This window comes from Mauremys mutica, chromosome 10 (assembly GCF_020497125.1).
Source record: "Mauremys mutica isolate MM-2020 ecotype Southern chromosome 10, ASM2049712v1, whole genome shotgun sequence".
NCBI classification, from domain to species: Eukaryota; Metazoa; Chordata; order Testudines; family Geoemydidae; genus Mauremys; species Mauremys mutica.
Window position 1 is genome coordinate 39,429,707 of NC_059081.1, and position 144,179 is coordinate 39,573,885.

The following is a 144,179-nucleotide window of genomic DNA, read 5'->3' on the forward strand; positions in this document are numbered from 1 at the left end:
CCTTGGCCAACCCCCCCAGCCCCTTACCCCTGGCTCCCCCCTCACGTGGAGTCTCAGCGCATCCAGCAGCTTCCCTCGACAGCCGCAGCCTGTCTCAGGCCCGACCCCTGAGCTCCGCCCCGCTCAGAGCCGCGTGGTCAGGGGGCGGGGCTGCGAGCTACAGGCTGAGCGGAGGGAACTCAGGCCCCGCTGGAGCTCGCAGCCCCGCCCCCTGACCACGTGGCTCTGAGCGGGGAGGAGCTCAGGGGCCCCGCTGGGCCCACGCTGCCGCTGTCCGGGACGCTGCTGGATGGGCTGAGGCTCCGGGAGTCAGGAGAGGGGCGGGTGGGGAGCCTCAGCCATTCTCGTGGGGGCCCCTGCGGAGTCCAGTCTCCACCCCAGGGCTTTCTTGCCCATGGACAAGTTTGTAAGATCAACCCAACTCACGGGAGCGTCCCAACAGAGTAAACGCCTGGCGGCTGCTCAGCAAATCCAACGCCTTTCAGCGCACCACGCCTGGGTGCGTGGGGCACCAACAGGAGCCCCCAGCACGGCCAAGCCGCGACAGAGCTGAGTTCTACGGGGGGTCCAGGCTAGGTGCGAGCCCGGCTTGGGCTCGCTGTATGGCCGAGCCCAGGTTCCCTGCCTGGCGTAGCAGACGGGGGCGGTCCCGGCCCCTCTCTAGGGTCTAGGTCAGCAGGCTCCGCTAATCAAACCTCTGCGCCATTCCCGCCCTTCGGCGGGGCGCGGCGCCGAGCAGGGAGGGAGGCGGTCCCTGGCCGCCCGTTGCCGCCCCCCGTTCAGTGCAGCGCCGCCCGCCTGATCCTCCGAGGGACGCGCAGCGCAGGAGGCCGCGGCCCGAGCAGGAGCCGGGGCTCCGGGCAGCTGCTCTGGCGGGAATGGCGGGCGGGCCGGGCTGAAAGGAGCGGAGCCGCGTCTCGAGGCCGCCATGAGGCTGCTGCGGGCTCTGCTGAGAGGCGCCTCCCCAGCCGGCCTCCCGCAGCAGGTGGATTTCTACGCCCGCTTCTCCCCGTCGCCCCTCTCCATGAAGCAGTTCCTGGACTTCGGTGAGTGCCAGGCTCCCCCCAGCCCGGGGCGCCAGGCCGCCCGCCCGCAGTCCCAGGCCGCCCGCCCGCAGCCCGCCCGCGCTGCGCTGACCCGTCCGCCTCCCCGGGGCAGGAGGCTGTACCGCGCCACCAACGCCACGTGGGCAGAGGAGCCCCTGGCTCCAGCCTAGAGACCGGGCTGCAGCGTGAACTCCTCCAGCCTATGTGACCACTGGCGGGGTGGGGGCTGCCAGTTCCACCTCTGCTCCGCGCTCACTCCAGTCCTCCCCAAGGCTTTACCCGGGCTCCTCTGGCAGCGCCTGCGGTTCTTCAGCCCCCAGGCGCCTCTTCTCCTCCTCCAGCGTGGGGGGTAGGTAGCGGTATGGGCTCTGCACCCTCCTCCCCTTCTCAGGCCCGCAGAGATAGAGAGAGCGGACTGGGCTCATTGCTCACAGGAGGGGACCCCCGAGTAAGTTGCTGGGCTCTCCAACCCTCGCCACCTCCCAACTCTGGCTCCCCCCGAGGCCTAATTGGCTGCTCTTTCCCCAGGAAGCGGGACGGTGGGGCAGGCAGCCCATCAGAGGGGGTTTTTGGCCAGGCAAGGACTGAAATTCAATAGAGCGCTGCCGCTTGAGGCCTCATCAGGAGACTGGGTACAGCTGTGGCCAAAGTTGTCGCGCTAGTGAATAAATGGATGACAACTGGCAAGAAAGCAAAATATCTTGCAGAGTTTTTAAAATCAGAATTGCAGTCTACCACTAGAGAGCGAAGTGCCACACACAAAACAGTCTTAGAGGCAGACATTAGAAACCTTATCAAGTCTAGGTATGAAGTCACAATGCAATGGATCCAGTTTCTGTAGATTCATCTCTTTGATAAATTATAAGTACACATACCTGGGGAACTGGGTCTAACACCCTTGTCCATCAGGAGTCAAAAACACAGGCTTCTACTATTTCAGTTAAAGAAGATACCCTTCAGCTGTTCAAAGTTAAAGGTCCCTTTATCCATTCAACATTTTTTACATCATTATTCATTTTACAATATGTTATGTAAAGACAAATGAGTATCCTTTATATATAAAAAGTCTATTCTAAATAATAAAAAAATTTAAATAAAACTATTACATTAAAATTAAAATGATAAATGATCTATAGCATTACATAGTAACAACTGTAATCATTCTATTGAACTAACATGGTTATCTCTAGCTTGCTTCTTGCTTGCATATATATACCTGCCCCTGGAAATTTCCACTACTTGCATCCGACGAAGTGGGTATGCACCCACGAAAGCTCATGCTGGAAAACGTCTGTTAGTCTATAAGGTGCCACAGGATTCTTTTCTGCTTTTGTAATTATTCTATGTATACTATATTTGAACAAGGATTGTAATATTGCTCAGTTACTTTTTAAAACAAATATAGGCCCAAAAACTACTGTCTCCCCCTTACAGTGAGAATTTGCTTTCAAGGCAAATATTTCCCACAGCAAAGCAGTAATTAATGTCTAAACACTGATGTCCATAAGGTCATGGCTAACCCGAAAAAATGTTCAAAATATATCAACTTTTTGACAGATTCTCAAAAGCTAGAAAACCAGCTGCTGAGGCTAAAAATTGTAGTGGATATGATTTTGTGCTCAGAGGTAGGAGTCTGGCAATAGTACATGATCAGACATTCTCTATGCATTACAGTAGGATGGCTTTTTCAGTCTGGATTTTCTTAGTTTTCTTTTTTGAAGCTGCACCATTCACACAGACACAAAACTTGAATATTCCATATCAAGTCTACATTAAAAGAAAGTAAAGATCACAAAGTCATATTATGTCATACAGGGTGAATTGATTTAAGTCAAAGCAATTTAAATCACTGATTTTAGTCGTTGATTAAATCAGCAAGCAGTAAGCCTTGATTTAAATAATCCATTTTAATCTTGTTTTGTACTTTGTACTTTTTAGTTATTGTCCTAAAGAGATGCGGATTCACATTTTAGTAGCCATTAAAACACATTGATTTGCAACTAAACAAAGCTTTTACACTAAATTTGGTGCTTCTTTTTGCTAACCAGGTAGATATACTGCAGTGGTTCCCAAACTTTAACAACATGTGAACCCCTTCCACTAAAATGTCAAGTCTCTTGAATCTCCTTCTAAAAATGAATATTTCCTGGGATTTTCTCCTTTACCTGAGTATAAATTATAAAAGCAGTGATCTTGGAAATATCATTGTTTTATGACATGCTTATTACACACTGTTTATTATTAATTATTATTCACCATTACAGTATTTTATTACATTATCAAAACGGCAACACTCTTCCAAGATCTCACTTTCGTAGCTTGTATCACTTTGAATAAGCCTGTTATAAGACAAGGCTCCTATGTTTCATCAAGGAGTATCAGATGTGAAACAGCATGAAGGTATTTAAGAAGCCAACTTAAAGAGTTCCTCCTACACAAGCATTCAGGTCTTGAGCAGTCCATGCAAACAACGCATGTTACAACAAAGCTTAAACTTATTGTTTTTAAAATTATTTTGAAGAACACTAGCTGCCTGGTTAATTTTGAAAACAGCAAAAAATATGCACCTCCCTTTCCGTTTCTTATAAGGAGTCTTGAAGTTTAAATTTCCTCAGTGTGTTAGATATGCTTGCTTTGATCTGCTTAGCTCTTGGAAGTCCAGGGGCTCTGGGCTACTGGCCCTACGGGGTCCCTATGGACAGCTCTGTCCTCCATTAGGGAATTTTTTCCCGAGAACCCCGTGTAACATTTCGCAAACTTCCAGGGGTTCACGAACCCCAGTTTGGGAACCACTGATAAACTGTATCTATAAACATATTTATGCATTTGTACAGCTTTACATACATTTATTTAGGTACTACATATTTTAAGTTATTAGATTTGTTTAATTTTTTACTTGCGATTTATGTCCAGCTTAATTTGGGTCGCAATTCACATGCACTTAAAAATGCACAAAACCAGCATTTTAAAATGTTTATTATTACTTAAATAAAACTACCTTAAATAGTAGTTGCTGGATATATAAGAAAAAAGTTTATTAGAACATGTTTTGCATTTAAAATTAACTGATTTATTTAACAAAGGAAGTATTACTGTAGTTAGTGAATTGAATCAATTTTCTGGTCACTATGTATTTCAAGATTTTAGAACTAGTGGATCTCATCCTCTTATACCTAGTTTGTATACATAAATTTGAAGAGGAAAACAAGAGTTCCTTCTTTTTCAACTCAAATTTGTTAACTTTGAATTTAGCTAGTCATTGAACTCAACTAGTTGAACAAATTGAAATGAAGAAAATATTCTCTCTGCACCTGCAGAAGAGGCTAATGCTGTCAAAAAATTAGTTTAGCACTTCAACAAACTCTGGTTCCAGATGCTTAGGCAATGGCTTTCATCAGGTCAGTGACTGAGTCTTTAAAACTTCAGCAAATATCTACTAGTTATGTTTATTTAATGTAAGCGATTTTAATAGATTATCACCACCTATGCTAAGTTCTAAACTTACCATATTTTCACATTTAATTTTAAATAGTTTAACATAAAAATAAATCTAATTTAAATAAAAGATTTTTTTAAAATCATCGATTTATCCTGATATCATAGCTAAGCTACTATAAATAACCTTAACTCTGTGTCCTGCTGCAGGTGTTACTTCAGTCTTTAATTACATGATCACTATATTGTTTCTCTACAGCAAGCATTGTTTCTCTGCAGCACGCCCAAGTTAGACTGCACAGGATTTGAGGCAGTTGTTCGATTTTTGAATCCTCATTGTTCAATTAACAGATGCACTCATCCAGTACATATTGTCCTCCAAATTTATGACACAGTAATGGCAAAATTTGGTCCCAATTATTACACTGATTTACAGAACCTTTGTGTCACTCACTGTGTATCTCTGCCTCATTCCCTTGCACCATCCAACTTGAAGACTGATGAAAGAAGTCCTATAGAAAAAAATAGTATCTCAGTGTGATATTAAAGGTTGATGTCAGTGGGACTATCCACAGTGCATAAAGTTAATCACATGCATAAATTTCACAGGATTGGGGTCTGTCTCTTGTGTAAATTACAAATACATTGGGTCTCTTAAATCTTAATGCTGATGTTTTCACTATCTTAGAAGGTGCACATTGTGGAAGAATAGATCTATTTAATGGGGAGCTATTATGGTTTAGGCCTTTATTCAGGAATTCACTGTTCATAGGTGCACAACTGCACTTGCTTGACACCCCATTTCAATCACAGACAGGGTTCCCTGTGGTGTGCGTGCATCCAGTGAATTTCAGAATCAGGGTTTTATGTTCTGAGGCTTGTTTGGAGAACATATATGTGATGGATTGTTATATTGATAAAGCAACTGTCACTTTAGAGCCATCTTGGCTCATCTGCATACTGCCTTGGGTTAGTGAAAATCTAGTAATCTCTCTTGTGATAAACTTGCTAAGTATGACAAGGAACTCATTTTACGTGAAACTGACTATTCCATCCTACAGATTGAAGTGTTCTCATAATTAATTAAAAAATACCAGGGGTGTGAACTAAAAGTATTGTTACTCTGCACATGAGCAAAGAAGAGTTCCATTTTTCAGTATTCTTGTAAAAGATAAATAGATTAAAAAAAAAAAACTACGTTAGTTTGGTTCTTGTGAAAGACCAGCTGACAGTCCAGGAGACTGAAGTCCTGGAATCAAAAATACTGGAGTTGGAAAGATTTGACTTGATGATCAAAGTCTATCCCCCTTCCAGTGCAGGATTGCTCCCTATAGTACATTTTCTAGCGTTTTTCTAGTCTAGTTTAAAAGTCTTATTTAGCCGCATAAGTAAGCTGCCCCATGTTTGTATTGCCAATGTGCTTCAACCCTTCTTTTAAAGGACACCTGTAGGTTGGGAATGAAGGATTTCTCACCCTCCCTTCCCACCCCCATATTTTAGATCCATGATCTCAGCTAAAGCTAACAGTGCCATTTAGTGTCACCTGTGAAAGATGAGTTGGTTCAAGAAAATTCTCGTTGACTAATATTTTGTTGTGTTTTCATCCAAGAGCAAGTTTTTATGCCTACATAAAGTTTGACAGTGCATGTTTTTCATGGATTGGATCCCTTGACAGTTCCATTAAACAGTACCTCTAACTTGTGATTGGTTGTTTATTTTTTTAAGATATAGTCTGAAAAGGAATTGGTCATTTTAGAGCTCTGAGTCGTTCTCCAGTTTTAAGGAACATTCTACATTTGAGCTGAATCAGGCTATCTGTTTCATCGCATACCAAGTCGGGCATTGTGGCAAAAATGTTGGAGAAAATGCGGCCCATTCACATACCCTTTAGCTTAGGGAAAGATGCATAGATCTAGAAGATAGGCGATAAAGAGCTCTGGTCTTACCTTGAGTTATCACTCTTTGTTTCTGGACATTTTATAGACCTTATTGCTGACAGTGGTGTCAGGTCTGTACCCTAGCAAGTATCATCTAGTCCATCCTCCCATGCTGAGGTAAAACAATAAAAGAGAGAATTTTTTATTAATGATAGAGCCTTTATTGGGATGTGAAGGTCCAGGGTTCAGATCCTGTTGATCCACATTGTTTTATGGTTGCATGTGATGACACCCTTCCCCCATGCCACAATACTTTTTGTAAGCAACTGGCTTATTTAATTCATGGTGAAAAATATCTTTTAAAACATAATTGTTCCTCAGTGACAAAATGACTAGTATCTGCCAATTTTTGTTTTAAGGTGAAATAATACAAAGGGTCATATCCAAGTTATGCCTGTGTTAAAATCTGGTCTAATTTAACCTCAGAGCCAGACCACAAAAATGTGCAGGAAAATAGTGATCTATATTATGTTAACTATAAATAGCTATCTATAAATGTTAACTATATTCTGATTTTTCCAAATATATTTTGGTTTTAGGATCTGAAAATGCTTGTGAAAAGACTTCGTTTATGTTTTTGAGACAAGAGTTGCCTGTAAGATTGGCAAACATAATGAAAGAAATAAGTCTGCTTCCAGACAACCTGCTAAAAACACCTTCAGTTCAGCTGGTGCAGAGCTGGTAAGAACTGTCTTGTATTTATTATTTTACCTTTAAGGGTTATTGTTGTGCAAGTGTACTAAGAAATACTAAGTATATTACGAAACTAAGCAGTTGCGAAAGAAACTTCACATACATAGTTGTTAAATGGTAGCATTAAACAATTTCTTCTGAATGTGATTGTTCCTATCTAAAATTCTATTTTGAAAATATCTTGGTCTATATTGATAGATTGAGAGAATGTTGAGTATTTTACTTCTAGCTGATCATCATGTTTTTACTCCTTGCTTTTCTTTCAAGAAAAAACAGACTAGTCAGTTTCACTTCTGTTTGTAGTTCATATTCAGTCAATTTCATTCATCCTTCTAGGTTGAAGACATTGAAAAGACATTTGTTTATGTTTAAGATGTTTCCTAATTTTAAGGTCAGAAGGGGGGAGCATCATGATCTAGTCTGACCTCCATAACAAACAGAATCTCAACCATTAGTTTCTGCATTAAGCCCATAACTTTTGTTTTATTACAGCATTTCTTTTAGAAAGATATCTAGTCTTGATTTAAAGATTTCAAGTGATGGAGAATTCATCATATCCCTAGATAAATTATTCCAATGGTTAATTGCCCTGACTGTTAAATTAGTACCTTATTTCTAGTCTGAATTTGTCTAGATTCAGCTTTCAGACATTGGCTATTATGCCTTTTTCTGCTAGATTAAAAAGCTGTCAGCCATTAGAAATCTCTTCATTTAAGTACTTATAAACTGATTGAGTCACCTCTTAACCTTCTTTTGGAAAATAAGTAGATTAAGCTTCCAAAGTCTGACTAGAGGCATGTTTTCCAGACCTCAAGTCATTCTTTTAGCTCTTTTAAAAACCTTTTCCAATTTTTCAACATATTTTTTGAATTGTTGATACAAGAAGTGGTGCAGTAATATCTCTCCATGCAGCATTAGTGAGACTATCACCTCCTCACTCCTGCTTGATTTTCCTGTTTATGCAGGGAGTCCTCGGACTTGCGTTGTAAGTTGAAACCGCTTTTCCTATAGGAATCAACGGTATGAAGGGGGGATTGGTTCCTGAACCAAGGCTTGATACACTATTTTCACCACAGTAACCCAGATTTTTGTACTAAATGACTGATAGCTGACTAATGTTGCAACATCAATGTATTTATTGTACACTGTGTTTTGTAAACAGCATCCAGATAAATATATAAACTTACATATGCTGCTCAGAATGCGGGCAACACAGGCTCAGAAACCAGGGAGAACGGTATATATGTTGAGCCTCAGCCAATTACTGTTCAAGGTTTCTGATTGGCTGAGCCGGGGCTGGGAGCCAATCAAAAACAAGCAGCAACCCTACCCGGCAACAAGCTACCCTACTGCCTCCAAGCCAATCAGAAGCGACCCCTTCCAGCTCCATACCAGTATAACACATTCAGGAAGTGATTTCAAGCAAACTTTATGCAAATCGAGCGTCCTAAGAAGGAAACAAGCGTTGTAGGGGCCACTCGTTGTATATCCAAAGAGTGTGTTAGCCTCTTAGCTACAGCATCACACACAAGGCTTGTCTACACTCCCCTATAGTTTGGACTACAAGGGTATGAATAGCAGCGTGCACCAAAGTGCTGCTGTCTAACTCCCCTGTCTGGACACTGCTTGTGTGAACTAAAAGGTTCCTGTTAATGTGAACTTTTATTATGCGCTCACCGTGTTCACACGGGGACATTACAGAGCAGCACTTTGGTGCACACGGTTATTCACACCCTCACAGTCTGAATTGCAAGACAATGTAGACATCGCCTAAGATTTCATGGTCAGTTGATTATCTGCCATTACCCCATATTCCTTTTCACTGCCCCTGCATTCCAGGATACAGTTCCCCTTTTGTAAATGTGATCTACATTCTTTGTTCCTAGATGTGAGTTTGCATTTGGATGTATTAAAATGCATGTTGTTCAAATGAGCCTGCCTTACCAAGCAATCCAGACCTGTATAACTGGTCTGCCCCCTCAATTTTCTATTGGGCCAATGTGTCATCTGCAAATTTTACCAGCCATGATTTCTTGATCAATAATCCAAAAATATATTTAGTAGATCCCTGCGGGACAACATTAGAAACACCTCCACTGGATGATGGCACCTTACATAGTTATTTTGTGATCTAACTAGTTTATAATCCACTTGATAAGGACTACATTAATTTTGTGTAGTAGTTATTCCATAAGAATGTCATGTAGGAGTCAGAGACATGCCTTACAGAAGTCTAAATGTATTATGTCAGTTACCTTTATCATTTTGGGTGAGATTATAACTTTGTTAGCTAAAGCTTGAAAAGACCTGTTTTCCATGAAATAATGCTGAGTGGCATTGATTATGCCACAGTCCTTTAATTCTTTGATCCAATGCAATAATTATTGAAAAGCTGATATGAGATTCAGTTTCCTAACTGCCAGTTTGTACTCATGGCTATCTCCTTCCTATTTGTTATAATATTTTTAACAGCTACTTTCATTTCCTCTCTTAATCAGGATGGTTTTAAGCTAAAAAGCCTTTGATTGTGGATTTATATTTTTGGAGCAACTAGAATTCTTAAACAACTCACAATTAACATTCACATTTTGAGGTTTCAGTTTTCCTACCACTCATTTTGCTTGCAATTGTGTAACTTTGGGAAATTGGCGTTTTTAAAGCATTAAGTATAGGTACTACTGGTTAGGACTATTCTATTTGCACATAAATGGCATTCAGTCATGATCATTTGCATAAAGGCAGCAGTCAATATATGTCCACCAGAATGAGGTCCAGTATAGAATTATCCCAAATTGTTTGCAATACTTGTTAGAAAGTTATCAACTATAATTTAATCATAATTAAAGTTATCATCCAAGGATGTTATACTAGTGGCAACATGAGACCTCTGACTTATGTCTCCAGTATTGAAGTTCCCCATCATAATGCAATTTTTCTTTCTATAAATTATAAGTAGAAATTTAAGGAGCTGCTGATTCTGTTCCTTCAACTGATTTGGGGGTCTATAATGGACTTCCACCTAGTAACTCCATCTTGTAATTTATCAGGTAGAATGTTAATTCATAATCATTCCAGGTCCTGTTCTTCTGAATTATCAATATTTATTTAGGTTCCTACCTGCCTCCCCTTCTGTCGATTCTCTTTCCTAAATAGTGTATCCAGTGATTTTAACATTTCACTTGTGACTCACCCTGTCAGGTTTCAGTAATACCAATGTCAGATTTCTGATAGTAAATGAGCATTTCCAGTTCTTCTTGATTCCCAGCTGTCTAGCATTGGTATATTGGAGAATAAATTTGATTGCCATATGCCCCTCGATTCTTTATATGCATGCTATCTAGAGTCTCAATTATATGCAATGTGTTTACCCCCTTAGATGCATCCTCCCAACTACTTTAGCTAGTCTGTTCCCCCAGAAGATTGGTTCTCCTTCTTCTGAGTTGGAGGCAGTCCAAGCCCTACATCTTTCTTTCTCCACAGAAGGTGATCCCAGGTTCCACAAAACCTGTTTTACACCACTTACCTAGCCAACAGTTTACCTGCAGTATCTTCTGTTGTCTCTCTTCTCTCACCACTGGGAAGAGAAGATCCAAGATCCTTACCTTCCTCTCCCTTCTAAGATCTTGGAGCCTTCAATGATCTGCAAAATGTATCTCCTGTATTTCTATTGGATAAGTCATGGAAATATTGGATTTGTTTTGTAAAATCTGATTTTAACAAATATAAATGTTCGCCCAAACTGACAGTTATGTCCCTATTAGTAGTTGGTTTTTCAAGACATTTTCCAGAAAGTTACCATTACTATACTGAACAATCATGCACTAGCAGTGAGATTAAATACATGGTCCAGTACTGAAGGTCTTTCCATTTTTAGGTTTGTTATTCGTACCGTGTTGTATGAATTTAATATAGGACTACTTTTCTGTTGGCAGTAATGTTTTTGTTTTGCTGATTAAGAGCTTTAAGAGATTAGCTCATTTCCCCCATACATCACTTAAAATAAATCACAGCATTAGCCATACCAAATATGTAAGTATGGCAGGAGCTTACTTGGTTTGGCTTTGGGCTCACTCACTGCCTCTGTTTCTCTGTTTAGGATTTCATTCCCAAACCACACATAGGCTCTCATGTAGCAAACACGTCCCTTTGTCGGTTCTGATTTATTAAAACAACATCACAGTTCAGTGTCAGCTTAAATCAAAACCAGTCTTTCCTCAGCTCTACAGTTCCTTCAGCCCCTGGCTGGGTGTAATAGGTCCTTCCCAACCCTAGGTCCTTCAGCTAGTGTTTCCTAAAGACTCTTTCCCTTAAGGCCCCATACCCTCATGGCAAATAGCTCTACCCAAGTCTTTCCCTCTGGGTGCTATAGAAAGTCCTTTCCCAGGTATTCTCTAATCCTAGCTCTGTTACACGAGCCTTCCTGTACTCTGGAGATCTCTCCTTCTCTAACTGAGCAGACTCCCTTTTGTGGGAAGTACCATTGCTGATCTGAGGATCGGGTGGCTTCCTGATTATCACCTGATCCCTACTTCAAAACCTATCACCTGGTAAGCCAGTCTAGACGGTCAGAATGAGCCCCGTCCTTTTTAAAGGGCTAATGCACCATGTGGCAATAAGCATGTTACTACTTGTGTACTGGGTTGGGTGAGTGGAGGGGTCTGCCTTCAGTGTGTGGGTGTGTTTAGAACCTATCCTCCACCCAACCCCCACTTACTTCCCTGCATAAAGATAGTTTATTGGATTTTGAGGGGCAGGTCTAATTTTGCACTTTAAAACATCATCTGAAGAATTTGACTTTAAGATCAGCCCTGCAGCAAATGAATCATTATAATTTTCATCGTTTTAAATGTAGCTGCTATACTGAACATTACTCACTTAAAAACCTGCTGATGCATCAGGTCCTCCTGGGGGAATTCTGCACCAAAAAATTAAAAATTCTGGGCCAAAGTAATAATTCATTTAAACTACAACAAAGAAATGTATTTTCTGCACCCCTCAGAAGCAGTTCAGAGGCTTTGGGGAGTCAGGGGTAATGGAGGAGCTGAAGGAGAGGGAAGTAAATTGCTGAGAAGAAGCCTGGGTGTGAACTTGGAGAGTTGTTGGGTTGGGTGGAAAAAGTATGGAACAGGGGGTTTTTTTGGGTGTGGGGGAGGGATTGTTAGGGAGTTGGGGAGTCTGGTTGACTCCTAGCCTCTCCCATTCGGCCAAGTACATCTGCCCATGTCTCCATGTGGCCCTGCACCCCCTGCTCTCATCCTCATGTGTCCCTGCACCCCACCCCCCATCGTCCCTGCATCCCCATTCCCCCCTGCCTCAGTCTATCCCCCAACTAGCCCTTCTGAACCCCAGTCTATGACCCCTCAGCAGCCCTGTGTGCCCCACTCTGTCCATCCCCACCATATCCTATCTCCCCTCATCTGGCCCCCACAGGCATGTTGCTGTGAGAAAAGCAGCCTCTGCTCTCTCCCTATCGACTCCTAGCTCCTATGGTGTGAGGGCTGCCCTCTATTTTGCTGCCACATCAGCCCCTGGTAGGTGAAAGGTGTCACTGCAGCGCCTCTCCAGCAGAATGTACCGGTATTTTCTGTGGAGAAAAAAAAATCTGCAGGGGACATGAATTCTTCACATGTGCAGTGGCGCAGAATTCATCTAGGAGTAATCAGGTAGAACTTGTAATGAATTTAATGAGTGTTAAATTCACATGAAAGTGAAAAATTGACAGGGCGGCTGCTTATATAATAAAATAAAAATGTGTCAATTAAGCAGTTACATTATGAAAGACTTACGGGAATGTATTTTATTGGGGAAGTCGCTTATTTCATGAATTTATTTAAAAAAGCAGAACAGGATAAAACATTTTAATATATATTATAGAAAAACTGACTTGTTTATGAGTTATCACAACCTCGAGAAGCAGTCTCAAATTGTGTGCGTACAACCCTGCACCTAAAAGGTTTTTTAAATTGGCCAGGTAAATAGAACACTATGTTCAATTTGTTACAACCTGTAAAAACTTGGCATATGTGTAGTTCTCAATAAAGCTGTCAAAATGGAGTGCAAGAAAAATATGACTAACTTCTTCGAGTGTGAAAAACATTTTTAAATGATTTTGAGTTTTAATGCTTTTTTTATCCATTTGAATTATTAAAATTTTTAACAAACTTAAAAAAATAATCTTTTGGTAGGAGAACAAGCCAAAGCATTTTCAGCATACAAGATATTATTTTGAAAGTTGAAAGTGCCTGAAAGTAGGGGCTAGTAACCTTACCTATAACATGACTATGCCAGGGGTGGCTAACCTGAGCCTGAGAAGGAGCTAGAATTTACTAATGTACATTGCCAAAGAATCACAGTAATACATCAGCAGCCCCCCATCCGCTCCACCCCACTCCCAGCGCCTCCCGCTCACCTGCAGCCCTGATCAGTGCCTCCCTCTTCCTCCCCGCACCTCCCAGTCAGCTGTTTTGTGGCATGCAGGAAGCTCTGGGAGGGAGGGGGAGAGGAGCGAGGGCACTGCAGGCTCAGGGGAGGTGGCAGGAAGGGGTGGAGTGGGAATAGGGCCTGTGGCATAGCCGGGGGTTGAGCAGTGAACACTGCCCAGCACACTGGAGAGTTGGCACCTGTAGCTCCAGCCCTGGAGTCGGTGCTATACAAAGAATTGCATATTAACTTCTGAAGAGCTGCGTGTGGCTCCAGAGTCACAGGTTGGCCACCCTGGGTCTATGCTTTTGTTCCTGATCACAAGCTAAGAAATGTTAAAAGAAAATTGTTAATGTCTTCACAAAATAGAAGATCTAGATGGAATATCATGACAAAAATCTACCATACAGGATTTATGTTTTAGGTATGTCCAGAGTCTTCAGGAAATCCTTGACTTTAAGGAGAAAAGTGCAGAAGATTCAGAAGTTATTCATAGGTAAGTGTGTTTTTTAAATACTTTAAAATATGTATATTTATAAACAATGAATGGCAATTGATGGTTCAGATGAAGAAAATTTCTAAGGGTATATCTACTCAGCAACTAGACACTTGTGTCTGGCCCAAGCCACCGATTTGGGCTTGCAGGACTTGGGCTGTGTAGACTTCCACGCTCCGTTTGGAGCCTGAGTTCCAAGACCCTCACACGTTGCAGGGTCCTAGAGCCTGGGTTCCAGCCTGAGCCCAGAAGTCTACACAGCAGTGAAATAGCCATGTGAGCCCGAGTCGGCTGGCATGGGCCAGCTGTGGGTGTCTAGTTGCTGTGTAGACATACCCTAAGGGCCTTGACCTTTTAGTAACGGATCATAATATGACTCACAGGTTTTCACTAAATCAAGAAAAATGAATGTTCCTTTTGTTTGTTTGATTTACCAAAAGTATAATTCTGGTCCCCAAAACTCAGTTTCTGTGAAATTGTAGAAAGTGAGTATGAGTAGAATGGTCTGGTTTAGATAATGGCACACAGGGGCGGCTCCAGGCACCAGCACGCCAAGCCACGGGGGGCGCTCTGCCGGTCGCCACGAGGGCGGCAGGCAGGTTGCCTTCAGAGGCATGCCTGCGGAGGGTCCGCTGGTCCCGTGGCTTCGGCGGACCTCTTGCAGACTGCCGCCGAATCCGTGGGACCGGGGACCTCACGCAGGCAAGCCGCCGAAGGCACATATCTAGAGCCGCCCCTGATGGCACATGCAACCTTTTACTTTTAGTCCAGTTCAAGTCACCAGTGTCTGAAGGTAGTTACCATCTGACAGCCACATGGTGATCTGTGCAAACATTGTTGGTCTCACTTCAGTTCTTACTGAAAAATATCTGTAAAACCCCCTATTATATATGGCACCGTTATTGGTAATTTCAGTTTAAATGAGGCTCAAGAGTGACCTATCTTTTTCTGCTAGGCTGGTTCTATACTATATCAGTAAATAGTGGGCTTCACTTTCCTTTGCTGACAGGAATTTAATGGGTGTTAAATTCACTTGAAAGTGAAAAATTGACAGTTCATTAATGTTAGGTTTACAGATACTGTGATAACAATCCGGAACCGACACAATGATGTAATTCCTACAATGGCTCAAGGTGTGATTGAGTACAAGGAAAGCTTTGGTGTTGATCCAGTGACCTGTCAGAATGTGCAGTATTTTTTAGATCGTTTCTACATGAGTCGCATTTCAATCAGAATGCTCCTCAATCAGCACTGTAAGTACTACTGTTAAAGGGGGAAAATCATGAATGGAATGTGTTGGTATATCTTACATTTATCTTTAGGTATTGATTATTTGCTCAAATATGCTGCTTACAGCATCGTCTTGATCCATTTGGAAACACCTGTGTATGCCTATAAAGCATTTTTTTTGTCATCAGCAAAGCAAATGAACCATTTTTCTTTACGAATGCTACAGCCAATAATTATAAACTATGCTTATTCTGTTCCATTCAGCAACACTAAAGACATGAAAACTGAAAATTGTGAAATCGCATTGCCTATTAAATGTTATTTTCTTTGTTGGCAGCTTTGCTGTTTGGTGGAAAAATTAAAGTTAATCCAGCTCATCCAAAACACATTGGAAGCATTAATCCTAACTGCAATGTTGTTGAAGTTATTAAAGGTAAATTCAGGCAGACCAGCTGAACAAGAATTTTGAAAAGGTACATTAAAATCTATAGAGAGAACTAATATAAATCAGGTGGTTCTTATATTGTACTAATATCATCCTTATGTGGAACAGAAAATTCCAGTTCAAATTTAATATGTTTTTGTAGTTCTACCAATATTTCAGCTTTTGTGAGAAAATATGAAAGGTCCACAATAAGAGTGCAGAATGATTTTGATTTTTAGTTGATGATCTTTCCAATAAACTACAAAACATCAGAAAAAATACATTTCCCTCCTTTTTTCAATTTACATTTTTCTGTTTTGATTTCATGTAGATGGCTATGAAAATGCTAAGAGACTTTGTGATTTGTATTACATGAGCTCTCCAGAACTTGTGCTTGAAGAGTTGAATGGTAAGTGTGTGGGGAAATTGGGGATCTTCCTCTTTCAAATGAGGAGCATCAGTCTGAGCAGAAGGTTTAATGGATAGTTTTCCACTGTTGGTCTAACAGTGTCTAAGGGGTCTGCAAAAGGTTGTTGTTACCATAAAACAGTGGTTTTCAACCTGGGGTCCGTGGACCATGTCTAAGATTTCCATTCCATTTGGACCTCCATTTGAAATTTTTTAGTGGTCTGCAAAAGGAAAAGGTGGAAAACCACTGGTCTAACAACTTTTAACAGCCCTGTTCCCCCTTCCCCAAGATCTTTTATATCTCTCCCCGCCTTTGTCTTTACAGTATGCCTATAGCTTTCTCATACGCTCATCCTCTCTGTGCCTTTGTCTTATTTTTCCCTCCTAACTCCTTTTTTATCGGTACAATTCATAGATCCAGTCAGTATTAAAGCTGTATTCCAATTTCTGTCTTTCATTTACCTATCAACTACTTGACTTATGGGTCCAATTAGGTACTTAGATGTGGCCATGTAAACAAGTATTTGCACCACCAATTGTGACAAAACAGCTTTTGAAAAATTGACTACAAGCATTCCTACACAGATGCAGCAGAACTCATATCTTAAAAACTAATTGGGGATTGAGGAGTTCATAAAATCAAAAAAAATAATGAAATTGAATATCTCAAAATTACAGTGGGCACAGTGCATAAACCATTTTTTAGTCCTTAAAACCCCTGCAAATCAATTTCCAATGCAATAAATGCATTCAAACGTGAAGGAATGTTGACTTGTTTTTTATCAATATAATTTTTGTTACGTGACTTTGGTTTTTTTCACCATTGGGAAAAATGATTCGTATAAAAGGTCATCTGTAAGATTGGTGTTTGTAAAATTGAGGTTCTACTGTACAGAAACATGCACGTGTATGTGTATATTAAAGTTACTTGAGCTCATCCAAAATATATTGGTAGCATTGATCCAAACAGCAACATTCCTGAAGTTATTAAAAGTAAATTCATGCAGATCTGCTAACAAGAATTTAGAGTGATCTAAATTGCATCTACAAATAATTGCATGAGCAAAAATACACCATTTATTCCTGCAAAAATGAGAGCACACAAAGGAAAGCCTGATTAAGATTGGACTAAAAGTGAGGCCTTAATTATATTGTATAAGCACTTACCAGTTTTATTCTTTTGACTTTGGTAAGTTTATTATTCTGTGTCAAGGTAAAATATGTTCTCCTCCATACTCTGAGCCTGAGGGTTGGAAATATTTGTAGAGAAAAGCATGTTAAATTGCTGCAGGTGCCTCTTAGAAATTTTGATTGTATTATGAAGTATGATCAATCACACTGTAGTTTACAGTGTAGTTACAGTTTAGATATACAATCATAGAAATGTAGGGCTGAAAGGAATCTAGAGAAGTCATCAAATCCAGCCCCTGGCGCTGTGGCAGGACCAAGTAAACTAAGGCTGTCCCTGACAGGTGTTTTATCTAATCTGTTCTTAAAAACCTGTGATGGGGATTCCACAACTTTCCTTGGAAGCCTATTCCAGAGCTTAACTACTCCTATAGTTAGAAAAGTTTTTCCTAATATCTAACCTAAATCTCCCTTGCTGCAGATTAAGCCCATTCTTGTCCTACCTTCAGTGGACATGAAGAACAATTGATCACTGTCCTCTTTATAACAGCCCTTTACATATTTGAAAACTGTTATCAGGTGCCTCCTCAGTCTTCTCTTCTCAAGACTAAATATGCTGAGTTTTTTTTAACCTTTCCTCACAAGTTTTGTAAACCTTTTATAATTTTTGTTGCTCTCCTCTGGCCTCTCCCCAATTTGTCCATATCTTTCCTAACGTGTGGGACCAGAATTGGACACAATACTCTAGCTGAGGCTTCACCAGTGCTGAGTAGAGGGACACTACTTCACGTCACTTACCTCACATGTCTTACATACAACACTCCAGATTAGCAGCCTTTTTTCACAGCTGCATCACATTGTTGACTCATTCAATTTGTGATCCACTGTAACCTCAGATCCTTTTCAGCAGTACTACCGCTTGGCCAGTTATTCCTCATTTTGTAGTTGTGCATTTGATTTCTCCTTCCTAAGTTAAGTATTTTGCACTTGTCTTTATTAAATTTCACTTTGGTAAATTCAGACCAATTCTCCAGTTTGTCAAGGTTGTTTTGAATTCTAATTCTGGCCTCCAAAGTGCCTACAATCTCTCCCAGCTTGGTGTCATTTTTAGATTTTATAAGTGTATTTTCCACTCCATTGTCCAAGTCATTAATGAAAATACTCGATAGTATTGGACCCAAAACTGACCCGTGTGGGACCCCACTAGATTCACCCTCCTAGTTTGACAGCAAACCATTGATAACTACTCTTAGAGTATGGTGTTTAACTAGTAGTTCACCTACCTTATGCTAATTTCATTTAGACCACATTTCCCTAGTTTGCTTATGAGAATGTCATGTGGGACTATCAAAAACCTTACTAAAATCAAGATATACCACATCTATTGTTCTACCCTATCCACTAGGCCATTAACCCTGTCAAAGAAGGAAATTAGGTTAGTTTGGCATGATTTGTTCTTGACAAATCCTTGCTGGCTATTCCTTGTAACCCTCCAGGTGCTTACAAATTGATTGTTTCATAATTTGTTCCAGTATCTTTCCAGGTATTGAAGTTACACTGATTGGGCTTTAATTTCCTGGGTCCTCTTTTGTTCCCCTTTTTAAAGACAGCTGCTATGTTTGCCTGCTCTAGTCTTCTGGGACCTCAACAGTCCTACAGGAGTTTTCAAAGATAATTGCTAATGGTTCTGAGATTATTTCAATTAGTTTCTTAAGTATCCTAGGGTGAATTTCATTAGGCCCTGTCAATTTAAAGAATATTTATATAAGTTAGATATATTCAACCTGTTCTTTCCCTATTTTGGCTTCCATTCCTTCCCCCTTGTTGTTAATATTGTGTTGAGTCTCTGATTGCCATTAACTTTTTTTTTCTGAAAACTGAAGCAAAATAGGCATTAAACGTCAGCCTTCTTGATGTCATCAGTTTTTAGCTCTCCTTCCCCTCTAAGGGAAGGAGCTACATTTTCATCATTCAATTGCTCCTAATTTATTTAAAGAACCTCCTCTTATTGTCTTTCGTGTCTCTAGCTAGGTGTAACTCATTTTGTAACTTAGTCTTTCTGATTGTGTAGTTACATGCTTGTGCTATTCTTTGTATTCCTCCTTAGCAATTTATCCATATTTTTACTTATTGTAGGATTTTTTATTTTCAGGTCTCTTAAAAGCTCCTGTTGGAGCCCTATTGGTGTCCCACTAGTCTTCCTATCTTTTCTTTGTATCGGGATAGTTTGCAATTGTGTCTTTAATATTATTCTCTTGAGAAACTGTCAGCTCTCCTGAACTCCTTTTTCCCTCAGATTTTCTTCACATTGGACCTTACCTACCAGTTCTCTAAGTTTGTTAAAGTCTGCTTTTTTTAAGTCCATTGTCCTTATTCTGCTGCTCTCACTCCGTTATGCTTTTTGATAACTCATCACTAATTAATATAACTGGAATTGTGTTATTCATAAAGCATGGCCATAGCTTAATCACACTGTAATTGCAATGTAATTGCAGTGTAATTAATCATTATTGGAAAGTGTAACAGTTTTTCAAGACCATCTTTTTAAAAACAATTATTTCCCGTTCCCAATTTTATTACTAGAAATATGTTCAAATAAGATCTCAGCTTCCTCCCATTCCCTGGAAGTTGTAGGGCTCTGCACTCATTGTGTTCCATAATCTTGTTTCTGACAACTAAATCTCTGCAACAACTAATCATGACATCACAAACACAGGATTTGGACTTCAGATGATGAATAAGCCTCAGGAACAGATTTGATGTTCTATGTCCAATACTTGCTAGCTCAGATTCTCCTGTGCATTATGGCTGCTCTTTGCCATTCTGGTAGTGCAGCCTGGATCTAAAGCTGACATAGCCAGCTACAGGAGGATCACCTCAGGGGAGGGAGAGCCTCTAATGGAGAAGAGCTTCTAAACTTCACCGTATGGCTGGTGTAAAGTTATGGCCAGGGATTCTCTGTACCTCAGGAATGCCTAGCTACTATAAAGGTACTATAGGACCATAGCAGCTAGTGCATCTTACACTGAGGGATAGGCTCTGTGCCCAATGATGGAAACACAAAGGTAGTTCAAAGCCACCTTTGCCCTTCCCAGATCCTGGGCCACCTGTGCATTCTTCACCCACCACTTGCATGGGCTAAGCTGAGAACTGAGGCCCCCTATATTAAGATTTGAATCTAAGGTAAAATAGCACTACTAGCTTGAGTGAGTGATAAGGGTAGGTCTGGCCTATTTTAAGAGCCAATATTTTTGACCTGCTAGGGTAAAAATAATTTTTTCATATTATTTGAAATCCCAGATGGCATACAGCACTAATCTCTAACTGTAGTGGTTCTTAAATGGGAAAGACTATTACAAAGGTAATTAGCTTGGTGAACTGATGGAAATATTTTTAGGGCCAGTAATCTTTTCCAAGCACTAGTCCTGGATTAGTGATCAAAAAAGAAGAAAAATCAATTCATGAAAATATTCCTAGTAATTTTTTTTGTTTGTTTTAAAGAGTGAGAACAAAGAGAGATTTGGAAACCAAAATGAGCAAAACTCTCTACAAAGATTTCCGGATACATCAGCAGATCTTTAAATAGACAAATGAATCCAAGAACACATTGTACTGCAGTTATTGTTCAGACATATTATGTACTCAAATGCAATATTACTAGCAGAAATAGCTTTTAAAATTAATTTCTACAAATACATTAAAACAAAGTTTCAAAACTGTGAAAGAATATAGAATTTTGAATGAGTTTTGACAAACATGATAGTAACAAATGTTTTCATGATTTATATTCAAATTTTCTTTTCATTTCCCTGTACTGTGTTTTATCAGTGAAAACAATCAAAACAAAACCAGATTCTATTTGTTATTTGAACTACTTGGATATTGCCAAAACTAATAGTGGGCTTCCAGTATGTTGTCTAATTGATTGGGTTACTTTCTTTTCCAGCAAAATCATCAGGACAACCCATGCAAGTAGTATATGTACCATCCCATCTCTATCACATGGTTTTTGAACTTTTCAAGGTTTGTACAGTCGGATTACACAATCTGCATGGCATGTTTGTGTTCTGAGATGTGTATTTATTTGACATGTTGAACCAATTTTTAAACAACTTGCAAATTTGTATCTGCAATTGCACGATTCAGACATCAAAGTTCCTGACTGCACCCACAGATCAGATAGGTAGACGTCTAAATCTCATCATTTGTACACAGATGACTGTGTGTAAAATCAGAGGCTTTGAAAATGTGTCCTTTATCTTAATCATTCATGAAGGAATACTAAGGGCTTGGCTACACTTACAAATTTGCAGCGCTGCAGCAGGGTGTGAAAACACACCCTCTGCAGCGCTGCAAATTGCAGCGCTACAAAGCGCCAGTGTAGTCAAAGCCCCAGCGCTGGGAGCCGCGCTCCCAGCGCTGTCCGTTATTCCCCACAGGGAAGTGGAGTACGGACAGCGCTGGGAGAGTTTTCTCCCAGCGCTGGCGCTTTGATTACACTTAGCGCTTCAAAGCGCTGCCGCAGCAGCGCTGCCGCGGCAGCGCTTTGAAATGCAAGTGTAGCCAAAGCCTAAGACTTCCATATCAAGCCACATCTCTTCAGATACTTTTCTAACATACAGAACCTATGCATGCTGTAATTTAATCACCCTAGTGAAGCAATTCAGAACTAAAGCTATGCTTTTTCATATGCCTGTAGACTACTAATTTTTTTTTCAAATTCACTCTGGTTGAGAACCAGTGAATTTATATCACATCACACAACACTGATAGGTGATAATTGAGAGAGAGTCTGTGTAAAACTTTTTTTTATTATCAGTTGCTGGTATTTAACTCCAGGCTTAATTAATCCTTGGAGAGAGGATGTTTCTGTAAGAATTCAGCTCCTCTTCCAATAAAATAAGGCTAGCTCATGATATACATCTCTAAGTCTCCCCCAGTAAGACAGTAGCAAAGCCAGGGAAGACCAGACTTGATATTCCTGATACTTCTGTGGTAAAAAGCAAGCAGGAAATGTTTAAGAAATATGTTTTTATTATATCTTTATACAAGTACAAAGTAAAAGTGGAAATACAATCTATAAATGGGCACACATAAAACTGTTTTCCTAAATTGACATGTTAACAGCACAAAAGTTACAATCAGATCTATGATTTCATTAAAACTACTTATTTTACTTTAATTTTAAATATTTCTCAGAATGCAATGAGAGCCACAATGGAACACTATACTGATGGAAGCGTTTACCCTCCAATTCAAGTACATGCCACATTAGGCAATGAGGATTTAACTGTGAAGGTAACTGCTTTGTTTGATGCTTAATTACTTTAATGGAAAATAGTTCGGAACCTGGGGGAATATTTTATAATGAATGGGTGATGTGACACTGGAAGTTTGTACCAATGCTGATGATGTATTGTGTAAGGAATAAGACCTTTGTGGGATTTCAGGTCTTTCAGCATATTTATTTTTATGTAGCTATAATGTAAATAAACCATGTTTCTGTTCAAGGGTAAAGTGCCAATTTAGAAATGGAAGATAGCCAGCTTTGTAATTTGTCCAGAGCAGGTGTCCTATAAGTAGAAGTAACTACTTGAGTGAGGTGCAGAACAGGTGTGGAATAAAGTAAGTCCAGCACAGGTGAAGCCTGCCTATGTTAGGCCTTGCCTTGCAGATATTTCTTTTAAGGGCAGCATCTCTTATATGGTTAGTGTTGGACTTTCAAGGTTGGTTGCAGTATATAGGTTTTCCTTAGAATTTAACTTCACCTATGTAGAAATAAATCTTCAGATTTGCTCTAGTAGTAAATGAGTACTAATAATTGTGCTGCTATGTAGCATCTTTGTTCCTAGAGTGCTGGCTAAAGCACTGAGAACTTTGTACCCATAGGATTCAGTTGATATGACCATTGCTGACTTTTACTGAATCTAACTTCCTCCACATGAAGATTAGAAATTGGAAGGAGGGTGAGGAAGAAAAAAAGCAGTGCACAACATGTAAGTGGGGTGTATGGCTTCTAAGAGTATATCTACGCAGTCCGCAGCAGTGAGCCTCCCAACCCATGTCAAAATTCGGGCTTGTGCCGCTGCGCTAAAATTATCAGCGTAGACAGTTCATACTCTGAAGCCTAGGGAGAAGAGTGGGCTTCAGAGCCTGAGCGCCTGTCTAAGCTGTAACTTCAAATCACCACCTACACCACTATTTATAGTGCAGTAGCATGAGCCTGAGTCTGTCAGCCTGGGTTGAGAGGTCCATTGCTGCAGGCTGTGTAGACATAGTCTAAGTAATTCTGTGTAATTGTGGACATTTTTGGTGACAGCATTTTGGGAACATCATTAACCTCAGCTGGGGTTTTGTGTGTATATATTGCTGTGGTTTATCAGATGATGAGTTTCTGTATTACCGTATATACTCAATCATAAGCCAGTTTGTTTATAAGCTGACACTCCCCCCCCCCCCCCCAATATGGAGAAGTAAATATGGAAAATTTTGATGACCCGTTCATAAGCTGACCCTATAATTCAGGAGTCAGCAAACTTTGGTTCCTGGGCCATGAGGATAAGCTGCTGGCGGGCCAAGAGGTTTGTTTACCTCGAGCGTCCACAGGCAGAGGTAAACCTAAGTAAACAAAGTATCCCGGCGCGCCAGCTGCTTACCCTGATGGGCCGGGACAGCAACTGATGGGGAAATTTTTTTGGGGGGAGAAACGAGGGGTCGGGGAAGTAACCCCTGTGACCATCCCCCACATGACCCCACCCCTAGCCCGGGACCCCCACGCTCTCCCTATCCTATCCCTTCCCACTTTATCTGGGGAGGATGTCTGTGGCCTGGCTGGAGCTGCTCCGGCGTGCCGGGCCAGACCAGGCAGCGCGGCCACAGCATGTTCCAGCGGGCTGGGCTGGGCGGCACAGCCACAGCCTGCTCAGGGGGGTGGGCCCAAGCGGCACAGCCACAGTCTACCAGCCCTGGAGCTGCAGAGCAGCGTGGCCAGAAGAGGAGACAGTCTGGTGCCACCTCTTCCCTTCTGCCGGTGCTGCCTCTCCTTGCTCCCCACCTCTCCCTCTCTATACCCGTTCATAAGCCGACCCGCTTTTCTGGTGCTTCCCTTTTTTACTAAAAAAATTCAGCTTATGAATGAGTATATATGGTAAATCTGATCCGATGATTTAATAAGGACAACTTGAGACTGTATAGTCTTCAGACTTCCATTGTACTTTATTCTTTATGAAAATCAGCTTATGTTTCTGTTCTCTTTTATATACAAGAACCTAAAGTTGTTAATGTGTTCATTCAATTTGTAGATAAGCGATCGTGGTGGCGGTGTTCCGATGAGGAAAATTGATGGACTGTTTAACTATATGTATTCAACTGCACCACGTCCCCACATTGAGACATCACGAGCAACACCTCTGGTCTGTAAGCCTTTTTTACTTTGTCCTCTGATAGTTGGGAAGCAGAAATTACCTGTATCTTTGTACTACTACGTGTTTTGCAGATAAGTGAATAGTCTAGCAATTCTGGTGTAAAAAGTTAAAGTGCCTTTCTGAAAGAAAAAAAATTTGTAGACTCTTACAGCATTAAACAGAATTTGTAGCCTTAATGGTAAATAAGAAGAACACTATTTACCAAAATTTGAGTTTGAAATTCTGTTTCTTCAAGCTCTGAAGGAGAGAACAAGGAGCGACATTCCTTGAACTGTTGTAGGAGTTTCTGTAATCTGTTTCTGGGCAAGTACAGGACTTTGGTTCTGGAAGTAGAGAAGGAAAGGAAATTAATTTAGGGCTAGAAATTAATTTAGGATTTTAGGAACTTCTGTTTTTAAAATTGCCCCTTCTTTTGGATCAAGTCCATACTTGTCGTTTTGAGTGAAATAGCTGTTCAGTTGTATAATCTTGACAAAAACAAAAGTATATAGCATGTGGTCGTACAGATAAAGAGCTTACTCTCATGGTCCTTGCAAACTCCTAGTGGCTTCAGTAGATGTTTTAAGATATGTAAGAAATGTGGCATTGGACCCACTGTCAATAACTTCCAATTGATGTTACCATCACATTACTCTGCCTCGGACTCCTTTTTTACCCCTATGTCATTCAAAATATTGGCCTATTTTATTAACAATTTTCTATATCCAGTGATTGGATAATTCCCACCAGTCTAAACCCATCAAAATAAACAGTGAAAGTACCTTTAATTCAAATTATTTGGTTCCAGAGATATTGCACAAATTAAACTAGTGATTAAGTGAAAGGTATAATATTTCTAACTTTTGCTCAGTGTTTAATTGCTAATGATTTAGGACAGGTTGTCAGACTTTCATAGTGTAGGTCACAAGCAAATTTAAGGAGGTTGCCTCTTAGGATTGCAAATGAGAAGACAGATGTTGGGCCACCTGCCCTAAGTCTCTGCCGTCTCAAGATCAGCAACAGCCAGACTAGTGGCTCCATGGGGATAGAGATAGTCATCCAATGTTCCACAGCAAGGCAGAGTACTTCCACTAGTGCTCTTGCCTCCGGATAGCTGCAAGTAATAGCACCAACTGTGTTGTATAGCAGCCCCCAGAGAGAGGGTTTACTCCTTGCAGTCCCGTCCCCTCCCCTCTCCACAAAGAGTTAAGAAGGTTTTTGGGTAAATGGGTAGGAAAGGAGGGAAACTTGGAAACATTGGGGTAGGGAGGAGTAATACTTAAGATTTGGAGTCCTCAGCGCCTCTCTGGTCCTATATAAGTGATTACTTTTCTCAAATGCTAACATGGATCCAGCAATATGCTGACCCTAGCTGGATTTCCTCTAAATTTAAGTGGTACAGATATTGGTCTGCTATGCTGACAAATCTTCTGCAGATGATGCAGTTAACTCAAGTGTGCTTTTATATCTCTTCCCTCCACCCTCTCCCCTTTTATCAGGCTGGATTTGGTTATGGTTTGCCTATATCACGTCTGTATGCACAGTACTTCCAAGGAGATCTGAAACTGTATTCCTTAGAGGGGTATGGTACAGATGCAGTTATCTACATAAAGGTATAGTTTACCATCTTTTGGTACCAGTCTTAATGTAACTTGTAGATTTAATAAAAAAGTTTAATAAATGCTCAGCAAAATAGACTCTACTCACTATAGCCTCTGCTCTCTTTACAGGCTTTATCAACAGAATCAATCGAAAGGCTCCCTGTGTATAACAAATCAGCTTGGAAACATTATGTGGAAAACCATGAAGCAGATGACTGGTGTGTGCCAAGCAGTGAGCCAAAGGACATGACCACATTCCGCAGTATATAATTAATTGTACAACAGTCCAGAAAAAGTAAACATGCTTTGGTTGTCTGTTTGCAAAGGGATTGTTTAGCAGGTTTATACCAAACATGATTCAAATACTTCATGTGGAAATGTTTTTAGTAGGGAATAATAGGAAGTTGAAGTCCATAACTGTTTTCCAGTACTACTTTAAGGAATTAACTGAATTAAAACCAAATACACCTCTACCTTGATAGAATGCTGTCCTCGGGAGCCAAAATATCTTACTGCATTATAAGTGAAACCGCTTTATATGGAACTTGCTTTGATCCCCCAGAGCACTGCTTTACCACGTTATATCGGGGTAGAGGTGTATGTAGTTTAAGAAATACACCTGTAATTTGTTCCACTTTGTATTTCCAATTTACTTCTGGAGCAGTAATTTTAGATTTTATACAGGGTCTAGGGTAACTTATTTCACAGCTGGCTTGAATAGCACAGTTCACACAACTTAAACTCTCCTAATGGAAGCATTATTGAAATAGCAGCTCGCCAGAACTGCTAATACCAATTCTTTGTATTAAGCATTGGATTAAGTTATCAAATGATCTAAACATTGATGTATAAAACATTAAAGTAGTTATTTAAACATTAATAGATTTATAAAACCCATTAGGCAACCTTTTGCATTTCTCCACCATCTTCTAGCCAAGGAGCTCAAAAGCACTTTACAAACCTGAATAAATTTAGCAAAATTAGAAACAAATATTTGAATTCAAGTACAGAAGCTCCAATAGGCAATCATGTGTTGTTTTACTTTGTTCTGAAATCAATGAATCAGTACATACTACTAGTAGTAGATTATTCAGAGGGGCAAGGTAACAGCTGTAAACTAAATGATTCTCAAGTTGTATTTGCCTATACAGTTTATCAGCTGTGGAAATCATTTTAAAAAAATGAAGCTTTCTTTTTGAAAATCCAATCTTAACTGCTGCCTCTGGTATAATGCATTGCAGGTATAAAAATACCAGTTATGGGTCTTCTGAGAACTGTATTGAAAATTCATGAGAAACAGAAGTTGGCATACTTACTGTGAAATAGCAGCTTCTGAGGGTTTACAGTAAAGATTTGCAGGTCTTCCTCTCTCTTTCTGCAGGTAATGTCCAAATACCATTTGTGGGTAGTCAGTGGCTTTGACATTCTGGTAAAGCCTCGAATTCTGGGATCATAGATTAGGTAACTACTGTTAATATGGAGAAACTCTATTGCAAAATCTGCATCTTTACTGGGCAGATCAGTGTAATAGTAGGACAACAGGACCTACCAGTTAACCAGGTGTATTTAAAGAGTACAATTAATGTTAAAAATCAACTTTATTTTGCTATGCTCTTTTTTCCTATAATATTTTAGGTATATCTGCTCTCTCTAGTGAGGGATGCAACAGTGTTGATAGCTTCAACTTTTCTGCTGACACCAGCTATTTAAGCCCATGTAATACCTCCAGGTCATGCGTGTACATCCCACTGAATTCTCTCATCCCCAAAAACTTAGAATGCTGCAGAGAAGCACTTGCAGTCCCAGCACTTAACTCAAATGACCGATCCTTAACTGCTGTATAGATGAGGGTGAGAGATATGCATGTGCCAGAAAGCGCACACAGTTTCAGCAGTCTATCAGGTCAAAATAGAGCAGAGGATGGCGAGACTTACACAGGTCTGCTTGATCACAACCCTGTGATTTCTTATTATTGAATAGATAAGGAAAGAAGCTGGAACGGTAAGTATGCTAGAGTCCTATTTTGTGAGGGATGACTTCAGGTGAATTCCTCATCTGTAAATGGAGGATAGATAGGGATGTTGTGAGGGTAAATTTTGTTTGTGTGGCATGTCACCATTGTATATAAGTGCCTAAAAGGCAATACAATGTAAGACTATTTCCTACTCAAATTAATGCCCCAATCTTGCAACTGAATCCAGGCAGGAAACGGTTGGTAGAATGGGGTCAACATTTATATAAAGGAGGGAAGTGTTTGCTAAACATTTGCAACTGTCACTCTTGACAGCCTAATGCTAAAAGTAATACCATGGATTTTTAAAATATGTTTTGAAACATATACTTGAACATGTTAAATATTTTCAAAACAATTTGTATAAAATTTTGAAATATCTAATCATATTTCCACTTAAAAATTCAATTGAACTGATTTTATAATGATTTTCCATTTTTGTTCTTAGACATTACTAACAGATCGGCTATAACAGATTGCCTGCAATGAAGATCTATCCAAAGAATACAAGAGAGTTTTCATGTGGAATTACTGAAGTAGAAACCTTTGCTTGTATCTTTGTTACCCACAGCTTAACATAATCAAAATGTATGAGAACAAAAGTTCTGGGCCCCTAGCAAAGTAATCCAATGTAGATATTTCAATAGTTTTCCTCCTCCACTGGCTGTGGTGGAAATTAACTGTTTAGGAGTAAATACTGCACACTCTGAAATTTACTAGTCATGAGAGTTGACTTGCTATATTTCATTTACTTCACTACAGTAGCTGGTTCAAAATATTGATTTTTATACACACACATCTTCATTACTGTACTGAAAAATAATCACTGCCACTTGGCTGTTAAGTATCAAAAGAAAATTAAGCAGTTGCAGATGTAGTGAAATGGATAGTTACTCTCTTGAAACACTGGGATTCAACCCTATATTTAGAATTTTTGGTTTGTGTGTGATAAAATTAAACTGCAATGTGATTTTTTTTATCATATTGAAGCAATGTGTCCATTAATGCAATTTAGAAAAATCAAACTTTCAGTTGACTTATTCTTTGGGTGACTGGAGACTGAAAAAGTTCTAAGGAGTCATCCAACCCTTTTGAGCCTCAAGTGCCAGGGAGGGAGGTTCTGCCCAGGAGGGAGGTTCTCTTTCAAAGAGTAACTCATGCAGCACAACCAGTCACCTTATCTGCACCTGTTCAACTGTCACAGCACTGCAGAGACAGGCTTGTGAAACTACGGGCTGGTCTACACTGAGGGGGGAAATCGATCTAAGATACGCAACTTCAGCTACGTGAATAGCGTAGCTGAAGTCGAAGTACCTTAGATCAAATTACCGTCCTCACAGCGCGGGATCGACGTCCGCGGCTCCCCATGTCGACTCCGCTACCGCCGTTCGCATTGGTGGAGTTCCGGAGTCGACAGGAGCGCGTTCGGGGATCGATATATCGCGTCTAGATGAGACGCGATATATCGATCCCCGAGAAATCGATTGCTACCCCCCGATCCGGCTGGTAGTGAAGACCTACCCTACTATTCATATATCCTCATAAATACAGCACTCATTTCAATGGCCCCAACCTTCAGATACTGTGGAGCTGTATCAATAACCTCCAGTCCATGGATCAGCCCTTCACTTGTTCCTCACATATACCAGGGGGAGGGGACCCAGCGATGAGAGGGGAAACAGTACCTGGCATTACAGGTCTTGCACCACTCTAGAATTCTGACTAACCTGTCCCAGCAGACAAAAATTCTCCTCCTTTGTGAGCAACAAAGAACTCCTTTGGCCACTCAACCTCTGAAAATTGATTGATTGACTAGATACCAGGAATTATCTACTTTAAACTCACTAATTTCCTACAAATTAAAAATATGCAAAATAAGCTTCTTTTCTTAATTAAAACAGAGCTAAAAATAGAGAAGACATTTAATAGAAATACAAACTTTAAATTTTATTTGAAAATTAGTAGAGTAGAGTGAGTGTGCATTTCCACAAAGTCCTTTTTCTCTTCTGAACTCCAGAGATCTTCCATATTTTAAACACTTGAGAAATGTCAGAAGTGAAATGATCATTTAATTAAAAATGAAAAACATTAATTCATATATTTAAAGGAGAACTTGGTCCACATAATTGCAATATTTAAACTAGCAATTCAGAATTCCAAGATCTTGTAATTTTCTATTCCACTCCATGATGGAATTAACATTTTTATTCCATTATTTTTCTGAAAAAAAAATCTAAGGAAGTGCTTTTGTAATATTTCTACCAGCTGTTATGCAATTACACAAGAACACACATCAAATCATGTTTAAACTATTCCAAGAATCAAATCCTCCTTTAAAAAGAAAGTCTATAGTCTACGATTTAACAATTAAATACAATGCAGAAACCCAGTGCTTCATTGATAAATTTTTCTACAATTCTCATCTCTGTATTTTAAGTATGGAAAAACAGTATTGTTTAAAATTAGCAAATATATAAATTTGGTCCCCAAAAATCTTGTAGTGAGTATAAAAGAGAAATACTCATTGCAAATGGATCTTATTCATAGCATAAAACTATAAAACTATATTATTTAGGAAAAATATGTAAAAAAATGATTTTTTTTTATGTTTACACCCTGTTCCAACATCCCATAGTGTAGCTTAGAGAGAGAACTTAGTGTTATGCTTAGCGTAAGTAGTTTGTGAAAACTACTTACATACTATTTTCAGTAAGTTGCAACAAATGAAATTCAAAAATCAGCGTATAACTACAGTAAATTTTGAATTAAAAATGGACCACTGGGAAAACAAGATTTTAAAGAAAACAATTCAATAAATTTGAAATACAGGCTTTGTTTTTTTAAATAAATTTGACATTGCTGTTTTCTTAAACTTAATTTTTCACTATACAACATTAGTGGCAACAGATAAACAGTGTCACACTGAACTTGATGGCAGGATTTTCTATTGTCCATATATCAGATTAAACCCAATATTTATAGTTTAAGTCAACTGCAAGAGTTGACTAATATTTGATGAATACCCTTTTCCACACCCCCCCCCAACGTGACATCCCACTTTCCACAAACATAAGTTTCAATGGATATTTCAGGGATATGGTGTTTTTACATATCAGTCATAAAAGCACGCACAGTATTTAAGGCAGAAAGTTAAATTATTGTCTATTAGTACAGGCAGAGTCAACTAGATAAAAAAATATTGAAAACATTATTTCATTTTAATGGAACATGTAGTGGGGAGGGAATACAGAAATTAAAGTAAATAACCTACCATGTTAAACTGTTGCACTTTACCTCCCCAATTGTACAATTATATACAATTTTGTTGCACTTCTTCAAGTTGAAGTAAGTCTGTGCTAAAATAAAACCAGATCATTTTAACAGCTTGATTCTACAGCAGCTACCACTCTGCCACTCTTGCGAACTTCTCTTTCCTTCTTTTGACCTCTCTCTTTCTGTTTTTCCAGTTTTTCTTGTGTTTTTTTAATATCCTTAATTTTCTTCTTTATTGTGGATCGGTCATTTTGGCTGGAAACCCCCAGAGCCTTTAAGAGAAATTATGTTTAGTTACTCTGGTTTCAAGAAAGTATTACAGAAGCTGCAAGAAATTGTACAGGTCTTTACATCTGAGATAAAGGGAGTAAATCTATAGAAGACCATTTACAATTTTTAACTGTAATGTGAGATGGTCACCTTGCTGATAAATGGGGTGGGGGAGGTGGGTAGCCTAGGTTTTGTATTGTTGTTGTGAATAAGAAGTTTCATGTGGCACTTAAAAGAAAGTGGAGCATCTGAGATTTTCTAATGAGTGATAAAATCAAATTAAACTGTTTTAAATTAATCTTCTGCTGGCTCCCTTGATGCAGCTGCACTTTACATACATGAACTGCTGTTACTGTATTCCTACTCCTTTTACAGAGAATGTTGCTGAACTCAGATCAATCATCTGCGATATTTAGTAGCTTGAGAAAATTACCTATGAAAACACCTTGCAGGACTCTAACAACTATCTTTTAACACAAAGTCACATACAATTCTTGGCAGTTCAGTGAACTGAATGAAACAAAGCTAATGGGTGAAAAAGCCCCTCCTTCCCCTCAGCAACAGTAATACCTTTCAAATGCCAAAATCCAACTTGAAAAATTTGTTTCAAGACACATTAAGGAAAAGTGGGTTTGTGCTTTTTTTTTAATCACTTCATCTAGAAGCAAAAAGGGGCAGGCTCAAAGATTCCAAATTCCCAATTTTTTTTTTTTTTTTTTTAAAAGGGACTGCAGGGTGATTTTACATTGGAAATTCAGGTTCTGTTTGCCCAGGGAGACATTATCATGAATGAAGTTGAAAAGACAACACTGAGACAGTGAGATCTAAGTAACTGAGAAGGGATTTTTAGTTGCTGTTTAAAATCTGATTTTTTATAACATCTATTTTACTTCAGAGATTAGCAATTTGAATTAACATTTGTGAGCTCCTTCCTGCCTCCTCCCCTGCCAGCACTGACCCTAGTCTCCCACAATCCCTTCACCTGCCACAGTGAGTCCATTCCAACCTCTTCTACTGCATTATTCCATTCTCATTCCCTTCCTAACCCTTTTTCTAGAGTCTCGTTGTCCCCTGACTCCTTCCTCTCACAATGCAAGGCCACCCTGGTCTCTTCTATCCTCAAAAAAACCACAACACACATCCCACAACATTGTTTGTCTCTCCATCTGTTTCACCATCTCTCTCCTCCCCAGTCACCTCAACTTTTCAAATACGCAGTCTAACACTGATGTAATCCCTCTCCATCAGTGCTTTATTTCAACCCTTGCAGTTTCTTTTTTCTCTACTCTACTGAAATGATTGCAAGGTCTACCAGTCTCACCCCCCCACCCCCTCCCCGAGTGAACACAGCCACATGTAAGGGGGCCAAAGCCATGGCAGTGGCCAGGCGTGATTCCACTCCTGGCCCTGCCCCGCCCCCAGCCTTGGCCCCAGGCTGGGAACAGAGCTGTGCTGAGGTTGGGGATGGGAGCGGGCACAGGGATGAGTGCCACTGGGGACGGGACCGGAGCAGAACTGGGGGCAGGAAGGGGCTGGCCAGTGCTTCCTCCCCAGAGCTGTGGCCCTGCTCCCAGCCCCAGGTGATGGTGGTGGTGCGGACAGGGATAAGGGGAGGGGGCACGACCCTCAGAAGCTTGGGGACCACTGCTTTAAAGCTTTAAATGTAATTGGGAACTGATTATCTGAGATTGCTTCTCACCTTGGTGCCACATTTTTCCCATGGGTCTGTCATCACCTTGGATCTGTTAACCTCTAGGTAATATTGTAAGGGCCAGCTTTCTGCCCAGACATTTAGGAAGGGAATATTATTTACTTATTAGGAGCCATTTGTTTGTGATGGAAAAGGACTCTACTTGTTATACTGAATATTAACAGGGCATTGTCTATCTCAGTTATTGTAAGCATTGCAAGAACACAGGGTAATGTCTTAATAGAAAGTAGCTTTATAAATCAAAAGGATGAAATCAAAATAAAGAAGGGCTGAAACCAGTACTCAATGAAGTCAGTGGCCAGACTCCTATTGATTTCAGTGAGTATTGGATCAGGCCCTAAATCACCCCACACATTTTTCAAAGTAATTTTGAAAAATCACTTGCCTCACTGAGAACGGAGGTGTCATATATAAGATATTGTAGACTTGTGATAGCAGTACAATCAGACTTTTGAACAAGGGTTGATTGTTCGTTCATGCCATGTATTAATCCAATATTAGGATAATATAAAAAGGAATCCTGTCAGCTTAATAGTTCTTTAAAAAATAGGTTTCTTTGACTGTTACTTAAACCATAATATAGCGTTATAATGGAATCTACAAACTAAATAATCTTTCTTTAAACACTACTTTGCTTGTTTACTTTTTGCATTTCTCTCAAGTAGGAAAGTGAAAATAAACTAGACAATTCACTTCTCTATAGACTGTTTCTTTTTAATTTCACTTCCAGGTTCTTATGCTTTAGCACAGCATTCAGTGTAAACAAGCACTGCAGTCCCTTTAAAACAATTCCAGTGGACTTCTAAATAAATTCATGGAAGCATTTCTATTAGTCTTGTGTTTGCAAAAGCATGTTTATAACTTAAATTTTGAATAAAACTGGACCTTACAAGGTACTTTTTAGGCAACTAAAACAAATATATTTTTAAAGGTAGGTGTAGTAAAATTGAAAACATCTTCTATAATTTTTACCTGCAAGTGTTTATACATTTCATCTTCCTTAATTATACTTTTGTATTAAGTTGGACAGTAATATTTGTGAGTAGAGTGCATTTCAATTTTTGATCAGCAGATGGCAACATCTGATTTCAGTTCCCAAACAGCAGTATTATTTTATATCTGGAGAACTCCAGTGCAATACTGTGACTGTTTGAAGCACCAACATGCCACACTTCCCGTAGTTATCTGTTAAGATACCAAATACTGTTTTCCCTGTTGTCCAAGGAAACATTTCTATGTTAAGTTATAGGAAATTTAGAGTTGCAAATCCATTCCAAGAGACAGATGTATTTAAATGTCAGTTAAAGGTTCATAAAACTACATTTTTTCTTCAGAAAAAGATATTCTAATTCCGCTATTAGTCACTAGATTTTGGTTTCGCACTTTACTGAACTGTGTCAGAGAAAACCTCCTTTTAGAATAACACCTTGCCAATCCAAAAAGTAGTCTAATAATATGAATGAACAAAGAAGAGCTGGAATGGACATGCAGCATGCAAATATCAGAGGCAAGATGACCGCCTCAAGGCTGCAGCTGGTTGTCTCTCTCAGGTTTTTTAAAAACCCAGCTATGTATCAAGAAAACATGGAAGGAAAGGCTTCTATATTACAAAAAATGTTCATCAATGCCTGAATAGGAAAAGGATAAGTATCTATATTTAAAAGAAGTTTATATGAACTGGCAATCAAACTTCTAACATTTATAAATTACAAATACACACAGGGGCATGTGCTTACCTTTAGCTTATCACTGTCAAGCAGCATTAATTGCTGTCCATCTATATTCTTGGCGGTAAACTCTGCAATATATTGCTCCATGTTCATCCCCATCAACCAATGGCATACCTGTTGGGTTGTCCACTCTGAAATTGGTCTACTATGCCACTGATTTTGTTTTCCTGTTGCTGCACATTCATCATCTAGTGCCTAACCAACCAAGAAAGTGACAGTGAATAGTTTAAAATGAAACATTTTTCCCCACTTAACTATACATCAAATTTCAGTTACCAACTGAGTTTGGGTAACAAAGTGCATATTTTAATACTAACAATTCTATCACACAATCAATTCACACAGAGTTCTGAACTTGAAAGTTAAGTATCTTAATGAAAATATTTTGATCTAAATTTAAGTAACTGGATTTTAAAAGTTTTAAAAATTGTATTTTTCCTCTACAAAACTTAACATTTGTTTAAGGTCTTACAGGGCCTCATAACTTGTAGTCACAGTTAAATTTTTTTTAAATTAAAGACATATAAAAGCATCACAGTAGCCAAGATGACAAAATTCATTACAAAAGTAAGGAAGAAAATCTGCAAGGCATTTTAGTTCTGTCTGAGTAGTTTATTTCTAATGAAAGTCTAAAACTGTTGCTAGATGCCAGCTGGTAGCCTCAGCTGCTAGGACTGGACTACAGTTCCAGCTGCCCCCCAACAGAGGCTGCTGCAGGGCTTGCTAGCGCCTACAAAGAGGCTGCTCCCTGCCTGTGAAAAGTCTGAATGGTGTGGCCCATGTGAGCAGGTGGAGCAGCAGCTACCTGCTCCTTTCATTTTCTCACACAGGAGAAGGGGCGACAAAGGTGAATTAAATGTAGAGCTGAAGGGCAGGGACCCACGAGAATGTGCCTCCCTCCTGTCCAGACAACTGCAGGGTGTACTGGACCATGGACAGGGAAGATGTGTCGAGAAGGGTCTTTCCCATTACTGAATAGTGAAAGGAAAGACAGCTCCCGCATACTGAGCATTTGTTGTACTTTTCAGATCGATCACAGCCCTTCTACTTTACCACTTGTATTCTTGCCATGTATAGGATTTTCAGTTGTTTGTGTTCTCTTAACCGAAGGGAAGGCACAACTATTTTTTCCTCAGCTTAGGGAGGGTCACTATGTCAAAGTTTGAGAACCCTTCTCTTGCTTTTACTGGAAACAATGAGGTCTTTATCTATTCAGGACAAAAGAGTTTGTGCTTGCCTCCACCCTAGTTGATATACACAAGAGAGACCTCACAATTGTTACAAAATAGCTTGGTGAGGAAACAATCTTCTAAGCAATGTTGTCTGAAGTACTTTATTTAATGCCTGTATCTGGATAGAGACAGAGTGAAGTTTTCTACCTAAGGGCTTGGCTACACTGGAGAGTTGCAGCGCTGGTGGTGGGTTTACAGCGCTGCAAGTTACTCACCGTCCACACTTGCAAGGCACATACAGCGCTGCATCTCCCTGGCTGCAGCGCTGGCTGTACTCCTGCTCTGCCTCGGGTATAACTATTGCAGCGCTGGTGATGCAGTGCTGCTCCGCCAGTGTGGCCACCAAAAGCGCTGTTATTGGCCTCCAGAGGTATTTGGAGGTATCCCAGAATGCCTGTTCAGCCACTCTGCTCATCAGTTCGACCTCTACTGCCCTGGCCTCAGTAACCTCAGGTGACCTGCCCTTTAAATGCCCCGGGAATTTTAAAAATCCCCTTCCTGTTTGCTCAGCCAGGTGTGGAGTGCAATCAGTGAATCTTTCCAGGTGACCATGCCTCCATGCACCAAACGAACCCCAGCATGGAGCAATGGTGAGTTGCTGGACCTCATCAGTGTTTGGGGGGAGGAAGCTGTGCAGTCCCAGCTGCGCTCCAGCCGTAGGAATTATGATACCTTTGGCCAGGTATCAAAGGCCATGCTGGAAAGGGGCCATGACCAGGACGCGCTACAGTGCAGGGTTAAAGTGAAGGAGCTGCGGAGTGCCTATTGCAAAGCCCGCGAGGGAAACCGCTGCCCCGGCGCTGCCCCCACGACCTGCTGTTTTTACAAGGAGCTGGACGCGATACTTGGGGGTGACCCCACTGCCAATCCGATGACCACGATGGACACTACAGACCGGGGGGGGCAGGAGGAGGGGGAGGAAACCGAGAGTGAGGGTACTGGGGGGGAGGGGACACCCCGGAGTCCCAGGAGGCATGCAGCCAGGAGCTCTTCTCAAGCCAGGAGGAAGGTAGCCAGTCGCAGCAGCCGGTACTTGGTGAAGGAGAAGCAGAGGAGCGGGTTACCAGTAAGCGGCTTTTATTTTCAGGATGGAAATGTTTCGGGAGAGGAGGGGGGGTTAGGGCTGCATGCATGCATGCCTAGATGTGGAATACCCCCCACTGATGTGGTCTATCACGTCGCGGTAATCGGCCTCGGTAATCTCTTCAAAAGTTTCAGCCAGAGCGTGGGCAATGCGCTTGCGCAAGTTTATAGGGAGAGCCACTGTGGTCCTTGTCCCAGTCAGGCTAACATGTCCGTGCCACTGTGTCGCGAGGGGTCGGGGGACCATTGCTGCACACAGGCAAGCTGCATAGGGGCCAGGGCGGAATCTGCATTGCTGTAGAAGAGCCTCCCGCTCTTCCCAGGTGACCCGCAGCAGCGAGATATCTTCCAGGATTAACTCCTGTGGAAAATGTTGGGAGAGAGTTCAGTGTAGATGCCCCCTGTAGCTGTTTGCTGTCCCCAACGCACAGAAACCCCTGCACAGCCCTGAAGCAATCAGTCCCCCTTACTCACCATTTCGTGGCTCCTGTGGGTTGTGTGCGCTCTGTTTGGTATGGGAAAAGTATGCTAAAGTGAAGACTGTAAACTCCTTCACTGTGTGGGAATAACTGTCTGGATGAGATTATAAACAATGCTGCCTCTGTTAACTGTTGCCATTTTTGCCTTTCGAAAAGTGTCCTTGACTACTGGACTGCCTGTATCATCGACTGCTCAGAGGCTACAAAACCTCAGGAAGAAGCCGCGAAAAAGCAAAGACGACATGCTGAAAGCAGTTATGGATCACTCTGCCAGAGAGAGTAAGAAAGTACAGGACTGGAGGAAAAAACTGCAGGACTGGAGGGAAAGGGAAAGCAGGATCCGCCAGAGAAACGCAGCGGCTAAGAAAAGCACAAAGCAGCTGATAAGCATCCTGGCGCACCAAGCGGACTCTATCCAGTCACTCGTAGCCATGCAGGCAGAGCACTACCGCGCCAGCCCCCCCACCCCAAAGCTCTTTCCCTTGTGCCCCAATGTCAGCTCCAAACCCCCTTCCCCAGCATCCAGGTTCTTACCACCACCAGCTGCCCCCAACACCTGTACCTTCACCAACCAGTCCTGAGAACTACGACCCTTACCCTCTGCACTCAACCCCCATCACCATGCAGTATTTTCATCCTGAAGTGCAGCACTCATTGCACAGCACTCCAGACAGGACATATTCAAAACTGTGACTGTACACTCCACCCCCCCACCCCCCCGCCCTTTTAGGTTCCCAAAATGTTGTGTGTCTGTCAATAAAGTTATTTTCTTTTCAATAAATGAATTATTGGCTTTGAAAACAGTCTTTATTATTGCAGAAATTGAAAGATTCCGTAGCCCAGGAAAGAAACAGGCACTGCAAATCATTTTAGGAAAAACAGATTCCTACTAACATTGTAACCACTGCACTTCACTCCCGTGCAAGGCAACAAACATTACTGTTGGCTTTCAGCCTCAAATTCCTCCCTCAAGGCATCCCTAATCTTTGTAGCCCTTTGCTGGGCCTCTCTAGTAGCCCTGCTCTCTGGCTGTGCAAATTCAGCCTCCAGGCGTTGAACCTCGGCGGTCCATGCCTGACTGAATGTTTCACCCTACCCTTCACAAATATTATGGAGGGTACAGCACGCGGATATAACTGCAGGGACGCTGTTTTCCCCCAAGTCTAGCTTCCCATACAGAGAACGCCAGCGCCCTTTTAAACGGCCAAAAGCACACTCCACATTCGGCACTGGCTCAGCCTGTAGTTGAACCGGTCCTTGCTCCTGTCAAGCTTCCCTGAATACGGTATCATGAGCCGAGGCATTAACGGGTAAGCGGGGTCTCCAAGGATCACAATGGGCATTTCGACGTCCCCTACTGTGATCTTCCGGTCTGGGAAAAAAGGCCCAGCCTGCATCTTCCTGAACAGGCCACTGTTCCGAAAGATGCGTGCATCATGCACCTTTCCAGGCCAGCCTGTGTTAATGTCAATGAAACGCCCACGGTGATCCACAAGCGCCTGGAGAACCATAGAGAAATACCCCTTCTGATTAACGTATTCGGATGCTAGGTGGGGTGGTGCCAGAATAGAAATATGCGTCCCATCTATCGCCCCTGCACAGTTAGGGAAACCCATTTGTGCAAAGCCATCCACAATGTCCTGCATGTTCCCCAGAGTCACGGTTCTTCTTAGCAGGATGCGATTAATGGCCCTGCAAACTTGCATCAGCACGATTCCAACGGTCGATTTTCCCACTCCAAACTGGTTCCCGACCGATCGGTAGCTGTCTGGAGTTGCCAGCTCCCAGACTGCAATAGCCACCCGCTTCTCCACTGGCAGGGCAGCTCTCAATCTCGTGTCCTTGCGCCACAGGGTGGGGGCGAGCTCAGCACACAGTCCCATGAAAGTGGCTTTTCTCATCCGAAAGTTCTGCAGCCACTGCTCATCATCCCAGACTTCTATGACGATGTGATCCCACCACTCAGTGCTTGTTTCCCAAGCCCAAAAGCGGCGTTCCACGGTGCTGAGCATTTCCGTGAATGCCACAAGCAATTTAGTGTCATACGCGTCAGGCGACTCGATATCATCATCGTTGGACTCCTCACTGTCACTTTGGAGCTGAAGGAATAGCTCAACTGCCAAACGTGATGTGCTGGCGAGACTTATCAGCATATTCCTCAGCAGCTCAGGCTCCATTTCCCACAGAAATCGTTGGGAGAGTCACAATGGCGCCAAACGTGGACGGAAAAACAGTGACTGCTGGGCTGTGAAGCGATGCATCACGGGGCATTGGGACAGGAAGCGGAATGACCCGCACTCTTCTGTCCCCTTCTCACAACCCACGGCACCAAAATGGGACGAGGTGCTCTGTGGGATAGCTGCCCATAATGCACCACTCCCAACAGCGCTGCAAATGTGGCCACACTGCAGCGCTGGTAGCTGTCAGTGTGGCCACACTCCAGCGCTTTCCCTACACAGCTGTACGAAGACAGCTGTAACTCCCAGCGCTGCACATCTGCAAGTGTAGCCAAGCCCTAAGACATCAGGCAGTAGATTCCTGAAGTACAGAGAGAAAATCCACTGTACAAACTGCTAATGGGAATGGAAGAGAATAAAAAAAAAAAAGTTTTGAAAACAATGTACTTTTGAAAAAGTACCAGAGTTCAGAATTCCTTGATCTGATGCAGTAATGCAAAATATATATATTAGTAGGACAAGAGCTCCAGATGTCTGTGGCACCAAGAGACTCAGAATATATATATATTTTTAAACTGCAGATCAGGTTCATGGGGATTAAAACTCTGATTGCAGTAAAGGCAACTAAAATTATCTGACAATTTACACTTTAAGATCTGTGAACTGAATGTATTATTCAAACAAAGACATTTTCATATTTGATTGTGAGTAACGAACAATGAGTACAAACATTTAAACCGAACAGCTATTGGGAATCCTAATTTTTGTGAACACAGCTTGAGCAGAGTGTGAACAAGTCTACTTGACACCTATTTTCCAGGACAATCTTGAATGTGTTTATCTAGGGGGAACAACCATCAGCTCAAAGAACAGGGCTTGTTATACTACTCATTGCAAGTCTTATATAAGCCAAAAGCAACATTACTTTTAATCTCCATGCCATACTAGCAGCTGCTAGAGATACTCAGAAGTTTTAATTTGTACTTTCAACTGTTCAAGTTTGACCACGGTGTGAGGTTAATGGACAATCCTGTTGTGGTCTCCTCAATAGAATATATATGTTGTCAAAGCTAAAAATAAAGTAAAATATTATCCAAATATATTTAAAGTTATATAAAGTACATGAAATCTGGAGTTAAAATTTACTTATCAGATTTATATTTTGTTTCTTTAATCTACGGTGCTTGTATTACAATTGTATTGTTGCCAGTCCAGGACATCAATACTTAAGAGGATGTATTCCAGTTACATAAACAGGCCCAGATTCTCTAATACACTAAGTTTCCACTTGATACAACAGGAGAAATCAGGTCCCTCAGGGAGTCTGTTACAGTTATCTGGCTCTCAGGGAGGATCTGTGCTGCTGGCCCTCAAGCTGTGCTAACCTACTCCTGCTGGCAACACTCCAAGGCGCTGTGACCCAGTCATATCCTCAGATACTCCTTCCTGACCCAGACCCTCCTACATTAGAGTCACAGTGCAAAAGCCAGGTACACTGATTATGCCAGCTGAGAGCTCCCCCACATGAAGGGAATTCTCAGCTGGCCAGATCCAGCTGCTTTCCAGCCCCTTTGCATCTCTAGAATACCAGAAGAGGCCAGACTCTGGCTCATACTTTTTTCCTTTACTCCTATAAAAATTACATGTTAACGTTACAGTATTATATCGCTTACTGATTTGCTTATTACATACAACAATTTGTAAAATCATCTTATTTATCCTCAAGACTTATTTTTTTTATTCCTCCAAAACTCTTTGCCCTTTGTGCTGACAGGTCTTTCACTCTCTGCCAGCTAAAATTGACAAATTGAGTCAGAAATTATAGACTCAGGCTGGTCTACACTAGAAAATTAGCTTGGCATAACTGCATTGCTCAGGGGTGTGAAAAATCCACACCCCAAGCAGTGTAGTTATGCTGACCTAAGTCCCCAGGCAGACAGATTTATAGGGTTCTTTGAACATGTATTATCTATATATCAGAGGAAGTAGGGTCAAAAACTCAGCCTTTGCACTAAAACACACCCCCACTCCCAAAAAAGGGCAGAGATTTCTGACCCTACACACATTTTTCCCCCCATTGCCACACAGGGAAAGCAAGGGGGAGGATAGAATTAAAAAAAATAGGTAAAACTTCTTTAGAGAAAGTTGAGGGGCTGGTGAAGCAGAATGCTAGCCTTTTGTAATTTAAGAGAGTTTATAAGACAACAATGAATGTGATTAAAAGAACCAAACTTGTGTGGGAAGGCTTAAAGAATGGGGAAAAAGATTAGTCACTGCATCCTGTAATTAGTTCTTTGAGATGTGTCCCCCATGGGGGCTCTACTTCAGGTATGCATGCATCCCACATGCCTTTGATCCGAGATTTTCATTAGCAGTGTCTCTTCAGTCCACGCATGCAGTGTTGATATCCTCGTGCCCTGCACCAAGGGAAGAGGTTTCCCACATTTTTAATGAATCTTACAGTTGTTGTAGAGTGAGTGAAGAGCAAGAACCCTCAATTGTGGAAAGAAAAGTTGTTATGGTAGCCAAATGAACCTTAAGAGAACTAACTGACAATCCCATTTTCTTTAATCGCAACAGATAATCCAGAACAAGCAGAAGCTAGGTGGATTCAGGAACAACTTTCCAGAGTTCACACCAGTGACTAAATCCCCACTTTTGAAGGTAAGCATTTCTCGTTGAATCTTTCCTACAATTTAGAAACATCTGCTGTAACTCTGCAGAACAAGCCAACTAATTCCTGCAAAAGGAGGAGGCGGAGAATTTTCAGATTACGATGCAGCAGTCAATTGGCGTCCTGGGAGAGAAGCTGAGGAACGAGTGGAAGATTTATTGTTGGACAAAGAGCTAGGTGAAACAGGCAAAGAAACTATGTCTATCTCGACCACGTCAGGACTATTAGGACAACTCTGGCCTTGTCCTGTTAGATTTTGTTCACCATTCTGACATGAAAGCTGCCAGGGGAAATGCATAAAAAGAGTTGCTTCATTCTAAGGAGGAGGAAGGCACCTAACACCTCCACTCCTTAACAGAACAGATGACAAATCCTGTTTGTAACAGTGGTGAAGAGCTTCACCTCTGGGAATCCCCAAGTTTGAATTATACTGACAAGAATCTGGGAGTCCAATTCCCATTTGCAGTACTGAGGAATAAAACCTGCTGGGAACATTGGCATTCACATTTTGCCTGCCCAGGAGATACACTGCTGAAAATCTTATGTGATTTTTTTTAAATGCACTAGTTCCATAACCTTATTGCTCTGGCACAGAGGGAAAGGGATCTCACTCCTCCATGCCAACTGATATAAAACATGCAGGCCACATTGTCTGTCATGAATCTGTCTGATGAGAGGCAGAAAATGGAGGCAGGCATTTCTGACTGCTCTGAGCTCCAACAGGTTGATGTGGAGGATGGTTTATTGGGGTGACGCTCTTCCCTGTATCATGAGAGCATCAAGATGTTATTCCTAGCCTAACAGATGCATCTGTGGCTAGTTACCCTTAGCATAAGCTAAAGGAAGGAAACTTCCTTTCCCTACACTGCAATGGTCTTTCCACCAATCTAGGGAGTGCTTCACCTGTTGGAAGAACTGACACACATTTGTCCAGGCTATGTCTCTTTGGTAAGCAAACTGATCTGAGCCATCCTGGAAACAATGAAAGAGTAATCTCACATATTCTGTCAAAGGTGCAAGCCACCATGTGACCTAGAAGTTGAAGACAGTTTCTGACAGGGGGTCCTCCTACAGCTTGCTTCTTGGCAGCGACCGGGGAATGGGAGCAGTGCCGTGTCGGGCGTTTTGGGGGCCCAGAAGATCGCCGGTCCTGAGATGAGCGTGGGATCTTCTGCGGTGCCGAAGATGGTACCGCTGGAGGAGCGCTCCGCACTGAGATACTTGGGCCCGTGTCTTGGGAGGGCCGCAGGGCCAATTCCCTAAGACGAATCTCCCTCTCCTTATGCATCCGAGCTTTGAATGCTTTACAAATTCTGCACTTGTCCGCTTGATGACCCTCCCCCAGACACCTGAGACAGGAATCGTGGGGGTCGCCCGTAACCATGGGCCTATTGCAAGACTTGCAAGGCTTGAAGCCCTGAGATGGCATGCCCCAGGGCCCTACAGGGCAGTCATTGACGAGACTGCACTCAACAACTAAACTACACTTTACAGTATAGAAAAAACAATTAACACTTAACACTAACTACTAACAATGAACCAACAATGAAGATAAGAGAATGCTAGAGCACTTGATAAGGCAAGAGACCACTGTTCCAACCACCGTCACAGGCGCTAGGTGCTAGGAAAAAAAAGTTTCTGACATCCGTGCACGCACTGCGCGCGCACACCTAACTGGAACTGATATGAGCAATCACTCGAAGAAGAAATCCTTTACCATATTCAGGACTTCTCTGGGGAAATCAGACAACTATAGCCAAGATGCCCTATGCATCACCACTGCTGTGGAAATGGAGCAGGCTACAGTGTCTGCATCATCCAGAGCTGCCTGGAAAATTGTCCTCGCCAGTACCTGTCCCTCAGCAATGGTAGCCTGACATTATTCCCTTTGGTCTGGAGGAAGGTGTTGAATGAAAACTGAATTTTGCATAATTTGTGAAGTTATATTTGGCCATCATTTCCTGTAATTCATAATGTGGAATTTAATGGTTGTAGATGAATAAGATTTCCTTCCTAAAAGGTCCAGGCACTTCTGGTCTGTCATGGGGGGAGGGGGGACACTTATATCATTTGTTCACTGGTGTCAACTACCAGAGAGCTGAGTGGAGGGTGGGAAAATAGAAACTCAGAGTCCTTGGTGGGAACATAATACTTTATCGGCTCTCTCAAACATAGGTGTTACTGTGGGCAGCGTTTGCCAAATGGTTTTTGCAGGTTCCAGCCCAGCCTCACTGATAGGAAGGGCAACCCTGGATGGTGTTGCAGAATGAACAATATCCAACAGCTTCTGTCGTGATTCTTTGATCTCCTTGAGAGGTATCTGTAGGGAGTCTTCCATGTGTTTAATGAGGTCTTGAAATCGCTGACAATCATTGACCATAGGCGGAAGCGTCATTACCACCTCTTTGGGTGATGAGGATGAGATGGTAGTCTGAGGGGTGGCTTCTTCATCTGCCCTTGCCTCCTGATCCTCAAACCTTTCCTCTTGTTGAGTGGTGTGATGGGAGAGGAGAAGCTTGAGTCTCCACCATCATCTCAATGGGAGAGAGTTGAGGCCTTGGAGAACTGTTGACAATAAGCTATCCAGGGGTCCCAATATGGCCACTGAGCACCATATCCAGAGGCAGGCATCCAGGGTTGTTTCCACCAAGAATGATGAGCTCCCTAGAAATCCTCTGTCTCTTTCAGAAAGAGGTTCCTATGTGGGTACACAGGAGAACGTTGGACAGAGATCAGTGATACTGAAGGGAGGTCTCTATCACTCTTCCTCCTCTAATTGGGGAACTCCAACTGAAGAGGGAGGTGAGTCAGAGAGGTATATGGGTCTATGACAGAGTGGTTCTCGGTACTGATGGAGACTCTGGTTCCATAAGTCCTTTGGGTACTTAAAAGTCTTGCAGTACTGAGCAGAATTGTGGTAACCACTGTGGTACCAAAGGCGTGGTATGCTCATCCCTGCAGGATGGTACTGAGAATTTCAAATGCTTTTGAGGGCATTGACATAGATGGAGACTTAGTCATACAGGGTACTGAAGAACCCAACAGGGGTACTGGAAGAGGGGTTAAGTCCAGTGGTACTGGTTTTAGGTATTTGTTCTGGCCATTTCTGCTAAGCGGTAGTGGGTTCTTCTCAGAGAGACGTGCTTACCCTTAGAGATATGTGATTTCCCCCCTTGCCTTTATTGGAGAAGACATTAGCCTCTATTGCAATGACTCAAGGTTGAAGAAGCTGTTCACCTGCCCAGAGAACGAGGTCATTCTGAGGTACACTACTTAATAGGAGAGTTAGAGATCCTCTTTTAGGGACTTTTAGAGAAGGTCTCTGAGGCTTTCCCTTTTCTGGGGGAGTACTGCACCAAGCTCAAAGGGTGCAAGATACTCCCCAGAGACTGATGTACTGAGGAGAGGGGAGGGTGTTGTTCTGACCTGGCTCTGAAGTGGGGCAAAATGACTGCTCTACCATCAACAGCCACAGCTTGATTTCCTGGTCTTTTAGAGGCCTGGATTTGAGGGTGAAACAGAAGTTACCTTTCTGCGCAATGTGCAACTTTCCTAGGCAGCAAATGCACTTAGAGTGTTTGTTGTTGACCAGAATGACCTCTACACAAGGCAGCGTTTAAAGCCCAGTGAACTGGGCATAATCCTTTCAGGGACTAGCTCCCTGAAGGAAATAAAACAAATCTTTTAAATAACCAGTTGAACTAACTACAAACTAACAAACCACTAACTAAAAGTAAAATAAATTAAGCTAGACCAGAGTAAGCAAGTAACTGAGACATGCCTAATGCGGATATACTAAGTTCTGTCTCAGACCAAGGCAGCTGAGAAGGAGTTGAAGGTAATTCGCCTGCAAGCCTGATACAGCCTTGGTCTGGGGCATGAGGATCTCAACAGAACACTGCTAATGAAAATCTCCAGACAAAGGCTCATGGGGCACATGCATACATGGCCACTGACCAAAGAAGAATCTAAATTAGTACAAGATAAGATAATACCAAAATACCAACACTCTCCCCAATTTGACATACTGTTGCTATGACAAACTCTGACCTCAGCATACAGTATACTGCCTTAGATTCTGCTCAGTTAAAGCATTTTAAAACGTAGCTTCAAGTAAATATTTTTTTCCCTTGCAAATGCTGCATCACAAGAATTTTTTTTTTTTTTTAAACTAACTGGGCCCACAAACAACATACAAGTGCCTCAGCTGATTGATCCCCAACCAGTCACTAAATGCTAGCCCAGTTTTCCTCTACGTTCTCTGAGGAAAATGGCTTAAAGCATGGATGGACTTTTCTTTTTATGAAAACTGAAAAGCAGCAAAAAGAGTGTCAGGGTGAGCAAATGCCCTAAAAACAAACAAACAAACAACACAGCTACAGGTATGTTAATTTTTAACACTTAAGGATCCCTAACTAATCCTCTCCTTTTCATAGGCAGAAGTGCTGTCCCTGGCTGTTTGTACATCAACAGGAGTGAAGCCAGTCATAGGAGCTGTTGCTGGGAAAGCAGCTCCTACTTGCAGAAAAAGATGACTGCCAATTCAAAGAACAGGATCCAAGAAAGTTGTGGAGAGTGAAGACAAGGGAGATCAACTTTCCTCACCCCAAAGAATCTGGATAATCTTGGGAGTGACTGAGGATAAGACCCCACAGTGCCCAAAGACTGTAAGGGGATGGTGAGACACCAACAACAGATCAAAAGGTTCCCAAGAGGGGAAGAGGGGAGCACCTACATGCTGGGTGGTAACCAGTTTACTAGCAAGACACTTGGGAAGCCGGGAAGCTCAATATGCAGGACTGGCTTCACTGCAACTAGCCTGCAGAACTCCTCAGAAGCACTCCTCTTCACTCAGTTCTCTATATTTTTGAGAGTATTCTTGTGTTCTACCCTACCCTCAACTGCAATAGAGGGAGGAGTCATAGGGTTAACTCCTTTCTCCAGCGAACTCATGCACCTTTAGGAGGTATTTCATCCCCAGCCCGTTCTAGACTTTTAAAGGGCATGGAAGAGGTGTGTACTGGTACTTCCCCCTTTTCCTCTTTTGCAGCAGCTTTTTGAAGCAGAAGTTTGTTCCTCTGAAGGCAGGGGATGCTATTGTGGCTAGTTCACCTCTGGTGATGATATATGAAGCTACCCAAGCAAGGTGGGACTTCTACCTGTGAAGGAGGTGTTAAGTCCGAGGCCCTAAATGTTCAGAATTAATCTTTAAGAATGACTAAAATTGGCCACTTACTTAAACTGACCCTCACTTATACCAGAACTAATAATAATGAGTGGAAATAAATACTGCTTACTTTTTACCATGTAAAGTCATAATTCAGGAATAATTTTAATCTTTCTGCCATGCATATGCAGCTGTTGAGCAACACTTTTTAAAAAACAGCAATTATTGTACAAGTCATAGCATAGTTTATGACAGGTACCAGTTTAACAGCCTCTCACTGACTACCAATTTTTCTGAAGTTGGAGAGCTGCAAGTACAGGTAAAATACCTTTCTCATTGAAAAAATTGCTTCATGCACAAAAATGCAGCAAGCTCAGTATTTCCAAGTACAAATTTTCTTGTGACAGGACAAGGATATTTAAGATAATTGCTAAAAAAACCTGCTCTTTAAAACTAACTTTCACTTGCTGACATACAAAGCTCATACAAATATCAAACGAACAAGTAACAATACTGGTACCATGAAAGAGTTACATTTACTAGTACAATCTACTTTATAACAATTTAGGCTTAGTTGCAATTTTATAAACACTATGTGTGCATACAGACAACTATTGCTGGAAGTCTAAAACTGAGAATTAGCTAAAAACTGCATTTGAAACTTAACGATCAAATACTCAAGAAAATATTGGGCTTAGTAAAGATTTTAAACAAATCTGCATTACTTGACATTTTTAGCAGCATGAATTCCATCCACTAACCTCAAAAGAGCACAGTGCTTTCCAGTGGTATGTACTAGATTCCCTTGGATTTTGGTTAGAAATATGACCATTTCCCAAAAAAACCAATCAGAAACTTGTGACCATTAAGATATATTTTTAGACACCATGTAATTTTTGTGCTAATGGACACAAACTTGTAGCATCATGCATAAAAGTCTATCTTTTTAGATAATAAATATCAGAATATATTTTATGCACTTTACCAAAATTTGGTTTAAGTTAATTATCTAAGAGCATCAGATCATTCATGATCTGCTGTTAAAAATTTTCTTCAAACATTATCACTATCTGTTTAGCTGCCTTGAAGGCGCTATAACTCTCATCTGAAAGATGACTGAAGTATAGTTTTTGCAACAACTTCCGTTCTTTTATTGTTTGTTCTATAAAACATGACAATTCCTTGAAACAGATATACTTTTTAAAACATATAAAAGACTAGATTAAGTCTAAGATTCCGCTGAAGGCAAAGAAGGTTAGAGTTTTGCCAGAAAAAGAACTCTGACTTTCAAATAGATTAAATGCTTTTTATAGATTAAATATATCTAAATAGTTTGTTATCTTATACATGAAAAAGAAATTTAAACATGCACTGATGTGAGGCAAGTTGAAAAATCCTGCAAATTTCATTCACCCACTCAAATTTTTTGGGTACATATCTTTGAAATTCATAATTTTAATTTACTATGTAGCATTACTACCAATTAAAGCTATATTTGACTATAAATTGTGACGCAAAGGCTAAAATGCCTCCTTACAATCTGAGTCCTTAGTTAAGTAACTATTTCAGTATTAAAGATAAAAAAATATTAAGATACTGTGATAACTATCTAGTTTCATACAAAACAAAGCCTATTATATTAATAGACAGTCTGTAGTACGAATTGCAACATCAACAAGACATATACACACTTTGAAACTCACCTCATTTGAAGAGAAGGTTAAAGTGTGTGAACGCCCTGACAGATTTGGTTCTGTCACTAACCCTGACAGATCACAACTTGGCCTGCTATGGTATGAATCATCTATGACAATTCTACTCTGCAAACAAGTGAAAATAATGTTTTATTAACTGAACCCTTGGAATAGTAGATCAGAAGGAGACATTCTAGTACCCTTGATACGTTGTAAAAAGAAATTAAACGTGAGTTATCTATAAATTTTAGATCTACCATGTATGAAATATGTTCACTTCATCAGGAGTCTTGACTTGTTTTTGCTGAACTCCCAAATTAACAATTATTATAGCAGTATTGAAGCCATTTTGGCAGTAATGCCACTTCATGCAGCAAGTCAGTCATGTTTAAGTTAAGTAGAACTGAGCAAGGTCAGTACTTGGAAAGAATATTTCAAAAGGTACATCCAGGTCATGCAGGAAGTGGTTAGAAATTCAGCTGGTGGAATTATTCCCTCTAAAATTTGTATGAAACTAAAGACACAGCATGGTATTATGGGATATACTGTCTTTTGAATGACACAAAACTCAAATCCTGACCACTTATGATCATAAAGGTTTCCCTACCACAACAGTAGCCCCATGCCTTGGTGAAATTTCTACTCTTGTAATTATACTTAAATTCTCCCTGAAGTTTTAATCTTGTCTTAAACTGTTGTGTGGTAATGCTATGTACTTAAACAGTATCCTCATTTCATCCTGGAGGTGGCTGCATTTCCGCAGTAGATAAAGTGATCAATGCATAGTTAGGTCTGTAAAGTACATTGAAATGCAAAGTACTACATAATTGTATAATATCAGCAGGAGATATAGCTGCACTGTTCTGGTATTTTTTAAGACAAGATGTGTCACGTCTTCTATTTATAACCAGTTTCAGTCAAGATGGCTATATATAGGAGGAGCCCTATTTTTGTACTAAGCTGAACTGATCACTACATTTTAGAATGCAAATTAAATAATTTTTCAGGAATCTTCACAACAAATGCTTGGTTTGTCTTAATGTGGTAACATTTACAGCAGCCACTCCATTGGATAATCTACATACAAGTTAATACATTCTAATTATCTCCCAAATAGTAAATTTTGGTGAACATATTCTTAAGTACTTGCCATAAGTGACTACACCTACTATACTATTAAATATTTTTGACTATACATTGTTACTCAAGTAAATTTCAGGTTAAAAACTACTAATGTAAAGCATAATTTTTTATAGTTAGCAAATGTTTAATCTTCATACTGGTAAACTTTTAACCTACTTAAATAAGTTAGTACATTAGGATGTGCTTAGTCAGGAAAGCATTTTCACCTATAGGTCTTGGCAAGGAGGTGAGAACCTGAGCATTCTGGGTTCAAATTTAGCTGCAGCCACTAATTGACACCTTGGACAACTCACCTGACCTCTTCTTTTGACTCAGTCACCTTAGCTGTAAAGTTAAGAAAAACTAAAGGCCTCACAAAAAAACAGATATTGTCACTGACAAACTTTTCAGAGTAAGCCACAGGATAAACTCAGCATTCCGAATAAATAAGATCCTAAAAGAACAGGTTCTAAGCCCCTAATCACAATCTTTTTATTTTTATCTTGCTGAAATAGAATTCACTGAGGCATGTGATCAAATGAAGTTAGTCTTACATTTTAAGTGCTTTTGATTATAAAAGCAAAATAAGAGTTGCACATGCAAGACTAAATTTTGCTCCCAAATACATACCTGCTAGTCCACTGGAGATGTGTGCGTTTATGGAGGGAAGCAATGGCCTCCATAGTATATTATTGTATATATTTAACAGCATCTTTTCTATTCTGATTACTGCAACCTCCATCACTTTGGTCTTGACACCATTTCACCTTTCTCTGGTCAGTGCAAAATGCTTGTGTCAAGGACACAGGTCTTATACATTGCTTTGACCAAGACACTTTTTTTTTTTTTTAAAATCTCACCACTGGGCCTCCTTTGTGTTATTTATCAAATTAAGACTCCTTTGTTTTTAAAGCCTATCCTGAGTCAACTCTAATTGGTAGGGATGTCATGCAATAACCATATACTTATAATTAATGTCTTAGGCCACAGACTAAACTAAACTGATTTGTTAAGACATTTTTCCTAATTTCTTTTCTTTACGGTGTCATTGGACTGAGTTAAGGTTGTTTGGGTGCTTTACTTATACATTTACCTACTTGAGTGTATGGATTTTTTAAGGTTAGCTTTAACGCTGAATATCCAGAGTTTATAATGCTTGTTTTGGGGATAATTACTTCATCCTTGTGTTGTATTTTACCTGGTATTACTGATATGTACTCCAACCTTAATATCTTATTAACATAGTTCTCTCTCACACTGGGATTTTCCTACCATTTCCTTTCTTTTTTCTTTTTTTTTTGGGGGGGGGGGATGTAAGCGGGAGGGTGGGATATATTTTAAAATCTGTATATGCTTCTTAGTAGGGGCTGCTCTTAGTATCAGGTCACATCTCTGATTTTACTAGTTATTTTAGATTTTAAGGTCTGTTATAGGCTTCCAGATACATAAAATGTTATCTATAATTCTACAATCTGATTACTACTGCCTCCTTTTACCAAAGCAATTCCAACCAGTAGAGGAAGAGACTATTTGGGAGTCTCTCTCTCCAAGAGAACATCATCATCCCCAGTAGCATCTTCCTTACCTTCCTAGTAAGTTTAGAGGCAACTTCCTGTTCAGGATTTGTAAGTGAGGGTGCAGAATGCTATCCATAGTATCATCAATTAAGAGTGGTGCAGAGCATTGACAGAAGAGTCTTTGTAGTGCAACTGTGCTCATTCTACTAAGAGAATTAAGTGGTCTGAAAAAAGCCTTTTGATGTACACTGTTTTCATTTAAGTGTTTTTTTTAAAAACACAACAGTCCAGTCACTAGTGGTTAAACTGACAAAAAGTATGTTCTGAATTTAGTTTGAAAAGCAAGTAGTTTTCAGATTATACAGTGTATAGTAGTTAATAAATACACTATTTTTGGTAGGGCTGTCAATTAATTGTAGTTAATGCATACAATTAATGCAAAACAAATTATATTAAAAATAGTTGAGATTAATTGCAGTTTTAATTGAACTGTTAAACAATAATAGAATTCCAATTTAAATTTATTATAAATATTTTTGAATGCTTTTCTACATTTTCAAATATGTTGATATCAATTACAAATACAAAATACAAAGTGTACAGTGCTCATTTAATATTATTTTGATTACAAATATTTGCACTAAAAAAAGATGGACAAAAGAAATAATATTTTTCATTACACCTCATACTGTCCTACCAAGTCACCATTCAGTCCTACTTCTTGTTCAGCCAACCACTAAGACAAACAAGTTAGTTGACTTTTATGGGAGATAACACTTCCCGCTTCTTATTTATAATGTTGCCTGAAAGCGAATATAGGGATTTGAATGGCAGTGTTGTAGCGGGTGTTGCAAGGTATTTACGTGCCAGAAAAGCTAAACATTCCTATGCCCCTTCATGCTTTGGCTTGTAGGTTCTAAAGTTTTACATTTTGAGTGCAGTTATGTAGAAAAAATAAAAATCTACCTTTGTAAGTTGCACTTTCACAATAATGTGATTGCACTACAGTACTTGTATGAGATCAACTGAAAAAAGTTATTTTTTACAGTGCAAATATTTGTAATAAAAATTATAATATAAAGTGAGCACTGTACACTGTATTCTGTGTTGTAATTGATAAACATTTGAAAAATGTAGAAAACATCCAAAAATATTTATAATAAATTTAAATTGGCATTCTATTATTGTTTAACAGTTCAATTAAAACTGCAATTAATCACAACTGTTTTTTAATCTTGTGACTAATTGCGATTTTTAAAAATCATTTTACAGCCCTAATTAGTTGCATCATAGCTGTGTCCAGTGGCCCTAATCAGATCAATGTTCCTTTGTGCTGGGTTCTGTAGAAAGATTTGACTCCATACATTTTAATAGTTGATTAATGATCTGGAGGATGGCATGGACTGCACCCTCAGGAAGTTTGCAGATGACACTAAACTGGGAGGAGTGGTAGATACGCTGGAGGGTAGGGATAGGATACAGAGGGACCTAGACAAATTAGAGGATTGGGCCAAAAGAAATCTGATGAGGTTCAACATGGACGAGTGCAGAGTCCTGCACTTAGGACGGAAGAATCCCATGCACTGCTACAGACTAGGGACCGAATGGCTGGGCAGCAGTTCTGCAGAAAAGGACCTCGGGGTTACAGTGGACGAGAAGCTGGATATGAGTTGACAGTGTGCCCTTGTTGCCAAGACGACTAGTAGCATTTTGGGCTGTATAAGTAGGGGCATTGCCAGCAGATCAAGGGATGTGATCATTTCCCTCTATTCGACATTGGTGAGGCCTCATCTGGAGTAGCGTGTCCAGTTTTGGGCCCCACACTACAAGAAGGATGTGGAAAAATTGGAAAGACTCCAGCAGAGAGCAACAAAAATGATTAGGGGGCTGGAGCACGTGACTTATGAGGAGAGGCTGAGGGAACTGGGATTGTTTAGTCTGCAGAAGAGAAGAATGGGGTGGGGGATTTGATAGCTGCTTTCAACTACCTGAAAGGGGGTTCCAAAGAGGATGGATCTAGACTGTTCTCAGTGGTTCCAGATGACAGAACAAGGAGTAATGGTCTCAAGTTGCAGTGGGGGAGGTTTAGGTTGGATATTAGGAAAAACTTTTTCACTAGGAGGGTGGTAAAGCACTGGAATGGGTTACCCAGGGAGGTGGTGGAATCTCCTTCCTTAGGAGTTTTTAGGGTCAGGCTTGACAAAGTCCTGGCTGGGATGATTTAGTTGGGGATTGGTCTTGCTTTGAGCAGGGGGTTGGACTAGATGATCTCCTGAGGTCCCTTCCGACCCTGATATTCTATGATTGCCTGCAAATGCTTAATGTGACTCTCAATATGTTCACAGGAAAGAGGAGGAAAATTCTAAGTAAACAATAAATTTCACTAAAAGTTTACACCTCATTAGGAGAACTATCCTTCCTGCATAAATGCTCAGGAAAAAAAAATTCTGCAAGAACTCTGGAGTGGTGTAAATGATCTCATTTCACATTTGTTCCATAAAGATTAAGGAATTTAGTAAGATGATAATATATAAATATATGACACTACAGTGTTTTTCATAGCAATACAGTATTGTTTGGTAATGTGTGGAATAGTTTTGTGCCTGGCTAGAAGCTTAGGAGGCAGTGCCAAAATATCTAAGTTACAGCAAACACTATTGAAGTTAATTATTATCTAAAAAAATTAGCTATGTGAATGGTATATACACACCACGGGCTCTACCACAGGAAAGGACTGTAAGTAAAGTAGTATTAGGAAGAACACTGAGTAACTTGTCAATCTCAAAGGGCAAACTACTGAACAGACAGTTGAAGCATTGGTAGGACAGTGTAGGAAAGTTTGTACTACTGATGCCCTTGCTATGCCTGAGAATACAATAAGTCTACAAAGTGACCACCTTTCACAAACATTAACTTCTCTTCAATTTAGAAAAATTGCTATTACATGGTAAATTGTAATTCTGTACATTAGTGAAATAAAATCCTAACGCTAGAGTAGTTATATACACTATCATTTATATCAGTTATATACACTGCTACATTTACAGATTTTCACACAAGAGAATAATCAGAAATAGTTCTTACCATACTTTCAGGAGTTTCTACATTCCACTATTTCTTTTAAACAGTATATTTTGATGAATTCTCCACAATGGCTGTAAAATTATTACCAATCTGTAATAAATATACACAACCAACTGCAACAATATTATTCCCCTGGAAAAGGTGTAATGGGAAATTGGTCTATTTTGTGTGTTACTTAAATGACAACATGCAAAACTGGATACTCAACTCAGCTACATCTCTATCTTAAATTTCACTTTCTTCTAAAATTAGGTTTATTTGTCCAAAACCTTACTATTTGTAATTCAGTTAATTCAATTTGATTACTAACTGCCTGAGTCAGTAGTTCCACTAAGCCAGAAGAAGAGACCACAAAGCTGATCTTGGTGGGACTGTTACAATATTTGGTATCCCACTGAGTGTGGATTTAGGGCCAGTCAGTACACAGGTAACCGTCAAAGAATCGGTGTCAACTTCCACCACTAGGGGCCTCTACAGCATAGGCTAATGACTAGCTAAAGACTGCTGTGCCCTCCAGGCAGAAAAAACTGTCTCCTAGGCCAAGAAAAGAGCCAAGAGCAACCATCAAGACTGAGGTATGAGAGAAGGGAATGGGAGGTGGAATCAGTTGGCAGTGGGACACAATCTATTGGAAAAGCTGAAAGTGATAATGAACAGGATGAAAAGGTATAGGGTGGAGGAGAATCAGTTGGGGGTCTGGAGGGGAAGAGATGAGAGATCCCCAGAGGCACAGAAAGTGAAGTCAAAACAGGTGAGAACAGGCTCAGCATCCTCTACCTGAGCATGCTTTAAGTGGGGCATGTGCTGGCACATCACAGCACTGGGCCTTCTGCCACCTATCAATAAAACTATTACTCCAGGGGGAAGGGTTACATAGACAGAACCTCACGTTTATCATGCCTCAAATGGTTCATGAAATGCTGAACTGCTGGACACTACTGGTACACAAACACTTCAGGCAAATTCTATCATTTCTTGTTTATAGAGAGTTTTGCAATATCATAAAGAGATATCAATTGTAAATCCCTTATAAATTATACATTAAAAATAACCTAATATTCACCAGGATTTACACACACTCACTCTAACAGAGGGCCTGGTGACCCCAAAGCCCTAGCTCATTTGGAGAAGCATCCCTGGGGGTGGGAGAGAAAGGGCGATATTATGGCTCCCACTACACAGATACAATAGATGGCTGGAGAAGAACAAAGATACACAAGTTCCACAAACGAAACAAACAAAAAAATATAATACGGCACAACATTCTTTAAACTAAAATGCCAACATGTTCCACTTTAGGGATTCTCAAACTTTTCATGGTAAGGACCAGATGTTAACATGAGAGACAGAAGACAGACACAGAGAGAGCTATCTTGCAATAAAACACTTCCCATCCTACTTATAAACTCACAGACCACTTCCCCTCCCACTTTTAAGTATGCAGACCCCTTAACAGAGTCCTGTGACAACTACTGCAATTCCTTACGTGAAAAACATCAGAACAGTTTTTAATATATTTTAACTGTATTTTCATGTAACTAGCAACTAGACAAGGAAAGCCAGCACTATGTTCTGAGCAAACTCCACACATTTATCAGAGGCTTCCCTATACTATAGTATAGAAAAAACTCTGTTCTATATGTTCCATATGGGCCTAGATCAAGTGGTATAAAGTAGAATGTGAAAGCCCACTGTAGAGGACTGACGACAAAAAATCAGTTGTAGGAATTAAAACTGAATTTTGTGTAAGTTTAATATTTGAATAGTTTATAGTCTCCGACAAGAAAAAATCCAAAGGGAACACAGGAATAAAGATAACAAAAGGGTAAATTAAAAATGGAATTTAGTGATTAGTATTGTTTGTGTATCTATTTTTAAATGTGTTTAGACAACAACCAGTATTTTATGGAAATTACATTCACTATAGCCAAATGAAAACTACTTAATGGGACATTATCAGAATTTTTAGTAAATTTCAGTTATTTCTTCCCAGGACCTCTGCTTCCACTAAGCCTAACAATACGCTTACCCAAATAGATCAGACTGTCAAGACGGAAACTTGATAGTAGTAATTTGAATTATGTAGTGTCATTTTTTATAGAATGTACGAAAAGCTTTTTTTTTTAAACTCACTAAATCATTAGTAGAATTACTCAGTAGCAGGGGCAGCTCTACGAATTCCGCCGCCCCAAGCAGGGCGACGCGCTGCTCGCGCTGCCAGGTGCTGGTCCTGCGCCTCCACGGGACCTTCCGCAGACGTGCCGCTGGTCCCGCACCTACGGTGGAGCTTCCGCAGGCATGCCTGCGGGAGGTCCACACGAGCCACGGGACCAGCGCACCCGCCGCAGTCATGCCTGCGGGAGGTCCAGTCGTCCCGCGGCTCCGTTGGACCTCCCGCAGGCATGACTGCGGAAGGTCCGCCGGACCCACCTGCCACCCTCCCGTTAAAATGCCGCCCCACGCGCACGCTTGGCGCGCTGGGGTCTGGAGCCGGCCCTGCTCAGTAGTAACTTTCAAAATAGCACTGTCAATGATTTAAGACAGCACTTCCCATCCCCACTCCCCAATTTAGCAATGTGGGAAGGGCTAGGTGGTCACAATTCCCTACACCTGTTTATAACCTCAAATTGAGAACCCCAGTTTAAGGTATTTAAAAGACATTGGGTGAATTTTTCAAAAGCACGTAGGAGCTTAGCACCCATTTTCAAAATAAACACTTGAAAAAGTTTACCCATTTTCAAGTTTTACTTTCTGTACTTGAAAGTTTAAGTAAAATTTATTTTATTTTTCCTTCTGGCATATATAGTTTCCTCTGCTCTGCTATCTCAGCCCTTTATGAATGCTGAAGTCAACAGGCACCATTTTATTTTCCTTCCTTTTCTTCTACATAAAATTAGGTGGCCCTCAAAAATATGCACAGTTTAAGAAACTGTTAATTTGTGCACAACCAGCTGAAGGAACACAAAACAAAATACATTGTTTCTGAGCAGGACCTATTTAATTCCTTGGCAAAATACAAAGTAAAGTTAGAATTTGGAGGATAAGTCTCACCACATGCTTATTTTATACGAATTCAAATGTTGGCTCTCAATTACTTACAGAATATTGTAATCATTTCTCTTACTATCTGAAAACACTTAAAGTATTAGTTTTCAAGATCCTAAATACTTAGAACTTGGACCCTGAATGAGTAAAACCATATCAAACCCAAATGTTCAAAATATAGCTTATTTGTGTACGTTTACCTTGCTTCTGTTTTTCTCTTGACCCTGTTCGAATACAGTGGTCTGGCCACTCTGAGAAAAGGTTAGGCTGCTACTGGAAACCTGAGGCTCTTTGTGACTGTCCCCAAACCAAGAGAAAGGTATGCAAGTAGGAACAGGAGAGTCTGAATCTGATGCAGATTGATTGTTGCCAGAGTCTTCCAATAACTCTCGGGAGCCTCTGAAATAAATGGAATGATAATTGTCTTGCAATAACCTGCTATATTGTCTTTAATAACTGTCTAAATGGCATATTAATCAAAAATGTATGTATCTTAGAGGGTTAATATAAAAATAATTGCTGAGTTATTTAACAGCTTTAAAAACATTCAAGATGGCTTAACACTTTCAAACCAGTATCCTGGGACTACTGAGAATTACTCCCGAAGTGGCTTTTCTTGCTACAATACAATATATTTTTTGCTTGCAAGCAGAATAATTACTCATATTATGAAACGAATTCTAACATGTAAAACGATTTTCCTTATTTCATAAGCATAGAAGCCCATCTTCCCATCAATGTACTGATTTATGCAATATTTAATTGCGCTTATACGAACATGTACTTGAGCCTTAAGAATACACAGTAATGGTAGTTAATTATTTTTAAGAATGCAATATATATTTATAAAAAATACCGGCTATCCAGAGAGCTCCTTGGATTTTCCTTCTCTTGTTTCTTGCCTTTACCACCAGATTTCCGTAAACCTCTGAAGTAAAATAAATAAATAAGCTTTTTAAAAATATAATTACTACAATTTAATGCTTTATATGAAAAGGAGTTAAATATTTGTTATGCATTAATACAAATTTAATTCATAACACATTCATAAAAGTCATTTAAAATACTACACACAGTGGAGCCCAATTTTGCAGAATATCTTTCATGTGATTTAAGGTGCATTACTACATACAGGCAAAGACTTACAAGAAGGAAGGAAAAGATTTAATGAATCACCTACAGGATTGTATATGCTAAAGAAATAGATACAAGGTCCCAGCCCCAAGCAGTTTACTATCTAATGGATAAAAATACCAGTACTAATACGTTTACCATTGGGGGATAGAGGAGGTCAACAAAGAGAAAACCAGTTAAAGGGAAAAAATGTGTTGGACTCAGGGCCTATGTACTCCATTTCACAATGGTACCAAATTCCATGTGAGCAACCCCTACGTTCCACAGCACCATTTACTCTATTTCCATATATTTAATGACCCAAACTTTAAAATGCCACTTGATGTGAAATTTGTTGCTTACTTTCAAGGATGGGGGTGGGGGTTTTCTTTTGCTATGCTCTCCAGTCAGTCTGACTGCATCTTCAGTTTCCTGCTATGCTGGATAGGTGGCTTGGCTGCGTTGCCCTCCAAAGTACCAGGGAAAGGGGGACGCTTATAGCTGGCCTTGTCAGCGGTTTTCCCCATCTCCCCAAATCTCAGCTGATGCACCATCCTCCCAGCAAGCCAACACCTTAATCTATACTTATGATTCTCCCCCGATCCTCTCTTCCCAGCCTTAAACTGGACTGCAGATTTGACTCCCTGGTAACCCTGCTGCCTGCCTCTGTGGAACAGTGTAGTGAGCGTGCATTATAATCTAATCCCATCCACGTGAAGAAAGGTAGGGCAAAATAGGCATCTGCAAAAGAGGTAGAACCAAGCAGAGAAACAGAAAATATTGGGCTCCTGGCTCCAGCAAAAAGGTTACATTTTGAACATGGTAAGATACGAAAATAAACAATTAAAACACTCAACCAAGCATAACTCTGCTCTGTAGTGTTGCCATGCAACAATCTTATGGTTCAGGCATTTTAGTGTTTAGTCTAATTTTAGATTAAATTTATTTTTTTAAAAACCATTTGCTAACATCATATCATGGGGGTAATAAAGTAAATGGAAGCAATGGCCATATTTGCTAAGGGCAGTCCATGGCTTCAGTTCCATTAATAATAATCATAATAAAATTAGAGAGACAAGGTGAGTGAGGTAAAATCTTTTAATGGACCAACTTCTGTTGGTGAAAGAGACAAGCTTTCAAGCTCTTCTTCAGTTATACTGCTACAACACCACTGCAAACAATAAGATGGCAGCTGTTTTGAAAGAAGGCAATTCTTTGAGGAATTCTCTGACAAACCACTCTCCAGCCTCTGCTTAAAGGCAAAAAGTGATCACTAATCCTAAAAAATATTTGAAATGTTTGAAGAGGATGCATTATTCAGATACTAAGATCATTCAGGAGAAAAAGTGTCTGCATTAAGGGGTTAATTTTCTTAATTGATTTATTTTAAAAAGTGAATTTAACTGAAATTAATGGATTTACTTTAAATTCTCAGAAAATTAATTTTTTACTCAGAGTAAATGCTGTAATTTTGGGGAGGGCATATTATATTATTTTTCTTACATAACAAAGAGGATAAGTCCCTGTTTTAAATGCAAAACATATAATTTTGTGCGTACGTATTATGGAGCTGCAGCTGGCACCTCCATAATACATATAACACAATTATGTTATAAGTACACTGTCCCACAAACTCTATGCATGTGTTTACACATTTTGTTTTGGTAATTCTACCATGCCAAGCACCAGAGTGAAAGTGGACAAGGACCAAGTGGGTATTAATATACGCTATTGGAGCTGGAATTACCGCAGCTGCTGGCACCAGACTTGCTCTCCAATAAATCCTTTAATGAGGATCCAAAGTGTACTCATTCCAATTACAAGGCCTCGTAGTAGACTGCTAGCTAAAGGAATTTAGGAATTTGGAGACAGTATCTTGGGGGCAAGGGAGGAGCGGGAGAAAGAGTATCACAAATGCACAGGAAAAGTATGTTTCACGATATTTTCTATTTAAAGAAGATGATAACTTAGCATAAGTAATATTTAAAGCTACTTATTCCTCCACCAACTCATAAGTCTCTTACCCAAAATCTGGAAATCTCCTTTTGGCCTTTCCTGATGATGCAACATCGTTTGTTTCTCCTGTCTTGTCTTCATTTCTCTTGTCATCTATGTGAAAAAAGAAAAATAAATATTCTGTAAACTTACTAAAGCAATCTGTAAGCTTTGAGTGTATTGTTAAGATGCATGCCCTTCCCAACCACAACAAAATTTAAAAAGGAACTCAAAAGTATAAGTTCACAGTAATTAATTCACATCCACTGTACAGCTACAGAAGTGAAAAAACTAGTGTTAACTGCAGGAAGGGGATAGATCTTTCAACTTCCCATTTAAAAAAAAATGCAATTATTGATGTAAAATCCTTAAATTCCTGCCACCTTGTTTTGATACAAGAATGTCTTAAAAATTACATTTTGTAATGTATTCTCTCAAAAAAATTGTTAATGGAAGCTTAAGTTTTATACCCACAGAGTCCAGGAAAATCCAAAGTTAAGGTTGCCTCACCATTCCTTCAGTCTGTATTCCATTTTCTCAAGCTATACTCATCTGTGCCATTTCCTTAGATATTTTCAATCAGATGTAGTTTTAATAATCATAAAGACAAGGCTGTAAGCACCCAAATTGTTGGGTAAATATTAACCCTTTAGGTTAGCCATAAAGAAAGGAGATATTTTACACCATAATTTTACTGAATTAGCATATAGATATACCGACAAGAGATTTTCCTTCTGTTTTCCTTTCATTCCGATTCTGCTATACTGCCATTTGTCAGTAACATTGTTTTTGGTAAGTAGCATATTTTAGTTCCTCCATATGATAAACTCTGTCATCTTAAATTTGTTTTACTCAAGTGTTACTTTAAAGGGGATACAAAGAGAAAATTGCTTCAGAATGGCTTCTCCTCCTCCCAAGATATATGCTTCCAATTCACATTATCTGTCACACACCTAAGCTAATACACACACAGAGAAAATAAGCTGTACTAGGTATTAAAAGCTGCAAATAGCATAATAAAGCTGTTTGGAAAATATTTTAATTGAAAGTGAGCACACTAGCGAAAGCACTGGTATGGGGGTGTGATTCAATATCATTCATGAACTAATGACAAGGAGATGGGTATTTTGTTGGGTGAATGTTGCCTGAATTTAAGATACTATTGCTTTTATATTAGAATAGATTAAAAAAAAATCAATAATTTAAAAATAGATTTTAAAAAAATTAAATAAAATTTTACTTTTTTAAACTAAACATTATAAATTTGAAATTGATAATATATTAAAATTATTTAAATTAAATACAAAAATAATATTGGGTAGTACATATCTGCTGCATATATGTTAATGAAAGTCAAACCACTAAACTGATAGAAGTCACTGGCTAAGTACCTGGAACCAGAGTCTGCTGAAGTGCTAAACCAGTTTTTGATAGCAGTAGTATCTTTTGCAGGTGCACAGAGTATTTTCTTCATGTCAGTTTATTCAACTAACTCAGTTCAACACCTAGTTCATAAAAGCTAGGTGTGAAGATGAGACCTACTAGTTCTAAAATCTTGAAGGACTCAGTGACCAGAAATAATCAGCTCAATTCACTAAGTACAGATAATAATTCCTGTGTTTGATCAGTTTTTAAATGCAAAACATGTTTTGATAAACTTCTCTTTTGCTTCCCAGAACACTGAAAGCACTTATTTAATAAAAAAATGTTGTTCTTGTTCATTTTTAATTGAATTTTCACCCAACTAGAACTTGACACAAATCACAAGTAAAAAAAAATGTTGTAATTAAGAAATGCTGTCAACATTTTCTAGTATAAAATTTAATTTTACATTTTAATGTCAAATTTATGAGTCTGAATAAATGTAAATGTAACTATATAATTGCTTAAATAAATGTGTATATAGTGACTCCTCCTGCTTAGCAAAAAGATGCACCAAATGTAGTATAAAGACCATATTTAATCCACTGAAATCAACATGTTTTAATGGTTACCATGCAATGACACTCAACCTTTCTTTAGGAAAATAGCTAAAAAGTATAAATTCAAATCATGATTAAAATAATGGTTTAAATCGAGGTTTCCTGATTGCTGATTTAAATCGTGATTAAAATCAGCGACTCAAATTGCTTTAATATAAAACAGTCGACTGATTTTAAAAGTTTGTAAGGAAATTCACTTAACCTTAGCATTTTTTTTTTAAATGTAGGAAATATTTAGGTTTAATTTGTATTTGTAAAGCTTGAATAAGGGTAACCCTCTAAGTCAGAGCCTCAAAAAAGTTGTTTTGCCATTGATTTAACTAACTAGTACATTGGAACTGCCACACTAAAACAAATCAGTGGTCCATTCAGTCCAGTACCTTGCCTATGACAGTAGCTAGTACCAGATGCTAAAAGAGAAGGTGCTGACAACTACAACCATGGTATAACCAGCTCATATGGGAAGTTTTGTCATAAAATCTTATCAGTTGTTGGCTTATGCCTTGAACTATAAGGGTTTACACTCCCTCTAAAAAATGTTTAAAGTCTAGCTAATGAAACTGTGGATATTCCCATTTCCCCAATAACCATTTGATTTTTTTTTTAAATCCCCTAAACTCCTCACCTCAGTGACAACTTATAGCAATAAGTTCCTCAGGTTCATTATGGATTGTAAAAAAGGTATTTTCTTTTATCAATTTCAAATTGTCTGCCTTTCAGTTTCATTGACTGACCCTTTGTTCTTATGCCATGTAATAGGTTCATAGGAGTGCTCTATTTATTTTCCCTATGCTATTAATGGTTTTGCAAAGTTCTATCATGGTCTTCTCTAAAATAAAGAGCCCCAGTGTCTCCTCACATGGAAGTTTTTCCATGCCTGTAATCATTTGTCACCTTTCTCTAAGTCCCTTTTAATTCTGCAATATCTTTTCTGATATGAAATGAGCAGAACTAAACACAGTAGTCCAGTGAGCCTTCACAACTGACTTATACTGAAAATATTAAATGCCATTATAAGTCTACTCAATTCTTCAAGTACCCTAAAATTTTGTTAGCTTTTTTGATCACCGTGCATTGAGTAGAGATTTTCATTGGGCTGGATGTCCACAATGACATACAGGTATTTCTCCTAAGCAGTTACAGTTAAATTTAGAACCCACTGAGGTGTATGAATAGTGGTAATTATTCTTTCCAATGTTTATAACCTTACATTTGTCAATGGTGAATTTTATTTGCCATCATGCTCTCCATTCAGATAGCATTATCAGTCCTCTCAAATTCCTCAGTCTTCCTCTTGTCTTGACTAACCTAAGTAACTGTATCACCTGCAAAATTTGCTACTTCACTGTTCACATGCTTTTCCAAATTTTGCACAGGATCACTAAAAATAAATAAATAAAAATAAAAATAAAAAGAGAAAAAGCAATGGCAATCCTAGTGGTTCCTCATGCACGAAGATCACCAGGTTTATTGGATCTTGGTACTGTTAGATAAGGCCTTTTCTATATCCAATACATAACCCCTGTTCAGAAGCTCTATGTCAAATGTCTTGGAAGCAGACAGCAAAAATCTTAGAGATGGTTTGTGATGGTTTGCTTCCCCTCTGAATGCCACCAGATGTGCTGCGATACCACTGAGTCAGCCTATTCTGCCAGCCAGCGTCCCCTTTGCCTCGTCTTGCTGGGCTAGGCTCTCAAGCCTCTTCCAGCCAAGCACACAGGCAGGGCCACGCCCAGCTGCACAGGAGAGACAGAGATCCTCTCTGGAAGGATTCAGCCTTAGCGGCTTGCACCAACACTCTGGTGCCCACTCCCTTTAAGGGGTACAAAACCAAGGGTTTTATGAAATTCGCCTCCTCCCTCAACATGGAGGAAGATGTACACAATTTCTTGCCATGGCAGTTAGAAATTACATAAACTGAGTTATATTATAAACAAGAAATAAGTTTATTAACTAAAAAAGGTGAATTTTAAGTGGTAAAAGCGGTAACAAACAAAACAAAGCAGATTACTGAGCAAATAAACGAAAGTACACAAGCTAAGCTCAATATACTTAAGAAACAGGTTACAAAATGTAATTTCTTACCCTAAATGTTATTTTAGGCAGGTTGCAAACTTTCTGTGGTTCAGAGTTCCAGTTATATTTCATTTCAGACTGGACCCATCTCAGTCTGGACTCCCCTGCACCTTCCCCTCAGGTGGCTTTAGCAGTCTTTCTTCTTGGTCAGACAAGCCACAGAGAAGAGGATTCCCGTTTGCCTTCCTCTCCACCCTTAAATAAGATTTACACAAGGCAGGAATCCTTTGTTTCCCAAACTTCACCCCGCCCTTACCTTCCACTGGAAAGTTACAAGAAGTCCCAGGTAATGACAAGATCACCTAACATAGTAGTGTCACAGTTATGTCCCTAGATGCCTCCCAGGAGGGAAAGAGATTAGTATCTTCATGGTTTTGTTTTTCCTTCCTGATGGCTCATTAAATTTGATGGCCTGTCGTCTGGTGGGTGTCTTCCCATCCAGTTGTAATTGTTACGTAGTCCATATTTCTAACTTTAGATACAAAAATGATACATGCATACAAACTGGATAATCACATGATCACATCCTGGAATACTCAAAGAGCTGACTGAGGAGATATCTGAGCCATTAGCAATTATCTTTGAAAAGTCATGGAAGATAGGAGACATCCCAGAAGAATGGAAAAGGGCAAATATAGTACCAAAAAGGGTAATAAGGACAACCTGGGGAATTACAGACCAGTCAGCTTCAACTTCTGTACCCGGAAAGATAATGGAGCAATTAACTAAGCAATCAATTTATAAACACCTAGAAGATAATAAGGTGATAAGTAACAGTCAGCATGGATTTGTGAAGAACAAATTGCGTCAAACCAACCTGATAGCTTTCTTTGACAGGGTAACAAGTCTTGTGGACGGGAGGAAGCGGTAGATGTGGTATATCTTGACTTTAGTAAGGCTTTTGATACGGCCTCACATGACTTTTTCATAAACAAACTAGGGAAATAAGACCTAGATGGAAACTATAAGGAGGGTGCATAACTGGTTGGAAAATCGTTCCCAGAGAGTAGTTATCAGGGGTTCAAAGTCATGCTGGAAAGGGCATAATGAGTGGGGTCCCGTAGGGATCAGTTCTGGCTCCGGTTCTGTTCAATATCTTCATCAATGATTTAGATAATGGCATACAGAGTACACTTATAAAGTTTGCCGATGATACCAACCCGGGAGGACTTGCAAGTGCTTTGAAAGATAGGATTAAAATTCATAATGATCTGGACAAACTGGAGAAATTCAATAAGGACAAATGCAAAGTACTCCACTTAGGAAGGAACAATCAGTTACACACATACAAAATGGGAAATGACTGTCTAGGAAGGTGTACTGCAGAAAGGGATCTGGGGGGGATCATAGTGGATCACAAGCTAAATATGAGTCAACAGTGTAACACTGTTGCAAAAAAAAAAAGCAAACATCATTCTGGGATGTATTAGCAGGAGTATTGTAAGCAAGATACAAGAAGTAATTCTTCCACTCTACTCCGCGCTGATTAGGCCTCAACTGAGTATTACGTCCAGTTCTGAGAGCCACATTTCAAAACAGATGTGGACAGATCGGGGAAAGTCCAGAGAAGAGCAACAAAAATGACAAAATATCTAGAAAACATGACCTATGAGGGAAGATTGAAAAAAATTGGGTTTGTTTAGTCTGGAGAAGAGAAGACTGAGAGGGACATAACAGTTTTCAAGTACATAAAAGACTGTTACAAGGAGGAGGGAGAAAAATTGTTGTTGTTAACCTCTGAGGATAGGACAAGAAGCAATGGGCTTAAATTGTAGCAAGGGCGGTTTAGGTTGGACATTAGGAAAAACTTCCTAACTCCTCAGAGTGGTTAAGCACTGGAATAAGTTGCCTAGGGAGGTCGTGGAATCTCCATCATTGGGGATTTTTAAGAGCAGGTTGGACAAACACCTGTCAGGGATGGTCTAGATAATACTTAGTCCTGCCTTGAGTGCAGGTGACTGGAGTAGATGACCTCTCAATGTCCCTTCCAGTTCTATGATTCAGTAAATCATAGCCTTTCCAATGATACCTTACAAGACCCATCTAGCATAAAGTAGATCTCAGTTATATCATATTCATATCATAAGCATATTTTCATAAAGAATATGGAGTGCAACATCACATGGTTAATTATCCAAATTGATAGTCCAGGAGGAAAGGTGGGGGAAGTCTAGTATGCAAGGAACTGAACCAGAATTCAATTTTTTAAACTGGAACAAAGACAGAAATATTGATTCCAAGAAGCTGAAAATTCCAGCAATTTTACAGTTTCTTCAGGATGGTGTATGCACAGTCCTGACATACAACTCAGAAGGGTCCAGCTTTTCACCCTAGGAAATGTCTTCAACTCAGACTGCCACTTTTCTTTGGCTTACCATCCCCCATGTTATCAAATTTAAGAGCAGTTCAATTGACAAAACCTCTGCATCAGCCCATCTTTTCCACTTGAGATCTCCCTACAATACTGTAAACCCTTATGTTTAGTTCCTCTGAACCTCTCAATTTATTGGATCCATTAATTTTAATAATTAAATGCGTTTCTTGTTGGCAACTACAACCGCTGGGTAGATATCTGAAACCACTGCATTCTCCATGGAAGAACTGTACCATATTTTCATGAGGCAAAGTAGCTCTTAGAACAGCTTCTGATTAAACTTCAAAATGAACACTCCACTCTGTATTTCCCAAGATATTGTACTGCTTTCATTTTGTTCTAATACAGCCCAACAGGAAAAAAAGCATGGTACAAGCCGGATGAAACACTCTCTCTAAGCAATGAATATAAGAAACTATGTCCCTATTCCTTTACTACTACTCAAAGCATGAAGGAAAGCAGTCATTAAAAACTCCTGTAAGGAAGAGGATATATTATATTGCTGAAACATGTGTCTATCCCATTTCCTGAGAGGATCAGGGCCCATATAAGAAGGTTAATGAAAATCTCTTGCAAAAAAAAGCATTGACTTCAGTGGATACGATATGGTAAGCAACAACTTGATTTTCAAATCACATTCACTAGATGTTACAAAATGGATCTTCAAGCATCGACGGGAGGGTGTTCCAGTCAACAGTCCCTAAGTAGATATTTCAAAGGCTTCAATCAGGGCTATCTGTCCTTACCTCTTCCCCCCTAATTTATTTTCCACTACTCACGACTTGTCTATCAGGGAGGAACAGTGGAAAAATTATCAAGAATGGAAAAACTACTTATCTGCTAATTTCCTTTATTCTAGTAATCTCTCTGCCAATTTGGCCCACTCAGTGGAAGGCAAAATATGTGTTTTTCATTAAAATATTACGCTTTTATGGCAGTGCGTAATTTTTTTTTTTTAATAAATGTGTTAAAATAGAAAGTTTTTATTAAGTAATGTGTTTTATGATTTGGAATAGCTTCTGGAAGGCAGACAGAACCAATATCACCTGAAAATGTTACAGCCATCCCAAGGCCTGTATATAGTGGAAGGTACAATATGGTCAATCGAGGATTAGTGGACAGATTGTTAATTTCCTTTCTTTTAGTAGGTGAGTAAATTTTTTCATTCTAGGCACATTTACCATGCACGTATCTGCCTCCATGTTACATAGTTGCCTAATGTTTTTTTAGATCTTAAATTACTCTAAATAATTTAGAAAATGTTACTGGCAAATTTTTCCACTTCACTGTTCATCCTCTTCCAGATAATACATTAAATACTTCCAAGGTTCACCATACTAGGAATTTAATTCCATGTTGAACACTGTATATTTATTCCTACCTCTTATTTTCTATCCTTTCCCTTCAACAATTTCCAGTGAAAGACAGAAGTTTACTTCTCATCTCATGACTTAGTTTCCTTTATGGCACTTTAAACCAGGTTATTTTGCAACAAAAAAGTTTAAAAACAGACATTTATTTCTCCAAGAGAATTTTATAAAGAAAGGTAACATTTTCCAAAATGTGAAAGAGCAGTGCAATTGTTTAAAAAATAAGCAGACCAACTGATACAAGCTGTATGGATGGGATAGGAGGAGGTAGATTGTTCCTCCACCATTAAATATAATTGGTAGGCATTAAATTTCATTAGATAGTTAGAATCCAGCCCACTGAAGTACCATTTAATGTCATTTTGTCCAGAGAATAAACTGGCAGTATTAGTAATCTATCATCTTTGATGTACGGCATTAAACTCTACAACACCACCAGTTTTAAGACAAACACTTGAACACTTCCTCGGGTCACTAAGAGAAATTTCTGTACTCTGTGACAATACCTGCTTATGGTTCAGTGCAGAAGAAAAACAATCATTTGCACATTATGTATACGCTATGACAAGACCATTTTTGTACAGCCAAGTGTACAGACCACTTCAGTGCTAGCACTCCAGAGATATGCTGAATCAGTAGATTACAAAACAGCTGTTGGCTGAGGATATAAAAATAATAGTCTATTGGAATAGAGTGCAATCATTATCTGCCTTAACACAGCTTGTTAACTGGTGAAGGAAATACTTCCATTACAAAATATTTAATCTGGTTCCTTTTTCTATTACTCTATGAGAAAAAGACCATATACTTCTCTTGAATTATGACTATTAGTGAGCAGCATGATTATAATCTGTTCCGCCTTCTCACATTCTTTGCATCCTAAAACATGAAAGCCCTAATACAGTAACTCACCAGAATGTTCACAACCTGTTATTTTGCTTGAACATTCAGCTCACCTTTGGAAAAGGTCAGGCCATTGCTGAAACTTTGCAAGAGTTAATTGACACCAGCTAAATGAATAACTCTAAGGTCATGGCCCAAGGAAATGATGAGCTAAACTTGCAGTACGTGTACAGATAATTTTTTCTAAAATATGTACTCTAATTCAAATAGGAATTATTTCAGGGAACTTCTGTGGTACTATACAGGAGGTCACATTAGATTATCACAATGGGCCTTTCTGGCCTTGGAATCTAAGACTCTATTAAGGACAAATAATATGCTTGAAATGCATTACTACATTACCCACAGATTAGCTCTTCTGCATACCCGGACAACTGACATGGCTCCTTTATTACTTATGTGGAGGTAATGTCTTAGACTCCCTGGAATTATACATTTGAGACTCTCTCCCTTTGGAAATAGATAAACGGAGGTGTTTAATTTAAGCTTCTATCTGCTCTCTGTATAGATGCTAAAGAACCTATGACACTTAATATAAGAAAAAGGGGATTTTATCCCAGTAGTCTTAGTCAAAACTTCCCCCTTCCCTACTTCATTAATATACAGCATGCTGTCTGACTGCAACTGACCACCCTAGCAGGGAGCTTGCTATTTTTCAGCAGTGCTATATGTACATGATTTCTAAAGTGCTTATGGATCTTTTAGCATGAGAAGCCTATCAAGGTACTCTGGCTAGGCGAGTCTCTTATTTTAAAAACTTGAAATACTGTGATAAACTTAAGGCAAACCAATGTTTGGATATACACTTGAAAATATTTCAGAGGGAGAGACGTGGTCTAAGGAGACTGAACACAGGACTTTGTGCTAGAAATCCATGACTTTGATACAGACTCTCAGGCCTTGGCAAGACAAATTCTGTCTCAGTTTCTCCTTCTGAAAAAAATGAAGATATATCAACCTAATAATGCTATGAGGGTTCAATTAATATTTGTAGAGCACTATTTTTCATAGTTTTAAAGTATTAAACAAAATCTTCATTTTCCATTTTAGATGCAGATTACACAGTAATTAGTATGATACATATTGTACATATGATGAATAAGAAAGTCCAGTCTCCATAAAAAAGGAGTTGTATCAAGAAAATAGTAAACAGAGCTGTACCCTAGGTGTCTAACGCTTAGATTTTGTCATCTAACTTCATGCTCATGTTGTGACCCCAAAGCCTGACATGAACTGAAGTCAGAGTACCATTTTAATTATATGGACTTTAAGTAGTCCTGCCCCCCTCTGCACAGAGGTTGCCACTATTCAATCATCTGTATCTAAACCCTGTTCCAAAAGAACATAACCCACAACATCTCCATTTTGTAAAACTTTCCTAACCTTGCTACAGTATGGAATAGGTACCCTGAATATCACAGTAATACTATCTTGCTAAAATTTTTAACTAACTCGTCTCATAGCATACAATTAATCTTACACTAAGAATACATTTTACATTAGAGTAAGTAGCTTTTCCTTTTCTAGGCAGATAATTGAATAGCTACTGTTCAACACTAATTAAAAAAAAATAGAGCATTTTGACCCAAAGGCCCTCAAAAAACCTTTATGACTTACCTTTGGCCTCTCTTCCTTTCCCTTTTGATTCTCTGTGCCTAACATTCTTGAAATATGCTTGAGGAGAACTGGGAGTTACATCATCACTGGGAGGAGAGTAAGTAGTACACGTGCTGTTTTCATTGTTTGGTTTGTGTGTAGGAGAAGAGTGAGTGGAAACAGAAGGACTTGACTCTAACAAACTCTCTGTGCTTTCCACTGGTTCAGACTTTTCAATCCTTTGATCTGCATCATTCAACTGGGATAAAGTTAGCTTTTCTGTTACTTCTAAAGACTTGACTTGACATGCTGTACCAATTTCTCTATTGTGGATAGCATCCTCTATATCCTCATCCTATAAATATATTTTAAAATAAAAGAGGTTATGGTAAATATAGTATTCAATTGTGCAGTCATAACATTTATGGTAAAAGCTTTTAAAAAAATAAAGCATTACAAAAATAAATCTTAAAACTTAATATGCCAAAGAAATTATGTCGACTCTTTTCTGTTTAAAACACAGGAGTTTATTTTTCCTCAATGCACATGGAGATTGACCTTATAAACTACCTTTATTGTAATACAACATTTTAATTTTAATAAAAACAGACTTTGCATATTCCTCAAGCTTTTATAATCTGGGCACATAGATTATACTGGGATAAGGGGCCTGCATACAGACAGATAATTATACTATCACAATACACAGAGAGCAGTCAGTCATCAGTAACTAAATTCTGATTTTATTAATCACTTAAGAGTTATCATCTGGAGTGAATTTTCAACTTTCTCCTCTTTCTACAGCTTCAAAAACCAAAATTTCCTCTTCATCTAAACCAGTGAAACCCTCAGATATGCCTTTGTCATCTCTTGAAAATGGTGATTTCATGAATTGTGTCATCTTCCTAGGCTCCTCTTGGGTCCAACTAAATAATTCTACTAAAATCATTCAACTTCTGCCATGTCATACACTCCTGAAATTCTTTAACTGGCTTCCCCGCATCATCTGCATCAAGATCACATTTTTTGACCTGACCTTCAAGGCTTAGCCAGAATGTTCTGATCACAACTCCAGTCTCTTTCCTTTCTATTTCCCCTCTCAGTTTTCCCAGTCAAGAAGCCCCTTTTTTGAAATCTGGTCTTTTTGACATCCACAGTGTGGAGAAGGGCTTCACCAAAACACACATGCCAGCACGCAAAGAATGTTGACAGGACATTAAGGTGGAATGTCTACATTCTCTTAAGAAAAAAAAAAAAAAAGGAAGGGTCTCTAACACCACCTTCTCTTTGCACAACTTGGTATAAGGTAAAGCAGTAACTATGGCCTAAAGCTCACCTTTTGCAAGCTTATGTCACTGACACTAGGAAAATGACTTTCCACATAAGAAATGTAAGGTCACAGAAAAGGAGCTGTCATCAGTTGCCAGGACTACACAAATATGCCACAATACAGTTTTGTATTGATGGGTCAGTTTGTCTAGGTTTGTGAACACAATCACTCCCAGCCTGTGCGGAAGGACTACTGCCAAGCATTTCATGAAAACATGGCCCAAAATCACGTTTTTCTTTTTTGCTAAACAAACGACAACAAAAACCCACACAATTTAAACAGGAACTGACAAAGAAAGGCAAATAATTTTAGAAAAAGGATATACTATGAGCCAGAACAGAGGTAAACAATCAGGTACAAGGAACTCCTTCTCCAGAAGAGGAAAGCAAAACTGGCTTGAAACACATGGGCAGCAAAATATATAGCCAGCTACATTCCCTCTAAATTGCGCAGCTGCCAAAGAGTCAACCGACTGCCGCACACTTGATTAGCAGAGACGTGCACATCCAGCAACATGTGTTCAGGTGCCCTTCCTCTCGCTGCCCTGCAGTGCGTTGCTCCGGCCCAGCTGCTCCCACAACCGTCCTGCTCGCGGGGGAAGAAGGAGGTGCTGATGTCAGGGTGTCCCTCTCCTCCCTACCCACATACCCCATCTCTGCAGAGTGGGGAAGGGGAGACAGGGCTCAGAAGCAGGACAGACCTGCTGTGGTCTGAACGAGCCTTCTGGTGAGTGCCTCTCTGCTTAAAGGAGACAGTGCACGGTCTTTCACACTTTCCCAGCTCACACGCACGCACACTCTCTCTCTCTCACATTCACCTCCCAACACATACTTGTGTTATTATTGTCTTCTTGGTACTTCCTGCAATGCATATATATTTTCTATAATTCTATTCTTTCAAAGTGCTGTCATTTTAGTTTTTTGAATGGTGTATGCATTTAATAATTTAATTTCTCTCTCATGCTTAAATTTAATTGAGTAGTGAGTTCTAAAATGCCTAACTAGTCCTGGTTGGAGTAATTTTATATTTTTAAAAAGTTACCATAGGGATATTATATTTAGGTTTTCTGTTTCTACTGGTGGCACACATCACCTCAATTATTGGTACACAAAATTCATTCTGCAAATGCATGGAAAAAATTAGAGGGAACACTGATAGCTGGGGGGAATAACATGTAATGTCTGCTAGTGGGTTTGGTCCATGCGCTACTCAGACTACTGCTGCCTGATATGGCCCAAGAATGGTCTTTGAGCTTTGGAAGTTCTGTTGGTTTTGGGGCTAAGTGAGTATTAATCTAGGATTGGAAAACCTGTTTCTGGTGGCTTCAGACAGATGTCTAGCTGCTGTCTAACAAAATGGTCAAAATGATTACTGGCTAGAGCTATGCCTTCTCATTTCCTGAGGTGGAGAAATATGAAAGGATAAAGCTGTGCATGCCACCACAATGAAGATGAAGTTCCAAGTTCGTACAATTACCAAGAGCAGTGATCCATCCAGGCAATACTCAAAGAACGTAAGACAAGGAATAGAAACTGAGAAAGCCTAGCCACACTTAAATTTTACTGTTGGCAATGCAAGGCTAGACAATAAAATGATTTGAAGCTAAATCATATTCTCTAACGTGTACCAGAATACTATATTGACACCCTCTTTCTTGTGGAATCAAGTGGCCTTTACAAAGAGGAGACAGATTTTATTTTAAACCAAATTTTGGAAGATATAATGGTTAGCAGAGAATTAAAGGTTAGCAAGCAGGCATATTTCAAATAGAAAAATTACCAGACTACTTGTTTAAATTTATCACTTATAGTCATGTTAACAGTTGTTTTTCACACAGACTGTTTTTAAAGTTATGCACAGAGGGTGAACTTTGAAAGAATTGTTCACCCAACCTAGCATGAGAATCTGTGATACTTCTGCACAATCTGAATAAAGTATGTCCAAGGTTCTTGGTGTGCTGCACTTCCCCCTACAGTACTGCAGTATTAAAAATAACATTTATCACAATATTTATACTTATTTCCCCACACTTACCTACTTTATATGCTTATTTAAAATATTAAATACAAAATAAGAATCATAAGTTTTATCTGATTTGATCTGGTTTAGTTTAAGAAACGTCAAAGTTGTGTGTTGAACACCTTACACATTTCTAGCTTAATGATAACTAATTCTTTAGAGGGTTTACTTATTCTAGTCAGAAGTCACAAAGTAGAACTTAATTTTGGATAGTTATTTTAAATTGTTAATATAAATGAAAACAGTATACTGAATATATATTATACATAGATATCAGTACCTGTAGAGTTGATTTCTGCTGTCCAATTCCAAGAGATTCTTTTAGCTTTGATCGAGAAGGTGGCTGACGTTTTACTTTCAGAGCAAGCTGAGCTTTTGCTTTGTGGGCACTAGTATCTAATCTTGGAGTATCCCCCATAAAAGTATCAAAATCTGCAACAAACAAAATAAATACTTACAAAAAGTTGTGCCAGGAAAGTTCTCAAACAAATCAATCTTCGCAAAAGTCAAGTATTTTCTGTTACTTTCAGTATACATCTTCAAAAAGTAAAAACAAAATTTCTCTCATCTGCTAATTGTTTACCATTATGACAATACCATTTTATATGAAGGGTGTGTCCCTATATCTGTCAGTCAGAGACATGGCAGCCAATCTGAAAGTAGGCTCTTTCAGTCCCTTTTCCTTGTTGAACCTCATCAGATTTCTTTTGGCCCTATCCTCCAATTTGTGTAGGTCACTCTGGACCCTATCCCTACCCTGCAGCATATCTACCTCTCCCCACTCCCACATTTCCCCACTCCCACCTTCCGACACCGGAGCTGAGAATTTCCAAAACTGCAGAAAAACAAGTTAGGCTCCCCGAAGTTTTCCAAAGAGCCACTTTCCCTGAGCATGACACCTAACTGGCAGCAAGAGATCATGAAAACCTGAATCTTATTTGTAGATTCTGACAGTTTCTGGGCAGGAAAGGAGGGGCATCTGGGTTCAGAAGAACCAATCTCAACAGTTTTAAGAATGGAGTAATACATTGGCAGTAACTGATCTGTAAAACCCTCTTACCAAAAAACTGGTAGTCCATCATCCAAGATTGATTTTTGCTCTCCTAGACACCTCCTGAGTGTCTTAGTGAGGTTGGAAACTAAGTAGCCTATTCCTTGAGGGAAACCCCATTAGGATTTTCCAAGGAATGAGAGGGAGGGATAGGACAAAGAGCAGGGAAAGGAAAATTAGCATTTGGCCCAGTTCTCCCTTCTTCAGGAAATCCACTTGGGGTGGGGGAGAAAGATTTTCCCTTTGAGAGGCAGCACACAGGTCCCTGGAAACAGTGAAGGAGGTGGTTAAGTGTCCTGCTTCAGAGTCTTCTTTGGAGAAGATGGGAAGGGAGCCCCAAAGGAGGAAGAGATGAATAATCTAAAGTTAACCCAAGCAATGGCCCTTAGGTGAAATCTCACAAGCTGATGAACAAGGAGCAGCCTGGGAGATGTCAACCTCCAGGATGATCCTTGTTGTGATTCTCTGAGCTGGTGTCCTCCTCTTTAATATCTGGTTCTTCTGTTCCCAGAGTCCCGAAACTGAAAGAGGCTATTAGAGCCTGGTTGGGGCACCCTATTCAGAGTCAATCACGTTCCCCTTCTTCCTTGTGCTCACCATAGCAGAACTGTAGAAGAGGTTTGGGAAGAAGATGGACACACTGAACAGTAAGGACTCACTGCAGGAGTTGAACAGGATGGGCTTTTTTTGATATCTCTGGCCCCCCCCCCCCCGATTCTTTTAAAAGTCTTAAACCTTCTTCTGCTTCGCCAGAGCTCTGAAGTACGGGGTCTCAAGAAAACACAACCACCACATCTAAAGACTAGGCTACTGCTGCTGTTCCAGAAAGAGGCAAGAGAGTAAATGGCAGAAGTCTGCCTGCCTTTCACAGATGGGGGTGGGGGAAACTAGGCACAAAAAACTCTAGCTCTGGATTGGTTGCTACCTGCTTGACAAATGAGAGGAAACATGTATATTGGACACGTGACAAAAGCTGGTAACTGCCGCAGATGCCATATGCACTGATATACCATTAAAATGTTAAAAGTTGAACATTTCACTTGTTTATGCCAACACCTCAAATTTTTTTATTTTTTAAAATAGGGCTTGCATTTCTCCTCAGAGGAGACCATCCAGGAACTTTGAAGGCTGTAAGTTGAGAGCAGTGTACATGAGTGTCTGTAGAAATTCTACCCCATAATTTTTTAAGAATCATAGCGATGGCAATTCAAATCCTATAACATATGGATGTATCAGAAGAGGTACTTCTAGTAGAGATAAAGAGGTATTAAATGCCATAGTACAAGGCATGATTAGTAAGACCTCATCTAGAATACTCTATACTGTTCTGGTCACCCATGTTCAAGAAAGATGCATTCAAACTGGAACAGGTCCAGAGAAGGACTACTGTGATGATCAGGAGACTGGAGAGTCTATTTGAGAAGAGATATCATTCTCTCTATAAATACATCAGGAAGGTAAACACCAGTAAGGGAGGAGAAATAGCTGAAGGATAATGTTGGCAGAAGAACAAAAGGGTATAAAACTGGCCATGAATAAATTTAGGCTGGAAATTAGAGGAATGTTTCTAAACATCAGAGGAATGAAGCTCTGGGACAGCCTTGCAATAGAAACAGCAGAGGAAGTAACCTACACAGCATTAAGATGGAGTTTGTTAAGTTTGTGAACTGGATAACATGTTGGGGTTGCCCAGAACAGCAGGGGACTGCACTCGATAACCGAGGAAGTACCTTCCTGTCCTATGTTCAACACAGAACCTTTTCTGTTTCAGATTTTTTTAGGCCTCAGGTAGCAGCTAACTGCAAATCTCTCCCCTCTACTCCTCCTACAAATACTCCAAACTACACAAAACTTCTGAAACTGGTATGGTAAACCTTGCAAATCCCAACCCCACAGCAACTTTTTACAGGATGGTCTTATGTTATCTTTAAGTCTCACCAGTCTACCCTAACAATTCACTGGCCTATTAGACCAAAGATCATCATCAACTTAGAGCAAAAGTTCTCAACCTTTTCCAGGATCCCCCCTTCCCCTATTTAGTACTATGGAAGGGGTAGGATGGTTTTGACTCTTGATACCGGTTTGCAATCCCAAGCTTTAGAACTCATGCCTTTGAGTATTAAAAAGAAGCATTTCCCCCCCAAACCCTCCTTCACAGAGTTCTATTTCCACTTTTTTCCTCCAATACCTTGTATTTGTTCAGTTCCACACTGTCCAGTGTGTAAAATGGCCCTAGTAGCTAACATGAAAGGAATCTACTGCAGTTCCTAACAAACCCCTAGCCAGTCAATCAAGACCAAAGTTGCACATCTTCATAAATAAAGCTGACCAAAGTCAAAGTCATCCCAATAACCTGATGGTTAAACATCTTTCCACAGGTATTTAAAGGGAACTGCTAAGTGCTGGATTTCCTGGGGTAGACAAAGCAAAGCAAAAACTAGAGGAGAATGTTACATTCGGTCTCTCTCCAGTGTTAGCATTCTCTCTCCTGCTCATTTTTTTGTATCCAAGGAGATAAGACATGGTTAATCAATCACATATAGATAGTGGAGTACAAAACAAATCACCTTAACAAAATAAGGACAAATAGGAGACTCTAGTAAATATACATGACCCTAGAAAAAAAGGTCAGGCAATGTTTTCCATTGGAATATACATATGAGCATACTTTGAGTTAGACAGACGAAATATTCATATGGCTGACAAATTTTCATCCTGTAAAACTTTTAGGCATAAATTTGTTTAGTCATTTAGATCCAGCACCAAAACAAGTCCATCCATCCTTCAATACCAAGCAAACAGACGTAGATTCCCTGAAGTCCACAGACTGTGATTGGAACAATGCTTTCCATGAAGATGTGCAAAGCTATAAATAAAAAAAGATGATCCTTTGGAAAGATTCTTAGGAAAATTGGATAAGCCTTCTGATCACCAAACAGAAGTTCAGGAAAAGGGATAACACTGCATTAGAAGCTTCTATCAATTTAGGGGTTTCTGGAGAGCCGGTCAGATCTCAATATTTGAGTCAATTGGGTAAACTTTATTTACTAAACTCATAAGATCTTCACATTGAAAGGAAAATAATTATTCCATTCAGACTTGGTGGTTTTATGACCTGGAAACTGTATTTCCAATGAGGACACATGATAAATAAAGTTACCTCTATCCAAGAAGCCAGTTTCCTGGCAAATAATGACCCAAGACGCTAAAGTAAGCAAATACACTTCTTAAGGTTGTAGCAAAGGTGTTGCCAAAAATGCCTATCTTTTTCCTTTGTGTTTGGTACAGCATTCTGATAAGATCCCTATCATATAATATTGCCCATCATGTAAATCGTCCTTTACTAGTACATTAAGAAAACATCAACGAGCCATTCAAAGTAGAACTCAACGCTTGTTTAAAAATAAACAATTTTTTCCCAGGGTACTTAAGCAAATACATCAGTGTCCAATCTAAATACTTCTTTTCATCAAGATATGTATAATGCTCCATTAAAAAGGATCACAGTCAACTCTGTGCCTATCACTTCCCACACACAATCCCCAAAATCCAGTATAAGTACAAAACATTTTCTGTACCATATGGTTTTTAACTCTCTCTTTTTTAAACACACAAACATAGCTCTCTTCCACCGCACCCCCCTATTAACTTATTTGGTTACAGTTGATACTTGGGAGTTTTATTATCACAGGTTTTTAATTTCTATTACTGCTCAACTTACCGGCATCTGAAGAAACTAATTTTTCCACTGCTGATGAGACTATTTCTTTTGTATTTTCTTCTTTAATCTCTGAGCATTCATTTAGTTTTTCTGGACTTTGAGAGACAGTGTCCAGCAAAATGCTACTGCCAATCGTACAAGGTATTCGTTCATATATTTTTAATTTGTTCTGAAGCTCTGAAATCTGCAAATGTTAAAATTCAAAGTTAGATGCCACTTCTCAAGAATGAGAAAACTGTATTAAAAATATTATATTGCCTACCTCCTCTTGCAATATGTTCTGTTGCGCTGCATGTTTCTTGTCTCTTTCTTCAAGAACCCTTGTATGATCCTCTTCTTTTTTCATAAATTCTATTTCTCTAGTGGGGGAAGATACAATTGTACTGCAACATTAGAGGGGTTTCAGGTGATAAAGAAACATTAAAATTGGTTATTTATTGAATTAATTATACTTGTTGCAACGTCACTATTTAAACACTGCAAATGGCCATCACACAACTTCCAGTAATGGTGTTCATTATTTTTGTAAGCCCACTCTCCCCTCAAGTATGTGCATTATAAATACCAGGAAAAACAGGAGTTATAACGGTAAAGTTTACTCCGGGCTGAAGCTTAAAATGCTATACAAGGTCAGTGGCACTTTTTCACCCTTAAGATTCTTTAGAAAATTCCATTTGGCTATTTTTAACCTGTAAAAATTCAAACAAATATGTATAAGATGTTATGTGGATATAGAACCCAAACTATTGGAACTGCTCTGCTTTTTCTTAAGTTTTACATAAATAAGATGGTGCAGCTGCCAAAGTATTCTATATGCATTCCATAGGTTGCGATAGAGCTCCACAGTTAAGCGCCAATATCCTGTCAACTTCCTTTTTCGCCCATCCGAGTGAGTCTGTAATGGCCTGCGGTTTATGCAACAAAAATTATTCTGAAACTGCCTACCAAAGAAAGCGAGAAGGACAAAAGCAAATTGCCCCAGGGGAGACAGGGAACATCTTACAGTGAAATAAAATGCAGCAATACCACTGTAAATCAAGCAACTAAAAGAACCTGACTGAAAATAATAGTCCAGGTCAGCCAGAGAGCGGTAACAGTGTACACAATGCAGTGTGGAGCTGAGAGCCAGAATGTAAGCAGACATATTCATGTTATGTTTGAGCTCCAGAGCAGGGAAGCTTCAAAGAACAGAAGAGGGACCTTTCAAGAGACTCTTAAATTGTGTGAAAAGGCACAGGGTAAGAGGTAGTAATTCTAGTTGTGCGTAGTAGAGGTAAACATCACAGACTGCACTCAGAGAAGCAGCAAGTGCAGAAACTGCATTGTACGCTCACAGCAACTACTCAAAACATGCCACAGGTGTGTTTTGCACTATCAGACACTTCCAAGTAGACTTCAGGGATAGCTCAAATTTCAGTAGTCTACCCTGGAGAGAAAAAAGGCATTAATGACCATTGCTATATCTGAATAAGAGCAGACTATTCACAGCCTCTTAAGACGCTATGGCTGATATTTAGATATCAATCACAGATAGAGCCAAAAATGATCTCCAGCTCAATCAGGACTCACTATGGGGACTCATGGACCTTTTCTTAGAGGCCTTACGTGAATGGCTCATGGGTAGCTCCTTGGGATCTCCTCCCTTTGAAGTACAGGGTTCTGGTGAGGTCTCCTGCTGTGGCTCAGGTGGTTGAAGGGCAGACTCTGTGAGTAGGAGTTTGAGCCTCGGTTCTCTGTCCTTTCTGGATCTGGGCTTCAGTTGCTGACACAAACCACACTTCTGTGGGATGTTTCTCTCCCAGGTAGCAGACGCACTGAGAGTGTCCGTCAGTCACTGGGATAAATTCCTTGCAACTGAGACACTTCTTGAAGCCCACAGAGCCCCCCAAACTGGGGCTTGATGAAATAAAGTCTTTTCTTTTTCTAGACAATGGCCAAATAAAAATGTAAAGAAAGTAAAAGGAAGAAAAGAGATTTCAGAAGGAAGCTAAAGATTAGCAATTCTAAAAAAAGTTAATCTGTGAACGGACAGCTAAAGCGCAGTCTCTAATGGGGTGGTTGAGAAGGAACTGAGAAGGGTTCACTCACACACACTGGTTAGCCTCATGGCAGAGCACAGGGTGGGCTGAACGGACACTGCTACCAAAGTTCTCTGATTAGCAGTGCAGGGACGCAGACATACCTACAGGGGAGCACCCACAAGGACACTATTCAAAGAAGAAAGTTAAGTAATCAATACTTAATTGATTAGTAAATGCCCCATTATTAATTTATTTAGCACCCAGGGATGTCAAAAAAGGATTATGGCCCCACTGTGTTCAGCACCATGCAACAAAGAGTTTCTCTTTCAGAAACATCACAGTTAGAAAGAAACTATGGGAAAAAACAGGAAAAATATTAATGCAACTGTGATGTTATCTGATTAAAATATGACCATATAGATCATTGTTGCAACCAGTGTTATATATTTGCAACATATCTTATACAAAATGTGGCATGTAAGAGGTCTATGCAAAGATTATGATTTGCTGAATATGATTATGCTATGTGTATGCATGTATCATTTTTATATTTGAATTTATGAGTATTGGCTCTATACCTGTATTTCAAATGTTTGCCCCTGCGGTAATGCCCACAAGGTATTTAGCCCGCACATCTTGAAGAGACTATTCAAATTAAGTGACTCATTAAAGAACACTTAACTCACAATGGAAGACACCTATCCACTGTTAATGGAATTTCCTGCCAGGTCTAAGTCAAGTCATGCATGGACATGTGACTTGCTCATGTGACTCCAAACTCCATCTTGTACCTATAATTTTCCACTAGCAGTGCTGAGGGCTTTGTTTGAAACAATGGATTTCTCTCCACATGGCAGAAGCTATAAAAAGTCCTTGAAACACCTCCATTTTGCCTCTTTCCTGCTCAAGCCTCTGGACCAGAGGTGGGCAAACTGCGGCCCGCGGCTCCTGTCCAGCCCCTGAGCTCCTGCCCCAGGAGGCCAGCCCCCGGCCCCGCCCTGCTGTTCCCCCTCCCCTGCAGCCTCAGTGCACCCCGCCGCTGGCGCAATGCTCTGGGCGGTGGGCTGCAAGCTCCTGGGGCAGCACTGCTGCAGAGCCCAGCCTGACCCGGTGCTCAGTGCTGCGCAGCATGGCTGTAGCACCGCCAGCCACCAGTGCTCCAGGCAGAGCGGTAAGGGGGCAGGGAGCAGGGGGGGTTGGATAGAGGGCAGGGGAGTTCAGGGGGGTGGATAGGGGTCGAGGCGGTCAGAAGGGGGATGAATGGGGGCACAGGTCTCGGGGGGGCAGTCAGGAAGGAGGGAGGGGTTGGATGGTGCAAAGGGGGGAAGTCAGGGGACAGGGAGTGGGGGTGGGTGGGTGGATGGGGCAGGGGTCCCAGGGGGCCATCAGGGAACAGGGTGGGTTGGAGTCCCTGGGGACAGGATAAGGGGGGCAGCCCATGCCTCCCTCCCCTAACTGGCTGTCCATACAGTTTCCGAAACCCGATGCGGCCCTCAGGCCAAAAAGTTTGCCCGCCCCTGCTCTGGGCTATTAACTTATACTAATGGGAGCATTCCAACCGAGGGACTGATGACTTTCCAATGATTTGGAAGCAGCCAGAGACTTGACTTAAGCCAGCAGTTTATTCCATCACTGCTACAAGCATGAACCAAGAACTTTGCATTTATTGTATGTATTTGATTCCTTTAACCTATATATAAACACTTTTACATTTTAGATACTAAAGGATTGGCAACAGCACGATTTTGGGGTAAGATCTGACTTGTATATTGACCTGGGTGTGTGGCTAGTCCTTTGGCATCAGAAGAACCTGTTATTCGATTAAATTGGTTTTAAAGAACCACTCATATACAAGTCTAGTGTTTTCGGTGGTGATACAAGGACTGGAATGTCTAAGGAAACTGCTGTTCTGACTTCTTGTTAGCTTCTGTTTCGACACAGAGGTTTACTTTTGTTGCTGGTCTGGTATATCTCATGGGAGAATAACCACTAGTTTGGGGGTGTATCTGCCCTATTTCTCAGCAGTTTGTCCTGAATTTGGTATTCTCAGTTGTGATCCACAAAGGCACAGTTACAGCAACAAGGGTGGAGAAAAGTATTTAACCAGTTCAACCCACCACTACATGCAGAAGAAGTCAGGTTTTTGTATTTAGGAGTGCTGAAGCACTGTTATCATGAAGCCAACTTTCTCTGCACCTCAACATGCTACCCCTTTATTTCCCTCATCCCACTAGATGCATTATTACATCCTCTTGTTGCATAAACACTGGCACCAGCTGTCAGTCTATTCTTCAGCAGGCTGCAGAGTAAAGACAGATGTCCCTGCTGCAAGGTAATACCCAGATCGGGTAGAATGTACACGCTAGCTCTGATCGACCTTGCGTGCTAAAAATAGCAGTTTGGCCATGGCAGCACAAACAGCAGCTCAGGCTAGCAGCCCAAATACATACTGAAGATCTCAGACAGGATTGTACTTGGGCTGCTAGCCCATGCTGTCGTACCCACAATGCTATTTTTAGCACACCCCCATTGATCAGAGTTAGCGTGTGTACAGCTACATGAGCTGGAAATTGCATCTTCCAGCTGCCAATATAGACATGCCCTAAGGCTACACACTTTCTTTGGTATAACTGTGCTTCTCAGGGGTTTAAAAAAATCCACCCCTGAGCGACATAGTCATACCGACCATAATGCCCTGTATAGATAGTGCTATGTTGGTGGGAGAAGGTGGAGTTATTAAGCTAACAAGAGAGCTCTCTCCCATCAGCTCTGAGCATCCTCACTACAAGCGCTGCATTGGTGCAGCTGCACCAATGCAAGTTTGTAGTGTAGACCTGTCCTAAATGTTACAGTAAGTCAATTAGTAACTCTGGATTGCTCCCCACCTTGTGTCCTAACTCCCCCTGCATCTGACACACAGGAAGAGTGAGAGCGCGCGAGACTTGCCCTTTCATTATCTGAAAAAAATTCAGGAACAAACAAGATAAATACAATTCTGGAAATCAGCTAAAGGCCATTCTCTCAATCTCTCTCAATATGGACAGGGTGAATGAGTTGTCTCCAAATATTTCAACATTTACATATGTATATTCTAACTACATACCAAAATTACATTAAATATGTTAAGGTTTCAATGTCAATCATTCAGAAGTTGGAAAACGCCAGAAATGAGATTCCTTCTGCAGTCTTAATTCACCCTATGTGCATATACAGCATGATACAGTCTTAATTACATACTATCCCCACCCCCTCATAACAGGCTCCCTGCCTCATTCAATACATGGCTGGTGCTCACTACATATTTCTTTTTATCCTTATCATTCAGTGTATAGCCACAGAGGCTATATTTATCACATGCCATCCTGACTCATCAATGAGTACCTCGTGACAGACAGTCAACATTGAATATAGTATCACTGATTGGATTTTTATGGTAATTATCACCATATTACCTGAACGCTTCACAATTTATTTTCACATTTTGAGAAGTAAGGTGGAATTATTATCAACATTTAAGAGATGGGGGACTGAGGCACAGATTAAGGACAAAAACTGTCAGCAGTATGTACTATAATTCTGGGTGTTCAATTTGTGATATCTGAAAAATCAGGTCCTAGAGTATTCAGCATTTCATAGCCCTTCATATGTTCAAAACACAGCTCCCACTGAGTACATTTGTTGTTGAGAGTGCTCAGCACTTCTACAAATCAAGCCCCAAGTGTCTCAAGATAAGCACCCAGAAAACAAACAAAGAGCATAGTTAGTGGCCAGCTGTTGAACATTCTAGTTTAGGTGACTTGCCCAGCTGATCATATAGGAAACTGTTAGAGAGAGAGATAATCCGCTCTTCAGGTAGTATTCAATTGCCTTAACCATGAGACCATCCTTTCTCTTCCTGAAGTCCTCTGCCTCTTTCACTACACATCTTCCAATTTTTGCAACAAATGAGGCAGAGGTCCTATAAACAACCTCTTTCAATACAGAACCCCAATTCAATCCGTGTGCCCCCATCAATTCTATGAATGAGGCAGGAGTATTGAGGGAAACCGTATGGATCATGCAATTAAACACTACCATAATGCATATGCACAAAGGGCTGAATTAAAAGTTGCATAGACAGCCTTAACTCTGGTATTTCCTAAGTTTTGAGTATTTGACTTTATAAACTTAACATTCTTTTAATTTATGATTTTGCATCCAATTTCCTAAGTTTTTAAACAAGCAAACTGAAAAAATAAATTCAATCCTGTGGAATTATATTTATCCCCATATGGGTAATTATAAGCAATTCGGGGGCAGGGACTGTCTTTTTGGTTTGTGTATATACCCCCTAGCACAATGGAGTCCTGGTTCATGACTGTTGCTCTTATGGGCTACAATAATACTAGCACAGGTTGAAACTTTTAGAACCACTTGAAGTAACATAGTATTTGGTAGCAGTAGTAAGTTATCATCCATGGGGACTAGCCATTAGTGGAGGATGAGACACACTTTGCCTGCAAGTCTCTCAACTATTTGCTAGACAGCATATGAATGCTGGGACTTAGGAATCCTGGGTTCTATAAGGGAGTATGTCTATTGGTTATGGACCCATCAGCCCTGTCCCCGGCAGTACGTCCCCTTCTGGCACTGCTCCTGTGTCCCCAGTTTTTAATCTCCTCAGCTTGTCTCTGTGCCCCACTGCTAGTATACAGCCTGACCCATCCCCCACTCACAATATGATTCTTCTTCACCTTCCTGCTTATTTCCCTTCTGCATTTGAGTCAGGCTGTTGCTGTTTTCTCCTCCATGCTGCTGAGACACCAGCAGGGAGAACACTGCAAGAACAAGAGAGACAGACAACCTCCCTACTTTCAGATCCAATGCCTGACATCACAGCAACCAGGAGTAACAACTGAAGGAAAGTCTTGCTCAGACACTGCAGCCCTTGGCTGCAATATACTCAGTGCGCATAGAACGTTTGGAAAATTTTGCTTCCATCTTATAAATAAATCTCTAGAGTATACGTGAACAGCAATTTTCAAAAACGTTTAAGTTGACCAAATTTGTATGGATTTTCACAGGATAAGAGGCACCGCTCTAAACACAAGAAAATGTACATGCTAATTTCAAGTCTGTCTTCCAATGTGAATGTACCCACGTCCACACCCTACACACTACTATAATAATCTTTGTAAGTATGCCTGTAAGGTATCATTTGAAAATTCATAATTTGCTGGACAAGAGTGTCCTAATAAAATGTGTGGGGCAACGTTGTATGTGAAGTTAAGATTTCCCTGTATATTAAAAACATATGTTCCAAAACACAGCCCTACCCAAACAGAAGTTGGCAAAACAGGTCCATCCTAAATAAATGAATGTGTGCTCTGCTTAATTTGCATTTAAGCAGTAATCAGAGTCATCAAGCAGGAAGGAGAGAGAAAGGAAGCTCAAACAGATGAGAAAAAAGGAGCAGGGAACATCCATCTACATAGACTGTCTCCTGATACCTAGCTGGAAATGTTTTTCAAAAGGGGTACTGAAACTATAAAAAGGAAGGGCAAACACCCCAAGACACCCTTCTCTCCCTTGCTGCCCATGGCATTCACAGCAACCAGGGGTAACAACTGAAGGAAAGTCTTGCTCAAACACTGCAGCCCTTGGCTGCAACATATTCAGTGTGCATAGGGTTAGGGTTAAGGTTGAAGCACTCATTGGATTCTGGGAGAAGGGGTCCTGACCTAAGAAGTTTTGTCCAAAGACTGTTGAGAGCATTAGTGAGAAAACTTTGCTTTGAATTTAACACAGTTTAAGATATAAAACACAAATGGTGCCTCTTTCTTTTTCTTGTTACCATTTCTGACCTTTTAGCCCCATTACTTGTACTAACCTAAAATCTCTCTTTTTAGTTAATAAAATCTGTTTTATCTAATCCAGTGTGTTTAAACTTAAGCATCTGGAAAACTCCATTTGTGGTGGCAAGTTGTGTGCATATAATTTCTATTAAAGAAATAACAGACTTTATATAAACTTGCAGTGTCCAGGAAAGGGCTGGGCAGTACAGGACATGCATATCGGGGGGAGGGGGGAATCTAAGAATTGGGGTGTGTTGGGGTCACCCTGCAGGGTGGTGAGGTAACTAAGGCTGATAAGAGCTGGTAAGAGCCAAAGTGTGACTGCAGCACATGCACAGACATAGCTGGAAGTGACTTGCATGCTGGAGGCTGTTTATGAGCAATCCAGGCTGGGGGCTACAGCAAAGCATTTTAAAGGGCATCCCAGGTTAGAGGTCAGAGGCGACACAGCTATTCAGTCTGGATTGTACCATGGTATGTCACACAACCAAACCGCTGTTAGAATTTAACATTTTCAAAACAATGTATTTTTTCCTACCCGTATTCGCAGAAACAGCTGAACCATTTTGCTGAAACTTCCCCCGCAAAAGTCAGCCTTTGGCAGACTAGTGGCATGGAGAAATTCAGCCTGATGGTTAAAGTTTGGAAGAATTATAAGCAACTGGAAACAGGATCTTATAATGGAGAGTACTAAGCAACCTTAACTAGAGGTGTTGCTACTAGATCTGCCTATGTCAGGCAGATGGAACCAAGAGAAAGACCAGTTTTTTTAAATCTTTTCATGAAATTATTTCACTTTAGTGTACTTACTTCTGTTGATAATCTTTAAGTAATTTTTTGGCCTTGTTGTATTTCTTCTCCAGGGCATCATACTGTTCCTGGGTTTCTTTAAGATGTTCATTTACGGTCTTGCATAAACTTTGTGCCTCTAACCAATAGGTCTCCAACTTCTTAATTTTCTCTTTGCTCTCTTCTAAAGTTTGTTGAAGCTGGGATTTACTTGACTCCCATTCAACTTTTTCAGCTTCAGTAGTTTTTAACTTGAAAGGAAAACATTCAGAACAATCCTTAGAACTATATCTTAAGATAAAAGTTAAAAATAAAGAAGCGTAAGTGGATAATAGCGACTAACTTACTAAACAAATCTCAGCAGTATTAAAAGAAGACCTTGAATAGGTATACAACCTTTCATCCAGTAGTACCTAAAATATTTTAAGTCTCTTTATATAGATATCACTTCAATACATCCATCACTTTCCATGCTGTGTGAGTTTTAGAAATAAGCCAAGAATCTCTAAGGGCCCAATCCTGCAAATAGGTCATCACATGTGGAATCCCTACACTTTCTCAAAGCCCAACAACATGAGGCCAACTGCATGACCGGGACCTAGATTTATGTTTCTATTAAAGTTTCCTGTTTAATTTTAGTAGTAGCAGCATTTTAGTGTTCCATCTCATGTTTGAGTGAGAAGTACTCTCTTTTTGGTTTAAAAATAATTCTCCTCTTCATTTCCCTTCTGTCATGTTGGAATGTAAATGTAACAAGTTAATAAAGAAATGTTCTATAGTTCCAAATATCTGTGTGCTTAGTAGTGTATTTTCACACATGGCCATGACCAAGTTGTCTAGCTTTCTGTGCTGAGGCTGAAAGACATGCAGCATACACCATTGTCACGTGCACAGGATGCTGATGAATGCCCTTCTGAAGACAGCAGTAAATGGCCAAAATTCATCAGAACTGGTTGTAACCTGGCTCACTGAGAAGAATGAGAGACACACACTGCTGTACTTTCTCCATGCCCTAAGGCCGGTATTTCTACACATAAGAAAACGGCTGCTCACAGCTCTCTGTCCCCACCTCACCCAACAACATGGAAAAGAGGAGACAAAACTTCTCTTTCCCAGAACAACCAGAAACTGTAAGAATGCTGAGCTAGCCCTCAGCCCAAGAGAAGTTATATGGCGTGCCCTCTCACCCAAGAAGCTGGTGTATTTGCATCGGGGGGAGGTTGGCCAGTTCCCCTTCCTATAATGCTCCAAAAACTCCTTCCTAGAAGTGACCACTGTCCCAGAGTGGCAAATACATCCACTGCTCTCTAATTTCTACACAAAGGGACCTAATTTTTATGAAACACCAATACTGAACTGAGGCAAGTTTCTATCCATTGAACTATTCAATTCAATAAATTCTACTTTAAACAATATTATTCAAGCATTTTATCCTATTATAGAATTTCTTCAATCTGTCACAGAATTCAGTATTTGTGTAACCCAGAATTTAGGTTTACAAATGTGTGTCTAGTGTGCCCAAAGTACATGGTGCCCTAGCCTTAAAATAGACATCTACTGACCTTCATTTGATTTCCAACTTTTTCTCCTCTAAACATTAATCCTATCATGAACAATGTGAACATTAAACATTGCAAAACTTTAAAAGAAGTAACTTACTCTCTCTTTTAGTTGGTTAACTTCAGCTGTTGTTACTGCATGCTTTAATTGTAGCTAGAATGAAATGTAATAGTTTTGTCAAGAAATATACAGAAAGATATTTGAAAGATTATTGCAAGTTTGTTACTAAATATTTAAGGCCTGATTCTCCTCTCACTTAAGCCAGTTTTACATTAGTGTAAATCCATTCACTTGCTCAATAAAGTTACTCATGATTTTCACCAGCATTAAAGAAGAGAACCAGGCTCTTATACTTTATATGTTTTTCCAAAATTAAGCTCCCAATTTAAGAAGAAAAGGTTTATAGGTCTTCTGATGTCCATATTTGTTATTAAAAAAAAATCAAATCATGACCATCTGTATTTGAAAAATTCACAAATTAATTTGTGGAAATGGCTAAGAAAAGCAAGCAAATTAAAATCCTGTTTGAAATGAAGTGAACATGCCAAAAACAGTGAAAGTCAGTAATGCTTTGTAACTGGGCAAGTAGTAAATGCAATCAAGTGAAAAATACAGTAGTGCTGGGTATTTTTATTTAAGTTCATAAAGAATATCATGAAGTATTTTTACATTAAGCCGTATGTTTAAGGAGCAAGACTTTGGTATCAAGAGACTTCAGTAGATTACAGGGGTACATAAAGGCTTCATTTAAGTCAAGAACACAGACAATTACAACAGTATGTCTTCAGAAATCTACTATTAAGTATGCATACATAAGGGCGATAGCAAATTTGTTGAAGACAACCTCTCAGCTCTTAAATCTCACCTTAGAGGCACAGAATACCAAAAGTATGTTGAAACAAGTGGAATTATGAGTCTGAACACTTGATTTAGATTCACTATCAATAGAGAATGGATTTCCACCTAGAGTCATTTCCCATCATATCCCCAAGCGTATAAGGTATTTATGCATGGATGTCCCATTATGGTCTAGCAGATTCTCACCATGCTTCCCCAACTTATAACATTGGAAGTGGTCTCCAGTCTGGAGTCTGGAATCCAAACTCCTTCAGTATCACCAAGAAAATCAGCTTCAAAAGCCTCTAATAAATCCAAACCTCATTAGAAAGTATTTGAAGCAAGTATGGAGAAGCATCCACCACTGCCACCACAGGGTGACATAGCTCTTATGCAGAGCATATTTTGCCCAAAAAGCAGTCTGTAAAAATCAACTTTGCACATACTTGTTTACAAAACAGCATGTTAATCACGTTATGGGAAAGGGCTATAGTTCAGATACCCTCCATTTTTGTTTAGTGTATAGGAATAATATTCCTAGATTTGTTTCATATACTCTTTTAAGAACTCCCACACTACACTGATGCGGTAAACCGAAAAATCAAGCCAAAGAAGATGGTTACGCCTATGTCTGGAATATGTGAAAATAAGTATTAGTTTGAGTTAAGTAGAAAAGTTGACACATTTATATGAGATTTATTTTTACTTTTATCAGCTGAAGCTGGGACCATGGTACACTGGGAAGGCAGTATAAACAAAGCCCTATAGTTTCTGATAGTCAACGTCTTTTGATCCAATGCTCTGGCAGCTTTTTTTTTTAAGCTTCTGAAACATTTATTTTGAATTTTATGTACATCAATTTTGACAAAATCCCCAAATTTGAAAGGTCATTTACAAGAGGCCTTTTTTTGTCAGAGGAAAAAGAAGAATGATGATGATACAGGGCACAAAGGAGATTAATACCAACTTTAGAAGACCCAGATGCTCTTCGGCACACCACATAAGATTCATAAGAAACTTAGGTTATGTTATTGTACCTCTTTAAATTTAAGAAGAAACTGTGCTGAATCCATATCCAGTGGCAAATTCATATCTTCATTTTCATTTTCAGGAAGATAAAAGACTTCCACAGACTTTCCATGTAAATGTGACTCAAAAGCATCATCATCATCATCATCATAATCATCATCCTAACAAGATATAAAAACATTACTTTACTGAAGTAAAGCACAGACCTCTCTTTAATGGAAAAAACCTATTTTCTTAAATATACAGTCTTCAAATAACCCAAAATCATAATTACATCACTTCTGTTGACTAGCAATTGTCCTCTTTCCCTTGTTGATTGAGCAATTTATACTTATAATGTACGGTTAAGGTACTCTGCAAACATTTTACATAAAAATTCCCCAAACAGAAAGGGCAAATAAGAAACAGCTATCCCAAATGATAGTTGATTTTTAATATTAACTTCCTCTCTTCAGGTTCCCTTGAAGTTTTCTCCCAGAAGACTGTGTCCTGCTCAGATAGGATACCAACCTGAGGCCTATTGGGAATGTATTAAGTGACATTATTATATGAAGTGATATTTCAAAGTTTATATGTTACTATTATCATTTTTAATCAAGTTGCACCTTTTCACTTTTATCCCTTGGTTGTCTGGTTCAAAAACATTTAGTCCATTTTTTGTAAAATATTTCCAAGTCGATTAAAAATACAGACTTACTTTATATACTATATAGCTATTTTATTGGTAGCTATACCTGTTCTGTATCATCCTGGGCACAGTGCTGCTCATATAGGCATCTCTCTTGCTCTAACGTCTCACTGATAAGACGAGCTACTTCACTCTGAGTCCCAGGTTTCTCTCTTCCAATTAGAAACCTATAAGAAAAAAAAAAACCCAATTAAAAGGTAGTACAGGGCAAGTGTATGTTTAATATATGGTAGCCTGTTACACTGTCTTTGGTGACCACTTACGTTAAATTTATATAAAAACATTTTACACAATTTGCTGCTTCTTTCCCTTCATCTCTCTGTTAATGAACAATTTATTCCCAATTATTTTTTAATTATAAAATATGTATATATAAAAAAAACCACATACCTCACACTGCCTTTGGTGTTTTTTAGCACAGTGGCTGCAAAAAGCTGAGTTACTCCTACTAAACTTATACCATCAACCTCAACAATCTGATCATTTACTTGGATTCTGCAAGACAAATCATTCAATATTTAGCAATAAAGCTGACAAAGATTTTGGTTTAACAAATTATCTACACAATGTAAATTGAAATTATTATTAATTCTATGTGATAAATATCCCTTTAAATTCTGCAGTATTTAATTTGACAATTTGTTGAGCCTCAGGTTAACAGCTAAAATATTGATCTCCTGTCCCTTGACTCCTATGAAGTTAATCTATTTTAATTTGTTTTATATTTGCCTTGATATTTTCAGCAATTTACATTCTTACTGGCGTTTTGGGTTGTCAACATTATTCTTGTGGAAATGTTTTGTGCATGCATATCCTGCAAGTGTTTTCATTGCTGCTGCAGGCAAACCTAACTTGTGCCTTGTAAAGGTGATAACTGTTTGGAGATCGGGGAGATATAGTTACTAAAAAGCAGAAGAAAAAGTTGAAGCAATCAGATAGTCACATGAATTCATAAATAATAAAATATTCCTACCTCTGAAGACATAACACAAGCGTATTAAATTATAGTCTTTTCAAGAGGTACCATACTACGGCTTCTAAATCAATGCATTAGTCGAAAGATATCACCATGCACGGGTGGTTAAGCCAAGAAAAATAAATGGCCACCTTTTTCCACAGGCACTGCCAGTAAAGTAAGTGGCATAGGTGGACAAAAATGCCCTGCAAATGCCCTTACCTAAAGCCTACCACTATCTTGGTGAACAGAGAACTCTAGATTTAGTTTTGCTTATTTTGGAGTAGACTTCATAGGGATGTTTACTGATACCTTCACAGTTTAAGTCACATGACTTGAAAAAAAGTCCAAAATGAAGTTAATCAAATATTAACTTTTGCAACATAAGACATAGGAATTAGCAAACTGGATCGAACCAATGGTCTATCTAGTCTGTTATGCTTTGTCAGCAGCCTACAGCAAATGCCTAAAAAGGAAGGTGTAAGAAACCCTGTTATGGATAAGTATTGAACAATCTTACCATAAGAGAAGGTTCTTCCTAATCAGATAATCAGTACCTGGCCTATGCCTGAAACAATTTATTTCTCTTCTTTTTCTTAGGATAATTGTGTACAAGATGGAAGATAAAGGGTGAGATTTGCAGTCAAGGGTGAGATTTGACTGAAGTCAAAACCACTGTGCTGATTTACACTAGCTAACAGGTATAACATGTTTAGTGTTTTGATATTTAACTTGATATATCTACTAAGGCTTTTTCATGCTTAACTAAATACCAAAACGGTGGAAGATGAAGAAGTTGCAGATGTCTGATATTAAAATATGCTGTACTGTATTATGTCCTCCTGTACTTTGTGATTAGAATAATTTATAAGAAGATTTGAGAAGTTAAATTCAATGAAAATTGCAGTTAGTTATCTGATTAAATGTCATAATATTTTAAGAGCATAATACTATCAGTTTTTTGCCTTCCAGGTTTCTGTAATTCATATACTGTACATCTAAAAAAGAGAGAATTACTATATTACATTTTGTATATATTTTACTGAAGAGTCCTTGACTGTAAATCATTTTTGCAAAGTCTGGTAGTTAGCAAAATGGTATGAACAACTTGAATGAAAACTCACCGTCCGTCTCTTTGAGCAGCTCCACCTTCAGTTATTGTTTTTACAAAAATTCCCAGTTTTTCCAGTCCCTGATCTGCACCAACACCCATTCCAATAATACTAATGCCTAGGCCACTGTCACCTATGGGACTCAAAAATTCTAACATTAGCCACAACACATTTTAAAAGGTAGTTTTCATAAATTATTATAGTCATCAATGAAAATGCACATGTGCTATTCCTGGTCTTCATCTAACATGCTCACTGGCTTGCTGTGTCTCCCCCTTAGTAATATTTGCAACATAATGATAACTCAGACTAGCTGTTTCCAGTAAGATTACAACCCAACAGACGAATACAAAATCATACTTAATTAAAATGATCCAGAACAGCAAAAGCTTTACATCCCCATTATGAAAGTCTCTGTGTGTTGTGAAAAGAGTTTAATGTTATTAGTCTGTCTGGGCACCCAACTTCGGAGGCCCCCACACTGTCGTATCTGATAACTTTGGATTGAATTCTAAAGTTTTAGGAGTTTGAGCTACTAATGGTTCCCATTTTACAAACACTTATGTACTTTATGCATTATGGGCCAGATCCTCAGGCTGGTGTAAATTGTCGTACCTCAACTGGACTGTAACTGAGCAACAACAATTTACAATAAATACTTAATTCAGCGAAACTATTCTGATGTAAAGTAAAGCTGTGTACGAGTCTTTCAAGGATCGAGGCCTAAACATAGTAGAAAATCTTCAAATGGCTTCAGCCTATATAAGAAAAATCATTTTCCCAAGCAATTATTTGACATTTAACTTGCACCTTTTTCAATTTCCACAGGAAACACTTCCATTTTTTCCACCCTCTTCTCTAGTTCATACTCTGCTGATGCTGCCACAGGGTCAACCTCTTCATTACGTCTATCATAATCTTCATTTGAGTAAGTACTGAAAACCTTAGAAAGATAAGAGATCTTATTTTACTGCAGTTTTGACTCAAACATGAATATCAAAAAGAAAGCCAACCTATTTCATTGTCCTACACACTCAACTTGTCTGAGCAATAATAAAGAGGTTGCAGGATTTTGTTTTCAAATACATACACAGGATAGTTTCAGAGGGGATAATAAATAAGTGTCAAGCCAAATATTTCAGCACCTTTTACTTGAATACGAAACAACTATGCACCAGAACTCACTGAGGCATACTTCTCTCCTTTTAGATAACTAGGGAATGCTATTATAGAGCCTTTGTAAAATCGCTATAAAAAAATAGAGCATAATCTGCTAATCACTTTATGCTATGAACAGATGCAGTTTGATTTTGAAGAGATTCAAACTGTCTCCCAGAAAAAGGAAATACCATGTTACATACATTACTATATTTAGTAATCACTGCAGCTGAATGTTTGTTAAAAATGAAGTGGTAATAATAAATACTAATAAATAACCAGGACTAAGATGGCAAACCAGAAATGAGAAGAAATAGATACTATATCGACAGTGGTTCTTATTTACAATGAAAGAAAATGTTCACGCTTAAATATATAGTTTTATGCTGAAAAAAAAAAAAGAACATCAAAGTATAAGGTTAAGGGGAGGACAAGTCCCCGGCAGCAGGGGAGGCCACCCCACTGCTGAAACAGTTCCTGCCCAAGAAGGGCACCCACATTCCTGGATGGTGAGTGAGTAAGGCCAGGGCTGTCCCTACTCATACGCAAAGTATGCAGCTCAAATTTCCTGGTGCCCTATGTAGCTGCGCGCTCCTCCAGCCCCTGCTCTGCCTCTTCCCCATGGCCCCCACCCCTGCTCCGCCCCAGCCCTTCCCCCACTCCATCCCTTCCCCAAAGCCCCCGCCCCTGCTCTGCCCCACCTCTTCCAACCCCTGCTCTGCCCCAGCCTCGCCCCCACTCTCCTGAGGACTGCAGCAGGGTCGGGCCTGCTTTCACTGGCAGCAGGAAGTGCAGCAGGGGAGTTGCGTAGCCATAGGGCATCAAAATGGCTACGGATGGCCCTGAGTAAGGCCATGACAGCGGAGCTGCAGAGGGCTCCCTGCATGGCTGTGGGGCCAGTGACACACAATCCTTGCAGGCACAATGTGTGGGGGAGGCTGTGGTCTTGATGAGGCAGAGCAGAGAACCCCAGCCAGGACCACAAGGAGGACAACAAGCTTCCAGTCGCAGCAGAGGACACCCTGTTGCTGAATGGCTTCTGCCTGGGGATGGAGCCATTCAGCAGCAGAGTGGCATCTCCTATAGATGAGGACTCATCCTCCTCCTCCTCCAAGTCCTGGTTTGGGGGGGGTCTCTGCTCTGCTTGCCAAGACCCCAGTCTTCTCCACACCTTGTGCCAGCAAGGATTGGGTGTCACCGGCCTCGCGCTCTCACTCTAGGGCTCCCTGCACAGGACTGGGGACACCCAATCGCTGCAGGCGCAAGGTGTGTTGGGGAAGCTGTTCTCACTGTTACCGATGGATTTTTTTCATTGATTTCAGTGTGTCAGCTGAAATCAACATTTACAAACATCTACTGAGTTAAATCTAATCCTGCCAAGTCTATGCTGCACTGCCAAGTTCTAGCCACTTCTACGCCTTTAGTCCAAAGGTAGATTACATCAATATTGGTCCAAAGACAAAATAGTGACGTTAAACTTGTTTTCCTGCGTGGATTCTGGGATCTGTCTAGCTATATCACCCAAGTAGGGGAAAAGGTACTAAAATGACTGGCCAGAAGCAGTAAAGAAGAGTGGGATAGAAAAAGGAAAAATAAATCGCAGTAGGCTTGGCCTACGCTGGGAATGAGGAAGTACTGAACTCAAACTAGTTGCTGTTTCGTATCTTCTCTTTCTACCCTCTCGTCAGCTGCTGTGGAGTACTCCCTTAGTCTCAGGCAGAATCAGTCACTCTCTTATCCTGCTCTTCCTAGGACTCCCACATCCCAGAAGGGAAGTTAACAAGGGTGCAACCAGAGGTACTTGCTCCTCCCTTCCTGCAATTCAGAAGATGTCTATAGCACAGGAGCTGATGGGCAGCAGGAATGCCCAGGGAACTCCCAGCTCAATCAGTGCTACTTTTGGGATTACAGGGAAGGCAGTGTACCATAATTATATGGCTAGTTTAAACGGTTCCATTTTTCAATCGGTCATGGCTCAGGTAGCTTTTTCAATTAATAATCAAATACAAGGTTTTCTTCTTAACACAGCTTACTCCTGGGGGAATTCTGTGCCAAAAAATAAAAATTCTGCACATTTTATTTGTCAAAATAACACTTTATAATCATGCCCATTTCAATTATTTTGGTAATTTATTTCAAAATATGTATCAGCAACCATGTCTGTAACAACAGAAACAAAAAAAATTCCTCCAGGAGTAGTTAAGGAAACCCCTACAACAATCCAGTTCCTGTTTCTCTGCCCCCTATCCCCCAGAGCCCAGCCACCGGGCACCCCCCAGCCCAGACACCCATAACCCTTCCCCCCAGAGCCCAGCCACCGCCCCCCCCACCCAGCCCAAACACTCACAACCCTTCCCCCCAGAGCCCAGCTACCTGGCCCCACCCCAACCCAGACACCCACAACCCTACCCCCCAGAGCCCAGCCATATGGCATCCCTCCAGCCCAGACACTCGCATGTGTTCCCTACCCCCAGATCCCAGCCACAGGGCACGCCCCCTAGCCCGGACACTCGTACGCACCCCCTACTCCCCAGAGGCCAGCTGTGGGTGCCCCCCCAACCCAGACACTCACACACTCCCCCTCTCATCCAACTGTGGGACCTCCCCAGGCCAGACACTCATACCACCTTCCCCCCCTCCTACCTTCCCTCCCGAGCCAGTGATCCACAATGAGAAACAGCCTGATGCTAGGTCCCAGGCTTGTACAACATTCCCTGTAAGCCCCCTCCTTCCTTCAGGGTGTGCTGGGAACTACAGCTGCTGGGAACCCTTCCCCTCCCCCTCTCCTCTATTTGAAAGCTAAGCTCTGTGGGTCCAGGTCCAGCGCCCCCTGGTGACAGCCAGCAGCTCTGCAGCCTATTTCAGGGTGGGAGGGCTGGGAGGGAAATTCTGTGCATAATATTAATTTCTGTGCAAATTCTGCATTGCGCAGGGCGCAGAATTCCCCCGGGACTAACAGTTGCCCTGAAGAGCCAAAAGTGGCTTATGTGCCACAGACTAGACCAGGGGTCAGCAACCTTTCAGAAGTGCTGTGCCGAGTCTTCATTTATTCACTCTAATTTAAGGTTTCGCATGCCAGCAATACATTTTAACATTTGTAGAAGGTCTCTCTCTCTAAGTCTATAACATAACTAAACTATTGTTGCATGTAAAGTAAATAAGGTTTTTAAAATGTTTAAGAAGCTTCATTTAAAATTAAATTAAAATGCAGAGCCCCCTTGACCTGTGGCCAGGACCCAGGCAGTGTGAGTGCCACAGAAAATCAGCTCGTGTGCCACCTTTGGCACCCGTGCCATAGGTTGCCTACCCCTGGACTAGACACTACTTCTATTACCCCAACATAAGTGCCATTCAAGACAGTGCTATGTCAATGGGAGAGCTTCTCCTGCTGACATAGCTTCTGCTGCTTGCAGAGTTGGTTTTATTATGCCCACAGAAGAGCTCTCTCCCATCAGCATACAGCGTCTTCACCAGACACACTGCAGCACTGTACAGGTAGATACGCCCTAAGTTACCACACTGAAACAGTGAGAAAAAGGTGCTTTTAGGACTGATCAGAACATCTGTGCCACTTCCTAAGTACAAGACCCAGATTCCATGCCAACCCAATTCTTGACACTTCTACTTCAAATTGGCTCCCCCCCACTCCACTATGTTATGCTCCTCTATGGTTGTTTCAACCCTTTCCCAGACAAGGCAGCAAGCTCTCATCCCACCTACTGTCAGCAGCCACCATAGCATAGACTCTGGGTTCAGCTTTGTGCCAAAAGTCCCAGGCATCTGATGAAAGCACACACTATCATCCACTGCTGCTTTTAGGGCTGAGGACGAGAAAGCAGCAGGAAGAGACTGCTCATACAAAGGAGGATGACTGGGAAAAATATTTGTGGTAGTAGGCAGTAAAGTAGAGAGAATCACTGCAGGTAAGGTTTCTCAAGTCAGCCCCTTCAACCAGCAACTCCAGCCCTCTTCCCTGGCACACTGACTTACCAAAACCCTAATTACATCCATGTAGAAAATGACCAGTTTTGTAATATTTAGACACAGTCTTGGGCATAATGATTTTAGTATTTCTTACTTTGTATTCTATCAGCCAAGCAATCATAGCCCCATTCTAATTGCATCCCCTTGCCCCCATTTCAGCAAATCCCTTAATCAACTTTAAGACACAATCTGGAACACCAAGCACCTGTCTTAACGTTATTATTTGTTTTCACACTCTCTTAAAATAAAAAGTTAGGAAGAATTTTATATAGTACTGACAAGAATAAAGGATGCAGTGTACTGGGTTCAAAGGGGCCGAGGATCAAGTCTAAGGTTGTCCAAAAGGAGCATATGAAGAGGTACAAAGAGGAAAGAATTCAAAGCATTTGTGAGAAGAATGGACACTCCAATGCCAAAAAATGAAACCTCTCAGTATTCAAACAACAAATGCAGAAGTGTTAACACAGCAAGTGTCAGATTAAAATTTTTCTTTCCAGCCTGTTTTTCTTCTTAACTGTTGAGTTAAGATCTCACTGGAAGAGAGGGTCCTCCGATATGGTTAGAACCAAAACAGGATTTTAAAAAGTAGGTATGGAAATTTCTAAAATCAAAAATACCTTATGTAAACAATTAAACATTTTAATTGCAGTTTACCACATTCAGAAAAATGAATCCTATGCTGGAAAACAATTTGGATGTCTTTAAGGTAACACAGGTTAGGTGATATTCTGTATTAATTCACAGCTATTCATATAGTTCAAGAAAGTTAACCTAAATATTTTAAAGAAAAGACTAAGTTGTTCATAACTTTGAATATTCAATCCTGTATTTTGCTCACTTTTCAGTCTGTTTCTAGATATAAACATTAAGAACTTTCATTGATTTCTCAAAATATTAATAATCAGATACAAAAAAATGAGTATACCACCTATGAATTCTGCAAGTTAACAATTAGATTTTATATATCTTTTAAATTTAAAAATGCACCCATCACATAAGAACTGTAGATAAGCTGTAAAAATAAATTATCTAAACTGACTAACTCAGAACACCAAGAGGGAAAAAAAAACCAATGGCACACAAGAAACTCAAATTCACTCAAGTTATCCATCAGAAAACACCACAACCTCCTTGTCAAACAAAGATGAAAGAATACTCTTAGCTACTGCAGTTATCTTTTGAAATCCTCAGTCTCTCCAGGATTGCAGCAGGATTCAAAACTGTGAACACCTGAAAAGACATACAGATACTACTTCCATGACTGCCCTTTACTACTACCACTTCCATTACCAGAATCTGTTTCCACCTCTCTACTTTCCAGGTTGAGTAGCTCTTATCCATATCCCAACTTGATCAAAAACAGGAAAAAAGCAAACATGTTATTTCATGCAGGTGCAATAAGGCGATGTAAAAGAGCTAAGTGTCATCATTATACTGGTATTGCCACTCAAACCATCTCATGATCTTCCTTAGTGGCTTCACAAATACTCTGAACAGTAGAGATAACAGAACAAACAGGTGGTCTTCAACATCATCCTAAAAACAGATGAGCAATCACTCAATACCACCCACCCTCTCACTCAGTACCTTGTATCTCCACAGACACCACAAAGCAGTAGGGCTTGAAAAATCCACTCACCTAGGAGTGAGATTCCTACTACCTATCTGACAGCATCTGCAGAATCTATACTTTTATTTAAAAACACCTCTAACCCTCCTGGCTGAGAAGATAATCCTCCAAGCTTAAATGCACCATAAACTAATGTAATGTTGGCTTCCTAAGTCCTCACACAGCTACAGTGCCTCTTCTGCTGCTCAGAATTTTGTTGGTTTCAGTGTTGAGCATAGGGATCTGAACAGCACAATGAAAAGTCATAAGATCAGTTTCATGCTACTGTTGCTTGAGAAACTCTGAACAGTACAGCCAGGCACTCAAACTATTTCCCCCTCCCCAAAAAGAGAAGCAGGGAAGCAGTAATGCAGCAAAGACTGCCCCTCCCCATCTCCCTCCCTCCCGCCATCCAACAACCAGGAAGCAATGGGATGAGACTGTAGAACAGAGAAATGTGTCTCCCTTCAAAACATCCAGAGTATGCACTTTGAGATGCTTTAAATTTATCTGATATCTACAAGCCAGAGGCTATAGAACAATACTGAGGCTTTGGAGGGGGGAAAATAGTAAAGCTATTCTTGTTGCAGCCACCAAAAAGCTAAAAGAGGGGAAGAGCAGCAGACATGACATAGGGATGGCCACAGCTAAAGATGAGATATTGGAGGGAGAGGGCCAGGGCTCACAGGTGGCACCAAACATTTTCTCTCTTGGGTACTTGACTGGCTGGTTCTTGCTCACATGCTCAAGGTCTAACTGATCACCATATGTGGGGTGGGGAAGAAATTTTTCACCAGGCCAGACTAGCAGTGACAGTTTGATTTTTTGCCCTCCTCTGCAGCATGTGGGCATGCATCGCTTGCCAGGATTTTCTGGGTGTATCACACTGCCATTGCGAGGGTCTCAGGCACTGGTGCACCTCAGCCCCTCCTATTCTCTGCCTGTGGCACATAACAGACTAGTCTTCTGTGAGTTGTAAAACCTTGATCTAACTTTGGCTGTTAAGCTTAGGATGTGGGTGCTGTTGGTTGCCTGTGAGACACAGGAGGTCAGACTAGATGATCTGGTGGTCCCTTCTGGCCTTAGTCATAGTGTGTATGAGATACAATCAGTTCAATTTGCTAACTTCAGATAATACTCCCTAAATTTAATAAATCAGCTTTAAATGCAAAACAGGTTTTGATAAATGTCTTTTTTTATGTACCCAACACATTTAAGGTAGTTTTATTTAACTAATGCATAATTTTAAAATGCTCTTTTTGTGCATTTTAACTGAATTCCAATTTCCATCCAAATACAGCTTAACACAAATCACAATTAAAAAAATAATCATTTTTCTTCCACAGACAACACAGTTCAGTCCCAGAGTTTAACTAGGATCAACAAATTACTAACTGTACCTTAACCATGCTACTGCCCAGCAAACATCTACTGCAGCAGAATAGGTTTGGGAAGATGATTAGAACAGTTTTAATTAACAGGTTGATAGCACACAACTGTGTTTTAGCCATGTTGGGAAACTATGGGGTCCTCCACTATAGGAATTACAGCATAGATTAGACCCTTTTTAGGTCCCGCAGTTCAAAAGGGGGAAAGCAAGCCCTAACAAGGTAAAAATCATGACTATAACATAGATGAAATCTGTATCCCCCGAATATCATCATCTAATAGAGAAAAGTATGCTGAATAATCACACACACCCCTTACATTTAAAGTACAGCTGGAATAACTCAGGTTTGCTAGATGACCCCAGGTAGAGAGGGGGTTGAAATCCTGAAGAATTTTGCAATGAACTGTTAGAGGTGGTAATTCTTGTTTACAACTCTATTCAATATTGCTTCATTTTGCAATTTAAATTTAATACAATAAGAAATATAAACACCATTTAAAAAGTTCTGAAAGGTGAATAATCAAAATGGACTTCCTGTATGGTTAAGAACATGTTTAGAAACAAAGCAAAACATCATTATGACATACTTTACCTTGATAGGGGCTGTTGAAAACTTGACTCTTTTGTCCGGCTCAGGATCTTCCTCTTCAGACAGCCCAGGAAACTCCTCATAATCACTGTCATAGGTATACTCCTCTTCCCCCTCCAATGTTTCTTTACCTTCAGGGCCCTGGTTTTCAGACTCTGTATCCCGGTCATCATCAAAACCTGCATTCTCTATTCCAAAAGCACTGACAGAAAATGCAATAAACTTCTCTCTCTGATTTTCCACCACATGCTCCTCCTCCTCCTCCTCTTCAGTATCCCCCTCTTGTTCTAGATTGTCCGGAACCTGTGAGATAAGAACCTCCTTCAGAGACACTCCCTCTTTTATTTCTTTCTGACTGGGCTCACTGCATACTGTTATCTCTTCCAGTCCTCCAAATGAATGATTGTTCCTGTTCTCTTCCCCGGTTTGGTGCCTGAGTGGTTGTTCCCCATGAAAGACACTATCTTTCCTCAAGGTATCTTCTTTATTCCCTGAGGTTTCTTTTTGCACTGCAACCAGTTCAGCTTGAACCATCTCTACCTGGGAGATCTGTGGGGGGGCACTGTCCCCTAACCACTTGGCCTCATCATCAGATGTGTTGTTCACATCCAGCTGGGCCCTCCCAGGAGCCACTTGCTCCCTTGTATGCACTTCTTCAGGTGACTGACTCAGCTCATCCCTGCTGCTGCTGCTGAGACAAACAGGCTCTTTGGGACATGGACTCTCCCCAGTGCATCCTTGAATAGCAGCAGGTGACTCCCAGCTACAGGGGAGCACATACCCTTGACCTGGGGTGCCCTCACTTTCGGAAATTTCTTTGGATTCTTCAGTGTCACTGTCACCAAGAAAACTTTCCAGCCTCCTAGAAATTGGTCCTGCATTCAAAGAGGAGGATCTCGGGCCACCACTGAGATGCTGCTGCTTATGCTCATCACTGCCTTGACTTTCAGCTCTGTCCAGGGCCATATGAGGGATCACATCTATATTGAAATTAAAATGATCCACCACACTGCTGCAGTCAGGAGAAGCTGAACCATGTCTTGTCTTATCATCACTTCTTTCACATTTGCTGGGAGAATATCTGTCCAATGAGCTCCGCTGCTTTATGTTCCTCTCGAAAAGTTTCCTGGTCTCAGAAAACTTTTCTGCCAAGGCAGCTTTGTCCAGATCACCTTCATCTTTGCTGCGGATGATTTTGTCACCCATGGAAGACGCAGGCAGTGAGTCCAGGGGGCTGCAGCAGGGGCTAGTATTAAGGAGGTTATTTTTTTGGACACTGTGGAAAGATGGGCTGCTGGGAGAAGGTACAAGATCGGTTGGTACTGCCCTGATGATCTTGGCCTCAGTGGGGGAGCTGCTTTCACAAAGTGGTGTAGCAGAGGAGCCCCCCATCTGCAGGAACATGTTTTTGATCTTGTGTACTCTGTTGCCATAGGTGGCAGCTCTGCCTCGGCTATGTGGGTCATTCCCCCCTCCACTGGAGGTGGTGTTCAGCTTCTGTTGGGGGCCCACTTTGTTGGAAGCATTTTCAGGGATGTTTACCCCATCGAAGGAGCATTTGATGGCATGGAAATCAGATTTATAAGTATTTCTGTGTGGAGAAGCGCTTCTCAGAGTCCTTTCCCCTTTGCCTTCAGTTTTCATCATTGTCAGAAACAGAGATCCTCACTCTGGGCAAAGAATGTGGAGGAAAATCCACAGCACCAACAGCCTCTGCCACCCCCACACTGCCTAGATATGATCCTATTGTGGCTTGGAGAGGATAAGACTTGAAAAGCAGCCTCTGGCTGGGTTATTCTTCCATGCTCACATTGAAATGAGTTATGGGAGAGAGATCAGGACATATCTGGATATATATGATATTAAATCCTCTGGTGATCATGGTATTCAGAAAGCCATCTGCAGAGAGAGGAAGAATAATTTCATTTACTTGGGACTTCACCAGTGTGTGACATGCATCTGAAATTTGTCAGCCTCCCCAGAGCTTCAAAGGGAATTTCCCACCCTAAGGAAGGGCGAGAAATAAGCCCATTTTGTCCCCGTTCCCTGCAAGGAAAGAGCAGATCAAGTTCTCTACATGTCTGCCTGCCCTGCCCTGCCCATGAACAACCTGGAGTGCAGCGCCGGACTAACACTCGGTGAGTGTGTCACTCTCACTCCATGCCCTCCGGGGGTGCCACGGCCCGCCACGCCCTCCACAGCCGACACGGACTCGCCTCCCACGGGCCACCCCATGTCCTACGGGGCGGCCAAAGCCAACCCGCCCCAGCGCTTGTCCCACCCACCCCGGCTGCCGGGGGACACGCTGGCTAACCCACCCCGCTCCAGTCTGAGCAGCTGCGGCCAGCCTGGCCCCTCCCGTGCGCCGGCCCCGCGGCGTGGTGTCCCAGGGGCGCAGCGCTCCCAGACGCGCTCCCGCGGGGGCAGCTTCGCCCGGCCCGGCCCGGCCCGCCCCGCCGCACGTCCCTCGCGGCTCCGGGCGCCCCGCGCTGCCCGGAAGGGAAAAAACCCACAAGTTTCGGCCCCGAGTTGGAGCGTCCCGGGAGAGCGAGTCCCCCGAGGAGCCGCCGAGACTCGTGGGGCGGGAGCCGGGCTCAGCACAGAGCCGAGCCCTGCTTCCCAGCACCTCACCCCAAACTTTCCAGCCCGGCTGGGGGCGGGGGGTGCTGCCCGGCTCCCTCCCCTCAGCTCTCCCGGCCGCCCAGCGGCCGCACGCACAGCGCCATCGTTACCCACCCCCAGGCAGCCGCAGCCCGAACTCCTTTCCCCGCCCCACTCACCGGCCGCATCACGCCCGCCCGACTCACTCTGCCCGCCCGGCGCCCCCTCCTTCCCCGTGTGCGGCGCCCGCGCGCTCTCACACAAAGACTGGCGCGACGAGCACGAGCCTATTCCGCTCCACACGGGGGGGAGGAGGGGTGGCGGCGAGGGAAGCTCCTCCTCCGCTGGGATATACCACGCTGGGCTAAGGGCTTGGTTGGGATGATACCATCTGGGGAAGGGTAGCAGAGCGCTCGGGTGTCTCGGCCACTCTGCTCCCGGCTGCTGAGAGGAGCCTTCAGCCCTAAGGCTGGTTCTCTCTGATCTATAGTTTCCCCTCCCATAGTCGCCGATAGAGGGCCCGCTCCTGGAGCCAGCAGCTCCCAGTTCCACTGGGCCCGCTTCTGAGAGGTGTGGAGGAGACTCAGCTCCTGGTGAACCCAGCGGGCCAGGTGATCAGCGCGTCTCGGGATTTCCCCCGTAATTCCTGAACTGAAGCAAAAACCATTTCAAAACGCTAAATTTTAAAATAAAATTTCCGGCCCCCACTCGCAAAAACTATCTTGGTGCTTCTACACTACAGCTGTTTTGCAGAGTTGGAAGGGATGGTTGTGCCCCCAAACGTTTTTTTGTGTGTGATACACAGGAGCCCCAGTCCTGCAAGTCGCTCCCTACAGACGCAGGTGTTTCCTTGCAGGATCGCAGCCATGGAGCGAAGAAAAAACATTTTAAAAACACAAATAATAATGTTTTACCTAAAAAGAGTCAGTTTGCCTAAAAATAAACACAGCGCTGTCAACTCTGGAGATGTTTGGGTGGGGGGGGGTTCTGAAAGTCCCAGCTCCCAAAGTTATGTGACAATCTTAACTTTAATTAAAAAAAATAAAAAATAAAACCAGCCTTCCTGGTTGCAGCACAGAAAATGTTGAACAATGAATCAGAAGGCAAAGAAAAATATTTTTTTTAAATCTCACGATTTTTGAATATGCAAAATTGTAAACACCAAAAATCAGAAAAAGTAAATATCAGAATCCAAATACTGTATTATTATCAGTCAGATAGGCCCCATTGACTTCAATAACTTCAATAGAGTTGGATCAAGCCTATTCAGAGGAGAATGGAAGGAATGGAATGAGAGAGAGTGGAAGGAATGGAGTGGGCGGTTTAATAGGAAAATGCTTCTAGCCACCTTATGCACCCAGTTAACTGAAAGCATAGAAACCAAAAATGGGCCGTTTTGTGTTTGGAATAATATTGTAATATACATGGCTGGTAAGTGTACACCTGTTACTGATTTCCTCAGAGTTAAATATGCTAATATTAATTATTAGCTTTCTTCACTCACTGGGCAAGATCATGGCTTGCTGTACATATCTGAGACTGCACAGGGAAGTAAATGAGCTTAAAGCACCCCTTTACTCTTCTGTGCAGGCTATCTATATTGTGGATTACAGTGGAGGAGGACCTGCAGCCTCTGAGGGGTTGCTACTACTGTTAGACAATAGAAACTGAGATTCCGCATAAATAATATTGCATATATCACATTCTCTCTTCAAGTACACCCAGGCAACACCAGTGACTTCAGCCTGGTTGCCTGGATGTAATTAAGGGGAAAATCTGGCCTATTGTCTGCTTCCTGGAATAGACATTCACATATGAAAGCACACTAAGGAGCCAGAAGAGTCTTTAAAGACTCAACTAGCACTTGGCATCAGCAACTGAGACAATACTAAAAGATTGATAGAGCTGGTCAGAACCCAGAATTCTTGTTCTGTGGGAAATTCCTTTTTTCTTTGTTTGTTTTTTGGTTTTTAATTGGAACAAAAATGCAAAATTCCCATGAAATGGGAATTCCAAAAGTTAATTTGGGGAAATCAAAACAACATTCATTTCATCCTCATAAATAATTAGCTGTATATTATATTATATTATATTTATTTATTTTATTAATTATTTATTCCTGCAGGACATTTTGATTTCATTGAATCATCATTTTCCAATGGAAAACTGTTCCATCAGAACAATTTTGATTAGATGAGTACTTCTCAGCTGACTTCTTGTTGGCTTTAGTGGGCATTGCAATGCCCAAAATATCTAGGATTTAGTCCTAAAACCATGAAGCAATTTCTAATCTGTTTTAATAATAGTTTAGCAGCAGTAAAAAAAACACAAATATTTAAACAAGATGTTTCTTTAATATTTAAATAGATGTTAAACTTCAAAAATTTTCTTCCGATAATAAAGCAGAGTGGAAATCAGTTTACAGTCTCTTCCATTGTTTTTACACATTGCCAATGTCAAAAAATGATACAGCTTTTCACCATGTGGCTCCCTCCGGAACTAGACTAAAGGGCAAGTCTACAATACAAAATTAAGTCGACCAAAGTTACATTGACGTATAGCTGCCGCAGTAATTAAATCACTTTTGCATGTCCGCAGTATGCGCCTTATGTCAGCAGTGCACGTCCTCACTACCAAGGCTTGCATTCATGCAGAGAGCAGTGCACCGTGGGTGTGACAGATTCAGCCACAGAGACCCCCCTTGGGACTGCCTCTTGATGTGCTGAGACTACCTCTGAGCCCATTTTCTCTGCCAGTTTGGGCCTTCAGAACCCTGCACAACCAATTGTCCTAGTTGATGGGAGCCATCAAGATTCCAAACCACCATTAATGGCATAATTGCATAATTATAATAGGACCTCAGAGTTATATTTTATATTTCTAGTTTCAGATACAAGAATGATACATTTATACAAACAGGATGACCACACTCAGTAGATTATAAGCTTTGTAATGATACCTTACAAGAGACCTTTTGCATGAAGCATATTCCAGTTACATCATATTCACACTCATTAGCATATTTTCATAAAATCATATGGAGTGCAACATCACAGTGGGTATCCATCCCACTGTGCAACTTGCCACCATCTAGCGCAGGGTTTTCAATGCCTCATGGAAGCAAACAATTTGTGCAGGGCTGATTTGGAACACGGTTTCAGCATCATGATGTAGTTTTCTCCATCTCATAATGTTATCTGCATCCCATAATGTTTCATGCCTCTTTTCAAAAGTCCCACAGACCCATGCATCTGCCATAGCTGTGAGAAGCCTGATCCTACGCAGCTCTGCACTATAGTGATGGGTGTTGTGAGCACAACGTGCCTGATCTTGCAGTATTTGCAGAGCCGCCAGAGGAGCCAGGTAGCAGAACAAGACAATTCCTTGGAGGCTGCCTTGCTGTGGGACATAGAAAGAAACAATTCATGGTTGTTGTTGGCATTTACAGAGCAGATGCAGATGGTGGTGCACCAGTTCTGGGCCTGAGAAACAAGCACTGACTGGTGGGATTGCATCATTATTCAGGTATGGGATGATGGGCATTGGCTGCAGAACTTTCACTTGCACAAGGCCACATTCCTGGAAGTGTTTGCGGATCTCACCCCAGTCATATGGCACAATGACACTAAAATGAGAGCTGCACTGACTGTGGCGAAGTGAGTGGCAATTGCTGTGTAGAAGCTTGCAACACCAGATTGCTACTGATCAGTTGGGAATCAATTTGGAGTTGGGAAATCCACCCTGGGGGTTGTTGTGATGCAAGTGTGCAGAGCCATTGAGTCCTGCTACGAAGGACTGTGACTCTGTGCAGGACATAACAGATTTGTGTAGGCCCATTTCCAGCAATGGGGTTCCCAAACTGAGGTAAGGTGATAAATGGCACACATACCCCTATTTTGGTACCAGACTACCTTGCCACAGAGTACATCAACATGCATCCGACGAAGTGGGTATTCACCCACGAAAGCTCATGCTCCAAAACGTCTGTTAGTCTTTAAGGTGCCACAGGATTCTTTGCTGCTTCAACAGAAAGGGTTACTTTTCCATGGTATTGGAAGTGCTGGTGTATTACTGGGGACTTGTTACCAACATCAATGCAGGGTGGTCAGGGAAGGTGCATGACTATACATCTTTAAGAACATAGGCTGTTCAGAAAGCTGCAAGCAGGGACTTTCTTTCCAGACCAGAGGATCATCATTGGGGATGTTGAAATGCTATTAGTGATCCTGAAAGACCCAGTTTACCCCTTACTCCCGTGACTTATGAAGCTGTACACCGGCCACCCTGATAGCAGCAAAGTGCACTTCAACTAGAGGCTGAGCCAGTGCAGAATGACAGTTGAATGTGTCTTTGGCTGTTTGAAAGACCACTGGCACTGTCTACTCTCGAGATTAGACCACAGTGAAAAATATATCCCTATGGTTATAGCTGCCTGGTGGGTGCTTCATAATATTGTGAAGCAAAGGGAGAAAAGTTTCTGCTGGGGTGGAGGGAGGAGGTGGAACAGCTATCTGCTGATTTTGAGCAGCCAGATACCAGGGCTATAAGAAGAGTTCAGTGTGGAGCTATTCACCTCAGGGAGGCGTCGAAAAACTGTTTTAGTAATGAGCCACAGTAATGTGTGTTGCTATACTGTGCTCTGCCTGGCCTTGTTTTTTTGCACTCAGGTATGAACCTTATAATGAATGCTGTGTGTATAGTAATATAACATTGAACATGTACCTATTGCTATGATCTCTGAATGATGTGAGACCCAGCCAGCATATGTTATAAACTAATAAAGATGATTTCAGTTTCCATATCTAGACTTTTATTCCAAACCTATGCAAACAAACATATTAATAACTGAATTCAAGAGAAAGAACCTTTGAAAGGGAAAGAACAGTCATTTTCATTTCAGAAACACATACACCGTTTCTCTCACAGGTAAGTGTATGTGCGGCTGTGATTGTGTCTTACTGTCCTCCGGGGTGGAGTGATAGGGTTAGAGCAGCAGCCCTGGACACCACATGGAATGTATGGGGGGTGTAGGGAGGTCATGGAAAGCAGTTCTCTATGGGCTGCAGAGGGAGTTGAGCATGGGTCTGTTTACCCTGAAGGCCAACAAGAGTCTCCAGCACATCTGTTTGCCTCTTGAGAAGTGCTAGCATGTCCTGCTGCCTGTTTCTCTCCTTCTCCTGTGCTTTTCTCCTTTCCACTCTATCCTTGTCCATTCTGTCGACAGTGGTGATCCCCCAAGCCCTGTGCTTGGTATCTGAAGTATCAGAGGCTTGCAGGATCTCTTGGAACAGGTCATCCTGCCTCCTCTTCTTTCTCCTCCTTATCTGGCTGAGCCACTCCACTGGGTTGTGTGGATGGAGACAGCCTCAAGGCCATATTTCCAGCTGCAAAAGATATACTGCACAGCGGTACTATTGTGAGTGTATTCACAAGATAAATGGAAACAGTATACTGAACTCACTCCCCTTGATTCACACAAGTTGCAAGCACTACATTATCACTTCTCCTTGGAATTCCTAGAGCACGGCAGCAGTCTCAGCCATGGGGAGTATGGCTGGAGTCGGGGAGGAGTGGACAAGTTGGGACAATAAAGTGTGGGTAGGTGGGGGGAGTGTTCCACAGGCCTGAGTATATATATGTGGATAGGGCCATTGAGCTGAATACTGGCACCATTTTCTACAGGCAGTGGGTGTTGATTTTAGCTGTAATCTCACTCCTGAGGGTAACAGACACTGAAAGGGAACAGCTCCTGCACACATCTGGCTGCAGACTGGGTCCGTATGCTGCTAACTTCTGTGCTGCGATAGTGCCTGCTGAAGTAATTGCTCAGTGGCACGGGAAAGTGTCCTACAGCAGTGGAAGAAATAAGCCAAGACCCCTCATCCCCACCCCTGATACCTTCAGCAGAAGATTGCAGATGACCTTCAGGAAACTTTCCTTTCTATGGAGGATTCACAGGATATCCCAGTGCACATAAACAAACTGTTCCCCTCTGCCTAATTGTACATGGGAATGAGAAGCATCTACCGCTCTTGATTATTTCACTATCTCTTCCTGATTGAAAAGGTTAAATGATAAATAAATAGTACATGAACAGATGTGTCCCTGCAATATCAAAGCAAACTGCACACCTACCAGAAGTTCCTTCCCCTGCATCAGGCTCGCCTACGCTGGACTGAAGGGACTAGCTCAACTGCTCTGGAGTCAAGAACAGATCCTGGCTCGCTGTGCCATTGGATCCCCTGGTCACCTGTCCTGGAACAATTCCTCCTCCTCTTCCTCATCCAAAACCTCCTCCTCACTGTTCACTTTAGGGACCTGTGACTCCAGCTACCCTGACGTATCCGCAGGACTCTTTGCAGTGGTTGCAGAGTCTCATCTGAGGATGGCATGCACCTTGTTATAAAAGTGGCAAGACTGTGGCTCCGCACCAGAGAGCCCCCCTTGTCTTCTGGTACGCTTGCTGCAGCTCCTTGACTTTCATGCAGCACTGTTGCATGTCCCTCTTTTAGCCCTTCTCCCCCATGCCTGAGTGATCTGCTTGTATATATCTAAGTTTCTACAGTTGGATCGGACCTGTGCCTGCATAGCTTCTTCTTCCCACAGACCCAGGAGATCCATCATCTCCTGTGTGCTCTAGGCAGAAGCGCATCTTCAGCATGGAGCTGGCATAGTCACCTGGGCATAGGTGAACTCTCCTGCAAACAGGAAATGGAATTTCAAAAATTCGCAGGGTTTTAAAAGGGGAAGGGCATATATCTGTGTAGCTGGCTGCTGGGGCAGTGGAGTTCAAAACGGTGACCAGAGCAGTCACAGTGGGGCATTGTGGGACACCTGCTAGAGGCCACTACATTTGACATAAGTAATGTAGTATCTACACTGACACTGAATTGCCCTAACTATGTCAACCTAGGCGCTACGCCTCTCGCAGAGTTGGAGTTATTACGTCAGTGTAGATGGCAAATTACAGCGAAGGTAGCAATATTTTGGCATAGACGCTTATGGAGTTAAGTCAGTGTAAGCTGCCTTGCATCAACCTAACTCTGTAATGTAGACCAGGCCTAAGAAAAGCTATTTGTAATGAAACATTTTTACAAATCATTTTACCATTCATGGTGACAAGCAGGGCTGGCTTTAGGAAGTGCGGGGTCCAATTCAAACAGTTTTGACGGGGCCCTGGCAGGGATGACTAAAAAAAAAAAAAACATGTAAAAAAACACGTGGGGCTTGTACTCACCAGGCGGTGCTCCAAGTCTTTGGCGGCACTTCGGTGGCGGGTCCTTCACTTGCTCCAGGTCTTTGGCAGCACTGAAGGACCCACTGCCGAAGTGCCGCCGAAGACCCAGAGCAAGCAAAGGACCCGCCGCCGAAGTGCTGCTGAAGACCCAAAGCGCCGCCAGGTGAGTAAAAATTAAAAAGGTGCCTCTAGCCAGGGAAGGGATTCTCACTGGGCGTGGGGCCCGATTTGGGAGAATTGGTGGAATAGGCCTAAAGCCGGCCCTGGCGACAAGTGATGTGGTGACCTTGAGAATATATAAGGTGTTATGCTGAGCAAAATAGTGATGTATTCCTTTAAGTAAGCAGTCTGTTTTGTAATCTTTTTGCCAGATTTTCCAGAGATAGACTTGGTAAGAATCATATATAAATAGGAAAAGTCTTTATTGGCACTTTTACTGTATGCTGCTATTAAAGCAGAAGCTAGGAAGGTAGTCACTCTTACCTCCTGCTAGCTAATCACAAACTCTAATTCCCAACTACCACAAAAACTTTTGGTTCCAATATTCTCTCTCATAATCAACAAATAAGCCAAACTAAACCCTTTTCCACTCTGAAACACATTGCAGTTTCACATATAATGGTATTTAAATGTAGCTCTCTCGGCAAGGGCAGAAAACTACACCTCTACCCCAATATAACGCGACCGATATAACATGAATTCTGATATAACGCGGTAAAGCAGTACTCCAGGGGGGCGGGGATGCGCACTCCGGTGGATCAAAGCAAGTTCGATATAATGTGGTTTCACCTATAATGCAGTAAGATTTTTGGCTCCCGAGGACAGTGTTATATCAAGGTGGAGGTGTATGTAGAAGAAGATAGCATTCAAAGCAGATTTCCAGTTCCAACCTTTAGGGAAACTAGTTAAATAGCTTCTCCACGTACATTTCTATCAGCTTTTTCTGCAGGCTGTGTTTTATGCAATGTTGTGGCCCCAGGATATTAGAAAGACAAGGTGGGAGAGGTAATATCTTTTATTGGACCAACTTCTGTTGGTGAAAGGGACAAGCTTTCGAGCTTACACAGAGTTCTTCTTCAGGTCTGGGAAATATATTCAGAGTCAGTGTCCTAGATAAAAACAGGATGGAAAAGATTGTTTAGCATAAGTAGTTAACTCGTATTTTAAGGGGCCATTCAATATGAAAAGTGGCTTGTTAACACCCCTCCAATCATAGAAGAGAAAGGAAAGGAGGGTAGGGGAAGGGAAGCTTGGGTGGTAGTGGGGAGGTTGTTAATGGAATATAGTTTGTTGAATAAGCCATAAATGCAGTGTCTCTATTCAGTTCATGATTTTTAGTGTCTAGCAAATTTATGAATTTAAGCTTCCAGGCTCATCTTTTGAAGGTGTTGTGCAGGTTTCCTTTGAGGGTGAGGCCTGAGAGGCCAGATATAGAGTAATCACTTTGTGAAAAATGTTCATCCACAGGTGTTGGGATGTTTTTGTCTTTTATCATTTTCCTGTGTGAGTTCATTCAAGAGCACAGTGATTGTTTGGTTTCTCCCACATAGTTGTTATTGGGACATTTAGTGCACTGGATGAGGTCACCACATATTGTGATAGGCATGTGTAGGATCCAGGGATCTTCAAAGGTGTGTTGTGTGCGTTGTTGATCATCGTAGCAGTGGAGATATGTCTACAGGTTTTGCATCTGTTCTTCTGGCAAGTTCTGGGCTTTTAGTTGGTGTGTCCTGGTCTGTGGGGAGCTTGCTTCTGATAATGAGCTTGGGGAGGTGTGTGGGGGGTCATTAGAAGAACAGAAGAAAGGGTTCAGGAAAGATTTCTTTCAGGATGTGGTCCCCACTGAGCATGGGTTGTAGCTGTTTAAGGATATCCCCATATAGGTTCCAGAGTGGGGTAGTAGGTGACAACCAGGGGGTGTAGTTGGAGGGGATTTCTATATTGAAGCAAGTTCTCTTAGGGTATTTGGGTTACTCTGTAGCTTTTTCACCTTAGCTCTTGTACTGGAGTCCTCTTGACATGTTACAATTTCTGTCCAAGAGAGTATTTTTAATAGTCTAAAATGGCTTTTTTGAACACAGGATGGATCCCAGATTTAATCCTCCACCATTATGGTAACAAATTCAGAGAAGGCTTGCTCTTCCTTAACAAGATTCCAAAATACAGAGAAGAAAAAGGGGGGGGGGGAAGTGGACGAACTGCTTATACAAAGGCTGCTTATACAAGAGCTGGAAATTTGAAATTGGCAGTCAGCTGATAAAATACTTGAACCAATTCATGCATATCTTAGTTTTAAGAGTCTTTAGAGTGAAAGAAAGAAAGAAAGAAAGAAAGAAAGAAAGAAAGAAACTGGAGCGAGCAATTCTTTTGGTAGAAATAGAATTTAAAAAGCTCCCTCTCCTTTTCCCCATCATTGCTTTGCTGATCCCGATAATTGACTGGGCAGTATGCAGTAGAGATGGAATAAATGCCTCACAGGAAAAAGGAAAAATCAACACTGAGTATAAAGTGCATTGTTAAAGCCGGTCATCAACTGAGCTAAAGAAGCTTGCATGCCTATTGAACAGAATCAAGACTCCTGCATTCATTGTAAAGCTTTATTCTCTGAATTTTTACTCTTTAAGTCATCTGCTTTATCCACATTTTATCATGTGATCTGAAGAACACTGTAGCCAAATTTATAGTTAATCTTCCATTTAGTGCTAAAATTACATCAGTCATTTAACTTTACATAGAGTTCATGTATATATTGTACTTTTGCTAAGTGTTGAATTTAGAGTATCATGAATATTTCTATAGATTTTAAAAGCTGTGTTTTTAAGCAAATATTTTTCTCTCACTTAGAATAATCTGAATGTTCTCAAAGTATTTCAGTAATAATGACAGTATAATTTGAGTACTGATTTGAATTTTAAAGATATTATCACTATTTCTACCATGCTTGGTGGATAATTTTATGTTATCTGTCTTTGTTGTAAAGTAACTAAGCAAAAACAACTTACTATTTTAAAAGATTGTTATAATTTTAAACAATAAATTCTAATGTGATTTTTCCCAAGTTATTTACCTTATATCACTCCTTTGCAAAGTAAGATGGACTTGATTTCTATACAGGTTTTGGTCTAAACCTAAAGCTGACATTTCAAGGACAACATCTGCACCAATGATGAGAAGGGCAAAAAGTTGTATAGCAGCTGAAGAGATGTGTCATGTATGAAGACAAGTGTAAGAGGATGTACACTGGGAGTGGTGCAAGAGTTTGGTGGAGAGGCTGAGAAGGGCATATCTTCAGGGAAAAGGATCAGGGTTTGGATATGGCCAGGTAGAATACATTCAGAGCTGCTACAAGAAAATAAAGTACAAAGTATAGTCTTACTTAGGCTTTGTCTACACACAGTTTGTTCACAGATTTAAATAAATCAGTTTAGGTACATTAGTACACAAATTGTGTGTAGACCAGCCCTTAAAATCAACTCTGTCTGCTTTAAGGGAGAGTGAGGAGCTGCAAATCATTAATTTGCAAAAGCAGCCACATTCAGCCACTTAGCTGTAACAAAACCTTACTCGCATTTTTCACAGGTAAATGAGTAAGTGATGCTGGTTGGGCCAAGGAGAGTCTTAAAATAAAAAAGGACTAGACCTGTTCTGAGCAGGTTTATGTTACAGTGGTTAAAATGCTGGCACCCACCTGGAGTCTTTCTTGTCCACACTAGCATTCCTTCTGTTGCTAACATTTGGAGTTGCTCTGATGCTAACGCTGGTGGAATTCTTTTTCAGAAATTAGGCTAATATAGACACAGCCTCTGTCTTTCTGTGCCTCTTCATCTTCCTGCCTTACTCCCTCTTTTTTTTTTCTTCTTTCTCAGTTGGTCCTTCAGTCTGTCTTTCTGGGTGTCTCCGTACCTCTGTTTTTTTCTCCATTTCTTTCTGTTTCTGAGTCTTTCACATATACACAGTGAAAGCAAGAGAGAAAGTGGGGGATGGGAGCAGAAAAATGGAAGAGGAGACAGAAAGCAAAAGGAGATAATCAGTGTGGGGAAAAGGCAATACTGAATTTGGGGTATGGAATGACTGAAGAGGGAAAGTGAGTCATTAAGTGATAGGAAGGAGCAGGAATGAGAGAATGAAGAGGTTGTTGAAGTGAAAAAAGAGAGAGAATAAGAAAGAGAGAACAAGAGGGTAAAAGACGTTTGAGCTCTGGCAGTCATTCATTACCGTTACAGAAAAAAAATTAGAAGGTTTTCTGAAGGTGTTGACTTTCAGTCATATCAAACCAGGGCTGAAGCTGAACCAGTGACCTAGAGGTGAAAAACCCTGTAAGCCAGTACCAATCTCTCATCTCAGCTAGTCCCTGCTTAACCTTATTTTCTGAGATAAATTTCTCAAAGGATTTGGTCTTTCTTTGGTTGAAGTGAAAAATCAATTGGTTGTAGCAGACCACAGACAATTTGCTGTCCATGCTATACCTAATAATAATATGACAAAAATGATTACTGAAATAATTAACTCCATTTATACCATTTAAAAAATGGAATAAAGTAGTCTTGATATAAGATCCAAAAGGTTTTTGCAATTGTATTTTTTAATCTTTACACTTGTGTTCACTAGAGTATTATAATAAAGTATTTGTTTTTGCTGCACCCAAACATAAAAGCGAGAACTGAGTTTTTCTTCGACACACTAGTATTTTCAAAATGAAACACTTTACACCAGTGTTACAATATATTTTTTGTTACTCATTAAACGTGAACATTGTAAACACTTATTACTCTGCCACTCCTTTTGTTTTAAAGTTAATGGCTAATCTGCAATAATGTATAACCAGGCATTTGACATAAATCTTTCTTATCAGATCTTTCATGCCAGAGCATCACAAAATGCTTTCTATATTTAACAAAATAATTATACAATTAAATAATAGATAATAACATATACAGAATTAATTAATATAGTTTTATACCATATATAGAGAGACTATGAATGGCTGCAATGTACAGTGATCTGAGTGACAGCTTTAAAAAACAATCATCTGCCTTTTTAATTTGATTGGTGTTCATTTGAGGATCACTAATTTGAGCATTTGTTGAGTATTATGGTACATAGTTTACTTTGGATGACAGACATATGGACATATTTCTTGGATGAGATGTACATTCATGTGTGTGTATAAGTGATATATGTGTGTGTATATGCACATACACACGTGTGATATAAGTTTCTCATTTTTAAAATAGTCATACATATATGCATATATAGTATTATTTTTTAAATTAAAAACTTACATGATATATTTCCATATATAAATATACATACACATATACATACTCATGCATATATTCATTCACTTATGAATGCACATCTCATCCAAGTGATAAGTACCCATCCCCAGTCCTTTTATTTGGACACCCCAAATCAATAATTGCTTGTGAAAACTATAGCTGTATACAGGCTTGGCACTGTATACAAAATCAGTTCTGATGTTTTTATAATTTTGACAGATAATATCTATGTTTAATTTAAGCATCTTTTTATTTTTACCAATTTAAATTTTCACAGTTGCAGGAAATTATGGGCAGGGTCAGACAAAAAATATTTAATGACAGTAGATGTTGAGATTCAAATAGTTAAAGCTTTATAATAATTTAAACATAAATTGTCCACATTGCATGTCAAAATTTACAGAGTAAATATCCTTAAATCAAACTCTAATAAAAGTTCTCAAGCACCATTTTACTTACTTTGCCTATCTTAAATTTTGATTATTATTGATGGAAATATTTTTTCATTTGTTTGTGTGTGTACAGTGAAATCTGTGTTTACCAATATTTACAGATAAAATTCTTATCCTTCCAAGTCTAGCTAGAGAGAGACAGACAGAGACAGAGACTAGAATTTAGGTTTGTAGTATAAAACTAAACTATTGTGGGTTGAAAAGTATTCTAAGTGCTTATTTTTGATACAGAAGTAGTAATTATGTTAGAGAAAGAATAGGGAAAAATGCAATGATGTAGGTAAATCACTTTATTGGATTAACTAAAAATCAAAGTAAAAAAGGCAAGATTTTGAGACTCTATTGATCCAGAGAGAGAGAAGCAAGGGTTGGCTGGAAGGATGTTGGTTTAGAATTTATAATTAATATTAGCAATAAAGAGATGTCAAAAGAATAAAATAAAGTCAGATGCTACTATGAATTGGAATTTCCTAAATATCTCTGTCTGGATCACAATGACTAGAAGCTATATCTATCAAAATAAAAAACAAAGAGTGGAGCTAAAATAAATGATAAGTAATGCATACAATAGAAAATAAACTAATTTGATTAGCTAGCAGGACAGTTTCTACGTAGACAATTCGTAGCTTGCTAGAAAACTAATACCGGTATGTCTTTTGGAGTCCATTTTGTTTTACATTGAAATTACCATTGTTCATGGCTGGTATTAAAATTCCATCTTATAACCAAAATGGTCACTTCAGAAACTGAGTGGTCTGTCTCGTACTGGTCTATCTCTGTCCTCTGTGGAAATGCCTTTTGTTTTTTCAGCTTCTGTCCAGTTTCACTAATAATTATTGTTCATTATTTTGTACTACAATAGCACACAGATACCCCTATTAGGATCAGGGTCCATTACACTGGGAAGTGTACAAACATACAGAAAGACATACTCTTTGCCCTGAAGAGTGAGTCACAATCTAGTAAATGACAGTGTGAGCAAAAAGCAGCTGGGCCTGGGCGGAAGTCAGTAAGGCCTCTCACAGGTACAGCAGTCTTACCATATGCTATTAGTTGAAGGATCAGGACCTAGATATAACATATTTATTACATTGTAAACTAGTATCTTAAAGCACTTTGCAACCTTTACATAGACAGGAATCAGTTCATCCACCACTGAAATGTAGCTACAATGTTGTTGGAAATGCAAGAAAATGACCTCTGGTTTTGGAATTATTGATATCTAGTCCCCAAATTGGACAATTTAATGAACAAGAACAAGAGAAATTATAGTAATGTTTGTGCCAGGAACCCGGGTGAAGATTCAAAACAGGATCAGGAGAGAGTTTTAAATGTTGCCTCTAAATCCCTGCAAGTGCTCTTCAGGATCAAACTGTAGAGAGTACCATCCTTTAAGCAACAAAAAAAATATCTGGGACCTTCTGGGAAAAAATATCACGGACCTCAGAGAGTATATTATGGTGATAATTTACAGACCATATTTGGTGATTGAATACCTTACTGTCACAACTCCAAACTCAAATGGAAAAAAAATAATTACCAAACTGTGTGCCACTAGCATAGAACAGAGAGACTGAAGAACTAAATGTATGTATACAATTTAATTTAAATACTTCTATGGCTTCTGTCTTCACATCTAAGTGTCACACTCAGAACTACTCTAAAAACATCAGAAGAAACGCAGACCCATCCCTGTACTATCTGAATGTCATTACACACATTTAGAAGTATATCAATATCCTCAAGGAGGATGAATGAAGCTTCCATCTTTTTTCCCCTCAGATTAAAGTTAACTTTCTAGAGCATGGAGATGGGTCTATTTTACAATTCAGTTTTTAAGAGAAGTTTTTTTTTTTTGCAGGAGGATATCTTGCATCATACCATAAAGATGTCATGACTCAGACTAATCTCTAGTGAAAATTAATTCCAAAGCTGAGGAACCTCCACTGAGAATGCTTTGCCGCTAGTCCCATCAAATTTGAGCTTGTGCTCCATCAGCCTCAGTATCTCTGTTGAATGCACTTATTACCATGTAAAGTGAAAAAAACATTTCTTAGGCCCTGATCTTTCATACATGCACATGCTTAACTTTACTGATATGAATAGTCTCACTAAGTTTAATGGGACTCCTCATATGTAAAGTTATGCTTCTGCTGAAGTGTTTGAAGAATCAGGGCCTTGGTGAGCTAGTCCCATTTAGCAGTTTGAATAAAACACTCAGGGACAGGGTGTTGAAATGCACCTGGCTTTGGAGAGACAGTTGCAGCTGAGTGTGGAGTATTGGTGCGATGAGCTCCCACCTAGCACCAATTCACCTCTTTGTTGAACCAGATATGGTTTTCAAAGTGGTCTTCAGAGTCAGCCAAAGGTACAGTATGTTCCAGTAGTCCAATTTGGAGGTGATGAAAGCATCCATCACTGAGGCTGGGTCTGCATCCAGTAAGTGAGTGCATATGCTTCTAGATAATTGAAGAAAAAGATAATATTTTTATTTATTTTCACTAAACTTTATTTTCATATACTTACTGTAACTTCAACAATTAAACACTCATAAAAAATCATGGGAGTCCATGGGATCCAACTATAAAGGAGTGATCAGATAATATCCACCAACTAAAAAGCTTGTAAGCTCATTTCAAGTTTCTGTTTCCTGGAACTGGAGCATGAGCTTCTATTTACAGTGGCTGAAGTGTACTACTTAAGGGACACCTTTAAGCATCAAATACTTAAACTAAAAGGTCTTGAACTACATTAGCTCCAGCTCGAAAAGCAAACACTGTAAAACAGAGCTAACCAACAAGACTAAAAAGCACAAAGTTGCTCCTTAACACTGTTTTAAAAAATATATCTTTACATTGTTAATACAGTGGGCCAAATTCTGGTAGTTAAAGCCAGTGAGCATGCACTCATGTAACTGAGGAGGGAAGTGGTTCAGTATCCTTTTCTATTTTTACATCAAATGCTAGTATATTGTACCATAAAATAAAGGACTACCCTCAAAAGGTTCTGGCCCAGCATTTATTACGGCCTTACTTTTTCTTTACAGTTTTAAATATTTCTCATGAAAACTCTCTACACAAACAGATTGGCAGGGCAGTGGCTAAGTGCCCTGAAGTCAACTAAAACTTCCCACGAACTATAACGGGCTTTACATAAGTCCCATAAACCCGCTACTGTATTATTTTTTTTACAACACTTATTTACTTGGTATCTCTTTGCCAGCACCAAAAAACCAGCTATCCATCACTCCCAATATAATCAAACTAGTCCATGTGTCAGCAAGGATGACTTTAATACATTCAGAATGCACGCCTCAGATGTTATGATGCAGACCGTATGCTTGGGTGATTACCAAATAAGGATAGACTGAAGCATACTGGGGAAAAGACAGCTTCACTTTCACTATAGAATTTCTCTACACTGGAGTTTAGGCATCTAATAACAGAGTACGGTATAGTTGACCCTGAAAAATTATAGTTTAAAACTATCATAGGAACTTCAGTTTAAATGACAGAAAAGCTGATTATAGCAATTTATTGTAAATGTGGAAATGAAATATTAGCATAGGTCACATGTTTTTTTTAATGGGATGGTGTATAGCAAACAGTACAGCAAAAATCCCAAGGCTTAGCAGAAAGGGTGCTTGCCAAAAGGCACAATGCAGCTGTAATGTATTCAATATATGTGTGTATATGTATATATTCACATAACCTCCAGAAACGTGGAGGTGACATCTATGTGATAAACCACACAGGCACTGGCACTGATCACATGCCTAGAATCTTTCCTCTAAGTTATCTTCCCAGGACTTGTGCTAACATTCCTAACTTGAGAAGCTGCCATTTTAAAAAATAACTTACCAGAGAAATATTTCTTCCTCTGCAACTCCGAAATGTGGATTTTCCTGCCTCAAATTACCCCTGCCTGTGGTCCAGGTTGGGCAATGTACATGAAACAAAAGTTTCAGAACATTTTTTCTAGACATAAAAATCAGAAGAATTATTTGGATTCATTCTGACTTGTTTGTTTACAGAGTAGCAGCCGTGTTAGTCTGTATCTGCAAAAAGAACAGGAGTACTTGTGGCACCTTAGAGACTAACAAATTTATTTCAGCATGAGCTTTCATGAGCTACAGCTCACTTCTTCAGATGCATAGAATAGAACACACAGACAGGAGATATTTATACATACAGAGAACATGAAAAGGTGGAAGTATGCATAACAACAGGAAAAGTCTAATCAGTTGAGATGAGCTATCATCAGGAGGAAAAAAAACTTTTTGAAGTGATAATTAAGATGGCCCATAGAAGGTGTGAGGAGAACTTAACATAGGGAAATAGATTCAATTAGTGTAATGACCCAACCATTCCCAGTCTCTGTTTAGGCCTGAGTTAATTGTATCTAATTTGCATATTAATTCGAGTTCAGCAGTCTCTCTTTTGAGTCTGTTTTTGAAGTTTTTTTGTTGCAAAATTGCCACCTTCAAGTCTGTCACTGAGTGGTTAGAGAGGTTGAAGTGTTCTCCCATTGGTTTTTGAATGTTATGTTCCTGATGTCAGATTTGTGTCCATTTATTCTTTTGCGTAGAGACTGTCCGGTTTGGCCAATGTACATTGCAGAGGGGCATTGCTGGCACATGATGGCAAATATCACGTTGGTAGATGTGCAGGTGAACGAGCCCCTGTTTGTTTGTGACACCCTGGAAGGGGTTTGAACATTATGACTTGGTTGGAGGGCTGAGCCACAGAAAGGCCTGCAGCCAGAGGCAGGCGGACAGCCAGGAGGAGGCGCTGGAGCTGAGGATACCAACCAAGTTATGCCTGGGTGCAAGGGGGCTATCTCAGCGTGATTGTGCCACATGCATGGGGGTATTAATCCTTTTGAGAAGTGGAGGTTCCTCTTTTTCCAATGGAATTCAGCATTTACTTTCAGTCCTGAAAGGGCCCGAGACACCAGTCTTTAGATGAGTCACAGTTTTAATTCAAGAAAAAACTATTTTAGGTCATATGTGGAGTATTTGACATTTATTAGTTTTAACTTTTCTCTCAGAGCTCTGCACACTTGGATTTAGCCACCTGGCTTTACAGGATACAATAAATAGTCCAATAAAATTAAATTTCTTAAAAATATTCCTAAAATTGTGTTTCTGTGAAATATATGATAAATACAAAATACATATGGTTTGGTTTGGGAGTTTCATTAAAAAATGGTACTCTGCCAACTGTGCCTACAAACTAGGCTCTATCCATTTACAGTTCTAGTCACAGTAGTATGGGCAGATGTTCAAAATAGGATCATACAGATTTTGATGGAATTAGGGTCCTTGATCTAGGTTCCCTCTGGGGTTTGGCCTCACCCATTAGGTGGTCTCCTTTGAGTGCTCCATTGGGCACTCTGGACTCAATTTCAGGGTCTGCAAATTCAGGCAAAAATCACTGCATCAGTTATACTCAATTCGTGTTTAGAAGGCTTTTTTCACAACTGTAAAGGCTCAATACAAAGGTTCAGATTCTCAACTGATGTAAATCAGGGTAACTTCACTGAAATTGTGGAAGGACTCCTATTTACATTGATTGAGAATCTGATCCATCCTCTTTTTAAAAAAAAATGAAAGTTTAGATTCCAAAACACAAAGTGGGAGCCTGAGAGAGATGGATTAAGTCTGTATACCTTCATACCCCACCCCACCCTCTTGCAATTCAGACTTTGGTGTGGTACAGTATTGTATAAGGGTTTATCAGCAGTCATTCTGGATGATGTGTATAACTCATTTGTGATTTTGCAACTTGTGAGTAATGAAAAAATTCCAAACTCATGCCTGTATATTACACCACACTATGATGTATTTTTCCCCTCCCCTCTCTTTCTCACACACATGCGCAGTCTGCCCACCACACATATAAAAAGTGACAAAATTAATAGTTAAAAAGTCACCTATTCTTTATATCAATGTAATGAGATTCAAAACTAATTAAAATTGGTACAAAAACACCTGACTTCCTATATATGATGGTAATATCCATGTGAAAAATAGTGGAGTCATATGATAAACTGCATTTAGTTTGAACCTTTTGCCGCATACCTTCTCTCTACACACTAATCTATCTCCTTCTGGATTGCGTCTAACATTCCAAACTTCTGAACTGTTTCAAACAATAACCATTTTAAAAAAACAGCTACCAGAAAAATGCTTCCTTCTTTCTCCAAAATTACTTGGATCAGTGGTGCAGGATGAGCAATACTCAGGCCTCAACCAGTTATATACTTTAGCCTGAATTTCTCCACCATTGCTAAAAATGAGAGTTTCATACTATTGTAAAGGAGAGATTACCAACTTTTGAATATTATATGGCACTTGCTTCTAATCCTAGCATCTTCTTGCATAAGCATGCCAGATCAGATTACTGAGCTATGGGATATTTCAGATTAAATCATGAAAAAAAAATTAAAACTCCATAAAACAAAAAAAGAAATAAAACCTGTAACAGCAAAAATGCTTCCTGAAATTGAAAAGAAAGGCTTATAAATAAACAAAGAATAGACAAAGAACGTATATCTATGGTGTACTGAAAAATCATAAAGCACCCATTTGGATTTTCCTAACAAATGTTAAGAGCCAGATTTGTGATGTATGCCACTGTCTGCTTGGGGGCACAGGATGAGAAGGGCCCATCCAGGAGTCCCAGAGAAATGTTGGGTATTGAGTCAATACCACTGTCCTTTGAAGGGGTGTAATGTGCAGGGCCAGGTGGCAATAATACTACTTTGAGTTCACTCACCCATTATCTGGATGTTTAGTGCTACTGTGCTAGTTTTGCACAGAACGTATGGTCCTTAAAGAGGCCCCAATTGAGAAAAGCATCTCCATTCAGACCAGCACTTAGATACATGCTTAACTTTAAAGGCAATGGGATTTAGGCATGTCCTTAAAGTTAAGCATGTACTTAAGTGCTGTCCACGAAGTTCCTAGCAGCCACAGAGTAGAACACAGTAACAACTATGGGATCTTGAGTGGCTACAGATTTACTTCTGTATCCAACAGGTGTATATGTTTTTTGATTAATTTAAGTTTCTGGCATAGTTAAAATTATTTCACACAATATCAAAGGGCAAACATGACTGATGGATGTTTTCCAAAAAAGCATTTTCAGATTTATTATTTTTAATTGTTATTTTAAACCCCTGCCAAACCTTTTTGTTTATCTTCACCAAAATGTCTATTTTATCCTTTTTAGAGACTCGTTTCTTTCTGTTATGCAGTCATTTTATCAGCCTGTCTAGACTACAACATGAGATCATCATCATACCATCTGTTTCACTTGGTTAGTTTAGTGCAGTTCAGCTGAAGACCTTCTTAAAAAAAATGTTTGGTCTGTGTCACATCTCAAGAACGTCGTACTTGTCAGGTGTGTTATAGCTGATGGGTTCAGTATTTTAGCACAGTTTATAGTAGCTTGTATGCAGAAGCTCAGAAGTCATTTTAAAACTGGCTCATGAGGGTGTGATATTAACTTCATAGACAAAGAAGACAAGTTGCTGTCGATTCACCTCTGTTCTGATTTGATTAGTGCCTAAATACTCTGCTTCCAGGCATGTTAGAAATAAGACAACCTAGACAAATCTACATGAGTCCAGACATTCCAGTCCTTGACCTCCTAAGTCAAGTTGTTCCAAATTGTGCCAGAATTTGGGCATCTAGTAATAAGAACTTATTTTATCCATATTCAAAATTTAGTTGCATACTATATCTGCCTATTGCTTTCCGAGAACCAGTAGATGCAACATTGTGCAAGCTTCCACACATTACTCTGCTATGTGCCTCAACTCTGACATGGAGGGATCACTTATTGGCGTGAAAAGATAGTACAATCTTCATGATGGTTTGTGCCTTCCAAAGATGCCAGTCAGCACCAAATATGATGGCAGATGTGACCTAGGCACTGATATGAATTTTACAGAGACATCAACACATTTCATAGAAGCCAGTGAAGAAGTAGCAAATGATAGCAACTTTCAATAACTATTGACCTGCCCTATATTTAGACTGGTGACCTAAAACTGAAAATAACTATTGTTATTCATAAATGTGTAGTTAACTCCATAACAGTGTATTAGTTCTTTACACAGAATGAAAAAAGACAGATATTTGTTCTTAAACCTTCACATTGTTACTAGTTTTTTGAACCATTCAGTTTCCCTGTGTAAAAATGTAAACAAGGGATTTCTTTGTATACCTGTTAAGTACAAGTTTTCTAATTCCCTATTTCAACCCCCAGCCTCTTTTTCATGATGTTAAGGGGCTGGAGAGTAGGATACACTTAATCAAATGCTGCTGTATCATAGTTAATTCCGTATACTGAGGGTGTTTATAATATGTATGTTCTGTTAATGACTAAAGTTGTTAGGAAACTATTTCAATGAACATGGCGAAACAGACAAATTTGACTAGAAATTTATCAGTCATCACAACTGGAGCAAGTGGCAACACTGGTAGAAAATACAGACAAGTGACTGGGGTCATCCTAATGTGCTTGATTAACACTTCCTCTAATATTCATGGCTACATATCTTTTCATAACTAGAAGGAGAAAAATCACTGTAGCCTCTCACTTGTACAACTGGAAAGGCACTTATGTAACAGTAAATATGTTCATTTTCAATCGAGGAGAAACAGAAACTATGACTTAACTCTGACCAGTTGGAAATGAAGTCTGAGTTTGGGCAGGTCTTAACTTGGCTCATTCTTAGCGGTATGCCATATTCCACTTCTCTCAATATACCATTTTGTGTGAAGATGACACGGTAGTCAGAGTGCTTGACTGGGACACAAAACAAACTGGCTTCAATTGCCTGCTCTGCCACAGACTGCTTGTGTGACCTTGGGCAAGCCACTTATTCTCTCCGTGCCTCAGTTTCCCATCTGTAAAAAATGGTTAATAGTACTCCCCTACCTCACCTGAGTGTTGTGAGGATAAATGCCCAAGAGCTTGTGAGGCTTTCAGATACTAGATTAATTTGGCCATATAAGTACCTAAGATAGAAAGCTAAATATTGTGCTTCAGAATCTTTGGGGTTTTTTAAAAAAAGCAAAAAGTAAGTCTCTAATCCTCAGGGGTGTCAAAATAATTTCAAAGGGCTTGTCTGCACTGGGAAATGCCATTATGTTATAACACATTCACTAATCATGACATGACTCTAAACACAACAATCCCTGTCCTCATTGGGTGCCTAATCATGTTTAACATCACATTAGTTATCAGATGTCAGAAAGAAAAGGGAAGTTCATATGACAAAGATTTGCATGACTGACTTTGAGTGACATCTCATTTTGGTGACACAAGTGGGAGATACCACCAGATTTTTTCCCCTGTCAAGAAGACAGGCCCAAGAAGCCTAGCAGAGACCAGCAGGGCATCTGAAGCCTGCCAGAAAGGAGCTAAACGCAAGAAGCATAGCAGAGCCCATGAGTGTATTCGAATCCTACTGAGCCAAGTCCAAAGAATCCCCCAGACTACACATGAGCATATTTGTTTAAATATTCACAATCTGCTGTGAGTGGCATCATATTGGCATCTTGAGAGGGTGGGCCTTATTTTGTGGGCAGATCTGCAAAGGGTGGTGTTCTAGTATAGAATCTGTGCTGTGTCAGGACACAGGAATACTATACAGATACAAGTATAAAAAGCATGGCTAACCTCAGTGATATCTGAGGAGAGAACTGAGAAGGGAGGGACATATTCTGATGTCCTAATTTACACTGAACAGTACCTTACTTCACAAACAGGCCCATTGATTTCTGTGGGACTACTAAAGGAGTAAGGTACTACTCACCATAAGAAAGGGTATCAGAATCTTGCCCTCCATTTGTAATAGCTTGAAAATAGCACTATATGAAGGCCTATAGAGCCATGCTAAGTGCTATATTGCAAACCTATTTAATTTTTGTTGTTCGTAGAAGCAGGTCAGATATTTATTGGGGCTTTTTATTAAGAGATAACCTCCAATGAACTGGATTGTCAATAACAATGGCTTAAACAGACATTGTGAATGCTTTTTGGTGTATTATTTATTTGATATTGAAGGGAGACACTCACTAGGGGCCCCATCCTGACATCCTTACTCAAGCTAAGTAGCACTTATTTTACAACGTGAATAAAACAAGTCTGAAGAAAAATTTTGTTTCTAGTCTGCTTTTGATAATTTACAACACTCTAACTTAGGAAAAGTGAAATATCTGTGAATAACATTCTCACTAAACTAATGTAACAATAGTTGAAAATGAACTGAAACTAAGTTAAAAAACAAATCTGTTGCAACTTTTTAAACCAAGGAAATGTAAGATATTGGTTTATCACATTGCTCTTCTAATTTTTCAACAATGCTGACTATATGTGGGAGTGCAATTGACTTGCAATACTGAATTCAGTGTAGTTAGATTTGTTTTGAACTGGGAATTTTGAATGCATTGCTGTTTAATGTATAATCAGCTTGGATCCAAGAAGACACAGGATTTTGATCTTGTACATATTTTGGTGTACAGCAGCCTTTATTTTGCTGTCCCCCAAATATGCCAAGTCCTCATAAAGTGCCTAAAGTATATTTTTTCTTGTGTGTAAGCATCCACCTTTTCAACTTCTTTTTGAGAAGTGTACAGCCAAAACACCATCTTGTAGGTATAATTTATAGAAAGAAAAACTGAAGTACTCCATGAGAGAGACTGCATTTAGTTAGGTACAAATCAGTCTGAGGATTTTTGGCATCTAAATTTTCTTATTATTCAAGTATTACAAGTACATTGAAATTCATGAGACCCACTTTATTAGGCAACCTCTTTTCATAGATTCATAGACTCTAGGACTGGAAGGGACCTCGAGAGGTCATCGAGTCCAGTCCCTTGCCCTCATGGCAGGACTTTTATTAAAAGGCTGCCCCATAATACCCCATGCTTACTCAATACAATTGTCCTCCACTTTTATTAGGGGACCAGTTTCCTTAGGCAGCCAATTTACTGATTTTTTTAGTAACCACTTAACACAAGTTCCACTGTAGGTGCACACGTTGCATGGAATGTCCTACTAGTATTTGCAGGTCAGAAGGGAAGAATGGCCTTCCTTTACTATTCACTTGGCATGGTTGTATTACCAGTGCCAGTTCAGTGCCAAACCTGCATCCATAGGAAGCCCCCATGTTATGGCAGCCCATACATATTAGTGGTCCGGTGCCACATGGTGTGGAGAATGAGTTGGATCAGTGAAAAATTTGTAATTTAAGTCCCATGGGAAATTGAGATGTCTCCTCCTTTATTGCCTCTCTGGATGGAATACATCAAAGTTTTTCCTTTTGTCCTGTTTAATAAGAAACCTTAACCTACTCTTACTCTAGCTCCGTCCCTAAAAACTCCTGGACACAATCTCTGTCCCAACTTCACTTCTTTTGTGCCGCTCCTGCATTTTTTTGAGTGAGTATAAAAATATATACTGTACTTTTAAGAGCAAGTAGCTGAGACAATCAGGGTCCAGACACCCCGAGAGGAGAACAGGGAGTCTGAAACTCAAAGAATACACAGTTGAATCAACTGATTATATAGAATGTTATTGTGCATAAATATATGTCAAGTAAGATCTTTTATGAAAGTGTGTAATGTTCTAAACTTGATGGCCATTAGAAGACCTGTTTACAAGTTATGGTTATGAACATATGCATGTGTATATGTGTAGAACATTGTAATTAACTAGGATACAACTGCAGCAGCATCTCACAATAGGGGGTGAAGTAATCAGGCAGGAAGGGTCACCTCCCAGGCTAGTTTTTTACACAAAACTAACTGCAGGCATCTAGCATTGTACAACCCAGGGAAAGACAATGGACATTAAAGTTAATGGAAAGATGTTGAAACTGAAAAAAAAAAAAAGAGGACTGTCTTGGAAAACTAAGAATGGAGAGTCAGACTGATGGTGTGCAAACTGCAGATGGGGGTGTTGGCCTTGAGTTAATCCCCAAAGTGACCAGGAGGAGGTGCCAACCCAGTGGTGAGAGGTATACCTGTGACGGGTTGGATCACAGAAACCCCCCTGGGAGCTGCCAACTGAGGTACCAGGACTACCTCTGCTCCTGTTTTCCCTGCCAGCTCAGGACTTCAGCACCCTGTCTTGCTGAGCCAGACAGTCCAATCTGCTCCAACAAAGACCCAGGGTCTGACTTACTTGCCCCAAAACTGCAGGTTTACCTGAAAGCAGCTAACAAAAGTGTGCTTATCTTTAGCAGTCAGATGCCCAACTCCCAATGGGGTCTAAATCCAAATAAATCCGTTTTACCCTATATAAAGCTTATGCAAGATAAACTCCTAAATTGTTCGCCCTCTATAACAGATATAGAGATATATGCACAGTTGTTTGCTCCCCCAGGTATTAATACATACTCTGAGTTAATCAATAAGTAAAAAAGTGATTTTATTAAATACAGAAAGTAGGATTTAAGTGGTTCCAAGTAGTAACATACAGAACAAAGTAAGTCACAAAGCAAAATAAAATAAAATGCGCAAATCTATGTCTAATCAAACTGAATACAGATAATCTCACCCTCAGAGATGCTTCAGTAAGTTTTTTCTCAGACTGGACACCTTCCAGACCTGAGCACAATTCTTTCCCCTGGTACAGCTCTTGTTCCAGCTCAGGTGGTAGCTGGGGGATTCTTCATGATGGCTCTCCCCACTTTGTTCTCTTCCACCCCTTTATGTATCTTTTGCATAAGGTGGGAATCCTTTGTCTCTCTCTGGGTTTCCACCCACCCCTCACTGGAAAATCACCAGGTTAAAGATGGATTCCAGTTCATGTGACATGATCACATGTCACTGTAGGACCCCAAGCCTTCATTCCTCCCAGCATGACTCACAGGAAGGCTTGCTTGCAAACAGAGCCCCAGTCAATTGTCCTGGTTGATGGAAGCCATTAGGATTCCAAACCACCATTAATGGCCCACACTTTGCATTATTACAATAGGCCCTCAGAGTTATATTTCATATTTCTAATCCCAGATACAAGAGTGGTATATTTATACAAATAGGATGATCACACTTAGTAGATTATAAGCTTTGTAATGATACCTTACAAGAGACCTTCTGCATGAAGCATATTCCAGTTACATTATTTTCACTCATTACCATATTTTTATAAAACCATATAGACTGCATAACGTCACAACACACTCATGACAAAAGGGAAGAGGTTTGAAGTGAAGGCTATCCAGAAACTCAGGGCCAGCATCTAAGTCGGAAGCTGCCCATGAAACACTGGATCCCCTCTAGGATAGAGGGCAGGCTAGGAAACTGTTCAGAGGCAACAAGTAACTTGTATTAGAAAAGGGAATTTAGCTAATGTAGAAGCATAAAGTCTGAGATTGTCTTCATATTTTCTGTGTAACTTGTATGTGTTTGCTTTTCCTCCTATTTCACCTCTGGTGATTTTTCTATTAAATAAACTTTTTGTTTATTTCTATGAGAAGCAGGTCTCTGGTGTGCTACCTGTATGGCGTATGTATGCCAAAGTGAACTGATAATTGTGGGGGCAGGTTTCCTTCCTCTGGGGGGCAATAAAGTGGAAGGTAGTTAAGAATTTGGGAAGATGGATTTGGGGGGACTCAGGATCAGAGTAGTTGTTGAAGTCACTCTGCAAGGAATAAGTAGGATGGTGGAAGCCAGGGTTGAGACCTTTATGCGTGTAGGACCTTTATGGCTACTGGGATCAGAGCTCTAAGCTATAGCAGCATAGCATTAAGGCATCCAAAATTATGAGGCAGGTGGTGACAGAACCCCTTACTGGTCTGGGTGATCCCCAAAACAGCACAGTAGTGCTGGGAGAAAGGTGGCACTTCAGGAAGCTAACAGACTGTTTGTAGTATCAGAATAAAGGTTTTCTTCACATGTATTCTATGTTTCTTTGCATATAAAGGCATGCAAAAACTGCTCCATCTAGTCTCAAATTTGTTTTATTATTGGAAATGTTCCCTCTAAGGCTGTCTACAAATATGTTACAAAGATCACTAAAATTATCCCTGCCTAAATAGTATTAGCATTCCCATGATCAGTATGCAGAGTATTACTAAGTAACTCTTGAATCCCTTTTTACAAATCCTGAACAGTAGTTCACTTCAAAATACTTTCATCTTCTTAAAGCAACACTGCTATATTATAGGGGTTAATATGAATTGATGCAGTTTTGGAAGGTTTTTTTTATAACTGGCAAGAAATGAATAAGATCAGAAAAAATAAACACTTTTGTGTCAGGGTTTGGGATATCACTAATGCCAAATGACTGTCATCAACCACTAGCAGATGTGCTGTAAAAGGAAACTGCAGTTCATTATTAGCATGATGCCTGGTGGCCAAAGCCAATTACAGAAGGGAAAATTGAGTCTTTCCAATTTAATTAAATAGGACTATTTGCATTTGGAAATTACATGTATTTTATATGGTGATAAAACATTTTCAAATGATGTGCATAAAAGCATGCTTGACTAAACTCATTTTATGCTAGTATGCATTATCATAAGTCCTTTACTTTATCTCATACATGGTACAGATCTTGGCCAATCTCATATTTACACCAGCTGTTGTATATCACCATTTATGTCTCTAACCTATCTCCATTTTTCCAAGATAGCTTAAGTGCTAGGTATTTTATTTTCAAATTGATAGTATGCTAAGAAGAGCAGAACAAGAGTCATTTTCACATTATTAAAAGTATTGTCCCCTATTCTGGAAGGCACTTAAGCATGTGTCTAACCTTTTAAACACATGAGTAGTCCCAATGGTTCCTCATTAATCTTATTGGTCACAAACTTAAAGTTAGGCAGGTGCTTAAGTATGTTTCTGAAGAGGGGTCATTGGAAATCACACATTTCTTTCTCTGTGCAGTCTTTTCCTTTTGCCCCAGTGCTGGAACATCACAAACATCTAACCAGACATTTTCCAGATTTTTTCTAAGTTTATTTTCAGTGCTTAGTGGAAGATTTAGTGCATTGCATTATGGTTGCAGCCACTAGGAAATAGGGAACACATGATACTCAACTTGTAAACTTGTCATTTAAAATAATTTGTCTTAAATTTTTGTCATGCATCCCTGATTGGTGGAGGCTGTGGGGAAGAGGCTGGTGGGGAGACCGAGATAAATTGTCTTGGGTTAACAATGCTGCATTTAACCTTCTATATTTAAAATGGTGCCTTATAGTTTTTACTTTAAGCCTTATGATAAATATCCAAAAGACAATGTAAATTTAGAGACAAGGTTGGTGAGGTAATAGCTCTTATTGAACCGCTTTTGGTGAAAGCTTTCGAGATTCATAGAACTCTCCTTTAGCTCTGTGGAGCCCAAAAGCTTGTCTCTTTCATCAACAGCAGTTGGTCCAATACCTCTCCCATCTTGTCTCTCCCTCATTCTGGGATCAGTATGGTTACAACAACACTACAAATGTAACCACTAAGCAGCAATCTTCTTTTTTGCATGCTTTGTTATCTAAGTACAGGATGACAATCTTGAGCAGGAATCTAAAATAGCTAATTCAGATTTTACAACCTCAGCTATTTATGCAGTGCTAGCAAAATTCAAATTCATGAGGCTACTGTACCTCACTCATTCTCATGGACTAATACTAAATACGTGTGAATATATATATTTCAAACTATATGTATCAGTTTTATATATGATTTATACTAGTTTGGAGTGTGTGTGTATATATATATATATATGAAACTATGATTATATATAGGTATATGCACACACATACACTTCTCTTTGCTGTAAATTACATGCATCAGTGGGAAAGATCAAACAGTATTATGTGCAAGTATATAGAGGGCAAAGAATCTCAATAATTTTTTCCTGACTGAGTTCCACCTTTATGAATGTGATCATGTAGATTTTGTACCTTAAAAATAAAACTTGCCCACTGCAGGATTGATTCCTGGCCTTGGAGGACATATAAGTCAAAAATCAGTAAAAGAGCAATATATAGAAACGTCTATATGTCCTCCAAGGCCAGGAATCAATCCTGCAGTGGGCAAGTTTTATTTTTAAGGTACAAAATCTATATGATTACATTCATAAAGGTGGAACTCAAATTCTCAGTTTCATGTCTTATAAGTCAAAATCAGTAAAACAGCAATATATAGAAACGTATATAAGACATGAAATTGAAAGAATTTGCAAATCAAATCCATATGTGGTGAAGCCCTTCAGTGTCATTTTTTTCAGTTGTAAATTGGCTTGCTGTCACTAGAATAGTATCTGGTTAGATTGCTGGTAAAATTTAAGGGGAATCATTGGCACAACTCATCCTGGGCCACACCTTGCAGTCTTTATGCAGACAGAATTCTCATTGGCATAAATGGGAGTTTTGCCTGTAAAAAGGCTGCAGGGTTTGCCTCTACACGTTACAGGCACAACACTGAATGGACACTTTTATAAAAACAGTTAATATACTCAAAACATTGAATCATGGACAGACTCTTCCCCAAATGCTAGCCCTGTTCTTTTCGGAAACACTACATAACGTGTAATTTACTGGCTGCGTTGACCAACTTTGAATATAATGCAGAAAAAGAAGGTCAGATTCATAGGCATACTCCAGCTAGGTAAGCCAGTTTACTGCTGCCTTCCATTGCTGCAGCAGTGCAAAACAGCCAGAGTGTACTAGTAAATCTAGCCCATTTCTTGTGTAAGCCTGAATTTCACATAGAAGAGAAAAATTAAAAATGTAAAACTAGTTAAATGTTTTCAAGTAATACAGATAAGGCACTCGTTCATTTGTGCATTTTGCTACAAAATAAGATAAAATTACCAAAAAATAGGAAAGAAAATACCTATTATATTTTTTCGGTGTTAGGCAGGTACCACTGGTACACATTTTCACACATAACTAGTTGCTAACAAACATTTTTGCTCACTAAGAGCTGTAAGAATGATTGTGGATTGATGAGAAAGGTAAGGACTAAAACTGATCAAAGATGTCTTTTTTAGTCCCTAAAGAAAATTTGGACTTTTTGCTGAGCAAACAAAAATAGAAGTTTTCAGCCAAAAACTGAAAACATTTTGGTTTTCAGATCTTTGTTTTTTCAACAAAATCTCAAAAATTTCCAAAGATTGCTTACACTTTTTCTGAGTAAAATTTTGCTTAGTAGAAAATCTGATTTTTCCATAAAAAGGTTTTGATAAGAAAAATTTTGACCAGCCCTAGCAAGGATTTTTGCTTTTCATGATTATACATCAGGGAATGTTTTAGTTTTCAACTTATTTTATTCTTTTTTTCTAGTCTGCTGCTTGTTTGCAATTTATAATTGTAGCACCTCACCTACATTTGGGAGCATGGCTGTGGTCTTCCATCCCTATGAAGTAAGAAATAGCTATACATGTTGCTGCAGCCACCAATATTATGGTCTCACGGTAGTGAAACCATAGTTAAGGTTGCTTCTGAATTTTCTGTTTCACAGAGTCTGTACCTCAGTGTCTCATTTTTTTTAAACATGCAATGGGCAATTTGAACCAAACTTTAGTCACTAATTAATATGTATATATCTCTAATGTCTATTTTGTGTTTGTTTGTATATTCTTGGTTTTGGCTTTTGTTTTGGAAATTTGGGAAAACCAGAACACTGGAAAAGCCTATGTTTTTTCCACACAGTGTACATCAGCTACCTGCTGACACTACCTGAGGAGTAACATTGTCATAGATAATCAGCTACTTATCACTCCGTCTCTTCAGTTCATTTGCCCACTTAGAGAGAGTCACTAGTGCCGTGGTTGTCATGGCAACAGCTGCCTTTGATAAGGGATTTCCCTCAGACTTCCAAAGAAGGGTCACGTAATGAAAGCAGACCGGGTTTGGATAAGCTCCTGCTGTTCTCCTTTTGGTTTGTACTGTGGTAAGTGATACTGATTCTTCTCAATGGTTTGTTACTTTCCTCAAAAAGGGCTACATGAAAACAAAATTCCATCTCCTTTTCATGTATATTGTTTAGATGCTTCTTTCAAACTGGGGGCTATGGCTGTCTGAATATGTACCTTTTTTTTAAAAGTGGGAAATGAGTCCCTCAGTTTTCTGTTACACATTTTTTTTTAAATGAGAGACATGACGAATGAGGCAACTCTTTTATTGGACCAACTTTTGTCCAACAAAATATATTACCTCACCCACCTTATTGCATATCATGGGACCAACATAACTGCAACACTGCCAATACAATGTTAAAAATGTCATTTAGAAGTTGCAGTAAAACTAAAGTTGGATTAAAAAAACATGTTTTGTTTGAATACAATATAATTTAATTATCTTCAATATATGGGTCTATAGCACTGAGTGGTGAAAGAAGGAATTTCACAAAGATAACAATACCTGTAAAATATACATAGCAAATATAAACATATCTGGTTTTTATTAAAAATAATAAGCTTCATTTGACATTAATTAAGACTGTTCTCATCGATAATCTAAACCATAAAAAGATTAGGAAATACAAAGTTAAGATTTACAATGTTGCAAAGTCAAGCACTCTCAAACTAGGAAATGGCAGAATGAACATTGCCCATACAACCTTCATTCGGCCCCTATCTGTGTAGCATTATGATATAGTCTTTAATTACACGCAGAAGTGACTATCCATGAAAAGGTTGGTGCCACTGTCTCACCTAGCATCTCAGAGGAACTCAGTGTCAGAAGTAGGGATAAAATCCAAGTCTCTAGGGCGACATTTGGCTAGCCTAACCACAAGACCATCCTTTCTTTTTTTGCAGGTCACTACCTCATTAACTATAACCCTTCTAACTTCTGCAACAAATGAAGCAGGTGTTCTAGAGACAATAAACTCCTTCCCCTCACAACCCCGATTCATCTCCAGAGCATATCCATCCTGTGCACTGCATGAGGGAGTAGTCCTGTGGAAAAATAAGAGGGGATCATGTAATTAAACACTATCATAATGAATATGCACAAGGGGGCCAAATCAAAAATGTATGGGCAATGTTCATTCTGGCATTGCTTAACTTGGGAGTGCTAGACTTTGCAACCTTTTAATCATTTTTAAACCTTAACTTTGTATTTCCTAATTTCTTATGGTTTAGTTTACTGATGAGATCAACCTTAACTAATGTTAAATGAACGTTTTTGTTTGAAAAAATATTTGCTGGAAATCTAGGGGAAAATTACCTAGATTTGATTCCCATTTGTGGTACCTATACCCTACAGTAAGGCGATGGAGTTTGAACACATATGGGGATGCCAACAGCAGCTTGCTTCACCTTGTCCTGTTAGCCAGGGTTGGCAGTGCAGACCCATAGTTTAGAGCATGTGTGATTAGCACAACTTCTTACAATCCAGCTGGCTAGCCTGATGTTGGTTTGAAGTCAGAGTTTTCCTTTTCCTAGGTGTAGTGCCTGCCATGGCTGACAAGCCCCGCCTGCCTATTTTTAATTCTATATTTGCTACTAATTTAGCATGGGTGAAATTCAACCCAGTGCAGCGATGCTATTCACCACTTACATTCCAATTAAGACCTCCAAATAGGATTAAATCTGAAAGTTGGTTGATAGGTTTTGTGTGGGAAGAGGGAGGGTGGGACTTTCAAAAGTATCTAATTTCTGGACACAACTCCCATTGACTTTCACCCCAGGTGAGATTTTCAAAGTGAGTGTGCCTAAATGACATAGGTACTTCTGAAAATCCTCCCACAGGTGAATTCCACCTCATGTGACTGTGGTAAAAATCGCTCCAAATTTCTGGATCAACTTAACATCTCAGTTCCAAAACAGCAAATTGTATGGTAAATTCACAGAGTGGGAGAGGGTCTTCTTTTAGTTTTTGGGAAAGGGGACACTGGGAAGTTTTTACAGATGCATAATATCCAATAACTACTGATTAAAGCACTTGTTCATAGTAAATTTTTCATTGACTAAAGCACTTGGTCCTAGGAAATTTCTCACAGGCACTAAGGATTCTGGAGCCATTCTTCTATGTTAAAAAAGAAATGAAAAGAATTCAATATTGCTAGATGCTTTTTCTTTCTTTTAAACCAAAAGAATTTACATGGCAGGCATTACTTGCTAACAACTTATGTATTCAAACCCAGCAACTAGAGAACAAAAGTATGCTTGTCCAATCCTATCAGATCTGACTTAGCTTTGAATACCAATTTGCAAATACAAAGCACATTAACATAGGTATGTGATTTCATCACTTATCTGGCACTATATCATGTGGCTTCATTCATCTTCCTCTATTTTTACCAACATCAATAGTAAAGGGATAGGCATTGGGTAATGTTTAAGGTTAACTATAGGACCACATGATGACAACTTCATGGATATATTTTTCCACTATTCACACTCAAGCAGGTTCAAAGCAAGCCCAGCAAATAAACATGGGAAATGAGAAATGCTTTCTTGATTTATTCCATGGCAGTCCCATGCCAGCAGTGTTAAACTGCATGTGAATAGCTACATAAGCACCATGTGATACAACACCAGAGAGAAAAATAGAACTTTAATACAGTTGGTATTTGACCAGTGAATTTGAATCCAATTAAGTACTTCGAGATAAAAATAGAAGAAAACAGGTGTTGCTAACTAGAAACAATTGGCATGTTTTCTTCAAAAGGACCCAAGACTCAACTAAGCAGGAATATTGCTTGTTGGACTAATGAGGCACTGCTAGATCTATGAGAAAAAGCTTGCACATCACCCAGCTCTTTCCAGTCATGGTTCCCAAACAATAAGGCAAATTCCCCTACTGGTAAACAGGATCACTTTATGGGTAGAGAGGTTGTTCCAGATACAGCAAACCACCAGCATTACTCAGGCTAAGGAAATGGCAGTGAAAAGAAAAAGTGTCTGAGATACCAAGGCTGCACTTCTGCTCCTCTCTCTATTGGCTCCCATAAGACCAGAATAGGGGGGACAATCTAAGAGGACAGATGGGCAGAGATTGAGTAACATGAGAAGTAGGAGGGGAGAGAGAAGGGAGGCTAAATTTTTGAGAGAGAGTCTGAGACCTGAGACTGAGGGAGAGACCAAGACCTGAGTCCTTCACAGAGAAGGAAAAAAAGGATGGAGAGAAAATTGGGAGAAATAACAGAATAAAAATGGAAAGGAAACCCCAAACTCAGAAAACAATACAAAAGAGAACAGACAAAAATGGGGGAGAAAGAATGGACAAAAAGAGGTGACACACAACAATTCCAGGTGATATGGGCAGGGGAAAGGCTAGGCCCAAATCTGCCATGAACAAATATGGTGGGTCTCCAAGCCCCAAGTCTGGAAAGCATTGCACTAAGTGATCCTGGGTCCGTCTCACACATACCACATTTTAGCAAAATAAATGTCTGCTTGATGCTTCTTTTTAATAACCTCCCTCCTCATATAGTATCAGAAATTCTTCTAACAAAAACTGCCAAAATTGTTCTTACAGACTCTGAGTGCTTAGTAAGTAATGCAATTCTGCATCAACATTTCTTTTAAAATAACATCTATACATGTTTAATATTAAAATGGCTTATTTTTAGTCCATGCAAATGCTGGATAAGCCCTTTGTAATTTAAGAGTAAAATCCTTGAAAAGAAACCGAAATTTCAATTATTTAAAGGTTAAAGTTTTAACAATTATGCTTTAAGTATGCTTTAATAGTATTAGCGTTTTTCCTAACTCATTTTTCAGATTTACTTTTAATTTTCCTGTGTGTACAGTATTTAAAGATTTAATGGTTAAAGACTCAATCACTGATGTAATTAGTATAACAGTATTTAGCAGAAAACCAAAATTATGATTTAAAAGGTAGAAACTATCAATTTGTCATAAAATGCACTCTAGAGAGCGTTTCTAATCACAGGAAAATGTAACCATTTTGTGCTTTCTCATTTTTAACAATCGTTTATGGAATTGAAAAGCAATTATCTTTTCTTTTTTAAATTCCTCATCACATAGAACTTGATTATAATTCATATTTAGTTTGGAAGGATTATTCTTCATTCAGTATCCCAATGTTTTCTTTTCTTCTTTGAAAGACATTGTTTTATCAACAAAAACTGTATTTGAATGGTTCTGTAAGGAATCTGAGAAAGAACTACAAAAATAGGAGTATTTAATGTGCAATGTCCTGATAACATGACTTAAATGTTTGTTTTCTAAGAACAATTCCTTAATTATGCTATTATACAAGCTTTATTGCTGAGTGACAGAAGACTACATGGAATGCTTCTTGTCAGTTGGCTGTAGCTAGAGGAAACAGGCTAACAGCAGGGCATGATGGGGTAGAGAGTCAGTTTACACAAGATTCACCTTTTTTCCCAGCAGTCACAGCCAGTCAAACAGTTACCTATTAGTACATTTTAAAAATAAGTCAGTGATTCTGTGGATTGCCAGTGCTTCATACCAACACTCACATTTGCCTTAAAGAATTACAGTAATCAGGGGTGGCTCTAGGAATTTGGCCACCCCAAGCACGCCGGTCCCGCGGCTCCGGGGGACCTCTTGCAGACGTGCCTGCGGAGGGTCCGCTGGTCCCGCGGTTCCGGTGAAGCAGAGGTCCACTGAAGCTGCGGGACCAGCGGACCCTCCGCAGTCATGCCTGCGGCAGGTCCACCTGTCCCACGGCTCCGGTGGACCTCCCGCAGGCATGACTGCGAAAGGTCCGCCGGAGCCGCCTGCCGCCCTGCTGGCAAAATGCCGCCCCAAGCGCGCGCTTGATGCGCTGGGGTCTGGAGCCAGCCCTGACAGTAATGAGACTTCTTATTCTGCCAGATCCTGCACCCACTGACCGAAATGAGATTTTTTTCTGCTGGCTTCACTGGCTACAAGAGTGGACCCGCAATGACATAACTTGTGTGCACTTTTTGTTTAAGGACATCACTGCACACAATAGAGAATGCAGCAATGGCTCTTACAGTGGCACCACAAATTTTATTATTTGATATGAAGGTTCCTAAAAAAGGATAGTACAAGTTTTAAAATATCATTAAATATCTATACAGCTCTGCTCACTCTTTTAGGCCCTGGATAGTGATGGCATCATATTTAGAACAGCAATAACTGCTGATCATGACCCACCCCCACAACCCAATGCATACTTCACACTCCTTTTCTTCTTTACACATTCAATCCTCTGACTGTCCCATCTAAAAGTAATTACACAAGTTGGAAGTGTCTCAAATGACTCTCAATGATATAAATCTGCTTAGCTACCTTTCATGCAGGAATTTAGGAACATAAGAATTACCATATTGAATCAGCCCTGTAGTCCATCTAATCCAATATCCTGTTCCCACTAGTGAACAGCATCAGATACTTCAGAGAAGTTTTTCTAAAAGATATTGTGAATTTATTTATGGAAATATGCTTATGAATGTGAATATGATGTAACTGGAAGATGTTTTATGCAAAAGGTCTCTTGTAAAGTATCATTACAAATCTTATAATCTACTGAATGTGTTCATCCCATTTGTTTGCATGTATTATTTCTATGTCTGGAGTTAGGAGAATAAGGTATAAACTTGTATTACTGATGTAGACATATTAAGTGGAGGCCATTAAGGTGCTTCAGAATCAATGAACTGTAAAGGCCCTTTTTACTTGCAAACCTTCCTGTGTACGTGTGGGCCAGCCCAGGAAGAATGGAGGCTGGGGTCTCACAGAACATATGACCATGTCACATGATACTGGAATCCATCTTAATCCTTGTAGTTTTCCATTGATGAGGTGGGAGTGCGGACAAGTACAGACAAAAGATTCCCGCTTTGTGCCAAAGCTATAAAAGGGGGTGGAGCAGGACAAAAGGGGCGGCCAGTCATGAGAAAACCCTGCTTACCACCTGAGATGTCTGCTGGAACTAACAAGGACTGTACTGGGGAAAGGACTGGACCCAGACTAGGAAGGAGTCTAGTCTTATTGAAACATCTCTGAGGCTTAATGTATTAGGCTTAGACTCACATGTTTTTTCTTTATTTTGCTTGGTGACTTACTTTGTTCTGTCTGTTATTACTTGAAACCACTTAAATCCTACTTTTGATACTTAATATAATCACTTTTGTTTATTAATAAACCCAGAGTAAGTGATTAATACCTGGGAGAGCAAACAGCTGTGCATATCTCTCTATCAGTGTTATAGAGGGCGGACAATTTATGAATTTACCTTGTATAAGCTTTATACAGAGTAAAATGGATTTATTTGGGGTTCAGGCATGACAACTTAGTTTTTCCAGTTTACTCATCTGAGGGACCTTGTCAAAGGCCTCTAGAAAGACTATAAAATTTTCACCAACTGGTCCTATGCCAACTGGATAATATGCACCTGGGCAAAACACTTGTGCCTCTATGTAAGCCTCTGGAGAACATATCCCATTGCCTGGACAACATAAAAGAAAATAATTAGTTTTTTAAAAATTGACTTCACTGTCCAAATTGTAATGTGGCTGTCTAGGGAAATAACTGCACTTTGTAAAACAGCACATCTTCCCTCTGATTTCCATGATATGTTTCTTCATCTACTAGGCAAAACAAGTTCAGACATCACACTGGTTTGGTATGTGTGTTGATAACACCATATAGGGGAATCTTATAACTTCACATACACTGTTGCCACACATTTTTCCAGGACATTACTGACCAGCAAATTATGAGTTTTCAGTTGATACCTCACAAGGCATACTTTGTAAAAAGATTATTATAATAATGTGTAGAGTTTGAATACAGAGGTGTATTCTGTCACACCTGGTAACCTTCTTTTTCCCTTCTAGCCTGACACAAAATGTGACTGGTTGGATGTAGTGAGTTGGTCTGCAGTAACTAAAAGCTATTTTTTTTCCATATGGAAAGACTGAAGAGATGAATTACAGTCAAATACCACTGGTAACTAAAAGTCAAATAAAACAACATGAATCATGTAATGCTTTATTTTTAGATCAGACAAGTTCCAAAACACAACCTTTGTCAATTTTCTCAATGCATACACTGAATAGGCACTTTTATAGTTTGCTTTATATTATATCCAAACATTACATTG

General features: G+C 40.0%; 2 protein-coding genes and 1 long non-coding RNA gene across 16 annotated transcripts; 2 read left to right on the forward strand and 1 right to left on the reverse strand.

The window, feature by feature from the left end:
• Positions 1-257: 257 nt before the first annotated feature.
• PDK1 (pyruvate dehydrogenase kinase 1) lies at positions 258-29,216 on the forward strand. Of its 9 annotated transcripts, none has more exons than XR_006582707.1 (13): positions 258-1,046; positions 6,958-7,099; positions 13,956-14,027; positions 15,096-15,280; positions 15,595-15,690; positions 16,013-16,090; positions 21,164-21,240; positions 22,417-22,515; positions 24,519-24,629; positions 26,120-26,233; positions 26,351-26,439; positions 27,603-27,682; positions 28,681-29,216. XR_006582707.1 is itself a non-coding variant. In XM_045032755.1 (12 exons), the coding sequence occupies exons 1-12, from the start codon at positions 929-931 to the stop codon at positions 27,604-27,606; spliced, it is 1,185 nt and encodes a 394-aa protein (XP_044888690.1). In that variant the 5' UTR covers positions 258-928; the 3' UTR covers positions 27,607-29,216. The 9 variants fall into 9 exon arrangements, 5 of the variants coding, with proteins under 5 accessions (XP_044888690.1, XP_044888691.1, XP_044888686.1 ...); XR_006582704.1 differs by having other exon boundaries at positions 261-1,046; positions 26,351-26,516; positions 27,463-27,682; XR_006582706.1 differs by lacking the exon at positions 27,603-27,682 and adding an exon at positions 27,463-27,602 and having other exon boundaries at positions 261-1,046; positions 26,351-26,516.
• A 942-nt stretch (positions 29,217-30,158) lies between these two features.
• Positions 30,159-105,604, reverse strand: LOC123378674 (neurabin-1-like). Of its 3 annotated transcripts, XM_045032749.1 has the most exons (18): positions 103,579-105,376; positions 95,656-95,788; positions 94,858-94,978; positions 93,169-93,273; positions 92,825-92,945; positions 92,099-92,251; positions 90,324-90,377; positions 88,686-88,915; positions 80,283-80,379; positions 80,021-80,204; positions 75,529-75,680; positions 71,921-72,254; positions 61,628-61,712; positions 59,347-59,418; positions 58,691-58,889; positions 49,732-49,848; positions 35,223-35,411; positions 30,159-31,777 (listed from the first exon to the last, which is right to left on the reverse strand). In XM_045032749.1, exons 1-18 carry the CDS (start codon positions 105,220-105,222, stop codon positions 31,610-31,612), a joined length of 4,158 nt encoding a protein of 1,385 aa, XP_044888684.1. In that variant the 5' UTR covers positions 105,223-105,376; the 3' UTR covers positions 30,159-31,609. The 3 variants fall into 3 exon arrangements, 2 of the variants coding, with proteins under 2 accessions (XP_044888684.1, XP_044888685.1); XM_045032750.1 differs by lacking the exon at positions 49,732-49,848 and having other exon boundaries at positions 103,579-105,368; XR_006582703.1 differs by lacking the exon at positions 30,159-31,777 and having other exon boundaries at positions 35,275-35,411; positions 49,732-49,843; positions 103,579-105,604.
• LOC123378676 lies at positions 94,160-116,738 on the forward strand. 4 transcript variants are annotated; one of them, XR_006582711.1, is made up of 3 exons: positions 94,160-94,434; positions 95,674-95,773; positions 116,528-116,738. It is a non-coding gene; the product is annotated as an uncharacterized LOC123378676 (long non-coding RNA). The 4 variants fall into 4 exon arrangements; XR_006582708.1 differs by lacking the exon at positions 116,528-116,738 and adding an exon at positions 109,410-110,975; XR_006582710.1 differs by lacking the exon at positions 116,528-116,738 and adding an exon at positions 102,438-103,506.
• Positions 116,739-144,179: the final 27,441 nt, after the last annotated feature.

Excerpts from the sequence above, each read along its gene's own strand:
- PDK1 (XM_045032751.1), top strand. The coding sequence starts at position 929 with ATGAGGCTGCTGCGGGCTCTGCTGAGAGGCGCCTCCCCAGCCGGCCTC. Across the intron at positions 7,100-13,955 it reads GTTCAGCTGGTGCAGAGCTG|GTATGTCCAGAGTCTTCAGG; the intron begins GTAAGAACTGTC and ends TTTATGTTTTAG. Across the intron at positions 15,281-15,594 it reads AATGCTCCTCAATCAGCACT|CTTTGCTGTTTGGTGGAAAA; the intron begins GTAAGTACTACT and ends CTTTGTTGGCAG.
- LOC123378674 (XM_045032749.1), bottom strand. The coding sequence starts at position 105,222 with ATGATGAAAACTGAAGGCAAAGGGGAAAGGACTCTGAGAAGCGCTTCT. Across the intron at positions 90,378-92,098 it reads TTCTTCTTAAATTTAAAGAG|CTACAATTAAAGCATGCAGT; the intron begins GTACAATAACAT and ends ATTTCATTCTAG. Across the intron at positions 49,849-58,690 it reads AAGAGAAAAACAGAAGCAAG|AGTAGAATTGTCATAGATGA; the intron begins GTAAACGTACAC and ends ACTTGTTTGCAG.